The following is a 111413-nucleotide window of genomic DNA, read 5'->3' on the forward strand; positions in this document are numbered from 1 at the left end:
TGTGGGCGTCTCTACAGTGACAAAGCCTGAACGAACAGCCTATCACAGGTTCACCCTTCTCATTGGTTGAAAATGGCCTTCATGTTTGTACATCGCCATCTGTTGCTTTGGCATTGTACTGCATGTATATATTACATCAGTGTTAAACCACTGTGAGCGGCCTGGAGTGGATTGGAGCGGAGGAGAACTCTCGCTCCGGACGTCGCGCCGACTCATTTTAAAACCCACTCCTCGCTCACGTCAAAACCGGCCGCTCCGCGCCCCGCGCCGCTCACGCTCCGATCCGCTCACATGCACTGTCTGACGCCAGCGAGAATGGCTACGGTACAGTTTCATACTTGAGGCTGCAAAACAATAGTGAGAAGGTCCATCTGTCTTTTGTTCTAGGAAAAGCACGGGTTGCTCCTCTAAAGAGTGTGACAATTCCAAGGATGGAACTGACAGCTGCTGTACTGGCAGCAAGAGAGTTGACAAGCTCCTGATATCAGAGTTACAACTGGAGCTGGAAAACTCGACCTTCTGGACAGACAGCACAACGGTGTTAAAATACATCAGGAATGAAACAAAGCGCTTTCACACCTTTGTTGCTAATCGGATTGCTGCTATCAGAGAAGCTACAGATATCTCACAATGGAGGTACGTTGACACAAAGCGGAACCCAGCAGACGAGGCCTCCCGCGGGGTGAAAGTTGAACACATTCTCACCTGCAGTAGATGGATCCACGGTCCGGAGTTCCTTTCCAAAAGTGAGGAAGAATGGCCTCCTAACATTATGGATTCAAGTTCCATCAACGGCGATGACCCAGAGGTCAGAGGAGAGGCCTCAGTTAATGCTGTCATCATCAACGACGCACCAGAAGCAACAAATCAGCTGATAACTTACTTCTCCTCATGGAACAGACTTAAGACCTCAGTTGCGTGGTTTCTCCAGCTAAGGAAGACGCTGCAGGTGCTGCGTCAAAGGAGAAAAGAACTACAAGCTGCTCTGTCCAGCACCGAGTTTGACATAACTCACAAGAACAAAGTGGAAGAGGACATGAAGAGTTTCAGAGCCACAATGGGTGGTCACACCCTATGTCCGGAAGACATAGACACTGCGGAAAGAGCCATCATTCAACACTGTCAAATGGACAAGTTTAGTGATGAAATCACTGCTTTAAAGGAAGGAACATCTGGAGTAAAGAAAGGCAGCCACATTTGCAAACTTGATCCAGTACTGGATCACGCACTTTTGAGAGTGGGAGGAAGACTTAGCAAAGGAGCAATGCCCGATGATATAAAACATCCAGTCATTCTTGCTAAAGGTCAACACATCACCACTCTCATCTTACGCCACGTGCATGAACAGCTGGGACACTGTGGAAGGAACCACCTGCTTTCGGGACTTCGCAGACGGTACTGGATCACCAAAGCAAATGCGGCTGCCAGAAAAGTACTCAACTCCTGCGTTGTCTGTCGACGAAACAGAGGAAAGCTGGGTGAGCAAAAGATGGCAGACTTACCAAAGGAAAGGTTGCAAGCTGACCTTCCACCGTTCACAAATGTCGGCATAGATTATTTTGGACCATTTGAGGTGAAGAGAGGCCGTAGCCTCATCAAACGATATGGAGTTATTTTTACATGCATGGCCAGCCGGGCAGTCCATTTGGAAATGGCCTACTCATTGGACACCAGTTCTTGCATTAACGCCATACGCAGATTCACCTCTAGAAGAGGCCAAGTGTCACACATTAAGTCCGACAACGGCACCAACTTTGTTGGGGCAGAACGTGAGCTGAGAGAAGCTTTAACTCACCTAAACCAGGAGAAAATATCAAACTCACTACTTCATCTTGGAGTAAAGTGGAGTTTCAACACTCCAGCTGCATCTCATCATGGAGGAGTGTGGGAAAGGGTCATTCACATGGTCAGGAAGGTGCTGACTTCTGTTCTTCATCAACAACATCTAGACGACGAAGGATTGCAAACATTCCTGTGTGAAGTAGAGGCCATATTGAACGACCGTCCCATTACAAACGCCTCAGAGGATCCAAATGACCTTGAACCTTTGACCCCGAATCACATTCTCCTGTTAAAGGGCAAACCTTCCCTACCACCAGGGCTCTTCAGCAAAATTTACTCTTTTTCTAAACGTCGATGGAGGCAAGTTCAATTCCTCTCCAACCTCTTTTGGCACAGGTGGATTCGAGAATATGTACCACTGTTGCAGGAGAGACAACGGTGGACAAAGGACAAGAGGAACTTTGCCACAGGGGACATCATCATGATTGCGGACTCTAATGCCCCTCGTGGATCCTGGCTGTTGGGCAAGGTACTGCAGACCTTTCCTGACAGACATGGACTTGTGCGATCCGTGAAAGTTCAAACCAAGTATAACACTCTGGAGCGACCGATCACCAAGATCTGTCTTCTTTTGGAAGCTGATTAGATTAATATCCATTTTTCCTTTGGACATAGGAGCAATTTCCATGGTATCGGACTCTAACGCACCTCATGGAACCTGTCAGACATGGACTTGTGCAGTTTGAATGTTTGGATCCAGTACAATGTCCTGGAGCAAACCATCATAAGGATCTACTTTCTATTGGACGCAGAGTAGACCGAAGCCAATTTTCTACTACTGGGGTTACCAACCCTACTGGATTACATGAACTTTATGAACTACGTGAATTTTGAACTATCGCTAATATCTGTCTTCTTTTGGAAGCTAATTACATTATTATCTGTTTTCCTTCGGACTACATGAACTTTGGACATTACGAATTAAATATCAACGCGGATTACGCACTTGGCTACAACCACTTGCATGCATTGAATTGTTACATGTTTATATAGTATCAATTGGGGGCCGGGGTGTTGTAGCCAATTGAATGATTTTCTGCTGTTATGTTATTGTATGAAGGCACCGTGTCACCATGAAAGTGTTGACCAATTAGCAGGCAGTGGGCACAGGAGGCGGGGCTCATGTGCGCTTAGGTGCAGTCTATATGTATGTGTTCACAGGTGTGCAGCGGCAGGGAATTTGGGTAATTATCACAGGGAAGCCACACTATCTTTTTACCATGCTCGTTTGTTTGTTTTCAGTTATATTGAGTCACTTTTTGAGTTTATTTTGTATGCTTATATTTGTCCACACCGCAAGTAGTAATAAAAACTCTCAACAGTAACCAAGGAGAAGACATCATTTTATTATCAACAAGCATCACGCGTAGGAAAGAGCTTCACCCAGTATTCCCTCACTGGCAACATTTCTTGTTAGGTTGCCCTTACAGTGGGCGATTTGATTTTTATTTTTTTTTACCTCCAACGGAGCCTGATATTACCCTGATCCCAAAGCAACACTATGCACCGTGGATCACGTTTCGAATCGCAGATTTCACCATGGAATAAGGGCATTTATCATCAACCAATGGACATATCGATCTACCAGATGCCGGTCGATAACGGGGAAATGCTGGGGGGCATCCCACGGGCTGACGGTAAGACCTTATTCACCTAAATTACAGCCGGATTAGACATTGTTGTGAGACGCAAGCATTCAGCTACTTCCACGGACACTCTATTGGTAATCAATAATACTAAACGACGTTCCGCGCCGCCCCCCTTTCATCCATAGATGCTATGGGATAGTCCAGTTCATAAGCAGTTTGTGTTATTTCATTCGAATATATACAACAGAAATGCCGTTGAATATAACGTTAGTAGCCTTTAGCTCTATAAGTAGCTTTCCAGAAAATATATGAGACGAAATCTGCGATAAAGCTTATATTCACAGCGCTATAAAATGACAACCTATTGATGGATATTTTTTTTCTTTAAGCCATTTTGAAGGGACTCTTTATGAACTCAAGTGACAATGAGAATGGACAGATAGCAATACTATAAAGTATAGATATAGCTCTACAAAGACACATCGGTTTGTCAACAAACCTTGGTCCTCTAGCACCATATTAGACGGCGCCGAACGGTTGTCAAAGTGTTAAAGTAATGGCTTTGCTTGTCCAAATGACAATACTGACCAAATTGAGATTTATTTTTCTCTTGTCCATTAATTTTGTTTGCTTTCTAATGTAAAATACAGTTTGAAACCGTCTGTACACAGTAGGCTATGTGTGCTAGCAGAGCTAGTCTCCAGTCACGAGTCACGGTGCACATGTGCGGTGGTTTGTCCACCAAAAAAGCGCCAAAAGGTAGAAAAGAAACTAGCAGAGCCAGAACTGTTCAACTCCCCTGGAGCCACAGCCAGCAGAGAAGCCTGTTTACTTTAGCTTTCAAACCAGCTGCAGCCTGAGAACTGGGGTGTGAGGGGATGTAACACTAAAGATGGAGGCAACGACAAAGAATTGCTGCAAAATAAACAAATCTGTTGTTTAAAAAAAATATATATATTTATATATATATATATATATTTTTAATACTTATAACAATATCGATAATTTTGGATATCGTGTGATATGATATTGTTATCGATATCGTTATCGCCATATCATTTTTGGCCATATCGCCCAGCCCTACAAGTGGTTATAGTTTTTTGGGTTATCAATTAATAAAAATGTGTACATGTATTAACTCTAGAATTGCCACAGTTATCTACAATAGCAATGATAAAGAAGTGCCAACCACATATTATTATAATAATTCATCCAGTTTTCTTTTAAGTGTTTTTACCAATCGTATATTATAGTTTTTTTTGTTCCAAGTGTTATTTTTGATTACATCACTAACAAAATAATAAAAGAAAAAAAGACTAATTTAATCAGATTAATCACTTTATTCAAATTGAGGATTTAGTTTGAGGATAAAAAAAATAAAAATTATAAAAGAAATACGAGAATACATTTTTTTATTAAAAACTAAGGTTAGAACGTCTGTTCGAAAAACCCTGACGAAGTTGCAGCCGGCTTGTGGGAGGCATGGCCTAACAACGTTCGAGACAGGGGAGGGTAGAATTGGATAATACAAAATTGGGGAAGGGAGAAAAATAGAAAAATTGGGAGAAAAAGTAGATAAAAAAAAAACGAAGGTTCGAGCGCCCGTTCAAAGAACCCTGACGAAGTTTGAATCCCAAAAACAGGCTTCGGGGACAGCCTTACCAAACATATTATTTATATTATTCAAATGGAACTCAAACATGTTCCGTTGTGATGTCACAGTATGATGTCATAATAGAACATTCTAGAACATTTGTGATGTCACAGTATGATGTCATAATAGAACATTCTAGAACATTTGTGATGTCACAGTATGATGCCATAATCAAACATTCTAGAACATTTGTGATGTCACAGTATGATGTCATAATCGAACATTCTAGAACATTTTTGATGTCACAGTATGATGTCATAATCAAACATTCTAGACAATTTGTGATGTCACAGTATGATGTCATAATAGGACATTCTAGAACATTTGTGATGTCACAGTATGATGTCATAATCAAACATTCTAGAACATTTGTGTTCTATATATATTCAACAATTCTCAATTGCGGAGGGCAGTAATACGCCACGATGCGTCTACACTGCCGGAAATTCAAATAAGAAGAAGAAGAAGAAGAAGATCTCATTGTGCATCTTGAAACAGGACTGAACAGGACTGAACAGATAGACTAAACAACATAGATTGAAGCCTGCATTTCTCAACCAAGGTGCCTTGGCGACCGTTTTGCTTTGGAAAGGTGAGTGTCCACAACGGCTAGCTAGCTGTTCTACTTTGAATACTGACTGTTAATATTGAATCAGATACTATTGAATACTGAATGTTAATATCAGACCATATTGAATACTGAATGTTAATATTGAATCAGACAATATTGAATACTGAATGTTAATATTAGGGATGTCCGATATTATCGGCTACCGATATTATCGGCCGATATCGGCATTAAAATGTGATATTGGAAAATATCACTATCGGTTTTCAATTTTTTTTTAATTTATATATTTTTTTACATTTCTATAGAAATTATGTCCGATATTATCGGCCTACCGATATTATCGGCCGATATCGGCATTAAAATGTGATATCGGTATCGGAAATTAAGAGTTGGACAATATCGGTATATTGGTATCGGTAAAAAAGCCAATATCGAGCATCCCTAGTTAATATTGAATCAGACAATATTGAATACTGAATGTTAATTCAGGTTGACAGTTGACATCATTTGACAGTTGACAGGGGGCTTTTTCTGTGTTTAGCATGGTTTTATAGTAATGCAGGTGGAGCTCAACACTCAACACACAGCCCGGGAGAGTGCTTAAGTTTTAAGCCATGGTTAGACTCAGTGGTGCAGTGCTGGTATAACTCGGTATAACGGCGTTATACCTCGGTCACTGAGGCTGAAGTACGCGCAATCGCTTTTTACATGGCATTATCCAACCGGACTCCCGGAGAAGCATGCAGCTGCAGAGCCGCAGAGCCAGCGGTGCTCTCTGGGCCGCGCGCTGACGGCCGCGCTGTGAGGCAATAGTATCCAGCTGCAGGACGAGAGCAGCCAAAAAAAACTGTGCATGCGCGCGCACGCGCACGCGCGTGGAGCGGTTGACCTACTGTCAATTTGCCACTGCACCACTGGTTAGACTAGTGTATTTGTGGCGTTTTTTTACACGTTTTTGAATACGTTTCATGTCCCTATTACACAGAAATGCGTTTTTTGGCGTTTTTTTGTGGATACGGCTGAAACGCTAAATTGTGTTTGCGTTTTGGAGAAACGCAAAAAAACGCGCCGACAACAGCGTGTAGTCTGCATGAGCCGTTGTTGCGAAAACGCCCATGCGCAGTAGATACCATCTGCATGCCCTTCCGGTGACAGCAGTCCCAAACCAAATAGCTGCAGCTACTATGTGTTGTCAAGTTATTGTTATAAGGACCCCAGTCCTTACAACAGTCTGCATTCCCTTAACAATTGTTTGTATTGAGCCGTATTGTATTGTACCCATATGCAATATGTTAAATAAAGTTTACATCCATTCATTCTGCTAGCATTACCGATTGGCACTGCCACTGGATAACATGAGCTAGTGTTAGCCATCAAACCCTGTTAGCTCAAAGCTCCTCTTTCAACTTAACAAGCATTAAACAAAATGGCCCAGTCATCTATTCACCTTTGTTTAATACACACAGCGTTGTCTCTAATGTTATCTAACCACTGATAGCTCCCGATATCATCAGTTTGGTGCTGGCTAAGTAGCGTGAGCTAACGTTAGCTTCTAGCCACAATGCTATACTGTTATAATGGCAAATTCCATTGACGTTAGCATGCAGCTAACAATGCTACCGATCTTTTTTTAGACTAAACTATCCGCTCTTGGTGGTCACTTGTGTTAATGTTAGTTTTGTTTCATCAACAAATGACAGGCAGAACACACAGTGAATGTATCCGTTTTGTTTATTGCACTTTTATTAGGCTTTGCTGAAAAAGAATTGCTGCATTGGGTAAATAGCAAGATGGTGGCGCTCATAGGCACCCGCCTTGTTGATATTTTCTTTGCTGGAGCTTCCAGGAAGTGTATTGGCACATTCAAGTTCTGATTGGTTGAAATTGCCTTCATGTTCGCCACCTACTGCCACCTACTGCTTTGGCAGTGTACTACATCAGTGTGCTCAGGTGACAAAAACAAAAAAAAACGAAAGTGTGACTCGAGGCGCAGGACGTCGCGGCGAAACGCGTATGACAATGATACGAAAATGAAACGAAAGGTGTAACCGCAGCTTTAGTATCAATGGGTCTGTGTCTCTAATTACCATATTGACTCATCAGTCTAGTCTCGAGTTCACGAGATCTTCCCTCACTCAACTAAACTGTTCTGATTTGACAGTTTCTGTGACGTCGGCATAGCATTGATCTGCAGTAACGCCCCCTCTATGGTTGTAGTGCAGTGTAACCCGACACTTCCTCAAACAGGGTTTGACAGGCAGAGAACTAGCGAGGAGAGGGAGGGAGATAGAGAGAGAGCGAGAGAGAGAGGGACGACGGGAGGGACTGCAGAATTGTGTGTAATGTCACGAAAATGTGAGTCTCTCTCTCCCTCTCTATCTCTCTCTCTCTCCCTCTCTTTCTCTCCCTTGTTGTTCATTAATGTTACCTAAATGTCATAAGTGAATTATATAGAAACACTATTGCACAACTGATTTGACAAAAAAAATCCACCCTCCCTTGCCTGACCATGGCATTGCTACTACTCTAGGGGCTGAGCCCCCCTAAAGGTCTGATGCTAGAACCGCCCCTGCATCACTGTGCCTCACTGCATCACGGGGCACAGAGTGACAGTTACCATCTTCCTGGACTCTTAGTTTGAAACAGCACTGTGCAATATTACACCTACTGTGTAGACCTCAGTATATTTTTACTGTATTTATTTACTGTATATATTTTATTCTATTCTTATCTTAGGCAATTTGATTTGTTTTGTTATTCTTATCCGTGACCTGTTCTGTCTCAATGTTTAATGTTGAACGATTTGCAGTGTCAAATTTCCCTCTGGATAATAAAAGTATTTCTATTCTATTCTATTCTATTCTATTCTATTCTATTCTATTTTATTCTATTTTATTCTATAATGTATGTGGATGCTGCTCTCCAGTCCTCCACTATGTGGCACTGTCCCACAATGCTCTCTGTGTTCCCCGCAGCCCCGCTCCTGCCTCCTTCCTTCCGGTCCCTGTCTGTCAGCACACAGCTGCGTGGTGGAGCCGAGAGAACTCACTCTGTAGTGTTTTTCTTAAAACTGCTGCATCTAACGGGACTCCAACCATTCCTACAACATGTCGTACCAAGAAGAAGAAGAAACGCCCGCTGCGGCCAAACCAACTGTAGTGAATATATTTTAATACGATAATAACAACAACAATAACCGTCTCTTGTGAAAACAGACCGGCTAGCTAAGTAGCATGCTAAGCTAACGCTAGCCGGACAGCTAGCTAACCTCTCTAGTCTCATCTAGACCAACACTGCTGCTGTTGAGCCAGGCACTTGTGTTCTTTTAATGACTATTTGTTCTTCTTATATAATGTCTTAAATGTGATAAATGAGAAAGTTAACACCCGGGCATGTTAGTCTTAGCTCGCTAGCTAACATGATGCTTATCACACGGCTGTTGATGATGCTGTAGCGCTCATGCCTGTCTCTGATTGATTGATTGATTGATTGAAAACTTTATTTAACAGATTGCAGAATGGGTACACTACAGTACGGCTCAATACACACAATTGTTAATAAGGGGATGCAGACCAGAGAGACTTTCGTCTTGTTTACATCAGGATCAGGGTCTCCCATTTTCAATTCTCTCCTCTTTACTTCCATCCAACTGTATTTATCTTAACCCTAGCTACCATTAACCGGCTGTCGTGTGGCAGTGAAAGGGCTTCTGTGTATTTTCGCAGTGAAAGGGCTTCTGTGTATTGTCGCAGTGAAAGGGTTAACCTGTGTATTGTGGCAGTGAAAGGGTTAACCTTCTGTGTATAGTCGCAGTGAAAGGGTTAACCTGTGTATTGTGGCAGTGAAAGGGTTAACCTTCTGTGTATTGTCGCAGTGAAAGGGTTAACGTTCTGTGTATTGTTGCAGTGAAAGGGTTAACTTGTGTATTGTCGCAGTGAAAGGGTTAACCTTCTGTGTATTGTTGCAGTGAAAGGGTTAACGGTTTTGCTAGTGCGACAGTGAAAGGGGTAACTATTGACTATAGTCTCTAGGAACTTCGTGCCTAGTGGCACATAAGGCCTTCACATACGAATACATACTACCAGGTTTTAAGCTGTGGGTATCAAACGGGAAGAAAGGCGTCAGGTTTTATTAAACTGGGTATCAAACCGAGAATAACTATTATTATTGTGTTACTCTTTCTGTTTCACAGTACGACCCGTATGCCTACACAAATGACGACAAATACGATCTGCATACTGGTTAGTAGCCATGATTTCTGTCACATTTTATGTTGTATTGTTGACCATAGATATGTTTATCTTCTCTGACATTACTTTTCTTAAAGGGGAACACCATCTAGATTAAGAATCCCAATATGTTATGTCCACGGTCCTGGTAAGTACTGACGAATAATACTCAAACCTGTCCTGTCATCAGTTATAAAGTCTGGAGCTGCTCCAGGGCGGCTGGGTGGCGCAGCGGACATTGCGCTCGTCACCAACGCAAGAGACACCGGGTTCAAATCCGGCTGTCAGATTCAGATTCCTTTATTGAGCCATTTGTGTAAAAACACATTGGTAATTGTTGCAGCAATACAGTGTCGTTGCCTCCGGCTTGGGCCGGCCGTCATACTGGCTCAATTGGCAGAGCCAGCGGGTGGAAGTCGATGGGTGGTAATCTGGACGTTGTGGACAGCGACTCCTACATATCGGTTGGGGGGCGCCTGCACAGCAGAGACAGGAAATGGCGGGGGTAGTGTGAGCCTCCCACACGTTACACCTCGCCAATGAGAGTCCGCGCTGGCAGGTGAAAAGATGTGACAGGCTGCCTCCTCGTGTACCGGAGGGGACATGTGATGCAAGGCTTCTATCCTCCCTACAACCGACCTGTGGGGGGCATATGCGAGCAACGTTCAAGACAGGGGAGGGGAGAATTGGAAAACAGCTAAATTGGGATGGGAGAAAAATAGAAAAATAAGGAGAAAAAGTGGATAAAAAAAAAAGTCTGGAGCTGCTCCCTAGACCAGAGGTTCCCAAACGTTTTTAAACCAAGACACCCCTGAATCTTTCCTCCTTCTCCAAGGCACCCCACAACATTCTCCTGTGTGTCTCTCAGTGTCATCTATAACATCATATACTCAGAACATTCCCCTGGGTGTGTCTCAGTGTCATCTATAACATCATATACTCAGAACATTCTCCTGGGTGTCTCTGTGTCATCTATAACATCATATACTCAGAACATTCTCCTGTGTGTCTCTCAGTGTCATCTATAACATCATATACTCAGAACATTCCCCTGGTTGTCTCTGTGTCATCTATAACATCATATACTCAGAACATTCCCCTGTATGTCTGTGTCATCTATAACATCATATACTCAGAACATTCTCCTGGGTGTCTCTCAGGCCATGTTTAGACAAGAACGCTTGCGGGTGAAACCGGCAAAATATTTCTTCGAATGTGCCTTTTGTTTATACGGCAACAGCGTTTTTGCGGGGAGAATCCGCAAAAAAGTGAGACCACCTTCCTGGGCGGAAATCCTAGAAACGATAAACCTTCGCGCTATCATCTGAACAGTCAATCCGCATAAAACTATGACGAAAGGATTCTCAAGGCTCTCGTCGCGTACTGCTTACATCACAGGCATGCGCCAGACGCCAGTAGCCTAGAAGCGTAAACAAAGCATGTCTGATTCTATCCATGGCGATCACCTGAAGGCTACATTGGCAGTACTTTTAAATACACAAGAATCTGTCCCGCGGCTATAGCAACTATTAGTGACTGGAGCCACTGTCTGTGAGTGACTCTGCTTTGGTCCAATCACATTCCCCCACCCACAGTCTGCGAATCAGAGGCAGAGTAGGGCGGGTCTTCACAGCACGTCTGGTTGTCTCAACGACCTGAGGCGATCTGATTGGCCACTGACGTTTCTGGTCATGTGACATCTGCGCCAATGGTGTGACAGCGGGGCTCCGTCGTCTCGAGTCTTTACAGCCTCGTCTGCATGCAGAATTCCATCCCAAAACACTAAACGCAACATTTAAAGTGAGACCGCAAGACAACTTTTGCGGTTTCTGTTCAGACTCTCTCCGTCTAAACATGGCCTCAGTGTCATCTATAACATCATATACTCAGAACATTCCCCTGGGTGTCTCTCAGTGTCATCTATAACATCATATACTCAGAACATTCCCCTGGGTGTCTCTCAGTGTCATCTATAACATCATATACTCAGAACATTCCCCTGGGTGTCTCAGTGTCATTTATAACATCATATACTCAGAACATTCTCCTGGGTGTGTCTCAGTGTCATCTATAACATCATATACTCAGAACATTCTCCTGGGTGTCTCTGTGTTATCTATAACATCATATACTCAGAACATTCCCCTGGGTGTCTCAGTGTCATCTATAACATCATATACTCAGAACATTCTCCTGGGTGCCGAACAAAGGGTTAACCCTTTCTAGGGCTGACCTTCGATTTTTTTTTGAATTCGAAGCTTCGGGGCCGAGATTCGATTTTAATTCGAAGCTTAAAAAAAAAGAAAAAGGGTTATTAATATTTTCTTCTTTTAATATTTTTTTTTTTTTATGTTGTGGGACTTGTACAGCACTTTGTTCAACTTTGTCAGTGCTGTAAACTTTAAACCTTTTTAAATCTTAGACAAACTAATAGGGGTGGGACGATACATCGATCCAGATCGATATATCGATCTATTATCAATAATCAAATAGGATCGATGCAACGTAAAAAGATCGATTCATATTGCGATACTCTTATTTTGAAAATCCGGCGACGGCGACGTCATATCCGCCCCGCGGCCAGTGTTGTGAAACTCCGTTTAGCTCTGTACAGCAGAGCGAGAGCAGGGCTTGTGTTCTGTTTTATGGCAATAACGTTCAGGTTTGTGGGAGATAATCCCCAAAAATAAGATAAATAAAGACCCGATATAAGTCTGTGCAGTTTTTTCCCCCGCAACGGGTCAAATGCATCTAACATGCTTTGCATCGTCGCCATTCTTTTATTTTAAATTAACGTTACATTAGCTGCTTAAGCTAACTAAGCTAAGAGAGAGAGAAACGGAGAGAGGAGAGGGGACATTCTGTGTGTGTGTGTGTGTGAAAATACCAGATGAAGTCAGGGGTATTATTATATTGATATTATTTACTGAGGATGGACAGATAATGTTGATATTTAAACATGATCATAAAACAATTGTAGGAATGGTTTGGGAGAGGAAGGGGTTTTAGCTTGTGTGTTGTGAGTTCCAAAACATTTTACTTAAAGTTTAAAGCTCAATATATAAAAACGTGGCACTTTACAGTGAACAGGAGGTCTATTTGTATTAAAAACAATAGATTGTTTTTCATTTAAATGTCTGGAAGAGCTCAAAAATTAAAACGTCAATTGATATTTCCGTAGCCTTTTTTTAGTTGATCTAAATGTGACTGATTGTGTTAAATGGGCACATAATATCGTCTCATATCGATCGCACGCACCTGAATTGAATCGTATCGTATCGTGGCAGACTTTGTGATATCGGCAAATATCGTATCGTTGTCCAAAGAATCGATATCGTATCGTATCGTGATGAAACTGGTGATTCCCACCCCTACAAACTAAACACTTTGCTTCCATGAAATATTGTAAGCCGTCATTTGAGGCTTTATAAAAGCAGCACAATGAACACAAATCTGTCAGTGCCGAGTCTGACCTCATCTTAAATAAAAAAACGGCATTGATTGTTGTAATTAACAAAGAGAGGCAGAGTTGATTTTGCAAAAAATTTATAATTTCAATATTTTTTTATTTTTTTTAAATTTTGACATAATCGAATTTTATTTTCATATTCGAATCCCATGCCCATCGAACGAAGCTTCGAAGTATTTAAGACAACCCTAACGCTTTCACACGCCAAAGGGTTAACCCTTTCACTACCACACTACAGAACGTTAACCTTCTGCATTGTCGCAGTGAAAGGGTTAACCATGTGGTAGTGAAAGGGTAAACTGTCATGTAGGGCTGACCCATATTAGTCGATTAGTCGACTACCGTAATCGGTTGAAAGGAGCCATAGTCGACTTTTATTTATTTTATCATTCTTTCCAAAAGAAAAGAGGCCTAGAAGCGTGGCTAACGCTAATGGCACGCATACCAGAGGCTAACTGCCTAAGAAAACAGGCACAGAGGCACTGAAAGAGGATTTCACCCATCTAATGAACACACTAGACTAGACAAATAGCAAGATGTATCCATCAGTGGACCAATTGCATGCTTTTGCAGAGGACAAGAAGCCTTCAGTCGACTCCTTCAGACATTAAGCACCCCCCACAGCCCAAATGGAATGATACAAAAAAATATATATATATATATATTTGTTGACAAACAGCACATTTTGGCCAATCATAGTCTACTATCCAAATCCTTAGTCGGGACAGCCCTACTGTCATGTGAACGGGGCTTTCAGTCTGTCCCCCCGAATAAAGGATGAATGAATGAATAAATTAATGCATAGTTAATCATATGGCCAATTTTCTTTTGTATTACATTTTTTACCATTTTTTATATATAATTATTTAAACAAGAAATGTATGTTTATTTTGCATCTTCCACCGCACATGTGCACCGTGACTCGTGACTGGAGACTAGCTCTGCTAGCACACATAGCCTACTGTGTACAGAAGGTTTCAAACTGTATTTTAAATTAGAAAGCAAACAAAATAAATGGACAAGAGAAAAATAAATCTCAATTTGATCAGTATTGTCATTTGGACAAGCAAAGCCATTACTTTAAGTTGCAGGCAAGAAAGACAAGTCTGTCCACTGTCTCTGGTTTTAAAGCTGCCCTGTTGCAGGTCACAATAATTTCTTTAATAAAAATTATTATCCATATTATTTTGATCGGTTATTAAAATATATCGCAATAATTATCGTTATCGTTTTATCGCTCAGCCCTAGTTCATTAGTGCTCTGTCTCCCCCTGCAGGTGACCCCAAAGCTGACCTGGCCTACGAGAGGCAGTATGAACAGCAGACCTCCTATCACGTCATCCCAGAGGTCATTAAGAACTTCCTGCAGTACTTCCACAAAACCGTCTCTGACCTGATCGACCAGAAGGTTTACGAGCTGCAGTCCAACGGCGTGTCCAGCGAGAGCATCGAGCAGAAGATATACGAGATTCAGGATGTGTACGAGAACAGGTAAACTGCTGTGCCGTTTTGTACTTTCTCTTTGCTGAGGAATCGGGAGATTAGGGCTGTCGATTGACAATCACAAAATTCCCCCCTTTTCTTAACACATTCCCGGCCAACCACGTATATATACGTTATTGGGCGCCAGCGGTTAACTCATTGATCGCCACGCTGGGAACGGGATATGACTATGTGCTGCCACGCATTAAACCTATGGAGTCGCTCACCTTGTTTGCAGGGCTATAACTATATATATAGTATAGCTATGGATGCAATACTATGGCCCATTTGGCATTGAGTATCGCTAATCCATACATTCCCGTTTTATACCATGGTGAATATAAGTATGGTTTTAGAGCGGTTTAGGGTAATTCCTGGGAGGCTAGTTATAGGGATGCACGATATTGATTTTTTGACACCGATACCGATAACTTTATGCTCCTCAAGCCGATAACCGATATCGATAACCGATATTTATTGTATTAACATTTTTTTTTAATGTGTATATTTTTTTAATCAAATTTTCTTTCTTTTTTTTTCCAACATGAAACAAAACATATCACAATACAATAATAATACATAAAAAGACTTCCCAGGACAATAACTTAACACCAACTTAAAGGGGAACTATCTTATAAATGGCCTTTTTGAGTGTTTAGCATTGTTTCCTAGCTATGTGAACTTATATTAATATGATCTATGTCTCAAAATTCTCATATTGGCGCATTCTTCCAATTCTCCTCTCACAATATTCACCCTCACTGAACTGAGTCATTTGAAAATGTGATGATTTGTGATGTCAGAGAGACACCACTGCATGTTAATGTTGAGATACAAGATAAGCTGCACACAGTTCTGCTGCCCAGGCTCAAAACGGCTCGAGATCTTGAGGTAGAAAAATGCTGTTTTTGAGGACTTGATTAGAAATACAAAACAATGAATAAAAAAAAAATATATATTACAGAGGTGTTCCATAGACTCTCAGGAATTGTGTAAAAGTGCCCAAATAGTGAAAGAAATAGTAAAATAGTTCCCCTTTAAATGTATATTCCTGTAGTTTTGACCTAACCAGACAACAGAAACAAAAGCCAAGACAACAGTTTAGACTGATAAAGTGACCATATTTATTTTTCCAAATGAAAATTCACAATCCGTCAACAACTTATAATACATCCAACCTAAGACGCTCAAAGCTTTTTTTCTTCTTTTTTCAAAGCTGTCCACCTTGAAAGAAAGGCTTTGAGTGGACACATAGCCTAGCAGGTCGCCTGCGGCATCACCACCGCTGCGATGGTGTTAGAAGCCTACGACGACGGCGCGAGCACGCTTGTACCTATTAACGAGTCGTTTGCTAAATTAAAGAAGTTTGACAGAAATGACCCAAGGGCTCAAGCCGCTAGCTTTTAAGCAGTCCTTGGTGTTGCAAATTAACCTGGCTACTACGGAGCAATAAGTGACTGCGTATTCAACCAAGGGTTGCATCACAGCCATGAAAGGGGCTAGCTTTGCTTAGCTCCCCGCGTCGTCGTAGGCTTTAAGTTAACACAATAACACACCATCGCAGCGGTTGTGATGCCGCAGGTGACTTGTTAGGTTGGATGTATCACAAGCCGCTGCACTTTTCCCTCCTCGTGGAACTTCTGCATTGCATTTATTACAAATAGCAAGCAAACTTTTCCCCTCTGAAACAATCCCCACTAGCGTCGCCATCTTTGTTTACATCCGCGCTGCTTTCAAGAAACGTACATGGCTACGTCACAGCTAGAGCTGCCGCGGTATCGGTATTACCGCGGTATCGCTGTTACATCATGCCCACCGCAGCGTTGGGCTGAATACCGGCATCACCGCTGTTTTTTATTACATTATTATTATTATTACGCTCTCGTTGGGCTTGCGGCTCTGCAGATATACCCTACTTCCCTGTCGAGATTCCAAGCGACCCTATTGGGTACCAGAAAAGTCACATGAAACACTGCAGACCACTGATTGGTCAGAAGAGATACGCGTCACATGCTTGGAGCATCTTGCAGTGCGTTTACTTCCTGAATCTCAGCCATCATCACAACACGGCTAATAGTACGTTAGCTCCCACCGGAGTGGATTACCGACGCCGTCGCTCCTCAGGGAACGAGGCATAATGATTTTACTGCAACGAAATGTTATAATAAAAGCCTTTCGTTCTATACACTTGTCTGATTGAAAACTTTATTAACAGACCGCAGAATGGGTACAACTCGGCACGCTCTGAGCAAAGAAAGGAACTTAGATATTAATTGAGTAACGCTTGCCTTGCTATGTGGTCCGGTAAATACGAACGTGTAACTATACTAACGTTAATGCCACAAATCGAATGCCTTTGTAATCATAAGTAGTAACGTTATAATAATAATAAGAAGAAAGGGTCGGGGGGGTAACCGGCGGGCGCGACACCGAGGGGAGACTTCGAATCCGTGTTTCACTTTTAATAACGAATGCGTGCATGCCGAATCCCAAACAATATTCATGCTGCAAAGTCATCCTCTAAAGATAGACATTTAGACTAGAGGCAGGCTATATGCTATATAAAGAGTAGACTACAAAAAAAATGCATTCAAACTTTTTTTTTTGTGTGTGTGTGCGGTAATACCGCGGCGGTAGGAAATATTTTGCAAATGTGTGCGGTAAGGAAAACAGCAATACCGCGGCAGCTCTAGTCACAGCCAAGAAAGGGAGCGCTGGATTTGTGTAAAACGCCCTGTTCCTAAACCACACGCTATCAGGCAGTACTGGAAAAACGGGAGGAGCCGACAGTCAAAAGAAACGCACTTCATCCAAATTCACCCACCGCATTTTTTTTAACCAAAAAATATATTATATTATCGGAGCTATTAATAATGTTATCGGGTTTATCGGGATGACGTCATAATTGCTGATATCGGCCCGATAATTATCGTGCATCCCTAGCTAGTAATAGGCCGCAACGCATATTATACTTAATCCATTGGCATTTCGTCCCTATACACGCTACAATAAAAAATTCAAATGCATATGATCGGTATATTATGTTCCATGATGAATGCATGAAAGGGGGGGGGGGGTAGTTTTTGATTAATTGATTGTCAATAACGGCATTCGTTAGTACAACAGCATACGCTGATCAGGGCGATGGCTATGAAAACAAGGCACAATCGAGCTTGACGTTAAATTGCTCTTACCTGTGAGAAACGACCCCCCCCCCCCCCTTTCATGCATTCATGATTAAACATAATACCTATCATATGCATTTGATTTTTTAATTGCAGCGTGTGTAGGGACAATACACAATATAATACACATTGCGGCTTAAGTAGCCTCCCAGGAATTAGCCCTGATCATTCCGCAATAACACTCATATTCACCACGGTATAAAACAGTATGGATGGAAACTAAGGCTGTCAAATATATCGCGTTAATATCGCGTTAACTCCCGATTCTATTAATGCCACAAATTTTTTTAACTCAAGATTAACTAAAAACAAAAAATCTTTTTTTTTTTTTTTTTTTTTACTAGACTTCACTCAGGTGTATTATTGATGCTCTCATTGATACTATGTTTGTTTCTGAAGTGTGTGTGTGTGTGTGTGTGTGTGTGTGTGTGTGTGAGATATAGAGAGAGAGGGGGGTGAGAGAGATGAGGAAGGGGCAAAAGAGAAAAAGATCTGGGAGAGTGTGTGTGTGAGGGAGAGAGGGGGGTGTGTGATTAATCAGCCCTTGTGTGTGTGAATGTAACAAGTTCCTAACGTTTTCTTTCCCCTATTATTTCATGCACACTTTATTCATTGTTTTAAATTATTATTTTCTTTTAAGTTATTTTGTGCATCACTCTGTTTTGAATTTGATGCAAATTTGCAATGCATGAGGGTCATCCTTTTGTGTTAAATGGCTGCACAAAGCAAGCATTTGTTGACTCGCATGTTGATAAGAGTATTAAAACTTGGAACTTGAAAAAGATCTGTTTAAGGTAAAAAAAGAAATAAAAAATAAAAATTTGATTAATTTGCGATTAATCGCGAGTTAACTATGGACAATCATGCGATTAATCGAGTTAAATATTTTAATCGTTTGACAGCACTAATGGAAACATTATTTCTTTTTTGCATCTTGAACGGAAGGTTCTTACTGTCAAATGACCATGATATTGTATCCATAGCTATAATATAAAATATAGATTTAGCTCTACAAACAACATGACTCACAGTGAAAGTATGTAATGGAAAGCTGGCCCAGCTATAGCTAGATGGGGAAATCGAATGGCCGTGAATGTGTTAATCCTCCAATCACAACAGAGGTCAATTGTCCCCAATAATACAATTAAAATATGAATAGGCTGAAATTAGGCAAATTCTAATGAAATTCAAAAGGTAATGATAAAATGTATATATACCACATCAAAGCAGGTGTAGAATGCTTACAATTAGGGCTGACCTCTATTAGTCGACTAATTGATCGAAAGGAGCCGTAGTCGACTGCCAACCCCTTAAAAAAAATATATATATATTTCACTCTTTCAAAAAGCAAAGATGCCTAGAAGTGTGGCTAACGCTAATGATGCGCATACCAGCAAGACTAACTGCCTAAGAAAACAGGCACAGAGACACTGAAAGAGGATTTAAATTTTTAACCCATCTAATGAACACACTAGACTAGACAAATATCAAGATGTATCCATCAGTGGACCAATTGCATGCTTTTGCAGAGGACAAGAAGCCTTCTGTCGACTCCTTCAGACATTAAAGGGGACCTGCATTGCTATTCCTAGCACTATTTGGGCAACTTTACACAATTCCTGTGAGTCTATGGAAGACATCTATCTGTAAGGTTTATTTAAAAAAAAAAAAAATCATTGTTTTATATTTCTAATGGAGTACTCAAAAGCATAATTTTCCAGCCTCAAGATTTCAGCCTGTTATTGGCTGGGCTCCGCCCATAAGCACTTTCAGTGACAGTCATCCACACAGTCTGCGAGTGGCAGACACAGAGAGAGAGAGAGAGAGCACTGTGTAAACACAGCTGCGTGCGAGGTACGCAGGTCCCCTTCTCTTTCTCTCTCCTTCCCGCTTGAGGAAGTCTTCCACTGTGCCGCTCGCTAGAACTATAGACGGGTCGTTAGTTTGCTCCCGAATTGAGAGAGATAGAGAGGGGGAGAGAGAGACAGACCGAGAGACGACAGCGCGACGTGCGTGTGTGTGCTCTGTCGCGAGGGTCTATCTGATTCTCCCTCTCGCTCGCTCTCTGTCAAACCCCGTTTGGTGCGCTACAACCACAGAGCCAATCGGATCACTATCCGCTCCATCCTCACCACGTGACGTCACCATGCGAGTCAAATCAGAATGACCTGATTTTTTTCGACCAGGAAATGAATGACCTGAATGACCGCAATCCGCCAATATGGTATTTAGAGACACAAACACATTGATACTAACTCCTATTACTATAATACAATGCTAGACACTGAAAAAATACATTTATAATGCATGTCACCTTTAAGCACCCCCACAGCCCAAATGGAATGATACAAAAATATATATATACAGTATTATAATTTTTTATTTATATATATTCTTTTTATAGTCTTATCGGCAGATTTTGGCCAATCAAAGTCGACTATACAAATCCTTAGTCGGGGACAGGCCTACGTACGATTAACAAGTTCATTGTGTGTTTTCTATTATAGTTGGTACTAGGGATGCCCCGATCGATCGGCCAGCGATCGGTATCGGCCGATAATCAGTATAAATATGAGATTGGGGAATTCCGATAATGCTTCAGTGTTTCCCTTATATGCTGCGCCGCTGCTGAATTATGACCGCCACTGCTATGAACTAGACCAGGGGTGGCCAACCAGTCAGAGACTAAGAGCCACAAAAATTACTGTGGTACCACAAAGAGCCACACCATATACCAGCCTTTCTCAACCTTTTTTTCAGTCACGGCACCCTTCATGTGTTTATAGGTCTCACCCTCTGGCCTCTGAAGTAGCTAATGTCTTTTTTTATTTGGGCCTCACAGGGTTAAAAGTACCCTGTGAGACCCACGGTTGCAAAATTACAAAATCACTTTTAGCCATTTAAAAAAAGAATGTTTATTTAAAAAATGTTAAGCACATGTATTAGTCAATTGGTCCTGTTGTTCAGCCTCACAATGCTATTTGATAGTAAATGTGTTTATATGTCCCACCCTCTGGCCTCTGAAGTTGCTAATGTCTTTTTAATTTGGGCCTCACAGGGTTAACCTCTTAAGCCCGAGATATACAGTAAAAGTGTATATTTTCAGCATTACGTTTGTTTACCAATTATTTTAACTGTTATTAGTGAAATATAATATTATAGAAATCTCAGGGCATTGAGTCGGAAACCGGCGCATATTGACAGGAGGAAGTGGCACAGCCAAAAGTGAGTGTAGTCTTTTGAAGGAAGAGACTCAGGGCTTTCGAATTTTCGAAAAACTACCCGACCCAGCTCACACCAGCCCCTGTCAATCATCTGACTTCTGGATTAACTTTTTTATTTCTCTTATTTTTGGGGATTATCTCCCACAAACCTGAACGTTATTGCCATAAAACAGAACACAGTTAGTTCTTTCTGTGAACGTCTTGCAAAAAACGGTGTTGCAATACGATGAAAAATGATGGAGAAATTTCCATTATAAAAAAGATGGCAGAATTCAGTACTGTATCTACAAAACCTTCTGTTTAATCATCTTCCCTTTATTCATTTGATTACAACTACACTGCAAAACAAATGTATCTTATCAAGTGAACATATCTTGTATTTGGTACAATATGTCTATATCGAGTAGAATGATCTTGAATTCAGGGTTTCCGTTAGAAAAAATTGTTGCCGGCCTCAGTGTCCGGTAGATTTCAATCTACCGGTCAAATGAGAGACATTCCGGTCAGAGTTTATTGAGCTTAAAAACAATTGATAGGCAAAAGAATGACAACAAAACAAAAGAATGACATCATCAAGGCATGTAGATTTATAATATTTTTACTTAAAACTAGGCTACTTTTGCGTATAAAGTCATTATATTCCAAATAAAATAAGTCCCGAGACTCGTGCTGCTGCCGACTTTAAATCAAATAGGTGTCTGTGGGCAGTCGACATTAATAAACAACAGTCTGTTATAATCAAATTTTTACGAGCTAACGAATTCCGTTATATTGGACATTTGTATTAAAGGGGAACTATCTTATAAATGGCCTTTTTGAGTGTTTAGCATTGTTTCCTAGTTATGTGAACTTATATTAATATGATCTATGTCTCAAAATTCTCATATTGGCGCATTCTTCCAATTCTCCTCTCACAATATTCACCCTCACTGAACTGAGTCGTTTGAAAATGTGCCTATATGTGATGTCATATAGTCACTGCTGCATGTTAATGTTCAAGAGGCGGCGCAGGCCACACAGTGGTTTAGGAGCCAAGCTCAAAACAGCTCGAGATCTTGAGGTAGAAAAATGCTGTTTTTGAGGACTTGATTAGAAATACAAAACAATGAATAAAAAAATATATATATATTACAGAGGTGTTCCATAGACTCACAGGAATTGTGTAAAAGTGCCCAAATAGTGAAAGAAATAGTAAAATAGTTCCCCTTTTAATTATATCAAGCGAAGAACTGAGAAATTTGGCAGAGAGAGACGGCAACATTATCGTGGGTCTGCGTGACGACTCTCTCTCCACCTCCCAATGACTTATTTGCGAGAGTATGGCGCTGCAGAGCAGCAGATTCAGCTGTTATTGGCTCTTTTCTGGGAACCGCACAACAGCGCCCCCCACCCAACATTGAATTGAAAATGGCTGAATTGGAGTACTGCTGGAGTACTGCATTGTGCTGCTGTTGCTCCGGCTCTGCAGCTTCACAAAAGTTCGCACACCCAGCACTAAGCTCTCGCTGACAACGTCGTTGTCATTATTAGAAGCAACGAAGAAACAAATCATGTAATGATTGTTTCGTTCATCGCATAGGCTATTTAATTTTAGCCTATTTTAATACAATTCAAATAATCAAATTGTGCTTAGACTCAGGGAATTATTTTCACCGGACATTAAGACCGGAGAGATTAAATATGTCGGACTTCAACAGATTTTGCCGGTCAAATACCGGTAATTACCGGCTAACGGAAACGCTGCTTGAATTATCTTATCCCACTGGCAGATAATTTAGCTTTTTTTTCTGATTTTGGTCAATTTAATCTTTTAAGAAAACAAGATTAACATTTTCTTAAAACAAGATTAAATTGACCAATCAAGAAAGAAATAAGCAAAATTATCTGTGGAATAAGATAATTCAAGATAATTCTACTCAATATTGGACTTATTGTACCAAATACAAGATATTTTCACTTGATAAGATTTCATTTTCTTTGCAGTGTACAAATATGCAGCTACCTGGGTAGGGCTGCAACGATTAGTCGACATAATCGGCGATGTCGATTATAAAAAAATCGCAGATGAGAAATTGTTGCGTCGATTAGTCATTAAAAAAATGTTTTTTTTTTTTTTTTTTTTTTGTGCACTACCTATCTTTGTGAGAGTGGCTTCTCAGGGTTCCAAACAACATCATAACATGATGATCCCATAGCAAATTTTGGACATTGAAAACATTGTTCCCCTGCAGGAGATGATCAGACTAGACACACAATACACACGCACTCCTCTCACTCACACACAGCGATCAGAGTAAGACACACACATACACTCTCCTCTCACTCACACACAGCGATCAGAGTAAGACACACACACACATACACACTCCTCTCACTCACACACAGCGATCAGAGTAAGACACACACACATTCACACTCCTCTCTCTCACACACAGCGATCAGAGTAAGACACACACACATTCACACTCCTCTCACTCACACACAGCGATCAGAGTAAGACACACACATACACAAATTACACAGTACACACCTCTCACTCACACAGCGATCAGAGTAAGACACACACACAAATTACACAGTACACACACTCCTCTCACTCACACAGCGATCAGAGTAAGACACACACACATACACACACACACACACACGGACTCCTCTCACACACAGCAAACAAAATACCTAGAAGTCTGTCTGATCTGACTCATCCCCCTTACAGCTGTTCCACGTCACCCTCCTGGTCCTGGACCAAGTTACAGCCCCATCAGCCGCGGTGCTGGGGGCAGATGCTGCTAGTTATTTCTTTTTTATTATTATTTTTTTAGTTATTTAAAGTACACTTCCACTTTAATTTGTATTATTTAATTTATTTATCTTGTTATGAGTGATTGCTGTATTGTTCTTCAAATACATTTTCATTTAAAGTGGCTTAAGATCCAAATTCAAATGTTTCATGAGTCATTATTTTAATTTGCTATGGGATCATCATGTTATGATGTTGTTGTTTGGTCCTGACAAGAGTCTCAAAGTCTGGGGTGATGGTAGACAAGCAACTCTGAGGTCATGCTCAATGTCTAATCTGTTCCTCTGCTCTGTCTTCAGCTGGACCAGAGCTGAGAAGTCACTTTCACAAAGATAGGTAGTTTAAAAAAAAAAAAAAAATGATATCCTTTTTTTTTTTTTTTTTTTTTACATAATTGGTTTTCGATTAGTCGACTAATCGAAAAAATAATCGACAGATTAGTCGACTACCAAATTAGTCATTAGTTGCAGCCCTATACCTGGGCCTCCAGAGCACTGCTAGTGTCAGCGGACACACCAAAAACATCCTAGCAAATTCACACGCACATGACTTCATGAATATCTCCATGAAAATCTCGAACAATTCTAAGGTAGTTTTAATTTATTTCTCCTGCAGCGTGCGCTAATATGGATTCCGGCAGCACAGCACCGCTGTTGAATTTTTTTTTCAGGGGAAACACTGATGCTTCCTACTCGCCGATTGTGAAAACCGATCGATGACACACGCGAAAAACATAACAGAAAAGCAACTCTCAGCAGAGTTGGAATGAGAGCATGAGAGATGCGAGTGTGTGAGAGAGAGAGTGTGTTAGGGCTGCACGATTTTGGGAAATAATCTAATTGTGATTTTTCTGACAGATATTGCGTTTGCGATAACATTTGCGATTATAATTTTTTTTAAGCAGCCCCACAGAGGTTTATTGTAAAATGCGGCTTGCATCTGGCCTACGCGGTGGGTCTGTTCGGGACACCGAGCCTGAAAATGTTTCTTTTTACCTGGGAATCGATACCGGTACCCAACGGTACCTTTTTTTCTGTACTTTACTCTCCCTCTCTGAAGTCTAAACTTCACAACACACAATCTAAAACACCTTACCTCCCTCTCCCAAACCGTTCCTACAACAATAACAACAACTTGCAAAGGAGATCTTGTATCTCAATGGGACTTCCTGGTTAAATAAAAAAAGATATAATAATAATTATTATTTGCGTTTTTCTTTTTTTTGCAATTTGCTAATTGCATCATTTAAAATCGCGATTTCGATTTAAAATCGATTAATCGTTCAGCCCTACGTGTGTGTGTGTGTGTGTGTGTGAGCGTAAGAGAGAGAGAGAGCGTGTGTGAGACTGTGTGCGAACGAGCATGAGATTAAGTTACTTACTAATAAGTAGGGATGTCCGATATTATCGGCCTACCGATATTATCGGCCGATATCTGCATAAAAATGTGATATTTTTCTTTTTTACATTTCTATAACCTTTATTTACCCAGGCAAGCAAGTAAGAACAAATTCTGATTTTATTTATTGTCAAAAGTATTCATAATGTTGTGTTAATTCCACAACAAGAGATATGTAATGTTAATTACCTGAAATTATAACTTTTTGGGGGGGGGGGGGGGGGGACCCTGCATATATCGGTATCGGTTGATATCGGTATCGGAAATTAAGAGTTGGACAATATCGGTATCTGTAAAAAAGACAATATCGAGCATCCCTACTAATAAGTGTAGTAGACTGCACTACACTGCCCCAGGTGAGTAGGGTGTATCTGCAGTGCAGGTCGCTGAGAGCAGGGTTAGAATTTTTTTTTTTTTCAAGGGCTCTTTTTGCCCCCCTTAATTGATTTTCTTGGGCTTTTTTTTGTATTTCGGGGGCACAGCATTTTTATAATGAAAATTAACATAAAGATTATAAAACATTGACACTTTTTTTTACAGTCTTCGTCCCTATGTTTGATAACGTAATGTTAATGTCTCCATATATAGGGCTCTACGCTAACCTTTTCCCCAAGGAGCACATGTGCTCCTAAATAAAATGTTAATAAATCAAATCTAAATACAAATTTAGGAGCACACAGAAATTTAGGAGCACAGTGACAATTGTTCAAGTAACACACACACACACGCACACACACGATGTGTGACATGGCTTGGTTTCATGTTTTGAGGTACCTTCAATTATCTGTAAATAATACATACATACTCTATCTAAATAGATTAAATATGATTGTCCCTGAGGGCAAGTTGTGTTGTTGTCTTGATATATCTACAAATAGCAGACGAATAGCCGGTTGCCTCTGGATCAATGAATGTCTAATATTGAATAATATTATTAGCTATTTTATTTTTAACATCCCTAATTCCAACAGTCAAGAGGCTTGTTTCAAATTGATACATGAAAAACCCCACACACGCAACAACATCCACCTCAAACACAACAAAAGAACAGAGCATCTTATGTCATGGACTCTATGGACTGTCAGCTGAACTCGCACCAATGCATAGGGAAATAGTCAGACATCCCAGAATTATTTCATAATACAAGTTTTGAATGGACGTTTGGATTAAAATCATCCCGAAGACAGCACTGGAACGTTTGTGAGTATAGGCTCTGGCCAGATCGATCAATGAAATACGTTGCGCGCTCAGCGCTGTGGAATGAAGGAAATGCGCATCGGGATCGGATTTGTATGTTATTCTTTGGAGCAGGGCTGTACGCTAAGCTTTTTCACTAGGGGCACACTTGCCCCTAAATGAGAAATTTAGGGGCAAAAAATATTTTTTAGGGGCACATTTTTAAATAACAATTTTACCATTATTTATATCGATTGTTTTTGATTAAAGAAAAAAGATTATTTTATATAATTATTTTTTAATAAAATATATATATTATATAATCATACTTGTAGTTGTATTATCTGCGAGACATCGCCACCACGCAACAAGTCTAAATGCGCGCTATATGCAACCAGCTCCACTGTCTGTGTGTACTCGAGTAGCCTCCAGCTACGGCCAGGATTCCCCGGAGCTGCAGCTGGACCCTATACTGTAGCCTCCAGCTACGGCCAGGATTCTCCGGCGCTGCAGCTGGACCCTATTGACTATATTCAGCGTGCCCTCAGCTCGAATACGCATCGACTCAGTGTTATAAGACATTGATATCAGGAGCTATCTAAACTATTTAGTTTAATGGGACGTTTCGTTTTGAACAGTAAGCTAACGCGAGCTATCATGCACTACTAGACTTACTGGAGCATTTGTTGATAGCTATCAGTAGCTAGCCGGCTGGCAGGCTCACCGAGGTCCCAGTGTCCCACTAGAGACTAGTGTTTACAACAGCCACGGGTGCGGGAGGGAGGAGGAGCAGCAGACGCCGCAGCTCTCTCCGTGTGTCTGAGTTCAGTTCGGCTCACTATAGGAGGTCGAACGCGTCGAAAATATGAAGCAATACTAACTTTACTTTTCTTCATAGCTAAATCAGACAGTCAGCCAGTCTATCAGAGTGAGTGCTCAGTCGATTGTTCCCGCTGATCATACCTGCTGAGTGCTCACTGCTCAGCTCGCGTGAGTGACGGCGTCGCGTCATCACTAGGGATGGGTACCTTTCACATTTGAACCGGTACCGGTACCTGTGAATCGATACCGGTACCCAACGGTACCTTTTTTCGGTACTTTAGTCTCAAGAAAGTTAATTTACCTACCTTAGTCGTAAAAAAAAAAATCCAAACTTCAAATAACTACAATTTCGACAGTTTTTGGCTTGTCATTGCTCCGACTGCTTTGTTGGTGAATCAAGTCAAATCCTAGGTAAGCATATATTGTGCGTGTGAACGTTGACATGAAAAGAAAAAAGTTAAAAAAAAAGTTAAAAAAAAAAAATAATAATTAGCTCCGGTTAGCTCCGAGCGTCCACTAGTTAGTAGTATATTATCAATACCAGCCATTGGATTACTGTTTTCTAAATTGGGGAGGCTTTTAATCTTCAAGGTAAGAGGATTTTAAGTCATGGTATCCATAAACTTCAATCGGTTCAGATCCTTTGAAGGAATGAGAATATCAACAAACCTGTAGGGAACGTCAGGGTACTGTCCTGCCTCACTTCCAGTGATGAAGCTAAGCTATGCTAACGGAGCGACTGTTCCCAAAGCTAAATGCACGCACAGAGACAAAAAAGGTATGTATCTTCTTGTCTAACTCCAGGGAAGATGTTAAATAAGCTAATTTCCCAAAATGTTGGAGTTATCCTTTAACTGATTTTCGAGGGCATTTGGTCAATTTTCGAGGGCATTTTGCCCCAAGCCCCCGTTAATTTCGAACCCTGGCTGAGAGACAACCAAGCATGTCGTGAAGACCCGCCCTACTCTGCCTCTGATTCGCAGATTATGGGTGGGCGAATGTGATTGGACCAAAGCAGAGACAGAAAAAGAGACGCTGCTTGTATTAGAGAGAGTGGAGAATTTCGACTTGTTGTGTGTTGGCGCTGTCTCGCAGTCAGATAATACAGATAATGCATATGAAAATGGTTAAAATTCATTTAATTCAGCTCAATTAAATTTCAAACGGCAGTCTTTTTTAATTATGTATAGGTTACTAATAATTATTTAAATGTCCCATGTTTTGCTATTCCTTTCACTATTTGGGCAATGTAACACAATTCCTGTGAGTCTATGGAACACATTTGTAAGTTTTTTTTCCAAAAAAATTCATTGTTTTGTATTTCTAATCAAGTACTCTAAGGCTGCGGTTACACTCATGGCCAGTTTTCGTTTCATTGTCAGGGTCAGTTTCGCTTTTCAGAACGCAACGTAATGGCAGGCAAGTTAGACATTGTTTTTGCCTCCTGAGCACAGTGATGTATATATATGTAGTACAATGCCAAAGCAGTAGGTGGCAGTAGGTGGCGATGTAGTTCAAACATGAAGGCCAATCAGAAAAGTTGAATGTGCCAATACACTTCCTGCAAAAAATCAACAATCTACCATCTTTAAATGCCTCGTGTGAGCCATTTAGCCAACGTAGCATTTATTTCTCAGCAAAAAAAGTGCAATAAACTAATCGGATACATTCACTGTGTTCTGCCTCATTTGTTGATGAAACAAAACTAACATCAACACAATTGACCACCAAGAGCGGAGTTTAGTCTCACAAAAAGATCTTCGCTGATTTTGTTAGCTTACGTGCTAACGTGATTGGAATACGCCAGTATAACAGTCAGCGTTTCCGTTAGCCGGTAATTACCGGTTTTTGACCGGCAAAATCTGTTGAAGTCCGACTTATTTAATATCTCCGGTCTTAATGTCCGGTGAAAATAATTCCCTGAGTCTAAGCACAATTTGATTATTTGAATTGTATTAAAATAGGCTAAAATTAAATAGCCTATGCGATGAACGAAACGATCATTACATTTGTTTCCTCGTTGCTTCTAATAATGACAACGACGTTGTCAGCGAGAGCTTAGTGCTGGGTGTGCGAGTGCATGTGAAGCTGCAGAGCCAGAGAGGCAACGGCACAATGCAGTATTCCATCAGTACTCCAATTCGGCCATTTTCAGCCAATGTTGGGTGGGGGGCGCTGTTGTGCGGTTCCCAGAAAAGAGCCAATAACAGCTGAATGAGCTTCTCTGCAGCGCCATACTCTTTGCAAATAAGTTGTTGCGAGGTGGAGAGAGTCGTCACGCAAACCACGATAATGTTGCCGCCTCTCTGCTTTCTCAGTTCTTCGCTTGATATAATTAATACAAATGTCCAATATAACGGAATTCGTTAGCTCATAAAAATGTGATTATTAGTGTCGGACCGACTGCCCACATACGCGGTCTATTTTAGTTCAAGTCAGCAGCAGCACGGAGTATCGAGGGACTTATTTTATTTGGAATATATTAATTAATGACTGTATACGCAAAAGTAGCCTAGTTTTAAGTAATAATATTATAAATCTACATGCCTTGAGGATGACATTCTTTATTCTAAACTATGACCGGAATTAATCTCATTTGTCCGGTAGATTGAAATCTTGCAGGTCACGGAGACCGACAACAATTTTTTCTAACGGAAACCCTGATAACAGTATAGCATTGTGGCTAGCAGTGAAGTTTGTTAGCTTACGTGCTAACGTGATTGGAATACGCCAGTATAACAGTATATCATTGTGGCTAGCAGCTTGATAACGTTAATGCTAGCAGAATGAATGGATGTAAACTTTATTTAACAGATTGCAGAATGGGTACAATACGATACGGCTCAATACAAACAATTGTTAAGGGAATGCAGACTGCTGTAGCTTGGACTGGGCTCCTTATAACAATAACTTGACAACACATGGTAGCCGCAGCTCCTTGGGACAGCTCTGCTGTAAACACTGGAAATAACCGTGCGGGTGTCTACTGCGCATGGGCGTTGAGCAACAACGGCTCCGTATCTGGCTCGCTCAGATTACATGGCACCATTGTCTGCGAGTTTTGGTGAGTATCCAAAACGAAAACACAATTTCAGCGTTGCCAGTAGGACAACGCATTATCCTGCCAAAACGGCGTTTCTTTTTAACTTGGACAGCAAACGTAATCATTCAGCAACAAAAACGTTGCTGTATTCAGCAGTGTAACCATGGCCTAAAGCAGCATTTTTCCACTTCAAGATTTCAAGCTGTTTTGGGCTGGGCTCCGCCCATACTCGCAACGCGGTTTGAGTGACAGTCACCCACAGTCTGCACTGGCAGACAGAGAGAGACATAGAGAGATAGAGAGGGAGACTAATTAATTTTGCCGCAGGGGCATAATCCCACGGGACAATGCATTGGTAACTTGTTTCAAATGAGAATATATACCCCCGTGAATATTATTGCTCTGTCGGCACCCGCGCCACGTCAACTAGGGATGGGACTTTCTAGCAAAAGTTCTATTCGAAAATTCGTGTTTCATAATATCGAATATCCCCCCCCCCCAAAATTATATAAAAAAATGTATATACATTTTATATAAAAAAAAGAAAAAATGTATCAGCTGACCGACAATAAATCAAAATGACACCATTCACCATCGTAGCCTATAATAACAGCATTGCATTGGCCTATCAACTGGCTTTAATAAACAAACAGAAACAATAGCATGTGCATCTTTTTGATCAATTAGGCTATGAAAATTAGGCTGCCTCTAAATATAAAAAGGAATTAAATAAGTGTTTTAAAAAAAGGGAAATTTTTTATTGAAATCGTATAATTTTCTTTTATTTTTCTTTTATATTATATATTCGATTGTAAAAAAATGAAATCGATCTTAACACTTTAATCGCCAAGGACGCCTAAACTCGTCATTCCCCGACATGCTAATTCTGCCAATGACGCCGTAACACGTCATTGGGCCTAACAAAAATAATGGTTGGTTTCCGGTTGCCGACCGACCCTGCCGATTTAGGTGCGACCCAATATATTTTATGAGTTAAAAAAAAATTATATACATTTTTTTTCTTTTTTTTCTTTTTTTTTGAATAAAGTTTCATAGAAATCTTAGTCAAACATTTAGTATTATGGATATTAAACATGCTGGCAGAGTACATGCATCCATGTTGTTGTGAACATTTTAATTAAATAAAGAAATTCCCTATCCATAGTCGCCGTGGGAAAGAATTAAATAAAAAAAATTAAATTAAATAAATTCCCTACCTACCCATGGCCAAACTGACAACCAACAGGAAACCAAAAATTTTTTTTATTATGCCTTGAGATCAATATTTCAAAAATCTGTGATCGCAATCATATTTCTCCCCCGGAGACTTGAGATCTACTGTTGATCCCCTCTCAACTCTCCAACGGTTCAAGAGTGCCATCTGGTGGCCGATCGGCGGATCGCCCAAACCGGAAACCGGAAACGGAAACTGGTTCTCATCCAAATTCAGTCCGATCACTCGCTATAGGTCCCGGGACTCGAGCGCGACACAATGGATAGTGATCCGTTACCAATAACTCGATAAACAACATGATTTGGACGTATATACTATTATACAACCTGGAGATGGATCGCATATTTCAACATCCCATAATAGGAATATTTTTGCTCCATGCTCATCGCCCAACGCTACGAGGAAGCTGCGGTGAGTTTCAGCGTTTTATTTTACCGTGTTCGATACAAACTGCTCTAATGATCATATCACCCACACTAGATGAATCATCTAACGTTGGCCACGGAATTATAAACGACCCCCCCCCCCATCCGGTCAACATCAGATGATAAGTAGTAACTTCTAGAAGCACGTCCATTTAAAAAATTTTATCTCGCGCCGATCGCTATCAAACTATTTGATCATCAATATAATGCATTTAGGGCTATAAATCACGTTCTGCAGAATGCTGCAGAAAACGATAAAAACATATTTATACTTTAGACCGTATTTTAGTATGAATATGTGAATGAAAAAGTATAACGTTCCCACATCCTGAACGATAGATAATTGACGTTGAATGGGCCATAGTAATGTCAATTTAGCAATACAACTTAAAAAGTTATAGCCCTGCAAAGAAGGGGAACTTCTCCATAGACAAATAGAGCTGGCAGAGGATGGTATAATGATGTACATAAGCCTGGCAAAGAAAGTGTTAATAACAAACGCCTATTCGAATTTTCAAATATTCGCTCCCATCCCTAACGTCAACCCATTTGAGGAAGTGTCATTATTTCCATTCGCTCTGTTGTTGAGCGAATTGTTGATTGTGGTCGGTGACTACAACCAGTGCCTTATTCACGTCAGCAAGCGAGTCAAATCAGAATGGCTTAGTTCAGTGAGGGAGGATCTTGTGAACTCGAGACTGGACTGAGGCTGGATGAGGCTGTGAATGAGGTTGGATGAGGCTGTGAATGAGGTTGGATGAGGCTTTGGATGAGAATGGATGACATTGTCTGTGAGCACTGACACCTCCCACATCTTACAATTACTCCATCTACTGGAGGCACTGCATGTTCAGAGAGAGAGCTGGCCTTGTGATCAGAGAGAGAGAGAGAGAGCTGGCCTTGTGATCAGAGAGAGAGAGCTGGCCTTGTGATCAGAGAGAGAGAGAGCTGGCCTTGTGATCAGAGAGAGAGAGAGAGCTGGCCTTGTGATCAGAGAGAGAGAGAGAGCTGGCCTTGTGATCAGAGAGAGAGAGAGCTGGCATTGTGATCAGAGAGAGAGAGCTGGCCTTGTGATTGGTCAGGACCACATCAGAGAGAGAGCTGGCCTTGTGATTGGTCAGGACCACATCAGAGAGAGAGCTGGCCTTGTGATTGGTCAGGACCACATCAGAGAGAGAGAGCAGGACATGTCAATGTTGTTGTTGTTGTTGATGCATGTTTGTTCTCTCTCTACCTCTCTTCCTCCAGCTGGAACAAGCTGACCGACCGGTTCTTCAAAACCTCCCCTTGGCCGGAGGCCGATTCCATCGCCTCCCTGGTCGGCAACGGTCAGTCTGTCAGACTGTGTCATCTCTCTCGTCTGGGAGGTTGATGCGGAACAATAAGCATAGACTGTAAACGTGACAATAGACTGTAAACATGCATAGACAAAAGAGATGTTCGTAAGAGTGACGTCTGTCCTGAACAGCAGCATGCCGCAGTCATAAAGGTTCCATCTCCTTGTCAATCACTGTGGGAACCTCTCTCGACTGCGGTGGTGGATGTTTGATTTAAAGCATGGGCAAAAGTAAAAGTAAATTGACAGAGGGTGCGGCTGGGTAGTGTAGAGGTCTAAGCATTCTCCTACCACCGCAGAGACTCTGGGGTCGAATCCAGCTGTCAGCGGTACCTCCGGCCTGGTCAGTCGTCCCTACTAACGCAATTGGCAGGGAGGGGATCTGGGGGAAATAGCGTGAACCTCTGCACGCGTTACGTTCCCCCACTGAAACTCCTCGCTGTCGGGTGAAAAGAAGCAGCTGGCGACTCCACATGTATCAGAGGAGGCATGTGGTAGTCTACTACACCCTCCCCAGACTGACAGTGCGGCAATGCGTGCAATGACCAGGAAGAGAATTGGCATAACGACTAAATTGGGGGATGGGAGAAACATTTTAGAAAGGCAAAAAAGTTAATTGACTGAAAGTAGAGTTGTTGGAAAGCTAAAGAAATCAACAACAATGTTTAAAAGTAACTTCCACTGGGAATGGACGTGTCAGAAAACAAGGTCCCTTTCACACCTGTAATTACGGTAGACTCTGTGCCATTCGGGGGTGAAGTTGTGACATAGTCACCAAAGTACACCAGGCTTTCTAAACAGCCATGTGATCACACAGGCCAGCCTTTCATTGGACACATCTTCTAAACAGAGCCATGTGATTAGGGCTGCAACTAATGACTAATTTGGTAGTCGACTAATCTGCCGATTATTTTTTCGATTAGTCGACTAATCGAAAACCAATGTAAACAACAACAAAAAAAAATGATTTTTTTTTTTTTTTTTAATTACCTATCTTTGTGAAAGTGGCTTCTCAGCTCTGGTCCAGCTGAAGACAGAGCAGAGGAACAGATTGGACATTGAGCATGACCTCAGAGTTGCTTGTCTACCATCACCCCAGACTTTGAGACTCTTGTCAGGACCAAACAACAACATCATAACATGATGATCCCATAGCAAATTAAAATAATGACTCATGAAACATTTGAATTTGGATCTTTAAGCCACTTTAAATGAAAATGTATTTGAAGAACAATACAGCAATCACTCATAACAAGATAAATAAATTAAATAATACAAATTAAAGTGGAAGTGTACTTTAAATAACTTTTGTTTGCTGTGTGTGAGAGGAGTCCGTGTGTGTGTGTATGTGTGTGTCTTACTCTGATCGCTGTGTGAGTGAGAGGAGTGTGTGTACTGTGTAATTTGTGTGTGTGTCTTACTCTGATCGCTGTGTGAGTGAGAGGTGTGTACTGTGTAATTTGTGTATGTGTGTGTGTCTTACTCTGATCGCTGTGTGTGAGTGAGAGGAGTGTGAATGTGTGTGTGTCTTACTCTGATCGCTGTGTGTGAGTGAGAGGAGTGTGAATGTGTGTGTCTTACTCTGATCGCTGTGTGTGAGAGAGAGGAGTGTGAATGTGTGTGTCTTACTCTGATCACTGTGTGTGAGTGAGAGGAGTGTGTATGTGTGTGTGTCTTACTCTGATCGCTGTGTGTGAGTGAGAGGAGTGTGTATGTGTGTGTCTTACTCTGATCGCTGTGTGTGAGTGAGAGGAGTGCATGTGTAATGTATTGTGTGTCTAGTCTGATCATCATCTCCTGCAGGGGAACAATGTTTTCAATGTCCAAAATTTGCTATGGGATCATCATGTTATGATGTTGTTTGAAACCCTGAGAAGCCACTCTCACAAAGATAGGTAGTGCACAAAAAAAAAAAAAAAAAAAAAGTAATGACTAATCGACGCAACAATTTCTCGTCGACGATTTTTTATAATCGACGTCGTCGATTATGTCGACTAATCGTTGCAGCCCTACATGTGATCACACAGGCCAGCCTTTCATTGGACACATCTTCTAAACAGCCATGTGATCACACAGGCCAGCCTTTCATTTGACACTTTTGAATCTCATTCCTGCCAATATTATGCTGTGAAAAAGGGGCTTCAAACTTGCAGGGATATTTTGGTAGTTTTGTCCTCATTTCCTTTTCGTCTGACGAGGCTGACTGCGCACTGAGGGGATGTGCGTTTACTCTTTGTGTTACCAGGAATTATTAAACGTAATAATGTATGAAGGGGGAAATAAGACTGTTTCTCAATGTAATATGGCAACACATATCCCACATTGCAATGTCCGATTCATTCATGTCTCTATACAATTTTTATTCAACACTTTTGGTAAATGGTAGATTATATAACCTGATGAACCAGATGGTTTGTTACACAGAAACTCGTGATACCCCGAATCCAGCAGCATCGCAAGGTAAGAGATGATACATGTGGACAACAAAATCTGTGATCTCCCCCTTGGCTTTGTTGCACAAATGTTATGAAAGTATGTTTTCCAATTCACTGTCTGTAATTAATTATGTCTAGGCTACTGTCACCTGAATCATGCATGCAACAAATGTGTTTAGTATGACACCATTATTGGGCTATTTTGAACTTACCAGCTGCAAAAATAATAACATTATGATGCTAAATAATCGCACATTAGGAAAATATGCAGGAAACAAAAACTGTCCAATCAGCTGTATCAAATGTGCAATCTTTTGGGTCTGTTTTCCTGCCTTTGGTCCGGTTTGCTTTCACACCCCAAATGAAGTGCAACAGGGTTCACCTGCAAGCTGTGGTGGAACCAGAGAGGTTAATCATGCACACGGTCCAATTGTCACGGTTGATACACATTGATTGTTAAAACGTGGCTAATCAAATATAATTTAGGTTAGGAGTTGTTTGGTACAGTAACGTTGACTAGCTAAGTGTTGAGTGATGCGCTCTCGTACAGTAACGTTAACTAGCTAAGTGTTGAGTGATGCGCTCTCGTACTGTAACGTTAACTAGCTAAGTGTTGAGAGATGCGCCCTCGTACAATAACGTTAACTAGCTAAGTGTTGAGTGATGCGCTCTCGTACAGTAACGTTAACTAGCTAAGTGTTGAGTGATGCACCCTCGTACAGTAACGTTAACTAGCTAAGTGTTGAGTAGTGATGCGCTCTCGTACTGTAACGTTAACTAGCTAAGTGTTGAGAGATGCGCCCTCGTACAATAACGTTAACTAGCTAAGTGTTGAGTGATGCGCTCTCGTACAGTAACGTTAACTAGCTAAGTGTTGAGTGATGCGCTCTCGTACAGTAACGTTAACTAGATAAGTGTTGAGTGATACGCCCTCATACAGTAACGTTAACTAGCTAAGTGTTGAGTGATACGCCCTCATACAGTAACGTTAACGTTAGCTCTCCTACATTGTCTCCATGCAGTGCTCCTAATGCTCGGTAGAATTAGCTGTAATGTTAGGCGGTTAGCTAACATCTATGTTTTGTAGCCAGGGGACCCGCAAGCCAACGGCAAAAGCAGATGTCTGTCTGTTTACACTTTGAGGTCACGTCAGATCCTGTGGAAGGGGTCTGACTGAACTAAGAAGACGTCAGAATGGAGATATTCGGTGTCAGCAAAGCAAGGATGAAGATGCGTTTGAGTCAATCAGACCACAGCCCCTTAGGAAAGGTTTGAGAAAACAACACAAAAATGCTTTGTTTTCTATAACGGGTTGTGGTCTGATTGATTAGGAGCACTAAAGCGCTAGTAAACGGTAGCTTGTTCACAAAGACGTAGTTTGAGGAGTTCCTAGAAGGGGACCAGAGAGCTGGATGAGGAGAGACGACAACCTGACCTAGAATCACAACAAGCGCGTGGAAAAGATGAGAGCAGAGAAACGGCCCTTGAAAACTTTGTTTACAGACTTTATGAAATAATATTTTTTTGCAAAAGTAATATGACATGTACTACATTTCGAAGTGTATAATTACTATAACGTAACTGTAATTCATAATAAAACACAAGACACTGATGATATAAGGATAAGCGTTTGATCTAGACACGACACACTACAAATGTATTACGTGGCCCATAACGGCCCCCAAACAGTAGGGATGCCCCGATCACGTTTTTTGCCACCGATCACCGATCGTCGTGAGCCATATCGGCCGATACCGATCCGATACCGATTGTTTTTGATTAAAAAGAAATTAAAAATTATTTTATATAACGTTTTTTTTTTTTTTTTTTTTTTATATAAAATATATATATTATATAATTAGACTTGTACTTGTATTATCTGTGAGACATCGCCACCACGCAACAAGCCAAAATGCTCGCTATCTGCAAACAGCTCCACTGTCTGTGTGTACTCTAGTAGCCTCCAGCTCCAAAAAGGATTCTCCGGCGCTGCAGCGGGACCCTATTGGTAACGTTACTGTGCTTTGGTCATTTCACATTCAGCAAGCCCTCAGCTCGAATACGCATTAAATCAATGTTATAAGACATTGATATCAAGAGCTATCTGTAGCTACTGCTAGCCGGCTAGATGACGTTAAGACAGAACTTTAGTTCAATGGGACATTTCGTTTTGAACAGTAAACTAACGTCAGCTAACGCAAGCTAACGGAGGTATGAACATGGACTACTAGACTTTCTGGATCATTTGTTGATATCAGGAGCTATCGGTAGCTAGCCGGCTAAATACCGTTAGACAATGCCTACTAAACGTGAATAGTTGACTGGGTAATTTTGTTTAAACAGTAACGATAGCTAGGTAGCTAACGTTAGCGCAGGTCGAATGCACTACAGACTCGAGCAGAGGAGCCGCCTCTCAGTCCTCTTTGTTTACAAACTCTACACGGGGGCGGGCGGGGCTAGGGAGGAGGAGCAGCAGCAGTTTGCAGGTCGTGTGTGTCTGAGACGGACAGCGAGTGAGAGCTTCGCTTGATCGGTTTCCGCGATCGGCGAATATGACTCATTATCGGAATTCACAGATTGCATATTTATACTGAGTATCGGCTGATAACGATCGGTGGCCGATCGATCGGGGCATCCCTACCAAACAGCATTGCTAACTTCAAACACCTTAGACTCTGTTTCAGCCTCTTCTTCCTTTACCCACCGTCATCTCTCTGTGTGGGTCTCTCTTGATATTGTGGTGGTCTGGCATAACTCGACAGGTACCGCTGTTATTGTTCTGTTCTGCTCTGTTGTCTCTCCTCTCCTCCAGACGCCGTCTTCCTGATCCTCTACAAGGAGCTGTACTACAGACACATCTACGCTAAAGTCAGCGTGAGTCACCCCTCCGTTACAAACTGTACTATAGATTAGGGCTGGGCGATAAAAACGATAATTATCGTGATATATTTTAATAATCGATATCGATCGATAATAAAAAAAATCTTTTTTAAACTTAATTTTTTTTTGTGACCTGCAAGAGACAGTGGACAGACTTGTCTTTCTTGCCTGCAACTTAAAGTAATGGCCAGGCTTTGCTTGTCCAAATGACAATACTGACCAAATTGAGATCAAAACCGATGCATTCATATAATTTCCTCTCATCCACTTCTGTCAGCAGTGCACTGTGACTGCACACAGCAGATACTATTGCTTCGCTACTACAGAAGGCGAGAGCCGCGTCACAGTTATCAACAACAAACAGTGGAATTCGAGGAGGAGACATGAATAGAATTGGCTAACGCTAGTAGCCTCTGGCTAACGCCAGTTAGCCTTTCAGCTAACGCCAGTTAGCCGTTCAGCTAATGCCAGTTAGCCGTTCAGCTAACACTAAACTACAGTGTCTAACTAACTAACTAACTAACGTGACTCTGCAACACCAGCTCCATTAGTGAGGAGGGGGGGGGGGGTATATTGAAGACGCTTGACAACAGGTTCAAAGATAACTTCACATTTATTGGCAATTCGTTTCCTTATATCACTTCCTCCTGTGTTGACTAAATGCAATCCTGCTCAGCTACGGAGCGTCAGAACGCTCGAACGCGCGCTCTCTCTCGCTCTCTCTCTCTGTTCAATGATTTAAAGTGGCCAAACGTTACAATATAAATACTAATTGGATAGTTGATGATAAACATTAAATTTCATTATCTGAAATATTATAAAATCATTAAGTCTGCTATAAGCCATTATCCCTTTGTGTGTGATTATTATTGTCTCACAGTAGTGTGTATACATTGTGTGTTTTTAGCTAAAGTGGATAGAAAACAGTACTATGCAAACGTCTTCTTAGGCACCCAAGAGTTTTTATATAAATTGTCTTACAGTAGATTATTTTATTTTTAATAATAATATAAGCTGCATAGGAATACAACCAAATCCTCTGTCATACCATAAAATTGTATCATTATTTTGCATCGTGTTGAATCGCATCGCCCTGAATCGCATTATGCTGAATCAAATCGTATCGTATCTCAACAGGGGGTGAATCGTATCGCATCGCATCGCCCGGTGCTTCAAATGTAACGTTAATGTATCGTATAGTTGGCACCGTATCGAGATGCGCATCGCATCGGCCTCAGTGATGGAGATGCACATCACTAGTACACAGTAGGCTATGTGTGCTAGCAGATCTAGTCTCCAGTCGCGAGTGGTTTGTCCACCAAAAAAGCGGCAAAAGATAGAAAAGAACTGTTCAGCTCCTCTGGAGCCACAGCCAGCAGAGAAGCCTGTTTACTTTCACTTTCAAACCAGCTGCAGCCTGAGAACTGGAGTGTGAGGGGCTGTAACACGAAAGATGGCGGCAACGACAAAGAATTGCTGCAGAATAAACATACATTTGTTGTTCAAAAAAATAATAAAAAAAAAACATTATTTTTATACTGATAACAATATCAATAATTATCGAGTGATATGATAACATTATCATCGTGATAAAAATTTTGGCCATATCGCCCAGCCCTACTACAGACACATCTACGCTAAAGTCAGCGTGAGTCACCCCTCCGTTACAACGTGACATCCATTCATAAACACACCTGACGTCTGCAGGCATGAGGAGCGCTCCATAAACACACCTGACGTCTGCAGGTATGAGGAGCGCTCCATAAACACACCTGACGTCTGCAGGCATGAGGAATGCTCCATAAACACACCTGACGTCTGCAGGCATGAGGAGCGCTCCATAAACACACTGTGTGTGTGTGTGAGAGAGAGGGCGGGGCCTGTGTGGAACTCCCTGGTGTTTAGATGTCCTCTGTTTTGGTGTTTAGATGGAAACATGTTCTCTGTTTTGGTGTTTAGGGAGGACCAACTCTGGACCAGAGGTTTGAGTCCTATTACAACTACTGCAACCTCTTCAACTACATCCTCAGTAAGTTCCATGTTTATTCTCCCACATTTAAACAAAGTTCACTCTACGTCATGCTAATCATGGTTAAAGGTTTATTCTTCCACATTTAAACATAGTTCAATTTACGTCGTGCTAATCATACTTAAAGCTGCTTCACATTATTACAATACATTTTTAATCCAGTCTCTAATTGTTCCCCCAACACTCCTAGATATATACAAGTTGATTTCTTTATACCCATCATGTACTGATGATACATTTCATGAATATAAACCATGTCCATCTTTTGTGAGTGAATCTGTATTCTGACCACAAGTAACCACGTGCCATCACCATGCTACTGTCCAAGATGGAGCAGCCATAGTGTCTTAGCAATAGGTGGTGGCGGGGCTTGGTCTGGTCCTCACTGACAAATGAGGAAACAAAAGGAACGTTAGTAAATGTCCCCCAGCTTTGCGTGGAGTCCAGTGACTGGCTGCTTTGAGTCGCTTGTGGTGTGAAATCATGAATCCCTTTTGTGTTTGTAAACAGATGCAGATGGCCCCGCCCCCTTGGAGCTGCCCAACCAGTGGCTTTGGGACATCATTGATGAGTTCATTTATCAGGTAAATTAGGTTTTGTTTTTCCCCATATGAGCTATACATGGCAAATTGTGGTCACTCACTCACGGACGTTGGACGTGGGACGTTTCACACTGGTGCAAGCGTGGGGATGTGTGCCCTGCCGGAGGATCAGGTTCATGTTAACCGGATATACTAACGTGCTCCACTGAAACCAGTTGGCTTTATTGTCGATCCCTTTTTAACTCATTCAGCACCAGCGTGTACCCCCATCCCTGCTGTCTCTGCGCCACGCTATAAAAGATGGTCATTTTCACGTTGCGTCATGATGTTTGCAGAGCTATTATCTATATTCTATATTATAGCTATGGAGACAATACTACGGCTCATTTGACAGTCACTATCTCTCGTCCAACATGTAAAATAGAGTAAAAAAATTTAATGTATAAGTTTGCATGTTATCCCGAGGTGAATATTGTATAGTTTCAGAGTGATCTGGGCTAATTCCTGGAAGCTGAGTTATGGAGCGCTATTTGCATTTTGCGAAAGTCGTTCGCGTTGCTCGCCTGGACACAATACTATTTCCACTTAACTCATTCACAGGCATTAAAGCGTTCCGTCTTCAGACGGATTTCCGTCAATTTGATTCAGAGTCGTGACGGATTAATATTATTTGTAGACGGAACAACATAAGCAAGCGCCAATAACGGGCAGGTTTTAGGTTTGGCAAGTGACATTTGCGAGGTCTGAGAGGTCTGTCTGCCACATGGCGGGTAACAAAATAGTAGGGCTGACCTTCGATTTTTTTTTTGGAATTCGAAGCTTCGGGGCCGAGATTGGATTTTAATTCGAAGCTTCGAGATTTAAAAAAAAAAATGTGGGACTTGTACAGCACTTTGTTCAACTTTGTCAGTGCTGTAAAGTTTAAACCTTTTTAAATCTTAGACAAACAAAACACTTTGCTTTCATGAAATATTGTAAGCCGTCATTTGAGGCTTTATAAAAGCAGCACAATGAACACAAATCTGTCAGTGCCGAGTCCGACCTCATCTTAAATAACAAACAGCATTGCTTGTTGTAGTTAACAAAGAGAGGCAGAGTTGATTTAGCAAAAAGAAAAAAAAAATCATATATATATCTTTTTTATAATCGAATTTTATCTTAATATTCAAATCCCATGCCCATCGATCGAAGCTTCGAAGTATTTAAGACGGCCCTACAAAATAGTAATGTAAAATAATTAAAACTGGTGTGTTTTGGTCTTACGACAGCCTTGCGCGAATCTCTCCTTGTTTACCGACGTCACATCCACCACCTGCTTATGTACCTGCTTGCACTGTAACGTTACGCACGCCTGCTATACCGATTAGCTAACGTTAGCTTACTTACTTACGCCTATCGCTCCTTTTGGGGGAGCATAGGCCGTCGACAACAGTTCGCCAGGGTCCTCTGTCCTGTGCTTTGCTTTCCAGCTGTTTCCATGTCAGTCCGCTCTGTGTGATGTCTGTGATGTCCGCTCTGTTAAATGGAAGGAGTAAGCACATCTGATACTGGTTTCATAATACAATGTTTCCGAATGGACGTTTGGATTAAACAAAGTGTATGCAGTGATGCTTTCCCAGCGGAACACAAGCTGCTTAACATTACAGGTATGTGTCATGCACGTTAACGCAGCTAACGTTAAGGTAGCAGGAGCCGGCCCGTCGACCAACAAAGTTTCAACAAATGTATTCACAAAATGGATTATCATTCAAATGTTATTGAAGCCTCCCGTGACCAGTAAGTAGGTACTACTACTCAACCGTTTGGCCAAACCTTGTTGGCGTGCATCACAGTCACGAAAGGGGCTATGAAAATGGGGGACCCTGATGTAAACAAGACAAAAGTCTTTCTCTGGTCTGCATCCCCTTAACAATTGTGTGTATTGAGCTGTACTGTATTGTACCCCATTCTGTGTTGCATATTTTTTGCGATTTTTTTTATCAAACGCTTTCAAGTATTAACATCACTAACATGTCACAAAAGCATGTAGAATGTATATTATCATCAATACGTTAGTTTAGCAATAGGTTAAAGGTGCCATTAGATAGTTTTAACTTCTTGATTTGCTGAAGTCTAGTGCAAGACGGCGACCATTTTGGAAATTTTTAATCATGGGAATTGTAGTTTTTTTTGCTGCCATTTTGTCGAGGGCATGCATAGCTGTGGATCAGCGTTGAAATGATTCCGAACTACACTTCCTGGCAGTTTCTGTGGGGGTTCAAAGTTCAGCGTTCTGAATGAATTATTTCAATAACTTATTATTCAGGATAATAAGCCACAAAATGTAAAATTTGACAAATATTGAAACGCAGTTAGTTTCTCGTTTCAAAATGGTTGCACTGTGGTGAAAATAAAAAGGTACAGTAAATTACAGTAGATATCATTATCTGTTCTTATGCACGCCTGGTGATACTAAATCCAAATATATCCAAAAAGTATTTACAGAACCTTCGGTTTAATCATCTTCCCTTTATTAATTTCCTTCGATTTCTTTTTACACATGATCTCAAGAGAGTACTGCACGAGATCAGTGGCAGTTTTTTAAGTTTGGTCATTATTATCATGGTGTTATTCACTGTCAAAGATGCAAAGAAAAATCATAATTCATATTCTCCTTTGTTTCATCACAATTTAAGCAAGCCTAGTAATAGACACAATATTTCTGACACTGTGAATACATTCCCTGAGGTCCATAGATGTTACCAAGAATATGCAAATGGACCTTGTAGAAGTGGAGCAATTTACCTAGGTATATATTTTAGGCGAAAATATTCCACGGGTGGAACAGGTTATTAACTTTACTTAATTTCTAAGATTATATCATTTAGTTATTTGTATGTGTGATCTAGATCAGGGGTTCCCAAACTTTTCAGGCTGTGACCCAAACATGACGGGGTCAGAGAGCCGCGACCCTCACTATTATAGGAGGTAAACATTTTTTTTTTATTTATAAATAAATGGAAATGTATGGTTGAAACATGCACACGTTCAAACGCACACACACTAATAAGCATTGGAGGCTTTTAACCAGGGCCGGACTGGGGAAATCATTCAGGCCAGGAAATATAGTGCAAAATATAGCTCCAGTCAGGCCACTTTTTAAGCAGGGGGTCTGGGGGTCCCCCACCAGGACATTTCTTGTTACAAAGACTTCATTTCCTGCATTCTGGTGCAGGCATTTTTTTAATTTGTACCCTTTAAATGCCAGTGTTTGTGATGGCATCACAAATTATTGTTAAAAAACAGGCTAGCATATGTATGATTTTGATGGATTTTCAGTTTTTTTGTAATTGATAAATACAATATTTTATTCAACTTCAGCCCTGATCATAACACCACATATTCATTTTATAATTGAGATGAGAGCAAGAGAGAGAGAGAGAGAGATAGTTCTCCAACTTGTGTGAGTTGCAGTGATCTCCTGGTTGTTCCCCACCTAGGTTATCTAACTATTGCGCTGCTGCAACTAGAAACACTGTCCTGGCCTGCTTCTATGTTCAGTGGCCTGACTGCAAAAAATAAAAATAAAATTGAATTTTTAATTTTTTAATTTTTTTTAATTTTTATAAATCATCTGGCGACCCTCCTGTGGGTCGCGACCCCGACTTTGGGAACCCCTGATCTAGATAAACAAAGGGTTTTAAAAGTGTTATATTTATCTTCTCTTATAGTACCAGAGAGAAGCTGAGGAGAATCAACCAGCAACAAAAGCAAAATTTATTAAAAAAAATATATATATTTATATATATATATATATTTTTTTTACATTTTAAGATTGAACCTTTTCCCCTGTGGTATCGAACATTTTATCGAATATCGATACTTTTCAAGGTATCGTATCTAAGTTAGAAATAAGCCTGTGGCTTAACACGCTTCCTCTCTCCTCCCCGGGACAGTTCCAGTCGTTCAGCCAGTACCGCTGCAAGACGGCCCAGAAGTCGGAGGAGGAGATTGAGTTCCTGAGGAGCAACCCAAAGATCTGGAACGTCCACAGCGTCCTCAACGTTCTCCACTCTCTGGTGGACAAGAGCAACATCAACAGACAGCTGGAGGTCTACACCAGCGGAGGTGACCGGGAGAGCCTTTAGTTCTATACTGTACTGCTAGGTGACACCAGGGGAGGTGAGAGTCTTTAGTTCTATACTGTACTGCTAGGTGACACCAGGGGAGGTGAGTCTTTAGTTCTATACTGTACTGCTAGGTGACACCAGGGGAGGTGAGAGCCTTTAGTTCTATACTGTACTGCTAGGTGACACCAGGGGAGGTGAGAGCCTTTAGTTCTATACTGTACTGCTAGGTGACACCAGGGGAGGTGAGTCTTTAGTTCTATACTGTACTGCTAGGTGACACCAGGGGAGGTGAGAGCCTTTAGTTCTATACTGTACTGCTAGGTGACACCAGGGGAGGTGAGTCTTTAGTTCTATACTGTACTGCTAGGTGACACCAGGGGAGGTGTGAGTCTTTAGTTCTATACTGTACTGCTAGGTGACACCAGGGGAGGTGAGAGTCTTTAGTTCTATACTGTACTGCTAGGTGACACCAGGGGAGGTGTGAGTCTTTAGTTCTATACTGTACTGCTAGGTGACACCAGAGGAGGTGAGAGCCTTTAGTTCTATACTGTACTGCTAGGTGACACCAGGGGAGGTGAGAGTCTTTAGTTCTATACTGTACTGCTAGGTGACACCAGGGGAGGTGAGAGTCTTTAGTTCTATACTGTACTGCTAGGTGACACCAGGGGAGGTGAGAGTCTTTAGTTCTATACTGTACTGCTAGGTGACACCAGGGGAGGTGAGAGTCTTTAGTTCTATACTGTACTGCTAGGTGACACCAGGGGAGGTGAGAGTCTTTAGTTCTATACTGTACTGCTAGGTGACACCAGGGGAGGTGAGAGTCTTTAGTTCTATACTGTACTGCTAGGTGACACCAGGGGAGGTGAGTCTTTAGTTCTATACTGTACTGCTAGGTGACACCAGGGGAGGTGAGAGCCTTTAGTTCTATACTGTACTGCTAGGTGACACCAGGGGAGGTGAGAGCCTTTAGTTCTATACTGTACTGCTAGGTGACACCAGGGGAGGTGAGTCTTTAGTTCTATACTGTACTGCTAGGTGACACCAGGGGAGGTGAGAGCCTTTAGTTCTATACTGTACTGCTAGGTGACACCAGGGGAGGTGAGTCTTTAGTTCTATACTGTACTGCTAGGTGACACCAGGGGAGGTGTGAGTCTTTAGTTCTATACTGTACTGCTAGGTGACACCAGGGGAGGTGAGAGTCTTTAGTTCTATACTGTACTGCTAGGTGACACCAGGGGAGGTGTGAGTCTTTAGTTCTATACTGTACTGCTAGGTGACACCAGAGGAGGTGAGAGCCTTTAGTTCTATACTGTACTGCTAGGTGACACCAGGGGAGGTGAGAGTCTTTAGTTCTATACTGTACTGCTAGGTGACACCAGGGGAGGTGAGAGTCTTTAGTTCTATACTGTACTGCTAGGTGACACCAGGGGAGGTGAGAGTCTTTAGTTCTATACTGTACTGCTAGGTGACACCAGGGGAGGTGAGAGTCTTTAGTTCTATACTGTACTGCTAGGTGACACCAGGGGAGGTGAGAGTCTTTAGTTCTATACTGTACTGCTAGGTGACACCAGGGGAGGTGAGAGTCTTTAGTTCTATACTGTACTGCTAGGTGACACCAGGGGAGGTGAGTCTTTAGTTCTATACTGTACTGCTAGGTGACACCAGGGGAGGTGAGAGTCTTTAGTTCTATACTGTACTGCTAGCTGAGATCCCAGATTACACCACACAGAGTTGTGTTGTGTGAACAAAGTTGTGTAGTAGTGTGTAGGCTACTTTAGGTAATAATGACCTGCATGTGTTTAGATCAGGAGCTACTTTAGGTAATAATGACCTGTGTTTAGATCAGGGGCTACTTTAGGTAATAATGACCTGCATGTGTTTAGATCAGGGGCTACTTTAGGTAATAATGACCTGCATGTGTTTAGATCAGGAGTTACTTTAGGTAATAATGACCTGTGTTTAGATCAGGAGTTACTTTAGGTAATAATGACCTGTGTTTAGATCAGGAGTTATTTTAGGTAATAATGACCTGTGTTTAGATCAGGGGCTGCTTTAGGTAATAATGACCTGCATGTGTTTAGATCAGGAGTTACTTTAGGTAATAATGACCTGTGTTTAGATCAGGGGCTGCTTTAGGTAATAATGACCTGCATGTGTTTAGATCAGGAGTTACTTTAGGTAATAATGACCTGCATGTGTTTAGATCAGGAGTTACTGTAGGTAATAATGACCTGCATGTGTTTAGATCAGGAGTTACTTTAGGTAATAATGACCTGTGTTTAGATCAGGGGCTGCTTTAGGTAATAATGACCTACATGTGTTTAGATCAGGGGCTGCTTTAGGTAATAATGACCTACATGTGTTTAGATCAGGGGCTGCAGTACCACTAATGCCCTGGGTGGGTGTGTTCCTGCAGGAGACCCAGAGAGTGTGGCTGGAGAGTACGGCCGTCACTCTCTGTACAAGATGCTGGGTTACTTCAGCCTGGTGGGCCTGTTGAGGCTGCACTCTCTCCTGGGAGACTACTACCAGGCCATCAAGGTCCTGGAGAACATTGAGCTCAACAAGAAGGTACAGCCTACAGCACACACCAGGAGCCAGACTGCTGTTATTATCACAATACATATGAACAGCTGTTTGTTTATACATTTGTTATTAATAACAAGCATGGAACCGTCCAGACCCAAGGCACTCATGTTCGCATTTAGCACTTTCCCCAACGCTAGCTTTGTAGTCGTTTGCTTCCAGTGTTTCCCCTTCCATAGGCATTAGTCATTTATCTTAACCAATCACAATGAATATAATGTCTTCACCAATCACAATGAATATAATGTCTTAACCAATCACAATTAATATAATGTCTTCTCTTCACCAATCACAATGAATATAATGTCTTAACCAATCACAATGAATATAATGTCTTCACCAATCAGAATTAATATAATGTCTTCACCAATCAGAATGAATATAATGTCTTAACCAATCAGAATTAATATAATGTCTTCACCAATCAGAATGAATATAATGTCTTCACCAATCACAATGAATATAATGTCTGACTCTTCACCAATCACAATGAATATAATGTCTTCACCAATCACAATGAATATAATGTCGTCACCAATCACAATGAATATAATGTCTTCACCAATCACAATGAATATAATGTCTTCACCAATCACAATGAATATAATGTCTTAACCTCAGTTCTGGTTTCTGTTTCCCGTCTACCAGAGCATGTACTCTCGTGTGCCAGAGTGCCAGATCACTACCTACTACTATGTGGGCTTTGCCTATCTGATGATGCGGAGATACCAGGACGCCATCCGAGTCTTCGCCAACATTCTGCTCTACATACAGAGGACCAGGAACATGTTCCAGAGGTCCACCTACAAATATGAGATGGTCAGTTGTAGGAGGAGTAGGAGTAGTAATAATAGTAGGCGTAGTAATATGAGGAGTAGGGGTAGTAGTGGTAGTAGTAGGAGTATCTGGATTATAGATAAAATCACTTGCTGAGCTTAATGTCTGGGTAAAGAAAATGCAGATATTTGTTATATAACACTATACTATACTAACACTATATAAATAATAGAAAACAAACTACAGCGCATTAGATTGATTCTCCCACAGTTGGCTGCTCCAAAGTGTGCCGTAGCCAAGCTAATGCTAACCATTTCATGTACGTCAATTGAAAATGCTAAAACAATTAGCGCCAAACTGTGGTATAGTTAAATAACACTGTGAGGTCTAGTTAAATAACTGAGGTCTAGTTAAATAACTGATGTATAGTTAAATAACTCTGAGGTATAGTTAAATAACTGAGGTATAGTTAAATAACAGGTCTAGTTAAATAACTCTGTGAGGTCTAGTTAAATAACTGAGGTCTAGTTATCTCTTTGAGGTCTAGTTATTTGAGGTCTAGTTAAATAACTGATGTATAGTTAAATAACTGAGGTCTAGTTAAATAACTGAGGTCTAGTTAAATAACTAATAGGTCTAGTTAAATAACTGAGGTCTAGTTAAATAACCCTGAGGTATAGTTAAATAACTGAGGTATAGTTAAATAACTGAGGTATAGTTAAATAACAGGTATACTTAAATAACTGAGGTCTAGTTAAGTAACTCTGATAGGTCTAGTTAAATAACTCTGATAGGTCTAGTTAAATAACTCTGATAGGTCTAGTTAAATAACTCTGATAGGTCTAGTTAAATAACGCTGAGGTCTAGTTAAATAACTCTGAGGTCTAGTTAAATAACCCTGAGGTCTAGTTAAATAACTGAGGTCTAGTTAAATAACTGAGGTACGGCTGGGTGGTAATTTAATGGTCTAAAATGTATATCACGGTATAATTTGAAGCATAGGCGGTAACGGTATATATCACGGGGTAAAACACTGGTATGACAGCTATTACTGTACTCTTGCATTACTAGGACATATTTCACATAGTACAGAGGTATTTTAAGAACATTGTGCAAAACTGCAATAGAAAAAAGCAAAACCTTTTCTCAAGTTACCGTTTCTCAAGTGTCTGCGGGCAGGTAAGGTAATTGATATTTTGACGCTGTTGAAACGTAAATAATAAAATTAGGGAGGGAGGGGGGGACGGACTGACTGACTCAGCCCCCCCCTTCCCTCACTATTGGATGCATCCGAGCGTTCCCAGGGATGGGTTTAGTTAGCGTTAGCAGCTAACATTAGTTAAAACCTTTAGCGCGACGTGGGCATTCCAGAATGGCGAGGCCATTAGCCATGAGGCCAGAGGCCATGTTAGACCATTGGACCCGTCGCAGAGTTTACATTACACATAGAAACTGCGCGACTCGCGAGAGAAGTTGTCACACAGCTGTCAAACGCAGGGCTGAAGAGCTAGTTTGCTTCTAGAATTGAAGGTCCGCTCTGCTCTGTCTATTATGAATTGACAATTGCGTGTTGACACGCCCACTACGCAAAGCCATTACTCGCATACTGTGCTCCTAAATGATTTTTCCAGTTCGCACATATCTATTTTTAGGGGCAAATGCAAGTGAAATAGGGGGCTTTCTCACTGCCATTCGGGGTTGAATCAGCTCCCCTCCGTCCTCGTTCCGTCCTTGGGTGCGAACTTCCCCACTCCCTCTCCCCCCTCTAGTTTACGTACACACTGCAGTCTTGGTGCGCTCTGGGTATTGTTTGCGTTTTGAGCATGTAAGCTTGCCGTAGGCGATGATGTCACGCTCGAATGTCAACACAGGAAGAGTTTAACATACGGTGGTGGAAACTGGATGCTGATATAAAGAAACAAATAACCAATAAATATGAAGTTATATTTGAACCTCTGTTGTCAAGCCTTGTCAATATAACCCACCCCCCTTTTCTCACGAATGGAACTGGTGTCATGGAGTCCGCTTTGATCGTTTTCCAGGGTTAACGCTAAGCTAATGCTAGTTAGCTTACGCTAACGCTAGTTAGTTTAGCCTATTTATTACTAGTTAGCAGCTAACATTAGCCCATCGCTTGCGGCAATTATATTGAATGTCATTGATCTACCGGTCGATCACGGCCGACTGGTTGGGCACCACTGGTCTAATAGAAATAAATGCATTCGAACAAGAAACCAATGTATAGTAGACATAGCAATGGCAAAAAAAATGCCAGGCCCAATGCGAGCCAGGGAAGTCTTGTGCTTGTAACGTGGCTTCATGGTTTCAGCCGTGAGGCTCAACATGCTTGTTTGGTTGAGGTCTGAACTCGCCAAATTGCCATGGGTATTGTCCAGTTGTTGCTGTATGTTTTTATCTGCCAAAATTTCAAGCAAGCATGAAAGCATTACAGTAATGACGTTGTGTGTGTCAGCAAGTTGATACAGCAAGCCTCTCCCGTGTTTTGGTACAAGCTCGCACACCACGCCCCCCGCTCCCACTGGCGCGCACCCGGAACCACCTATTTCAGTGGTCCAGGTTTTGAGCGAATCAGCGTCCCCGGGGACGGGGGCGAGCGTTCTCAGTAGGACGGTCACACCCTTTTCTGGTGCGATCGGGCTCTGATTCGACCCCGAATGGTTAGTGAGAAAGCCCCCATAGTCTCACTGTAGAGCCCTGCTCAGACTGCGTACATGTCACCAAAGCGGTAGAATATGAAGAATGCAACATGAGACAGACTTTCATGCATTAGTTTCAACACTGTCGTGTTCTGTACGACCCGTAATTCATTATAGTTCATTGTAAAATAGCGACAGTGTAATTATTGTCAAACTCTATAAATTGCATTTGGAATAGGTCTTTCTTTTTCGAATGAATGCAGTATGGTTTATCTATATAGCGTTATCAGAATACTACGGGGTGCGCTGACTGCACTCCGCAGGGATCTGTTTTCAGGGATAGCAGATAGGGCAGTCTATTTGCAGAGAGAACATAATATTAACTAGAGTCCAGTCCACTACCACACATTCTCCTTGATTTGTACCGCAATTTGGGACCCAAATTGGAGCGTGGAACAAAACGCACAAATGCCATCCCCAATGCCATTTCAAGTCCTCTCCACCCTCTGGTCTTTGGCCACCGGCACGGTCCATCGTGATATATTGGAGATGGATCGAGCAATAGACTGTTACTGTACCACCCATGTAGCTGTCAAAGTTATGTGAATAGAAAGGGATTCCACTCAGTCAATGTTGCGATGCACATTTGGCTGATACATCGTTGCTGGTGACCGGGAGGAAGGCACGCATTGTATTGAATTAAATTGTAATGGTAATTAAATGTTATCACTGGGGTATCTGTAATTTAAATATCGCTTAAATGCAGGTGATCGGGGTTATCCACTGAAGCCATAGTGACTGACCAACTCAACGAACGACCCAACAGGAGTGCAATTATAACGGGCTTACGCGCAAACAAGAGCCCTTTAGAGCGCAGTTGGCCTGCTTGTTTTGGCACGGAGAGGGGGGGGGGGGGCAGACGCAGAACACCCACCTCCAAACGCCATTAAATATTGTTTAAAATAAAAAGCGAAATACTATTATTTTTTTCCAAATAAGATTGGTCACAACGAAATGCTTTCTAGCTTACATTTGTTGGTTAGAATAGATGACCTCCATTGAAACTTCACTGAGAGCAAGATTGATCACAGAGGACTCGCTCTCAGTGAAGTTTCAAGTCCGCTTAGTCCATTATTCTACATTCCATGGGGGTGTTTCGTTACCATATATGGTTAATTTGGGGCAGTTCATTATGCAAATGCTTACGAGCATGCACAAGCATAGACGGTAAGAACATTGGTATTTATCAACACGGGAGTGTGTGTACGACCTAAATCCTGATTCTTCTGTGTGTAGAGACATTCTAAATTCCGGGCTTAGGAGCGAAAATAGAACACTTTCTACGCATTATTGATAAATGAGGACCCTGGTGTGGTTACGTCATTGCTACTTTAGAGCTGCTCTACCGGTCACAAGGTATAATCAAAATCGTAGCACAAATTCATACCGGTGTACTTTGTATACTGTTTATACCGTCCACCCCTACTGTGAGGTCTAGTTAAATAAAAGCACAGATTTGGGTGGTCTAACCTAGTTTGCCAGTTAGTCGATTAGTCAAGCTTTCTAACCAAGTATGGTCCATTTGATAGATTTTAGTATTTTTTTAGCAAAACATCTTAGTGATGACTTAGTCTGACCACACCCCCATAATCCTGAGAAATGTTCTGAGCGGCCAGATGAGCCATCAATCGAGTGTCCGACCACACCCCCATAATCCTGAGAAATATTCTGAGCGGCCAGATGAGCTGTTTATGAGCTAGGCTTTATAATAGTTATTAGCATTTTTAATCATTCAAATTTGGCTGGGTGGTTAATAACACATGTCTCTGTCTGTGACACACTCCTAATTATTTACTCTATCTCTCTCTCCAGATCAACAAGCAGAATGAACAGATGCACGGCCTGCTGGCCATTGCTCTGACCATGTACCCCATGCGTATCGACGAGAGCATCCACACTCAGCTCCGAGAGAAGTACGGAGACAAGATGCTCCGCATGCAGAAAGGGTAAGGGACATGTCCTTATATCAATATTTATCAAGTATTTTTTCTTTCTTTATTTGTCTGGAACATCCACATTAAAAGATCACAATAAAAGATAAAACACCAAACATAGAAGATAAATGTATGTGTTTGAGAAGGAGCAGGAAGAAGCCAGATGCTTATCATGTCCTGCCCCTTCATCAACAGTCATTGAAAAGCTGATGTTAATGTGATATAGAAAATATTATATACAATTAGTAATATATCTTTTTCTATTATTACTTGAATTAGAAATGTTTTATTATAAATGATATATTTTTTATATTATAGAAAGCAAATATTGTGTCAAATGTCTCAGGGAAATGTCTTGGTGAACTAGTTGAGACTGAGTTCAGTGGTGATGGTGTTACTATGACCTGCCTGACCCGAGCTCCCCTCCTCCTCCTCTTCATCACCCAGAGACGCGACAGTGTTTGAGGAGCAGTTCAGCTTCGCCTGTCCCAAGTTCCTGTCCCCTGTGGTGCCCAACTACGAAAACATGAACCCCGACTACCACAAGGAGCCCTTCCAGCAGCAGCTCAAGGTGTTCACCGAGGAGGTGCAGCAGCAGGCGCAGCTCTCCACCATCCGCAGGTGACCTCTGACCCCTCCGTTTACCTGCATCTCGTTGAGCCCTTTTGTCTGTTTGATTTCCCCCCTTTGTTTACCTGCATCTCGTTGAGCCCTTTTGTCTGTTTGATTTCCCCCCTTTGTTTACCTGCATCTCGTTGAGCCCATCTTCCCAAGAGTCCATAGCATGAAAACATGCGTAATACATATGACAAAGAAAACCATACGGAATACAAGTACAAAACATACGTTCAAGAAATACACTGGAAAAATAGCTGAATTTAAAAGTAAAAAGAAAAAAAGTTAAAAGATAAATGGTTACACATACTAATACTTAGGGATGCACCGAATGGGAAATTCTTGGCCGAAACCGATACCGAAAATAGGAAAAAGTTGGCCGAAAACCGAATGCCGAAAATGATTAACAGTTTGAGTGCCAGCCATTAACATGGGAAACATGGTTAAATGCCAGGACCCACTTCAATGATAGCGCTCTAAGCGCATAATCTGTCTTAGATTATGGCTATGTGTCTAATAGGGATGGGTATCGTTAGGATACTACTACTCTTATCGATACTGCTTAACGGTTTGGTACTTTATCGATACTTTTATCGGTTCTTTTAGATTATTATTTAAATATATTTAAATATATTTTTTTTTTACAATTTATTATTTGAACGGCTTAAGGCTATATCTTTACTAGATATTTGTTTGTTGTGCTGCATATTTGAAATAAACTTCAATCAAATCAAACCCCCCCCCCCCCTTAAAAAACAAAAACCTGTGTTTAACCTGGCCATCTATAAAACATCATGCTAAAACTGTGAAACAAATGTCCTACTCCCCTAAAGAAAGAAATACATAGCAAACATGACTCAGTTATGCAATAGTGCTGCTGCTTTTTATTTAGTTAAAATCTTTTAGTTAATAAGACAAAAACGATTTCATGACTGCTTACTGTCCTCGCCGGAAGTGCGTTGGATACCTACCTTAACGTAAAATTTTCAACAACAGAACAGATTGCTGCTAATTAAACACCATGGAAACGGAGTAACGTTAACGCTATGTCGAGTTCATACGTGTAGTGTAGTATGAATGATGAACTCGGCATAACGTTAACGTTAGTCAGTTTCAGTGTTGCTGGATGGTACACTCTATTAGCGCCGTAGCTAACGTAGCTAGCCATGTTAACGTTACATTTAACAACAGAACAGATTGCTGCTAATTAAACACTTCATGGAAACGGAGTAACGTTAACGCTATGTCGAGTTCATATGTGTAGTGTAGTATGAATGATGAACTCGGCATAACGTTAACGTTAGTCAGTTTGTGTTGCTGGATGGTACACTATTAGCTCCGTAGCTAACGTAGCTAGCCACGGACAGGCACCTCCCTACCTGTGTATGTGTGAGTGTGAGCGGCTTGCGACAAGTGTGTGTAATGGCTTGCTGCCTCGCTTCTCATGCAGACAGAGAGAGGAGAGATAGTTCGCAACGTTTAAATTCCTCGAAAAAAAAAACTCATAATAATTTCTAGAGTATTGATAGCAGTACCGATAATGTCGAAGCTTATTAATACTGTGCTATAGTACTATTGATTACAGTGTTGGGTCCTGTAAATCAGCGTTTCCGTTAGCCGGTAATTACCGGTATTTGACTGGCAAAATCTGTTGAAGTCCGACATATTTAATCTCTCCGGTCATAGTGTCCGGTGAAAATAGTTCCCTCTGGGCACAGTTTGATTATTTGAATTGTATTTGGATGGGCTGGAGTTGGGTGGCCTATGCGATGAACGAAACAATCATTGAGTTTGTTGTCGTTGCTTCGCTCAGCGAGAGCTTGCTGCTGGATTTGCGGAAGGCATGCAGCTGCAGACCCACAGAACCCACCAGCTTTGCTGGCACAGTGCGGTCCCCAGACCTGGAAAGCTGCTCTGCGGGTCTGCAGCTGGATGCTTCTTGCAAACTAACTGCGGCCGGCTCGCGCTGATAACAGCTTTCATTGTTGGACCGGCTGCTTGGTGGAGCAACGATGAAACGAATGTAATGAATCGTTCGTCGCATGGGCTATTTAATTTTGGCCTGTTTTGGTACGGTTCGGGTGGTCAAGTTGTGCTTGGAGGGAGTTGTTTTCACCGGACATTATGACCAGCACCAATCGTTGGGAGGTGGAGATATACATCACGCAAACCCACGATAATGTTGCCGCCTCTCTCTGCAAAATTTCTCAGTTCTTCGCTTGATATAATTAATACAAATGTCCAATATAACGGAATTCGTTAGCTCATAAAAATGTGATTATAACAGACTGCTGGTTAGTGTCGGACCGACTGCCCACATACGCGGTCTATTTTATTTCAAGTCAGCAGCAGCACGGAGTATCGAGGGACTTATTTTATTTGGAATATATTAATGACTATACGCAAAAGTAGCCTCGTTTTAAGTAATAATATTATAAATCTACATGCCTTGAGGATGACATTCTTTATATAGCCTATATCAATTGTTTTAAAGCTCAATAAACTATGACCGGAATTAATCTCATTTGTCCGGTAGATTGAAATCTTGCAGGTCACGGAGACCGGCAACAATTTTTTCTAACGGAAACCCAGACATACCACAGGGAGAGACGATAGGGGTCGGTATCTTCCCAATTGAGCTCAGAGAGACTGCAGCACTAACCCGAGGCTCGATTGATGAAATATGAATTAAAATCGCCAATAATATATATAAAAAGAAAAAGAAAAAAAAAACGACAAACTAACGCTATATATAGCGTCGGGGGCACTCAAAGGTCGGCATGAACTAACGACAAAACGCGTCCGTGGCACTCAATGTGTTAATATAAATATGATGTCTTTAAAAAAAAAAAAAATTCAGCTACCTGATTATGGCAAAAGACATGATTATGGCAAAACTTAACTTAAATAATATTAATAATCACTATTGGCCCATAAAACATTTATTCAGCACTTTTGAATGCATACATTAATTCCAGACTGACTGCTGAAAGATTGTACAATTTAAACATTTTCTCTTTGCATACAACAAAATGTGCATTAAAGTCAAGTGCATTTTCTTTTCTCTGTAGGATAACTACAACAAAGTGCATTCAGAACAAAGCCAAGGTGCTTTAAAACTGCATAAAGATCTGCATAAAGACACACACGAGAGGGAGAATAGCTTATAGCAGACTTAATGATGTTACTGTAGTGGTTACTGAGTCATAATTCACGGTGTTCTAGCCTACATGGAAGGACTGTTGTATTTACTACATCTCCCGTGACTCTTAGCGGGGGATGACGTAGCTTAACACTTTCAGTACCGGCCATTAACATGGTAAAGCATGGTTAAATGCCACCACCCACTTCAATGATAGCGTTGTGAACGCATAGGCTGTGTCTAATCTGCCTGTCGCTTATCAATGACTTGTTTGCAGTCAACATTGTCGAAACTGATTGTTTTTTAATCGGTGCATTTCCGTTTTATAGCATTTTGAAAAGCCCTCGTTTTCAAGGAAATTATATAGATTCCGTGATAAAAGGCATTTACTGGAATATTCTGGAATACACAAACATGTTGTCATTTTTCGGCCTATTTATGAATCGTTTTCAAATAAACGCTAGATTATCGATAGTATATGTGTACTTATGCACCCTATAGAGGCGGGCTGAAATATCGATTCTCTCATTTCCTGATCGCGCACACACACACGCATAGGGCAAACGCTTATATCTCTGTGAAAATAGCTCTGATTATCCTAAGACTGGTAAAATAAATTCCTTACCTGAGATCAGATGTTATCCAAAAAGATTATTCCAATTCCTGATTGCCATTCCAAATATCGATCACGCTTATTGATTACAGTGTTGGGTACTGTAAATACATAATCCACACGTTTTCCGGGCCGGCGAGCACAATGGATTCTTCAGTTGGCTTGAGGGAAAAGTAAAATGAGGAAACTGGCCACCCCCCCTTAGTCAGTGTAAAGTAATGGGGTGCAGTTACACAGGGAGAGACGATAGGGGGCGGTATCTTCCCAATTGAGCTCAGAGAGAGTCTGCAACACTAGCGTGAGGCTCGATTGATGAAATATGAATTCAAATCGCCAATAATAATAAAAAACGACAAACAAACGCTATATAGCGTCGGGGGCACTCAAAGGTCGGCATGAACTAACGACAAAACGCGCCCGTGGCACTCAATGTGTTAACACATTGACGACCAGCGTCCCGCGCCGATTTATAGGCCAGAGGACCGAGCGTTGTCAACAAACCGATGTACTTTCTAACAGCTATATATATACTTTATAGTATTGCTATCTGTCCATTCTCATTGTCACTTGAGTGCATAAACCGTGCCTTCATAATGGCTTAAAGAAAATAAAAATCCATCGGTTGGTTGTCATTTTATAGTGCCGTGAATATAAGGTTTATCGCAGTTTTCGCCTAGTCTTTTTTCTGGGGAGCTAGATAATAGGCTAAAGGCTAGTCAAGTTATATCAAACGCCATTTCTGCTGTATATATACGAATGAAATAAAACAAACTGCGTAGCATCCGGACTATTACAGAGCATCTATGGATGAAATGGGGGCGGCGGGGAACGCCGATTACTATTATTGATTAGCAATACAGTGCGTTCACGCAGCCATTTTCACTCATCGATCACGTTGCGTTTTAAAACAATGTCCAATCCAGCTGTAATTTGGGGGAATAGTATCCTAACGTCAGCCCATGTGATCGCCGGCAGCATTTCGTCATTAGTCATCGGAATCTGGTAGATCGATATGTCCATTGGTTGATCATAAATCCCATTATTCCAGGCTGAAATCTGCGTTCGGTAACGGGATCAAAGATGGAGTATGTTCGGCTGGGACCGAGGCTCATATGAAACACCCACAGACAGTACATTTTTTTTCCCCCCAATCGCCCTCAATGATACTGCAGTGGAGCCATGGCGCCCCTAAGCGGATCTGGCCGGTATTGCATGTTTCGAAAATCAAATATGCGGGTAGGTCCTGCAAGTCGATCGCGGACGTTAATAGCGTTATTAATATGGAATAAAACAATAACAACTTGCCACGAGTTAACTCGTGGCTCTGGTCCACAACGCATGGCACCGAAACACGAGTTAACTCGTGGCTGGTCCCTATTTAAGAGAGACGGATGAAAGGAATGGAAGCGCTGTTAGCTAGCTTAACGCTAACGTTAGTTAAAAAGGTTTTTAACCGCGACGGGCATATAGTAATGGCGAGGATATAAAGCATGTTAAAGACGCATTTATTGGATGCGTTGCTCGCGGAGTTTACATAGAAACAGCGCGAGTCACAAGAGGAGTTGTCACAGGCTGTAGAATGCAGGAAGAGCTGCCAAGCTGCTCACGTTGCGCATGCTATGTCTGTAGCCGCGTTTTGATTACGTCATCACAACAACACGTTATTTGACATTCAGTGATATATTTTCTGTGCTAAAACCCTTTCGGCCGCCCTTTTTAACTTTACTTAAATTTTCGGCCGATAATTTTCGGTGGCCGAATATTCGGTGCATCCCTACTAATACTAATACTAATCATACTAATTAAACATTAATCAAGTAAAAGTTAAATTTTAAATTCCACTGTTAAAAAAAAACTAAAGGCCCTTTTTGTTTAAATCGTTCTTTTTTGTAAGCTAGAGCATTCTTTTTCCAATTGCAAGCCAAGTCCATAATTTCCTGCACCTGGTTCTCATCTATTTATCACTGTCTGCACCTCGTTCTCATCTATTTAGAGAGGCATAAGTTGTAAAGCGCTTTGGATAAAAGCTGTTATATAAATGCAGTCCATTTATTTATCTAATGCACAAGTTTTATCACTGCGCTTGAGGGAGAACACCAAAAAAAAATCCAATTCGATTTTGAACCCCTCCCCCATCTTTATAAACATTGTAAATATGTGGGTTCTTTAGGATGTCAATCAAATTAATCCTGACCCATCTGCCCATCCGAAGGTCTTAATTAATTACATAAAATTGCAGACGCTTGCCATGTCCTAAATGCTAATATTAATAACATATGTAAAGGGGAACTATCTTATAAATGGCCTTTTTGAGTGTTTAGCATTGTTTCCTAGCTATGTGAACTTATATTAATATGATCTATGTCTCAAAATTCTCATATTGGCGCATTCTTCCAATTCTCCTCTCACAATATTCACCCTCACTGAACTGAGTCATTTGAAAATGTGCGCGATATGTGATGTCAGAAAGACACCGCTGCATGTTAATGTTCAGGCGGCGCCGGCACGGCGCAGTGGTTTAGGAGCCCAGGCTCAAAACGGCTCGAGATCTTGAGGTAGAAAAATGCTGTTTTTGAGGACTTGATTAGAAATACAAAACAATGAATAAAAAAAAATATATATATTACAGAGGTGTTCCATAGACTCACAGGAATTGTGTAAAAGTGCCCAAATAGTGAAAGAAATAGTAAAATAGTTCCCCTTTAATATTATTATATCTCTCTAGCTTCCTGAAGCTCTACACCACCATGTTGAATAGTTATAATATTAATAACTTATGTTAATATTATTATATCTCTCTAGCTTCCTAAAGCTCTACACCACCATGCTGAATAGTTATAATATTAACCTGTTCCACCCGACGGGCCCGATACTGGTCCCGAAATGACATCTGGTCATTAATCAATATTTTTTAGACTGTTGTATAAAATTAGCGATTTTAAATTTCAAACGTATTCAAGTATTAACATCACTAACATGTCACAACAGCATGTAGAATATATTATCATCAATACGTTAGTTTAGCAATAGGTTAAAAGTGTCATTAGATAGATTTAACTTGTCGACAAGTCTAGTCGTGAGGGTGACCATTTTGGATATTTTTGAACCATGGGAATTGTAGTCTTTTTGCGGCCATTTTGTAGAGGACATGCATAGCTTGTCGATCAGCGTTGGAATTTTTCAGAACTACACTTCCTGGAAGATTCTATAGGGGTTCAAGGTTCAGAGTTCTGTATGAATTATATCAATAACTGTTATTATTCGGGATAATAAGCCACAAAAGGTAACATTTTTGACAAATATTGAAACGCAGTTAGTTTCTCCTCCCTATTGTTAGCATGTAGCAACAATTAGATCTGAAATTAGTTTCAACATGTAAGGTAATGAACGAGATCAGTGGCAGTTTTTCATGTCTGGTCATTATTAGCATGGTGTTATTCACTGTCAAAGATGCAAAGAAAAATCATAATTCATATTCTCCTTTGTTTCATCACAATTTAAGCAAGCCTAGTAATAGACACAATATTTCTGACACTGTGAATACATTCCATGAGGTCCATAGATGTCCCTAGATACCAACAATATGCAAATGGCCCTTGTAGAAGTGGAGCAATATTCCATTTACCTAGGTATATATTTTAGGCGGATTTTCACCACTGGTGGAACAGGTTAATAACTTACGTTAATACTAATATTATTATATCTCTGTAGCTTCCTGAAGCTCTACACCACCATGCCAGTAGCTAAGCTAGCAGGCTTCCTGGACATGACGGAGCAGGAGTTCAGGATCCAGCTGTTGGTCTTCAAACACAAGATGAAGAACCTGGTCTGGACCAGTGGCATCTCAGCGCTGGACGGGGAGTTCCAGTCTGCCTCAGAGGTCGACTTCTACATCGACAAGGTCTGTGTGTTCAATGGATTGATTGATAATTTTATTAACAGATTGCAGAATGGGTACAATACAGTACGGCTCAATACACACAATTGTGTTTTTTTTTTTTTTTTTTGGGGATTATCTTTTTCCGATTTTTCTCCCATCCCACTGTTAGTCGTTATGCCAATTCCCAACCCCCTTCCTGGTTGTTGCGCACTTTCCCCTACTGTTGGTCCGAGAGGCCGGAGACTGTCGCATGCTTTCCTCCGACGCATGTGCAGCCAGCCGGCAGCCAGCCTGGCCGCGCAGATTCTCACCGGGAGAGTTTAACGTGTGGAAGGTCGCACTACCTCTCTCCAGATCCTACCCTTGCTGAGCAGGCGCCCCGACCGAACTGTAGGGGTCGCTGTCCACAACGCCCAGAACCCAGCCACGGCTCCCCTCCCCCTAACTCAGCCAAACAAGTTAGTATAGCGATCAGCCCGAGCCAAGGCAATGCTGACTCTCCGGGAGTCGAGACCGCAGCCTCTTGCATTGGTGACGAGCACAATCTCCGCTACGCCACCTGACCGTCAATACACACAATTGTTAACACATTCCCGGCCATTGGAATGTGGCTGGAATGTGGCTGGAACGCCAGCTTTCCATTACAAACTTTCACTGTGCATCACTTTGTTTGTAGAGCTAAATCTATATTTTATATTATAGCTATGGATACAATATCATGGTAATTTGACAGTATGAACCTTCCGTTCAAGATGCAAAAAAGAAATTATTTTTCCATCAATACGTTCCCGTTTTATACCGTGGTGAATATGAGTGTTATTTCGGAATTATCTCGGCTAATTCCTGAGGCTATTTATAAGGCGTGATGCTAATAACGTTAAATCCATTGGCGTTTCGTCCATACACACGCTAGAGTTAAAAATCCGAATGCATATGATCGGTATTATGTTTCCTCATGAATGCATGAAAGAGGGGGATGGGGGGGTCGTTTCTGATGAATTGATTGCCAATAACGGCATTCGTTATTACCATAACATGTGCTGATCAGGGGGATGGCTATGAAATCCTTGCACGATCAAGCTGAAATTGACATTAAATTGTCCTTACCTGTGGCCGGTCGGATTCCAAAAAGAATATTCCAATTATTTGATTGCCATCTGGTAGATCATATGTCCATTTGGCCCATGATATAACCCACCACAGCGTGGTGAGTCGGGGGTCCCGAGGGCTATTCAATGCGATCTAGTGAAGCCATAGGTTCAGGTTAGTAGAAAAGTCCGCCCGGAGTGTTTACAGTGTGGCACCCGGTCTGCAACAGGGGTTACTGCATTCTTGAGACAGTGCCACTACCAGGATTTGGCCGGTACTGCACCTTAGGAGTCCCAATATGCTTTTTCCAGGCAAAATACAGCTCTGTGACATTGAATAGGATATTTAAAAAGAAAAAACGAGTCAAAAACGTATATATATACGTGATTGGCCGGGAATGTGTTAAGGGGATGCAGACCAGAGAAAGACTTTCGTCTTGTTTACATCAGGGTCCCCCATTTTCAATTCATGACATTTATGACATACAGATATATATCATGACATTTCTGACATACATGACATACAGGTATACAGTACTTGTAACTGCGGGGTACAATTCCCTGACTGTATTACTAGATATGATACTTACTACCACTACCTTTGTACTTAATATTCGGCCACCCAGTACACGGCATAAATATATTATGATGAACACTGTCACGTAGATGAAACGGATCCAACACAAATGTACGAATTAGAAATAGGTCTTTATTTCTACACAGCGATGGTGTGTAGAGCAAGCACTTAATCAAATCAATCACATTTATGAATGGAATTAGTATGCACTTTTATGGCAAGAGTATTCGTCGGTATATCAATAGAGAATGTCCAATCTCTGAAGGCGCAGGTGGTACATATACGACCTGGAATAGTTTAAGGAATAACAGCAATGATACTTTAATGATTATATACTGGACACACTAGGGGGGGTTAATCCGGTCGCTTGTAAGCCGACAGGAGTAGGAAGGGGGGGGGGGTAGAATCCGGCTGCCTCATCCGGCCAAGGGTATCCCAGGTGAACCCACTGTAGTGCCGTTCAATGCGCCGGCGATCCTTGGACCACAGATGAAAGCAGGTGGACTCTTTGTGGGCCGGCTCTCTCCGGTCCACGGGGGAGAGACGTGAAGCGACCTCGTCTTGCAGAGCGTCTCCTCACCTTGCGTCCTCTCCAGGGGGGGGGGTTCCAACACACGGCAGTGTCGGGGGTCTTTATCCATGGAATAATCAAAGTATACAAAGCATAATCCGTGCCTGGGAAGGCGGGCTGTCGTCGGTAGAATAATCCGGTATACAGGTCCACTCGCTCGTCGGCTCTGGGGCTCCTCGGGTGCAGCTTCACGTGGGGTCAACCACCCTGGATAAGCAGCCAGTTCTCTGCCCGAAACGATGGGGTACGGACTACGGTAGTATTCTCACCGCACAAAGCACTATATATTAACAGACTATTATTAGCTTAATAGACTACGTCCAACTCGACGATATAGTGCCAAATATGACTATTCAAATATTAATATACACGATGTCTCAATACCGATGGTAGGCGAACTTGGCCTTACTCCCACACGTGGCGTCGCGGGGAGGCTTTACGTCTGTGACTCTATTGGAGGGTAAGAAACTGGACTGAAAAGGAAGTCCTACTTTAGTAGCGCAGTATATATACGCACTATGAACAAATAGTCCCATTAGTGGTGCGGTAGTCAGATTCCTACGCGGAACTAGGACTTGTTCGTACATGTGGAGCGGTACGTTTGAACTGGGTCTGAGGGGTATGGCAGCCTGGCACCAAGGTCTCGACCAATAGTAGAATGGAGACCATTATGGGATGTTCAGTAGGCTAGAATGGATATTCAATGCATATTGTACAAGGAATATACAAGGGATATCAGGGAATATTAGAGAATATACAAATACAATTAAATATATATATACAAATAAATATACACATTCGGTTCAATCTGGCCCTTCACAACAGCCACCCCCTGATTGGTCCCAGACCTAATCAGTTAAACAGAGACAGATTAATCGCGTTGTCTATTTACACATAAGGGTTTGCTGTAGGGGTCAGTCAACTTCACAAAGTCATAGGGTTATAGGGTCATGGTCATCATCGATTGTGTCTGGGAGTCGGGGCAGTTCTATGAGCCTCGCCACGGGACGGGTGTAAGTGCGACCCTGGACGAGCACTTCAGCTGCTCGGACCTTGCCGTCGGCACCGGTGATCACTTTGCTTACGCGGCCGGCCGGCCACATAGCTCTGGGCAGTGATTGATCAATAATCATGACGACTGTTCCTTCTGTCAAATTGTCTCTCTCCTTTACCCACTTCTGGCGGGTCTGTAGAGACGGTAGGTAGTGCAGTAGGAAACTGCTCCAAAACTTGTCGGCTAATACTTGGCTGTACCTCCACATTCGTCGGCCGTTCGCTTCTTCAGGCCGGTACATTGTCTGGGGTAATGCAGGATCTAGCCGCCCCATCAGGAGTGTGTTGGGGGTAACTGGGTCGATATCCGCCACATCACTGGAGACATATCCGAGGGGCTTCGAGTTAAGTACTCCCTCACAGGGCTGTACGCTAAGCTTTTTCACTAGGGGCACACTTGCCCCTAAATGAGAAATTTTGGGGCAAAAAAAAATTTTTAGGGGCAAATTTTTTAATAACAATTTTACCATTATAGTGAAAAAAAATATGTTCCTCCTGCCTCATTACTGTGGTCCTTTTATTTAACATTTAAGTGCTTTTGTTGTCAGGTTTGTATCTTTTATAATGAACCAACTGAACTTCATATTACCACTAGGGATGGGAATTGATAGGATTTTATCGATACGATTCCATTATCGATTCTGCTTATCGATTCGATTCTTTATCGATTCCCTTATCGATACCTGATCAATTTATAATTTAAATAAATAAATTGGAAATGCAACAGAACTACATTTAGTCATTTAGCTGACGCTTTTATCCAAAGCGACTTACAAGTTCTGTACGACAAGCCATCAGGAAGGGCACAACTCTATCAGCTGAGCAACAATGTTCATCAAAGTGTTGAGTGCTACAGTGTAGGTTAGTTTATTAGGACAAGTGCATGACAGTACGGTTAGTTAGGGTTAGATATATATTTTTTTATTCAGATAATGGTTGAAGAAGTGCGTCTTTAGTCGACGGCGAAAGATTGGACGTGATTCGGCTGTCCTAACTGGGGTGGGTAGTTCATTCCACCATTGTGGGGCAAGGACTGAGAATAGGCGACTTCTCTTTGATGACCCTCCCGGAGCTCGGATAGGAGTAGGTCTGAGGCGGCCAGAAGATGCAGAGCGTCGGGGTCTAAGCTGGTTAGAATAACAACATGCAACTTGACATTTCTGATTGTCATTTATTGTTGAGCCCCCATGTCAGAAAAATACAAAAACTGTAAAAAATAAAACATTAACTATAGCCTACACTTAAATAAAATAATGTATTTGAGATTCTCTTAAAATGTTTTTATTTTTTTATTATTATTATTATTATTATTATTATTATTATTATTATTATTATTATTATTATTATTATTATTATTATTACGAATTTAATCTATTGAATAACAGGTTGTTATTCCTCTGACTTCTGTCTCTCACTCACACTCTCTCTCACACACACACACACACACACACGCACACACACACACACACACACACACACAGAGAGAGAGAGCTCCCTCCCCGGGCCCCTGTCCTTTAAAGTATTGGCTTGTGTTGCTACACGGACACATTTGTATGTTGCACCACTCTTCCTGGCTTACAGAGACTAGTAAACAAGCACTCACGTCTCATTATATGTGAACTAAAGAGTACAAGGTTTACACAACAGCCCCCACCCCTTGTTTTATTGTATTTGTACCTGTACTACCTGCTGTCAGCTGTTTATATCTCTCTGTGAGCTTGATTAGCTAGCGTTAGCTAGCGTTAGCTCCGCGGCTAACCCTGAACTAAATCAATGACTAGGTTCTAAAGCATTTCGAGTAGTTTTCACTGCACATAGAAGTAGCCAAACAGCGGGAGCATTTCGGGAGTATATAACCAAAACCCAGGCAATTTCGAGCCCTTGGCTTGCCTTAAGGAATCAAATAGTCTGCCATTAGCTACATGCTAACATGCTAACGTTATAACGGTCGGGAAAACCTGGCAGCGATAAGGGAATTGAAAGTCACAGGCACGCGATTCCAGGTGCCTGTGACTTTCTATGAAGAAATGAGCTATGAAGAAACTTTACTTTTCGTCATAGCTAAATCAGACAGTCAGCCAGTCTATCAGAGTGAGTGCTCAGCCTTGGATAATTTAGGAGTGAAATGCGAATGCAAGGCTTGAAATCACTACTCGCAAGCCCGCCCCCAAATATTATTTACTAATCGCAACGGCCAATTAAAGGGGCAATTCGCGATAATCTCATCGCAGTGTACAGCCCTGCCTCAATCTCCGTGAGGACTGTCATTAGGACTTCTTCCGCCACAGTCTGGGCCCCAAGTACTGCGTACAGGGCTGTCTTTATGGAGCGCACTTCTCGTTCCCAAGTGCCACCGAAGTGGGGTGCGTTTGGGGGGTTGAATTGGAAATCAACCTGTGCTGGAGCGAGGTGGGTCTTAAGTTCTGGGCCCATAGCTTGGAAGCTCTCTCTCTCAGCTCTCTTTCGCCGCCTTTGAAGTTTGTCCCATGATCGGACAATAGGGTAGACGGTCTTCCTTTCCGTGATGTGAATCTACGGAAGGCCATAAGGAATGAGTCTGTGCTCATGGTCGGGAGAAGCTCGATGTGTATCGCTCTGGTGGTCATGCATTTGAATACAATACCCCACCGCTTCTCGGTTCCTCTTCCTTTCTTTATGTGCAGCGGGCCAAAGCAGTCCATACCCGTTGAGTGGAATGGCTTGTCACCGATTCGGAGGCGACATGGAGGAAGGTCAGCCATCCTTGGTATGCTGGGCTGCGCGCGCCACTTGCGGCAGTCTAGACATGTTCGCTGGAAGCGTCGTACCGCCTCTCTTCCTTGTAGGATCCAGTAACGACGTCTGATTTCCGCGAAGACTCTTTCTGCTCCTGCGTGATGTACATCCTCATCGTATTTCTTTATAATCAGCTCTGTGACCTTGTGTCGGCTGTTCAATACGATCGGGTATTTAATGTCATCCGGTAGATTGGGGGCTCTGCGTAGGCGACCACCCACTCTGATGAGGGTATGAGCGTCGCTCTCGGGGGCCAGATGAATTAATCTGCTGTCGGATGGGACGGGCTTTCCTCCCTGTAGACAGGCCAATTCATCGGGGAACGAGTCTCTCTGGGCTCGCTGCAGTAGAAGCAATTCTGCTTCCTCGTAGTTAGCTGCTGACATATCAGCGGGGGACTTGCACTCCGGGTGGTACCGCAGGAATGTTCTTTGTTGTGCACTCTCTATGGACGTGCAATCGTCTATGTTAGGGTCGGTGGAGGCTACGGTGCTCAATCCACAGAACACAGACTTCTTATTTTCCACCTCCTCTGGACTTGCTTCCCTCGGGATAGGCATGGGCCACTGTCCTTCCGGGAGTCTTAGGAATGCGGGGCCGTCACTGTAGACATTGCGACGGGTGAGGTCATCCAGGGGCATCCCCCGGGTGATGACGTCAGCTGGGTTCTGTTTTGTATCAACGTAGCGCCACTCTGTTTCTCCGGTTAACTCTTCGGTTAAGTCTTGAATCTCGGTGACTCTGACTCCCACGAAGACTTTGTACTTGCATGAGTCCGATTTGATCCAGGCGAGTACCGTCGTGGAATCTGACCACAGGATTGTTCTAGACACCGGTATGGTGAGCTCACGTTGGATGAGCGTGGCTAGGTGCGCTCCGGCTAGGGCTGCGCAGAGCTCTAGACGTGGGATAGATTGTTGCTTGCGTGGGGCTATTCTCGAGCGAGCGAGGACAAATGCTGTGTAGATCTCTTGGGCCCGCAAGTAGGCTACTGATCCGTATGCGACCTCTGAGGCGTCACTGAAGACGTGTAAGTCCATTTTACATGTCTCTGGCCTCACCGTGGGTGGGAAGTAGCTTCGGCGCATATTAACGCCTGGGAGTGAGTGGAGCTCCATCTCCCACTCTCTCCAGGTGGATGCAAGGTGTGCGGGAATGGGGTCGTCCCAGCCCTGGTCCTTGTCCCACAATGCTCGTACAATCATTTTTGCCCTGGTGGTGTACGGTAGAATACATCCTAGCGGGTCATATTGTCGGGCGAGTGTTGTGTACACACTCCGTCTGGTGGTCGGCGCCGCCGCCGGCCTTCCCTGCTCCGTAGTCAGGGGCTTGTGTCTGTAGTGAAGCGAATCTGTTTTGAATCGCCACACCAATCCCAGGGTCATCTCCTGGGCTTCTCCCGGGATTGTAGCCATCCAGGTCTCGCTGCTGGCTGCCTTGTCCTCGGAGGAGAGGCTGCGCAGTACTTGCGGATCGCTGCTGGCCCACTGCCTGAGATCAAAGCCGCCTTTGATCAATGAGGCGCGGAGTTTAATCAGGAGAGCCTCGGCTTCTTCCTGGGTTGAAAGGCTTTGTAGACAGTTGTCTACGTAGAAGCTGTTCTTTACGCTGTGTCGGACCTCTTCGTCCGCTGCTGGGTCCTCTGCTACATGTTTCTGTAGTGCAAATGTAGCACAGCAGGGGCTGCACGTCGTTCCGAAGGGGAGGACTTCCCATTGGTAGATGGCTGGGTGCTCATCTCCTGGCTTCTCTCTCCATAGGAACCGTAACAGGGGCTTGTCCGCCTCTACTAGTCTCACCTGCAGGAACATTCCTTTAATGTCCCCGCTGATGGCCACCTTTTCCTGGCGGAAGCGGAGTAGAACGCCGAGTAGGGAGGGGCCGAGTGTGGGACCGGGCAGTAACTCTTTATTCAGATTTTGGGATCCGATCTGGTAGCTGCAGTTAAATACTATGCGGTCTTTACCGTTGTGATGGACCTTGTGGTGAGGCACGTACCACGATTCAGTGGTCTGGTCAGCCTCTTTAATGTCCATCTTTGTGACGTGTCCCGCTGTGATGAGCTTCTCAATCTCAGCGCGGTATACACTCTCTTGGGCGGGGTTCTTGGCTAAGCGCCGCTCCGTGTTCAGCAGGTACCGTTCTGTGGCGTCTGTCTTGGCGTGGAAAGTAGGCATTCCTTCTCGCCGCAGGAGTGGCGTGGCGTATCTCAACACGCCGTTGACCGGGACTCTCTTGGTCCCTGTCTCGAGGAGGTGAATGGCGTAAATGTCATCTTTAGAGCGAATGTCTTTCTTTCCGTTCTTAAAGGGCATTTGTTCCAAGGTCCATAGCCGCTCTACGTGTTGCAGGAGTGCGGTTTCTCCCTCTGTGACTCGGGAGTGGAGACATCTAGTGGCTGTACTTCGGTTGAGAGATTTGGCGAGCGGGCCTTGGAGAGTCCATCCCAAACGGGTCTCGACTGCTGCAGGACAGCCTCGGGGTCCGGTATGAACCCGGTCTATCGGGACAATGAGGTCTGCATGGTCGGAGCCTATCAACAGGGTCGGCATAGCATTGTCTATGAGCGGGATCGGTAACTTGCGCAGATGTGCATATTTCTCCATCAGCTTGGCGACGGGGTATGTGTACCGCGACAGTCCTATTTCTTGGCTGGTGAAAGCGTCTGTAATCTGGTACCGTCGCTCAGGCTGGCCGCTTGCTGCGATAGAGAATGAGACATTCTCGCCCTTTATCGTCTTCAAATCTCGTCTTATTGTCCGAATTGTCATTTGGGTTTCGCTTCCCCGCAGCCCTAGCTGGGCCGCAGCGGAGGCGAGCAGCAGGGTCTTCTCTGACCCGTCATCGAGGACGGCGTAAGTGTCCAGGACTTTATTCTGGTAGCTTAGTGTCACACGCACTACTTTTAGGAGTACTCGGGCTCCACTGCTGCTGGCGGGATCGATGTACATGACGCTCGCTTTGCTGCTGGATGGTGCGGGTGAAGGGCGCCGTCTGTTACTGTCGTGAAGTATGTCCAGATGGGCTCCATCGCACTTGGTGCACCTTTTCTTTAAGCGGCATTCGGCTGCCATGTGTGAGCGCGCACAGCGAAAACAGCGCTTGTTGGACTTTATCCATTGACTTGCTTCCTCCGCGTTCAGCTTGGGGAAGGAGTCACATTGCGCTAGCCAGTGTTCTTTCTCACAGTAGGGGCACACTATCTTCCACTTCTCCGTTCTGGAGGGGGTACTGTGGCTCCTGCTGCTCGGTACTGACTCCGATTGGTGCATCACAGTCACCAATCTTCTTCCATCATTTAGTCGTCTGGTTCCTTCTCTGGAGCCAGGGGTGCTCCGTCCGAATGTATCTAGCCGTAGGCTGCTGACTTCTCTCGCCAGGAAGTCTGCTAGATCGAGGAGGTTCGGTTCGGGGCCATTCGGGTCTCGGTGGTCCCTCTGTCGCCTAAAAGGCTCCTGTCGAGCGGGCGGCAGCTTCTCCAAGATCCTTTCCACATTTGAGTTGGCGTAAAGTTCATGCCTCCCCTTCTCTCTCTGCGCTCCCAACATCCCTACCAGGGACTGCACTCTGATGGACAGGTCGTCCAGTGCTCGATTGTCTATTGCTGGGGGTAAGCGGTCGATGTGTCGGATCTCCTGGATCACGTAATCCCATATGCGCCCATACCTCTGGTCCAATGCTACCAGCGCTGCTGTGTATGGGGTGGTGGAAGTCGCGTAGGCGAGCGCTATATTATGTGCGCGGGGCACCTTAAGTGCTTCAGTAGGATGGCGTATTTATGGCGTTCATCCAATACATCCACCAACATGGTCTCCAGACACATGCGGAGTTCTGTATACTGGGCCCGGTTCTCTTGGGTGAAGTCGGGTACCATAGGCGTGCCAATGTATGACGCTGACTGTGGATACATCGGCGAGCGTTGGGGGAGAGGCCTCCTAGGCGAGTCTCCTCCCGCTCCTTGGTATGGGCTGGTACCGGCAGTGTACCATGGCCCGCTTCTCCAGGTGCTGTTCCTCGGTGCGGGTCGTGCGTCGTGCTCACCCGTGTATAGAGTCGGGGGTCTGTAGCGCAGCTCCGCGGGAGTATAGCCTGGGCTGTACCGGACCTCCTGGTCCGGTAGAGTACTGTGCTGTCGTCGGGCGTGGTTCTCCTCCTCTTCCTCTTCGTCTTCAGTTAGGTCATCCAGTGCTTGTAGTCTCTGGTTTAGCCTCTCCACAGGATATGCTGCTCCTTCCCGGTTGCTAGGTCTCGCTTGGACCGGTGGGGGGAGGTGGTCTGTGGGGGGTATAGACCTCGTCTGTTGGTCAAGTTCAGGGTTGTTTACTCGGCTAGGGGATGCCGCCCTGGAGTAGGGCTGGGCGATATGACGATATTATATAAATATCGGGTACAGTTCATTAACGATACACTTTTTAAACGTATCGCGGATATCGTGATGTTTTGCCCTCGCGTTAGAGTCCGCCGCGGCTGAGATGAGACTTACAAGCGCAGTGCTAAATGCTTTCCTCTCTCTCGCCTCTCCCTCTCGCAGAAAAAAAAAGTCAGTCACACACACACTTGCCAAAATTACGTCATCTACACGCACATACACGCACGCAAGCGCACACACCTAGCCAGAGAGGCGGTGGTGGCTCGGTGCTAGGGATGCCCCCTGAAACCCAGGAGTAAACTCCGGCGTTAACGGTACTGCTATCTGTAAGTTAGTTTATGAGCGGATTAGCTACGGAGCTAACAGAGTGTACCATGCATCTGCGACGCAACAGTGGCAGCAACAGTGGACACGGAGTAATGTTAACGTTATGTGGAGTTCATACTACACTACACGTATGAACTCGACATAACGTTAACGTTACTCCGTTTCCATGAAGTGTTTAATTAGCAGCAATCTGTTGTTGAAAATGTAACGTTAACCGGAAAACCGGAAATGGAATGAGAGGACAGGAAGCCGTCATGAAGTGGGCTTCTGGCCCTTGTAGTCATATATATTGTAGTCTTTTAGTCTTATTAACTAAAAGATTTTAACAAAATAAAAAGCAGCAGCACTATTGGATAACTGAGTCATGTTTGCTATGTATTTCTTTCTTTAGGGGAGTAGGACATTTGTTTCACAGTTTTAGCATGATGTTTTATAGATGGCTAGGTTAAACACAGGTTTTTGTTTTTAAGAGGGGGGGTTTGATTTGATTGAAGTTTATTTCAAGTATGCAACACAACAAACAAACATCAAGTACAGATATAGCCTTAAGCCGTTCAAATAATAAATGTATACATACATGTAAATAAATAAATAGTTACAATATGTAATCTAATCATCTAAATCTAATCTAATATATAATATAAAAAAACGAAAGGCTAAAATGCTAAATATATAATCTAAGAATCCAATCATCTAAATCTAATATAAAAATGCTAAATGCATGAGTCTTTTGTCTTTAATGTTCGCTTGCAAACTCAAATACTGTCTTGGTAAGCCTCATAATGAATTGTTTGGGGAAAAAAGGAAAAACATCGTGATGTGTATCGTGTATCGCCGAAAGGTCAGAAAATATCGTGATATCATATTTAGGCCATATCGCCCAGCCCTACCCTGGAGGTGTGTCTAGACGAGTTCCTGGAGCCTCTGGCGGAGGGAGAGGGTGTTGTCCGTCTGATCAGCTGTTCTATTAGTTGCGCTTGCTGTCTGTCGCGCTCTGCGTCCCGTAGAGCAGTGGTTCCCAAAGTCGGGGTCGCGACCCAAAGGTGGGCCGCGAGCAGCCACGGATGGGCCACGAGATGATTAAAAAAAAAAAAAAAAAAACATTTTTTTTAATTTTTAATTTTTTTTAATTTTTAATTTTAATTTTTTTTTGTCAGGCCACTGAACTTAGAAGCAGGCCAGGACAGTGTTTCTAGTTGTATTCTAAAATTCTATTCTATTGTATTCTAAAATGTGACTATATGGTTTTATATTAACTTAATAAATAAACAAAAACGAAAAATCTACTTATTTCAACGAACATTTCAAACTAAAATAACAGATTATGCACATAAAACGCTGAAAACAACCGAAGCAACAATAGTATTTTAATGAGGCTATTATTATTATCATTATTATTTTGCAATAAGTTAGCCCTCTCATAAATAGCACATATAAATGAATAACTAACTTGAACTAACTTAATAGGATTGAAGTGATATTTGGCTTAAAAAATCGGTCGCCTGACAAAAAAAAAAAAAAAAAAAGCCAGACGATGTGCATTGGGCCGCGGCTCTCTGACGCCTTATTTTCTGGGCCCCGGCCTGAAAAGTTTGGGAACCCCTGCCGTAGAGCACCAGCAGCTGCTCGCTGGCTGTCTGCTCGGTCTCGGGCCACATTCTCTTCTCTCTGAATGCGTCTTAGTTCTAGACGTATATGCTCTTCTTCGCTCCGCTGCTGGATCTGCAGTCGGTCGCGTTCAGCAGCGGCGTTCAGGCTGATGAGGAAGGCCTGCTGTAGGGTCCTCTCTGCCTCGCTGGGAGAAGGCGGTTGTATAGGGGAGCCTTCCCTCGGGGTACTCCTTGCGGAGCCTTGGAGCTCTATCTCCACGGTGCTCTCCCCGTCTTCTTCCGTGCCGAGTTCTCTCTCGGCAGCGTTGTATTCCTCCCGGGACTCATCGGGGACTACTTCTTCAGTACTGGCGGGGTGTGAAGTCATGTCTGGTTCCCACTGGTCCCCACCGTGAACTTGGTCAGTTACATTAGAGCCCGTAGGGGCCTCTATGGTCGGGGTAGTCTGGGCGTTGGGGTTAGACATACTTTTACTTTCTAGTTTTACCGCGTTTACTGTTAGTAGAAGACTAGGTTGTTGACTGACAGCGTAGGCCTCTAAGTACTGAGGGAGCCGTCGTTCGCGCTGCGGGCGTTGGTTAGGAGGATCGTTTCGTGGAGTGTTCATCATAGGCCATTTCAATATTAATAACACTATATTAATATTACACTAATTACCATCCGGCTCGAAGGACCAATTGTAACTGCGGGGTACAATTCCCTGACTGTATTACTAGATATGATACTTACTACCACTACCTTTGTACTTAATATTCGGCCACCCAGTACACGGCATAAATATATTATGATGAACACTGTCACGTAGATGAAACGGATCCAACACAAATGTACGAATTAGAAATAGGTCTTTATTTCTACACAGCGATGGTGTGTAGAGCAAGCACTTAATCAAATCAATCACATTTATGAATGGAATTAGTATGCACTTTTATGGCAAGAGTATTCGTCGGTATATCAATAGAGAATGTCCAATCTCTGAAGGCGCAGGTGGTACATATACGACCTGGAATAGTTTAAGGAATAACAGCAATGATACTTTAATGATTATATACTGGACACACTAGGGGGGGTTAATCCGGTCGCTTGTAAGCCGACAGGAGTAGGAAGGGGGGGGGGGGTAGAATCCGGCTGCCTCATCCGGCCAAGGGTATCCCAGGTGAACCCACTGTAGTGCCGTTCAATGCGCCGGCGATCCTTGGACCACAGATGAAAGCAGGTGGACTCTTTGTGGGCCGGCTCTCTCCGGTCCACGGGGGAGAGACGTGAAGCGACCTCGTCTTGCAGAGCGTCTCCTCACCTTGCGTCCTCTCCAGGGGGGGGGGTTCCAACACACGGCAGTGTCGGGGGTCTTTATCCATGGAATAATCAAAGTATACAAAGCATAATCCGTGCCTGGGAAGGCGGGCTGTCGTCGGTAGAATAATCCGGTATACAGGTCCACTCGCTCGTCGGCTCTGGGGCTCCTCGGGTGCAGCTTCACGTGGGGTCAACCACCCTGGATAAGCAGCCAGTTCTCTGCCCGAAACGATGGGGTACGGACTACGGTAGTATTCTCACCGCACAAAGCACTATATATTAACAGACTATTATTAGCTTAATAGACTACGTCCAACTCGACGATATAGTGCCAAATATGACTATTCAAATATTAATATACACGATGTCTCAATACCGATGGTAGGCGAACTTGGCCTTACTCCCACACGTGGCGTCGCGGGGAGGCTTTACGTCTGTGACTATTGGAGGGTAAGAAACTGGACTGAAAAGGAAGTCCTACTTTAGTAGCGCAGTATATATACGCACTATGAACAAATAGTCCCATTAGTGGTGCGGTAGTCAGATTCCTACGCGGAACTAGGACTTGTTCGTACATGTGGAGCGGTACGTTTGAACTGGGTCTGAGGGGTATGGCAGCCTGGCACCAAGGTCTCGACCAATAGTAGAATGGAGACCATTATGGGATGTTCAGTAGGCTAGAATGGATATTCAATGCATATTGTACAAGGAATATACAAGGGATATCAGGGAATATTAGAGAATATACAAATACAATTAAATATATATATACAAATAAATATACACATTCGGTTCAATCTGGCCCTTCACAACAGTACTGTTACATTTATGACATACAAATATACAGTACATATACAGGTTTGGACATTTACAGGGGCCGAATTGCAGCCTCCCGTAGGTGCTCTTTGAGGGCGGTTTTGAAGGTGGGTAGGGATTCACATTCCTTTACGGCTGTGGGTAGGGCGTTCCACATTGATGTGGCATAATTGCGAAATGTGTTTAGTCCCTTGTTTGTGCCGAATCTGGGTTTAACATGATTTGTGGAGCTCCCTCTGGTGTTGTGGTCGTGGTATTCACTGACCTTTGGGAAGTATTTCGACATATACATGGGTACCTTAGTGGTGTAGTGTATCTTGTAGACCAGGCCCATTGCAAGCTGCTGTACTCGGTCGTCTACTCTAAGCTGTCACAAACAGGTGGTTTCTGACAAATAGGGAGTCCACACGTGATACCAAGTTAAAAAAATAATTTATTTAAACCTTTCTAAACAAACAATAATTGAATAAACAACACATGTAGGTATCAGAATTGTCAAAGGATCCAAAGTTGGTGTTGATACAACCTGTCCTGGGAGATGGGAAAGCAGACAGAAGGGATTAGACAGGAGAACATTATATAAGGGTGCTGCAGGCTGCTCTCTGCACTGCACAGGTGCTTCCAGTTGGGGTAAGGACCTACCCACTCTACCATGCTTTTTGAGTCAGAAGACTCCCCATTGCAGGTAAAGTGGGGGTCGTCACAAAGCCATCCTAGGTAGTCAAAGTGGGCAGGGCAGGGTTTCCGTTAGAAAAAATTGTTGTCGGTCTCCGTGACCTGCAAGATTTCAATCTACCGGACAAATGAGATTAATTCCGGTCATAGTTTAGAATAAAGAATGTCATCCTCAAGGCATGTAGATTTATAATATTATTACTTAAAACTAGGCTACTTTTGCGTATACAGTCATTAATTAATATATTCCAAATAAAATAAGTCCCTCGATACTCCGTGCTGCTGCTGACTTGAACTAAAATAGACCGCGTATGTGGGCAGTCGGTCCGACACTAATAATCACATTTTTATGAGCTAACGAATTCCGTTATATTGGACATTTGTATTAATTATATCAAGCGAAGAACTGAGAAAGCAGAGAGGCGGCAACATTATCGTGGTTTGCGTGACGACTCTCTCCACCTCGCAACAACTTATTTGCAAAGAGTATGGCGCTGCAGAGAAGCTCATTCAGCTGTTATTGGCTCTTTTCTGGGAACCGCACAACAGCGCCCCCCACCCAACATTGGCTGAAAATGGCCGAATTGGAGTACTGATGGAATACTGCATTGTGCCGTTGCCTCTCTGGCTCTGCAGCTTCACATGCACTCGCACACCCAGCACTAAGCTCTCGCTGACAACGTCGTTGTCATTATTAGAAGCAACGAGGAAACAAATGTAATGATCGTTTCGTTCATCGCATAGGCTATTTAATTTTAGCCTATTTTAATACAATTCAAATAATCAAATTGTGCTTAGACTCAGGGAATTATTTTCACCGGACATTAAGACCGGAGATATTAAATAAGTCGGACTTCAACAGATTTTGCCGGTCAAAAACCGGTAATTACCGGCTAACGGAAACGCTGGGGCAGGGGTGAGGATCCAGCACAATCCATCAATGAGCTCATGAGGTGTCATCACTGGGGCTGGGATGATGACACGCCTGATTCAGTACTATCACCATACCTGGGTGCCGGTTCCATATGTATTGCGATTCAATATTTTGATTTTACTATTCGAATATTTAATTTAACCTCTTAAACCCAAGCCCTATTTTCAGAAAATTCACCTAAAATACATACCTAAGTAAATGGAAGATTGCTCCACTTCTACAAGGCCCATTGGCATGTTCTTGGTATCTAGGAACATCTATGGATCTCAGGGAATGTATTCCCAGTGTCATAAATATTGTGTCTGTTACTAGGCTTGAGTAAATTGTAATAAGGAGAATATATATATTTTTTATATCTTTGACGGTGAATAACACCATGCTTTAAAATACATGACAAATTGCCACTGAGCTCATTCAGCACCTTCTTGAGGTCACGTCAGTGTTGGGAAAGTTCACTTTCTACATGAACTAGTTCAGTTCACAGTTCACACATTTTAAAATTAAGTTCATAATTCAAAAATTTTAACTAAAGTTCATGGTTTCAAAAATGAACTAATTTATAGTTTATAGTTATTTTTTCAATACGTTGCTGCAAGCTATTATTTGTCAAATGTATTGCCACAACCCATAATAGAACCACAGAATACTGGCATTTCCATAACGCTTTGCTGCCGCCCATTCAGTCCACACTAGTAGCAGCTGCAGCTTTCATCTCTACAGTATATTTTCAAAAATATGAGGAAAAACGTGCTGCTTGACATTTAAAAATAACTAAATTATCTAAAAACAAAAACCTGTGTTTAACCTAGCCATCTATAAAACATCATGCTAAAACTGAAACAGTCCTACTCTCCTAAAGAAAGAAATACATAGCAAACATGACTCAGTTATGCAATAGTGCTGCTGCTTTTTATTTGGTTAAAATCTTTTAAAGACTAAAAGACTACAATATGACTACAACAATTTCATGATGGTTTGCGGAGCTATGCTCGGAGCATTAACGTTACATTTTCAACAAGATTGCTGCTAATTAAACACTTCATGGAAACGGGGTAACGTTAATGTTATGTCGTTCATACATGTAGTGTAGTATGAACTCGACATAACGTTAACGTTACTCCGTTTCCATGAAGTAATTATATTGTGAATTATAAGGTGGCCAGCTAGCTAGCATAAGCTAACAGAAGAACGATTAGCTAACGTTAGCTAATAGCTGTAACGTTAATAACAACGAATCAGCTGTTGATATTATGAGCCATCAGTAGACAACGTCACATGTATTAAACTAAAGTTAATGGTTTAATGTTTAATGCTTTGTTGACAAGACACTGAAAACGGGTCTGTGAGGGGGAGGAGGAGGGGCAAGCGTGCTCTGCAGCAGCGTGTGTCTGTCTGTCAACAACTTGTTGTAGAAGACTGCGAGCAAGCCAGCTGGTATCGATACTGCAGAAAGTATCGATATTGCGGGAAATGAGTAACAGTTTTAAATATTCAGAATCGATATGTATCGATTTTTTGATATTTTTGACACTAGCCCTGGGTCTCTTCTCTCAAAAGACTACACTCAAGTTATATTGCGCCAATCCTCGCCCTTTTCCGACTCGATGCCCTGAGATTTCTATGAACTAATATTTCACTAATAACACTCATCATTGGTAAACAAACGTAGTGCTGAAAAGATACACTTTGACTGCTGTTTTGACAGGGTTAGGGTCTTTACTCTTGGCTACATTTGGAGAGAAAAAACGCAACATGAATTCAGACATTCTGTAGAGATGGATTTATGGCGTGATGTCATTCTCGTACTGGACCGCTCGGGCATAAGAGGTTAATATAGAATATTATACCTAAATACCTAAAGCGAACTGAAACTTGTTTCACAGTGCACAGAAAATAGGTTTGAGTTAGTTTCAGTAGTTCCTACCTACACAGCAGACCTGGTGCGGTCTCACAGCTACTTTGTCTCTGGTTTGCTGACTGTTGTGTCTCTGGTTTGCTGACTGTTGTGTCTCCTGTGTGGTTTTCAGGATATGATCCACATCGCGGACACCAAGGTGGCTCGTCGCTACGGTGACTTCTTCATCAGACAGATCCACAAGTTTGAGGAGGTGAGGAGCTTCACTGGGATTTATGTCTGCCTTGTTTTTTTGTGATGAGTGACTAATAGTAGAGTAGGGATGTCCGATATTGGCATTCAAATTTTATATCGAAAAATATCGGTATCTGTTTTGTTTTTTCATTTCTTATTTACCCAGGCAAGCAAGTAAGAACAAATTCTTATTTTATTTATTGTCAAAAGTATGCATATTGTTGTGTTAATTCCAAGACAAGAGATATGTAATGTTAATTACCTGAAATTATACCCTTTCTCTGGTGGGGGGGAACCCCACATATATCGGTATCGGTGATATCGGTATCGGAAATTAAGAGTTGGACAATATCGGTATATCGGTTATCGGGAAAAAAAAAAGAAGCCAATATCGAACATCCCTAGGACAGAGAGAACTGAGTACAGAGGGAACAGAGTACAATGAGACAGAGTATAGAGTACAATGAGACGGAGTACAATGAGACAGAGTACAATGAGACAGAGTATAGAGTACAATGAGACAGAGTTACAGAATGAGACAGAGTTACAGAGTATAGAGTACAATGAGATGGAGTATAGAGTACAATGAGACAGAGTATAGAGTACAATGAGACAGAGTATAGAGTACAATGAGACAGAGTATAGAGTACAATGAGACAGAGTATAGAGTACAATGAGACAGAGTTACAGAGTATAGAGTACAATGAGACAGAGTATAGAGTACAATGAGACAGAGTATAGAGTACAATGAGACAGAGTATAGAGTACAATGAGACAGAGTATAGAGTACAATGAGACAGAGTATAGAGTACAATGAGACAGAGTATAGAGTACAATGAGACAGAGTTACAGAGTATAGAGTACAATGAGACAGAGTTACAGAGTATAGAGTACAATGAGACAAAGTATAGAGTACAATGAGACAGAGTATAGAGTACAATGACTCACAGCTACTTTGTCACAGATTCAGCAGGTTTGTGGTTTGAAAAGCTCTGTACTGACAGTTGTGTGTCTCTGCAGCTGAACAGAACGCTGAAGAAGATGCCGTTGTCTGGAGCGTCCACGACGACAGCCGCGGCGGCAGCGGCAGTAGCAGCCAGCACCGCCACCAGCCGATGAGGTCTCCTCAAGATTCAGTCTCCTCAAGTCGACTGAAACCTCTCGTTGATCCAACCTTTTCTATCTAATCTGGTCACAATAAAAGGATGAAGTGGTGGTGTTGTCTTTTAATTTTTTTTGTTCTTTTGCTTGCCTTGTACACAGAGAATACACTCTACATCCTTTCACTCTAGACTGCAGTGGTGTTAAGTAACCGCTAGATGGCAGTATTCTCCATACAAACATTCCAATTGTCATTATGAGCACTGGTGTTGGGCATGGCGGTATTTTGGAACTGGAGGAAGGATGGCAAGATGTCCACCCATTCATCTGAGATACGGAAGCCCTGAGAGGTCCTCATAGAACATGTTTCTCAGCTGATGGATAGATGATGTCTGCTCTACTAGTCAACTTCACCAGCTGATATAGATAATTAGATATGCTGTCTGCTCTACTAGTCAACTTCACCAGCTGATAGATAGATGCTGTCTGCTCTATTAGTCAACTTCACCAGCTGATAGATAGATTCTGTCTGCTCTACTAGTCAACTTCACCAGCTGATAGATACTGTCTGCTCTACTAGTCAACTTCACCAGCTGATATACTGTATGGCATACAGTATATCAGCTGGTGAAGTTGACTAGTAGAGTCAATGCTCCACTAGTCAACTTCACCAGCTGATAGCATCTGTCTGCTCTACTAGTCAACCTCACCAGCTGATATAGATGCTGTCTGCTCTACTAGTCAACTTCACCAGCTGATAGATAGATGCTGTCTGCTCTACTAGTCAACTTCAGCTGATAGATCAGATTCTATTGTCTGCTCTACTAGTCAACTTCACCAGCTGATATAGATATACTGTCTGTTCTACTAGTCAATTTCACCAGCTGAATGCAGCTATATTGTATGTCATACTGATTTACATGTCAATCAACTGACGATGACATGTCCAGAATGTTGCCAGTATGTGCTCAGAATCTTAAATCACTTTTTATCCTGATTATGATGAGCGATGGTCTGACCCAGGTGTTAATTGCCTTTGATTGGAGACCCAGACTGCTGTGTTTTACTGCAGAAAACATCCTGGTAGGGAGGGGTCAGAGGCAGAGCCTTCTAAAAAGCTTTATTCAAATGATATAAAACAACATAAATTAACACATGTAATACAAAACATGTTGTCAATGAATCTTTTGCAAAATATCTAAAACTCTGAACACAAAAGTTTGTTTCCCACTTTCAGAGCAAAGTAACTACCATCATCACAGAACATCACTATGAGCAATATCACACCGGTCCACAGCTGGGCTGGTCCGGGCCGACATCTTACCATGTTGAGTGCTAGGTCATTGGAAACTATGGCTCAGCCCAAAAATATTTCTGTTACAGTAGCTAGACAATGCAAACCACTGAAGTTTAGTTTGAGGGGTCAATCACGAGTGATAGCCCTGGCTAGCCATACTGGGGGGCGTCTATTCGAATACCAACCGGTTCATGTTTTGCTAATCTGATTGGCCACTGCCGTTTCTGGTGCGATCTGATTGGCCACGGATGTTTCTGGTCATGTGACATGTGTGCCCATTGGCGCGATGCGCCTATTTTCGCCTCGACCAGCAGCAAACTACCTAACGCCTAGTTTATCACTGGTTAAGCTTAGGTGACTCTTTGGAAGTTGGTTAAGGTTAGAGTTTGCGTTCTATCGCCCTACTCTAAGACAAACTCTAATCTTAACCAACTTCATAAGAGTGCCTAAGCTTAACCGGCAAAATAACTTGCCGTCACACGATTGGCGCGACCAGAAACGTCAGTGGCCAATCAGAGCGCAGAAGGCGAATGCGGAACTGGAAATGTATTGGGGAAAGAATTCAGGCGCCCTGGCTAGCCATACTGGGGCCTGTGGTTAGCCATACTGGGGCCTGTGGGGCTCCCACTTTGTTTATGGAACCGCGCGGCGCAGCGATTACTACTTTGCCCCGTGGTGGAAATGAGGCTGAGGAACGTGCTCCTACAACTTTGGTCTGGAACCTCATCAAGAGGCTCACTGCACTGTTCCACGACAGATATGCAACTTCATAAACCTTCCTACTGGATCAGAAGATCATTTGTATCCAATTTCGTATCATCCAATTCAACCCTCCCGTCTCGAACGCTGTTTCTTGCCTCCCACAAGCCGGCTGCAATGTGGACTAAGTCATACATAGCACGAGTCCCTTCCGATACTCGAGGTAACAGCAGTCGCATATTTTCACCTGCGCGATCTTTCAGCGTCAGGGGTCTGGGCTTTGGAGGGGCGCCGCCCACATCGCTTCCTGATTCTACTGCGCAGGCGCACCAACCGACCTGTAGGAGTCGCTGTCCACAACGCCCGATCCCCACCCATCAGTTTCCCACCCCCTAATACTGCCAATGTGTATTAGTACGGACGACCAGCTAAACTGAAAGCAATATGGAGCGCTGGGCTCGAACAGGCGAACCCAGCGTCTCCAGTATTCGTGGTGAGCGCCTTGCCCACTGCACCACATAGCCGCGCTTCAGAAGATAATTTGTGCCACAGAAGTGGGTCAGTATAGTATGTTCTTGAGGTCATGTGACCTGAGGATGTAGTATCCTAGGGGGCAGCGGCTCTCAACCTTTTCCACGTTGACGACATTAACACTTTGATCGCCATGGTTAAATTCATAATTTACCATCGCTAGCCAGCTCTATTTGTCTATAGAGAAGTTCCCCTTCTTTGCAGGGCTATAACTTTTTAAATTCTATTGCTAAATTGACATTATTATGGCCCATTCAATGTCCTATATATATTGTTCAGGGTGTAGCAACGTTATACTTTTTCATTCACATATTCATACTAAAATATGGTCTAAAGTATAAGTATGTTTTTATCGTTTTCTGCAGCTTTCTCCAGAACTTGATTTATAGCCCCAAATGCATTATATTGATGATCAAATACAGTTTGGTAGCGATCGGTGCCAGATAAAAAATTTCAACTGGAGGTACTTCTAGAAGTTACTACGCATCATCTGATGTTGACTAGTGTGGGTCATATGATCATCAGAGCAGTTTATATGGAACACGTTAGAAAATAACGCTGGATCTTACCGTATCTTCCTCGCGCCGTTGGACGATCAGCTTGGAGTAGACAGTTTTCGATTATGGGATGTTGATCTAGATGAACCATTTCCAGGTTGTATAATACTATATACGTCCAAATAACGTTGTTTATTGAGTTAGGGCGAGCAATTGATTATCCAGTGTGTCGAGATGGAGTCCGGCTAACGATCGCGAGTGCCCGGACGAAATATGGATGAGCACTTCCTGTTTGGCGCGTCACTTCCTGTTGGCCGATCGGCCACCAGATGGCGCTCTTGAACCGTTAGACAGTTGAGTGGAGCTCAGCAGTATATCTCAGGTCCCCGGAGGAGAAATATGATTTCGATCACAGATTTTTGAAATATTGATATCAAAGACGTGTTACGGCGTCTTCGGCAGAATGAGCATGGCGGGGAAAGACGAGTTCCAGCGTTTTCGGCGATTAAAGTGTTAACCTTCTGTGTATTGTCGCAGTGAAGGGTTAACCGTGTTGGTAGTGTGGCAGTGAAAGGGTTAAGCTACAGAACCCTCACTTCCCCAGACGTCGTCTCGGGGACCCCCCCCCCCCCCCGTCTGATGTTAGACCGGGTCTATAGGTAGGTGAGGAGATAAGGGGAGAAGCTGAAACCTATGATCAGAACAGTGACTTATGATATTCTCTCATCGTGCTAAACTTCTAGTGAATGAAATAGTGAAATTAATCTCATGTCCATGTTTCTGGGGACCCGCTAGTAGCTCCTGAGGGCCTCCTGGGGGTCACCGCACCTCATGTTGAGAGCCACTGGCCCAGATCAGTACTCTGTGTCCATCTGTACACAGACCCTGGATCTGCTCACGTATTTAAAAATACTCTGTATCCATCTGCACACAGACCCTGGATCTGCTCATGTATTTAAAACCACTCTGTATCCATCTGCACACAGACCCTGGATCTGCTCATGTATTTAAAACTACTCTGTATGTGTCAGGGCTCCTGCCGGTTTCAACAAGTTACATTTAAAGGTGCTATAGATAACATTTGTAGGTAGAGTAATAATTTTCTTTGGTAATACAGCGAGAGCTTTTAGAACGGTGTGGAATGAAAGTATAGTCCCCCCCCCAAACTATATATTCATTAATTTGTCATTTAGAAAATGTTGCAGTCCAAAATGAATGTTGTTTACATGTTGCGTGCATGTATCCCCTCCCCATGTGGAATGCACCCGATTGGATAAACGACATGCTGGTGCTCTAGTGCGACATCTAGTGGCTGAATGTTATCTAGATAGAGCACCTTTTTAAAAGGGGAACTATCTTATAAATGGCCTTTTTGAGTGTTTAGCATTGTTTCCTAGCTATGTGAACTTATATTAATATGATCTATGTCTCAAAATTCTCATATTGGCGCATTCTTCCAATTCTCCTCTCACAATATTCACCCTCACTGAACTGAGTCGTTTGAAAATGTGCCTATATGTGATGTCATATAGTCACTGCTGCATGTTAATGTTCAGGCGAACACGACGGTGCACAGTGGTTTAGGAGCCCAGGCTCAAAACGGCTCGAGATCTTGAGGTAGAAAAATGCTGTTTTTGAGGACTTGATTAGAAATACAAAACAATGAATAAAAAAAATATATATATTACAGAGGTGTTCCATAGACTCACAGGAATTGTGTAAAAGTGCCCAAATAGTGAAAGAAATAGTAAAATAGTTCCCCTTTAAGACCACTTTGAATAGAATTTAATAGCCATTTCATGGCTATACTGGCAAAAATTTATGAAGGAAAATTACTACAAAAGTAGTAATTCCATATGAATTGTTGGGGGGGGGGAACTGATAAGACTATTATCATACTGCTTACTTTGCAGCCCGGACATTTCCCCCAAACACATTTAAACGAGATACAGAGAAGTTATCACAACATAGAAATAACTTCCTAATCCAACATTAAGACTTTCTAAGACCTCAAATTATTCTGGTTATTAAATTACCCCACGGGAACCCTGATGCATACAGGTCCCGGATCTGCTCACGCATTTAAAACGGAGATGAGATCGTACGCAGGTTGATTCTGTTCAGATGAATGGGTTGATCAGGTCTGTGTCTCAGTTACATTTCTTCTTCTGTAGTTTTTCAAACTCAGACTCAGAGATGAACAAAAACGCTAAAATCGACTGCTGACCTGAAACTGCAAAATAAAACACTGGACACATATAGACAGCTGTAGAAGAACAACAGTTCTACTATCCTACTAATAGTGTGACAACGGCTCGAGGGTATTCAGAATAACACAGCAGAATATAGATCCAGTGGAACATGGTCGGTCAGAGGTCGTAGTAACAACACTTAACAACGTGTTTCTCAAGCAGTGGCTCTGATGATATAAATGGGTCCACAAATTAAAATAATCCTTCTGGTCTCAATCTGGTTTGGACACATTTTAAGTCCTCTTTTCGCTGACCAGTCGGGGAAATGTTCAGTTTCTCTAACTTGAACCTTCAGTGTGTGTGTGTGTGTGTGTCAGAGGTGTCTGGCTGCCAAGATCTTGTCTCTATTCTCCTCGTACTGACGCAACATCTCCTGGAGGTCGTGATCAGCAGGAATGACCTGTAGATAAAACACAACACCCAGGATGAGATCACAGAGTAATACTTTAATCTCAACAATACTACCCAGGATGAGATCACGGAGTGTCACTTTAATCTCATAACAATACTACCCAGGATGAGATCAGGGAGTGTCACTTTAATCTCAGAACAATACTACCCAGGATGAGATCACGGAGTGTCACTTTAATCTCATAACAATACTACCCAGGATGAGATCACAGAGTAATACTTTAATCTCATAACAATACTACCCAGGATGAGATCACGGAGTGTCACTTTAATTTCATAACAATACTGCCCAGGATGAGATCACGGGGTGTCACTTTAATCTCATAACAATACTACCCAGGATGAGATCACGGAGTGTTCACTTTAACCCTTTCACTGCCACACGACAGCCGGTTAAGTTCAAGTTCTTTAATAGTTGTCATACAGAAGTACAGAATACTTTCATACAAAATGCTTCTTACTGTTACGCTCCAGAGACTGTGCTAGACAAGATAGTATCAAATAACATAATAACATAATATAGCATGAATTTAGAAGAAGAATGAGGTCACAGTTGTTCGGTATAGACATATGTACAATGTTCTGAGTTACCATATAATATACAATACACAATACTATGCAGTGTACTAATGTACAGTACTATCTAGTGCAAAGCAGAAGTGGGATGAGGTACAATTTTAGGTACAATTTACAGTAAGGTGTACGAGTTGTAGTGCAATCCTTCATCCATAAATATAAAGGGTTAACCCTTTCACTGTGACAATACAGAAGGTTAGCCCTTTACTATCACACAACCGCCGTCGGTTGTGTGATAGTAAAGGGTTAACCTTCTGTCGTGTGGCAGTGAAAGGGTTAATATCATAACAATACTACCCAGGATGAGATCACGGAGTAATACTTTAGTTTGGCTGGAATACCCTTTTGACCAACCGGAGACGTTTCCAGCATGAGTCAGTCAGACAGCTCTGATTGGCTACTCACCAGGACAGGAGCAGGAAGTGGGACGGAGGTTTGGTTGATCAGCCAATCTTCATACAGCTGATGGATAGACTCTAAATACTCCTGGAGGGAGGGAGAGAGAGAGAGGGAGAGAGGGAGGGAGGGAATGAGGGAGGGAGGGAGGGAGAAAGAGAGGGAGGGAGGGAGAGGGAGGGAGGGAGAGAGAGAGAGAGAGGGAGATGGAAGGAGAGAGAGAGGGAGATGGAAGGAGAGAGAAAGAGAGATACAGTGAGTCCAGAGAATCATCATCTCTGTACTCCAGCACATTGGATTTGAAATGGAACAATGATTGAGGTTAAAGGTCAGACTTTCAGCTTTCATTTAAAAAGGTGTTTACATCCATATCAGCTGAACCAACCCTTTTTATACATAGACTCTGTATTTTAGGAGACTGAATGTATTTGGATAAATTAACGTAGATTGTTTTTCCTGAAATGACTCAAGTTTAGCACAAGAAGATGTCCGTCTTTCTGTTTATGTGTGTGTTTGAATCACTGTGCGTGTGTGTGTGTGTGTGTGTGTGTGTGTGTGTGTGTGTGTGTCAATCTGTATGTGCAATGTCATATGTGTGTGTGTGTGGTGTGTCTCTGTCCGTCTGTGTCTGTCTCCGTCTGTGTGTGTGGGTGGGTATGTGTTTTGACCTACCAGTGGAATGACTTTCTCCTCTTCTCTACATCTCTGTTTCAATCTTTCATAACAGGTCTGAGGTGACGTCTGCAAGTACACTAGAGAGAGAGAGAGAGAGAGAGAGAGAGAGAGAGACAGAGGGTGTGAGGCAGAGAGGGATGGAGAGGAGAGAAGAGAGAATAATCAAAGAAATGTTTAAAACAATCCATCTATCATTGGACGATGCGTTTTGTCTCCACTTCCTGGATTCTCACCAATCAGGTCGACGGGAATGGCGATGTTTGTGGTGATCCAATCAAACCACTCGCTGAGGACGGCAAAATCCACCTCCGGCATCTTCCCGCTGAAAACACAGCAACACAGGACCAGTTCAAAACCAGACGCAACGCGGGACCAGTTCAAAACCTGACCCACCAGGTCAAGAACCAGAGCAGAACACAACACAACAGAGCAAAACAGAACAGACCTGTTGACCCACCAGGTCAAGAACCAGAGCAGAACACAACACAACAGAGCAAAACAGAACAGACCTGTTGACCCACCAGGTCAAGAACCAGAGCAGAACAGAACACAAGACAACAGAGCAGAGCAGAGCAGAACAGAGCAGAACAGAGCAGAACAGAGCAGAACAGGAGTAGAACAGAACAGAACAGGAGTAGAACAGAACAGAACAGAGCAGAACAGAGCAGAGCAGAACAGAGCAGAACAGGAGTAGAACAGAACAGAACAGAAAATAACAGAACAGAACAGAACAGAACAGAGCAGAGCAGAGCAGAGCAGAGCAGAGCAGAAGAGAACAGAGCAGAACAGAACAGTACCTTCTGTAAAGATTCTCTACAAAGATGTACTTGGCACTGAAGATGGACCTCTCCATCATCCTCACTGGAGCAGCCTGGACAGACACAACAATAATATTACATTAGATTCAAATGTATTGTCATAAAACAGCACAAGTACAGTACAACAAAAATAAGTTGGAATCTAGTAACCACAGTACAAGGTAACAGTGAAGTGTATTAACACATTGAACGCCAGAGGGCGCTACGGTCATTGGGCCGATGTCTGCCATCGCTTTGTTCAATGGAGAGAATGCCGTGTTTGCGAGTGCTTAAACTATATGAAATATTATAGCTATGGATCTAATAACGCTGTCGATTGTCAGTGAGTTTCTTCTGGTCAACATGCAAAAAACAAATTGTTTTTTCATCCGTACATTTCCGTTTTATACCGTGGTGAATATGAGTATAGTTTGGGTGATTCTGAGTAATCCCAGGAAAAGACGCAAAAATAGCCCTTTAGTGAAATCCAGTTATCACGTTGTCATTTTTCGCCTGATTATCGAATCTTCCTGAAATCAACGCTAGATTATCGTTATTATGTCTCCTCATGCACCCATGAAAAGGGGCTTGTAGCGGGGCGCCCCTGCGTGCTGTGATGTGACCAACGGTAAACAGCACACACACAGTCCACACAGACAGCTTCGATCGCGGGAGAAAAAAATATCAGATCAACGCAAGATTGGATATATAGTGTCCTTACCTTGTCTCTGATGTAATGCAAAAAAAAAATATCCAACCATCTGATCGCCATTCCAAGTACTGGTCGCGGAGGTCCGTCCCACATTATCCGGCATGGCAAAAAGATTGGGGGGGGGCTAGTTGATGCATTGTTGTAAGCGCTTGTCCTGCCGGAGTATTTAAACCCCGTCCGCATGGCTGATACCAGAAAACAAACTACATTGTTTCAAATGGAGTGCAATAGCGGCCGAAGGCGTTAGAGGGCGGTATTGACCGTCTACCAGCTCAGACACATTCAGAACAGCATGCACAGGCTGCCCCGATGAATTATGAATGGCAATAGCGAATAAGAAAAACGGATCCAATAACGAGTATACTCGTGGTTGGCGCTCCACGGTTGGATGGCAATAACGAGTATATTCGTTTTTGGCACAGAACCAGTTAACATTAAGCATTAACACAATACAAAGTACAAGTGATTAAATGGAATATATATAACAAATTAAATTACTAAATGACACAAAGTAGGCGGCTGGGTGGCGCAGCGGACATTGCGCTCGTCACCAACGCAAGAGACACCGGGTTCGACTCCGGCTGTCGGCGTTGCCTCCGGCGTGGGCCAGCCATCATACTAACTCATTGGCAGAGTTAGTGGGTAGTAATCTGGACGTTGTGGACAGCGACTCCTACAGGTCGGTTGGGGACACCTGCACAGCAGATACAGGAAATGGCGGGGGTAGTGTGAGCCTCCCACACGTTACACCTCGCCAATGAGAGTCTGTGCTGGCAGGTGAAAAGATGCGACAGGCTGCCTCCACATGTATCGGAGGGGACACTTGATGCAAGGCTTCTATCCTCCCTACAACCGGCCAGTGGGGGGCATATGCGAGGAACGTTCAAGACAAGGGAGGGAAGAATTGGCACAGTGGAATTGGGATGGGAGAAAAAGAGAAAAAGTGGATAAAAAAATAAAAATGTCAAAGTATGAATGCTACAGGTATATCATATTCATGTGAGTGAGTGAGTGAGTGAGTGAGTGAAGGGCTCGAAATGAACATTTCTACTTGGTAGCACTGGTGCTCCCAACTTCAAAAAGTTGGGAGCACCAGCAAAAATTTAGGAGCACCCACCAAAATGTAAGGAGCACCAACAATATATAATGTAATATCTTTTTTTATTGATAAAAAACCGACTATAACAGTTAGGGATGGGTATCGTTAGGATTTTATCGATACTACTACTATTATCGATACTGCTTAACGGTTCGGTACTTTATCGATACTCTTATCGGTTCTTTTAGATTATTATTATTAAAAAAAAAGTTATACATTTATTATTTGAACGGCTATATCTGTACTTGATGTTTGTTTGTTGTGTTGCATATTTGAAATAAACTTCAATCAAATCAAATCAAACCCCCCCTCTTAAAAACAAAAACCTGTGTTTAACCTAGCCATCTATAAAACATCATGCTAAAACTGTGAAACAAATGTCCTACTCCCCTAAAAAAAGAAATACATAGCAAACATGACTCAGTTATGCAATAGTGCTGCTGCTTTTTATTTGGTTAAAATCTTTTAGTTAATAAGACTAAAAGACTACAATATGACTACAACGATTTCATGACGGCTTCCTGTCCTTGCATGACGGCTTCCTGTCCATGCAATACACAGAGCATTAACCCTTTCAGTGCCACGGACGACATCTCGTTTTATCAGTTGAGTGCCCACGACGACAAATATCGTTTTGTTTTATTAGCGATCTGAATTCATATTTCATCAACCGAGTCTCCCGTTGGTACACCAGCCCCTACATGAGCTCAGAATGGAAAAAAGCGCCCCCTATCGTCTATCCCTGTGTAACTGCAGGTCAGTCGCTTAGACTGACCTGGGATCTGTAGATATGTAGAGGCGGAGCCAGCTGGCTCCTTGTGCTGGCAATCTGTCTGATCAACATGGAAGTCATCGCGGGACGGGAATCAGCCTGGAATATATATTCACAGCAGCCAATAATCAATCAATAAGCGTGATCGATATTTGGAATGGCGATCAGGAATTGGAATAATCTTTTTGGAGAACATCTGATCTGAGGTAAGGAATCTATTTTACCAGTCTTGGGATAATCAGAGTTGTATTCGCTGAGATCTCAGCGTTTGCCCTATGTGTGATGTGTCTGTGTGTGCGCGATCGCTGATGAGGAAATAATAGAATCGATTTTTCAGCTCGCGTCTATAGCGTGCATACGTACACATATACTATCGATAATCTAGCGTTTATTTGAAAACTATTCATAAATAGGTCGAAAAATTACAAGGTTTTTGTGTATTCTAGAATATTCCAGTAAATGTCTTTTATCATGGAATCTTTATATTTTCCTTGAAAACGAGGGCTTTTCAAAATGCTATAAAACGAAAATGAACCGATAAAAAAACAATCCGCTTCGACAATGTTGACTACAAACGAGTCATTGATAAGCGACGGGCAGATTAGACACATAGCCATAATTTAAAACATAGATTAGGCGTTTTTAACGCTAACATTGAAGTGGATGGTGGCATTCAACGGGTAAATCAAGGTTAATCAAGGGCTCTGAAAGTGTTAACGTAAAATGTTCAACAACAGATTGCTGCTAATTAAACACTTCATGGAAACGGAGTAACGTTAACGTTATGTCGAGTTCATACGTGTAGTGTAGTATGAACTCGACATAACGTTAACGTTACTCCGTTTCCATGAAATGTTTAATTAAGTCCGTCGCGGATGGATGGTACACTGGTAGCTAGCTAACTTTAGCCACAACTGCAAAATCGAATTTCAATCATGTTATGAGCTATCAGTAGCTAGCCAGCTAGATGACGTTAGACAACGCCTCGTGTAGTAAACTAAAGTGAATAGTTTACTGGGCCATTGTTTAATGCTTCAGTGATGTTAAAAGAGGAGCTGCACGCTTGCTATCTTCGGTGCAAATGAGACGGGTCTGTGAGGGGGAGGGGCAACGAGGGCACTGCATGCAGCGTGTGTGTGCGTCAACAAGAGGAGGAGGGGGGGGGGTCGCACCAGAACAATTATTTGCGGTTGCACAAATGCTCCCAATTATATTTTGAGGTCGCACAGATTCGGTCGCAATTTCGAGCCCTGGAGTGTGTGTGTGTGTGTGTGTGAGTGTGTGTGAGTGTGTGTGTACACCTACTACAGTAGCCAGGTGTCTGTCCAACATGGTCAGCTGGACGTACGTCTGCAGTGTGATGCCCCAACGTGTCGGGTCCTGATACATCAGGCCCTGCAGGGACACACAGGGATGGAAAACAAACATACCCAACAGGTTAGCTCCGGCAGGGACACACAGGGATGGAAAACAAACATACCCAACAGGTTAGCGCCGGCAGGGACACACAGGGATGGAAAACAAACATACCCAACAGGTCAGCTCCGGCAGGGACACACAGGGATGGAAAACAAACATACCCAACAGATCAAACACTGAAATGTATTTGTTTTCATGTCATCGCTATAGCAACGCTCAGAAAGACATGCTTTATGAACACTTTAAACTAGTTAATAAGAGGTAACCATAGTTATTATATTAGATTAAAATGTATCGTCATCATACAGCACAAGTCCAGTGCAACAAAAATAAGTTTGCATCTAACCAGAGTGCAAATGCAACAGTAAAGTGCAATATGCAAGTGATAAAATGTGATAATACTGTATATAACAAGCTACTGGTAATATGCTAAACTGACGTCATGTCTGTTCAATGCTATACAGCGATACAGGTATAAAAGGTGAAACAGCTATAAATGGTATAACTATTAAGAGTAGGTATGGGATATATGTGCACGTTCTATGTACGGTTTGAGGCTGTAAATTCCAACAACAGCCTACAGGCCACTGCAATAAAAAGTAGAGCCACTGCCGATGGAGACTCAGTGTTCAGGTTAACAGAACATGAGGTGAGGAGGACCTTTAAAGATACGAAGGAGCTCCCCATTCGTGAGGGGTCAGGTCCGGTCAATCCCCATTATCAAGATGTTGGCAGAGTAGACGGCTGGGTGGCGCAGCGGACATTGCGCTCGTCACCAACGCAAGAGACACCGGGTTCGAATCCGGCTGTCTGCGTTGCCTGCGGCTTGGGCCAGCCGTCATACTAACTCAATTGGCAGAGTTAGCGGGTGGGAAGTCGATGGGTGGTAATCTGGACGTTGTGGACAGCGACTCCTACAGGTCGGTTGGGGGGCGTCTATACTTTCCGTAGCTTCATTTCTGGCAGACGTTTCTGGTCATGTGACATGTGCGCAAGCTGTGTCTTTGCCCATTTCCACGTCAAACAGCCTGCAAACTACCTGGCGTTCTATCGCCATGCTCCAAGACAAACTCTAACCTTAACCAACTTCGAAAGAGTGCCTAAGCTTAACCGTCGAAAGAACTTGCCTAACCTTAACCAACTTCGAAGATTGCCTAAGCTTAACCAGTGTAGAAACTGGCGTCGGCCAATCAGAGAGCGTCTGCCAGAAATGCGTCTACGGAAAGTATACAGGCGGTTGGGGGACGCCTGCACAGCAGAGACAGGAAATGGCGGGGGTAGTGTGAGCCTCCCACACGTTACACCTCTCCAATGAGAGTCCGCGCTGGCAGGCGAAAATATGTGACTGGCTACCTACACATGTATCGGAGGGGACACGTGATGCAAGGCTTCTATCCTCCCTACAACCGGCCAGTGGGTGGCACATGCAAGCAACGTTCAAGACAGGGGAGGGGAGAATTGGCACAATGGAATTGGGATGGGAGACAAATTGAAAAAGAGGAGAAGTGGACCCAAAAAAAAAAGATGTTGGCAGAGAGAACAGGTCCTCTGCCTCATACCTACAGTAGCCACATCAGTGTTACCCATAAACCCAGAGAAGAAGAGCGCCCCCTTGTGTCCTATACTGGTTACTAAAACAGCAGCTAGTTAGTCCATACAGTACCAGGGGGTTGTGTCCTCGAACGTCCCTCCATTTAGACACCGGCTCAGTGAGGACCTGGCAGGGCAGACAAGAGGACGGATCAATCAATCAATCAATCAATAGGTTATTTTCAGTTTTACTGAAATACTCTACATGTAGTATTACCTCTATATTACTAGTGTTACTGAAATACTCTACATGTAGTATTACCTCTATATGACTAGTTACTGAAATACTCTACATGTAGTATTACCTCTATATTACTAGTGTTACTGAAATACTCTACATGTAGTATTACCTCTATATTACTAGTTGTACTGAAATACTCTACATGTAGTATTACCTCTATATTACTAGTTATACTGAAATACTCTACATGTAGTATTACCTCTATATTACTAGTGTTACTGAAATACTCTACATGTAGTATTACCTCTATATTACTAGTTGTACTGAAATACTCTACATGTAGTATTACCTCTATATTACTAGTTATACTGAAATACTCTACATGTAGTATTACCTCTATATTACTAGTTATACTGAAATACTCTACATGTAGTATTACCTCTATATTACTAGTTGTACTGAAATACTCCAGACATGTAGTCTTCCCACTGGCGATGTTCCCTTCTATACAGATCTGGCGAGAGACAAGAGATAGAAGAGAAGAGAGAGAGAGGGGGGGGGGGGGGGGGGAGAAAGAGAAAGAAAGAGATAGATATAAAGAGAGATTAGAAACCTGGGTTTAACCTCCATGCAGAGGGATGTTGGTTCAGAAGTATGAAGGAAAGCGACTGTGAAAGAAGTAATTCCATATGAATTATGGGAGGGGAACTGGTGATACTGTACTGATTACTGTACTGATTACTGTAGTTCACAGCCATTTCCCCCAAACACAGTTCAGATACAGAGAAGTTATCACAACATAGAAGTAACTTCCTAATCCAATACATTTTTAAGACCTATCAAACTCATATTTAAAAGGAACACGCCAACATTTTGTGAAATTAGCGTATCGTCTTCTCCAGAGAGAGACGAGAAGATAGATACCAGTTTCCTCTCTGTGCGTTCAGTAGAAACATTCTCGTCTCTCTCTGGAGAAGACGGTAAGCTGATTTCCCAAAATGTTGGCGTGTTCCTTTAACACTTTGCATGCCACGCCCAAGAATTCTCGGGTTTCCCCCCAGCGGGTTGAATGCCCACTCACAAGAATTCTCGTATTTTCTCCTTTTTTTCTTTTTGCGATCTGAAATCATATTTCATCAACCAAGTCTACTGTTGGAAATTCAGCTACCTCAGGCGCTCAGATGTGAAAAAAGCGCCCCTATCGTCTCCCAGGTGGTAATTCACCCTTTTGGATTGAACTCAATGCAAATGAATGAGAAAAAAAAAACCCGCACTCCACATTTTACTTCTCAGTCACGCAGCCGGCATCTACCAGCTTCATGCTGGACTCTCGGAGCCGCAGGGAATATGTGTTTTACTGTATACACGGTGAATCAATAAAAATATCGATTTTTTCGAATGGCGATCAGGAATTGAAATAATCCATTTGGATACCATCTGATCTCAGGTAAGGAATCTATGTTACAAGTTTAAGGATAATCAGACTCGTTTTCACGGATATATAAGCTTTTATGTGATTATGTGATATTGCTGTTTCACTGTGCGCGCCGTCAGGAAATAGGAGAAGCGATTTTCAGCGCGCGCCACGAGCGTGCATGCATACACATATACTATCGATAATCTAGCGTTTATTTGAAAACGATTCATAAATAGGCCGAAAAATGACAACGTTCTAGAATATTCCAGTAAAAGGCAATTATCATGGGATGTGTTGTTTTTTCCGTGAAAACGAGTGATTTTCAAAATGCTAGAAAACGGAAATGAAGCGATAAAAAAACAATCTGCTACGACAATGTTGACTGGAAAATGAGTCTTTGATAAGCGACGGGCAATTAGACACATAGCCATAATTTAAAACATAGATTAGGCGATATTAACGTTAACATTGGAGTGGATGTGGGCATTCAAGGGGGTAAAAAGGAAAACACGACTGGCTCTGTGTTAAAAAAAAAAAAAAAAAAAAAAAATAGACACTCACCACTGCTTTCTTCTCCTCTCCGTTGCGGACCAGCTTCCCTTGGGAGGAAGACAACATAGTGAGACAAGACTCCCAGCGCTCTTCCAGGTCAGCAGGCTACGGCAGGGCCAGAGGGACAGAAAGGTGTTAAACAGGTGCAGCAGGCAAGTCAGAGCTTTAGTATTAGGGATGCACCGATATGAAAATTTGCCACCGATACCGATACCGATTGTTCAACTAACACAATCGGCCGATACCGATATTTGTGGCAAAATTCTTTTTTGTAATATTTTTATTTTTTTGTAATATTTTTTTTTGTAATATTTTTTTTATTTTTTATGAAACCACTGTATATTTGTCTTACAAATTGTGCTCACCGATATGAACATAGGCCTCTTTACTTACTTAAAAAAAGGAAACATCAAGAAATAGCACTATCTCTCTCCCAGTATGTTCTGCAGGGCTGCAGCTAGACACTAGTTATCCCAGCATGGTCTACCTGCTGGGCTGCAGCTAGATACTATTGTCTCAACCAATGACATTTTGATTGACAGTCGATTCTGCCAATTACGTCACACACCGCTTGCACCCGCCTCTGCTGTTACCACCAATCGGCAAGCGCGTATACATTTTTTACTTCTGCTTTTGTCCGCCATTGATTTTGACGAGAGGTTTTCTACAACAAGGCGCAGCCGACATTTAGCTTTTAGCTCCGCAGGATGATTTAAATGAGGCATAATGATTTTACTGCAACTAATGTTATAATAAAACAAAGCCTTTCTATACATGTGTCTGATTGAAAACATTATTAACAGATTGCAGAATGGGTAAAACTCAGGGCTCTGTGAGCAACGGAAGGAACTGAGCTAGTATGAACGCTTGCTACGTTCGGGTAAATAATATGCTGATGTTATTGAACGTGTAACACTAACTATATAACGTTAATGCCACAAAACGAATGCCTTGTTAATCATAAGTAGTAACTTTGATGCAGTAGCTTGTGTGTGTGTATGTGTGTGTGGGGGGGACTGGGGACGGCGTTGTGCAGGTCGCAAGTGAACTTTTTTTTGTCTTGACGCTACACAAATTGATGGATATTTATCGGCTACTGCCATCGGCACATTCGAGCTTATCGGCCGATAGGCCGATTGCAGTCAACAAGGCACTTATCGGCCGATACGGATACCCGACCGATACATCGGTGCACCCCTATTTAGTATGGGACCTGGGAGCTGAGGAGAGCACAGAGGGTTAAACAGAGATAGTGTGTTCATTCTGGGAGCTGAGGAGAGCACAGAGGGTTAAACAGAGATTGTGTGTTCATTATGGGACCTGGGAGCTGAGGAGGGCACAGAGGGTCATTGGGTTTGGATTTTGTGTGTTTACTTTGAATATGTACATTTGTGATTTTTCTTTTTGTAAGTCCACACAAGTGTGTTTTTGATTTATTGTAAACAAAGACCTAAAATAAACTATTAATTAATTTGTTCATATATAAGAACAGAAAGGACTGCTACCTGCGGAAGTGACTATGCATTTACCAGACAATTCACTGGTGGTGATTTACAGCCCTGGTTCTAATGTGAAGGAATAGACTTATCATTAGGGATGCCCCGATCATGTTTTTTGCCACCGATACCGATCACCGATCGTCTTGAGCCATATCGGCCGATACCGATCCGATATAGATCGTTTTTGATTAAAAAAATTTAAATAAATTAATTAATATTTTTTTAATAAAATATATATATTATATAATCATACTTGTAGTTGTATTATCTGCGAGACATCGCCACCACGCAACAAGTCAAAATGCTCGCTATCTGCAAACAGCTCCACTGTCTGTGTGTACTCGAGTAGCCTCCAGCTACGGCCAGGATTCTCCGGAGCTGCAGCTGGGCCCTATACTGTAGCCTCCAGCTACGGCCAGGATTCTCCGGAGCTGCAGCTGGACCCTATTGATCACATTCACATGTAGCCCCGAAAATGAACTAACGTATCATGCACTACTAGACTTGCTGGAGCATTTGTTGATATCAGGAGCTATCAGTAGCTAGCCGGCTAGATACCGTTAACAATGCCTCATGTAGTCACTGGGTCATTTAGTTTAAACAGTAACGTTAGGTAGCCAATGGCTCGGTAGGTAGCCAACGTTAACTCACGTCGCATACACTACTAGAGCAGACTGTTGCCGGAGGCTCCTCTCCTCCAGCCCCATGTAAACAATGGGTGCGGGAGGGGCTGGATAGAAGAGCGAATGAGAACTCCGCAGAGAATTTAATCATGTTTTCCGTGTCATCGATCGGTTTTGACGATCGGCGAAAATAAAGCATTATCACCGATCACCGATCGCATATTTATACTGATTATTGGCCGATAACGATCGGAGGCCGATCAATCGGGGCATCCCTACTTATCATCATGACACTTACTGGTAATAAACTGGTGTGAATGAACATACTTACTGGTGGTGAACTGGTGTGAATGAACAGACTTACTGGTGGTGAACTGGTGTGAATGAACAGACTTACTGGTGGTGAACTGGTGTGAATGAACAGACTTACTGGTGGTGAACTGGTGTGGATGAACAGACTTACTGGTAATAAACTGGTGTGGATGAACACTTACTGGTAATAAACTGGTGTGAATGAACAGACTTACTGGTGATGAACTGGTGTGAATGAACATACTTACTGGTGATGAAGTGAACTGGTGTGGATGAACAGACTTACTGGTGATGAAGTGAACTGGTGTGGATGAAGACTTACTGGTGATGAAGTGAACTGGTGTGGATGAACAGACTTACTGGTGATGAACTGGTGTGAATGAACATACCTACTGGTGGTGAACTGGTGTGGATGAACAGACTTACTGGTAATAAACTGGTGTGAATGAACGGACTTACTGGTGATGAACTGGTGTGAATGAAGACTTACTGGTGATGAACTGGTGTGAATGAACATACTTACTGGTGATGAAGTAACTGGTGTGGATGAACAGACTTACTGGTGATGAACTGGTGTGTGAATGAACAGACTTACTGGTAATAAACTGGTGTGAATGAACAGACTTACTGGTAATAAACTGGTGTGAATGAACAGACTTACTGGTGGTGAACTGGTGTGGATGAACAGACTTACTGGTGATGAACTGGTGTGAATGAACATACTTACTGGTGATGAAGTGAACTGGTGTGGATGAACAGACTTACTGGTGATGAACTGGTGTGGATGAACAGACTTACTGCTGATGAAGTGAACTGGTGTGAATGAACAGACTTACTGGTGATGAAGTGAACTGGTGTGGATGAACAGACTTACTGGTGATGAACTGGTGTGTGAATGAACAGACGTATTGGTAATAAACTGGTGTGGATGAACAGACTTTCAGGCGCTAAAAACAAAATGACAAACATCACAAAACAAACTGGTCAGACTACTGCTTGACCTTACCCCTAAAACCCACCTCACACCTGCCCACTTTGACTACCTAGGATGGCTTAGAGTAGACAATAAAGCATTACATAACGCAGCTGCGCCTCGGGCCTAACGACCACCTCTAGGCATGGTCTAATTCTCACAACTGCACGTGGTGTAATGGCTTTTATACAACTGGCGCATTCATCCAACCTTATTACTATACAATAAACACACATTAATTGAAGATTTATTGAAAACCATCCGCCAGAAAAAGTAGTTCCAAAAAAAAAAAAGAGAAGTTGCCTCCATGTGGAAGCAGCTCGGAAGTGCATCCAACTGTTCTCAGTAAGACATCCAACAAACTAAGACATCCAACTGTCTCTCAACTAAGACATCCAACAAACTAAGACATCCAACTGTCTCTCAACTAAGACATCCAACAAACTAAGACATCCAACTGTCTTTCAACTAGGCATCCAACAAAATAAGACATCCAACTGTCTTTCAACTAGACATCCAACAAACTAAGACATCCAACAAACTAAGACATCCAACTTTTCTTTTCTTACCTACTTTCTATAGAACTTCATTATTAGATGCTTCTATAGAAAGTAGGTAAAACAACAAAAAAGTTTTCTTTGCCCTATAGGGGAAAAAAAGTTATCTTTTTCCTATAAGTTTTTTTATTTTTTTTTTACAGACTTTCTATAGAAGCAGCTGGGAGGTGCGCTGTTTTAAGTGAGCGTGAATTATTAAATTGATTGATTGCTAATTTTATTACTGTCCGCCTTGTTTCCAACTGGTTAAGTTTAGGCCCTCTTTCGAAGTTGGTTAAGGTTAGAGTTTGGAATCAGGGCTGGTGGTCTATCGCCCTGCTCTAAAGACAAACTCTAACCTTAACCAACTTCGAAAGAGGGCCTAAACTTAACCAGTTGGAAACAAGGCGGACAGTAATAAAATTAGCTGTTTCCAACTGGTTAAGTTTAGGCCCTCTTTCGAAGTTGGTTAAGGTTAGTTTGGAATCAGGGCTGGTGGTCTATCGCCCTGCTCTAAAGACAAACTAACTCTAAGCGGCACAGTGGTGTAGTGGTTAACACCGTCGCCTCACAGCAAGAAGGTCCAGGGTTCGATTCCCGCTTGGGGACCAGGTTTCCATGATGCCAGGTACCCAGGTGGGTGATCTCCCAGGCCTTTCTGTGTGGAGTTTGCATGTTCTCCCCGTGCTCGCAAGGGTTTCCCCCCCGATAAGATAAACCCAATGGAAAAACATGCACAACAACAGATCGCTAACGCTGTGGCGTCCTTGACGAAGACGGGCAGGAGCACATGGATTGGTCCCCGGGGCGCGGCTCACGTTGACGCCCTATCTGCTCCCGGCTACCCATGGGGGGAAGGACGATGGGATGGGTCAAGTGCAGAGACTCAATCGCATCGGCGACTGAGAAAAAGACAATGCATGCGTGTGTGTGTATCCCGGTGTGTGTGTGCCGCTCCAATTGCATGTCCAGTTTGTTGCATGCCAAATAAAGACCCCCTAAAGAGGTCCTGCATTATTGAATAACCTTAACCAACTTCGAAAGAGTGCCTAAACTTAACCAGTTGGAAACAAGGCGGACAGTAATAAAATTAGCAATCAATCAATCAATCAATTCAATAGTCCACGCTCACTTAAAACAGCGCACCTCCCAGCTGCTTCTATAGAAAGTAGGTAAAAAAAATTACAAACAAATGTGCAATTAATCAATCAATTCACGCAATTTTTCTTTTATTCCACAATGACTCATGACCCATCAATTACATCATCCAACATTGTTTAAGCAACTAACACATTCGCCATGACAGAATCATTTTTCATTTAGTCTTTATGACCCTATCACCATATCCTTTCGTAATGTTTACTGTCCGGTTTTTCCGCCATCTTGGTTCACTTCTAAAAACTCGCATGGCGGAGTGATAGGAATGCGGTTGTGGGCGGGTCCTGGGACCAAGAGCGTGAGGTTAGTACAAATACCCACGTGTAAGTTGACTGTTTCAGCCAATCAGAATCGAGAAATTTGCATGCCGTTGTATAACAGACAACAGAGTACAGCAACTTGCAATGGGCCTGGTCTACAAGATACACTACACCACTAAGGTACCCATGTACATGTCAAAATACTTCCCAAAGGTCAGTGAATACCACGACCACAACACCAGAGGGAGCTCCACAAATCATGTTAAACCCAGATTCGGCTCAAACAAGGGACTAAACACGTTTCGCAATTATGCCACATCAATGTGGAACGCCCTACCCAGTACCACAGCTGTAAAGGAATGTGAATCACTACCCACTTTCAAAACCACTCAAAGAACACCTACGGTAGGTTGACCAAACGTCCTCTTTTGCCCGGACATGTCCTCTTTTCACGCCCTGTCCAGGGCGTCCGGGGGGGGGTTTATAAATTCATGAAAATGTCCGGGTTTTTCAGTTTCAGTTTCACAGCATTTTGCGAGCGTCTGAAGGCTCAGGCTGCATTTCTCGCCGAACATATAAATGACTGAATTAAAGCACTATTTGTTGCCGTTCGAATGCCATCTCACTTGACAAAATCCGTTCATCGGTTCTCGAGTTACATGCCTATGTCAGGCGAGCGTCTTTTTACGCCAGATTATCACCCCGGACTCCCGAGGCTCCAGAAGTCAATCATCCGCCGATTGCGAAAATGATTGGTCAGCGTTGTAATTTGTAGTCAACAATGACTGTATAGCTTTCCAGTGATATCACACGTTGGGGTGTGCGAAAATTGACAAACGAAGACAGGATCAAGTGATACAAATTCCGAATGAATTTACTTGGATCAGGAAATGGAGAGATGGAGCTTTTTTCTTGGCACACGGTTTACCCGGATGTCTCCTAGAAGACTCATTTCTGAACGGATTTTTATAAAATATGGACCTGTACTAGGGCTGGGCGATAAAACGATAACTATCGCGATAAATTATTTCCTCAAAATAAACATGAAACGTGGTTGCAAAGTTTCGATATATCGATTGTCCAAGCTTGGATATCAGCACACGCGCACTAACAACCAATCAGTGAAGGAGATGGCAACAGGGAAGGAGACCCGCGGTGCACCTCTGGGTAGTAAACAAGGCTGGCTAGGATCATTAGCTTGCACGCCGCTATTTTATAGTTTACGTGCGGAGTGGGTGTGTGGCGTGAATTCTGAGGGTAACGGTTAGAGTAGTGTGGGGTATGCTGCACTGCGGTGGATGTCGTTGCAAAGTATTGGGGCGTAACGGAGTATTTTAGGGTGATAGTTAGTACATTGGAAACAAGGCTGGCTAGGATCATTAGCTTGCACGCCGCTATTTTATAGTTTACGTGCGGAGTGGGTGTGTGGCGTGAATTTTTAGGGTAACGGTTTAAAGTAGTGTGGGGTATGCTGTGGACGTTGTTGCAATGTATTGGGGCGCAACGGAGTATTTTAGGGTGATAGTTAGTACATTGTCGTGGGATACACCGCTTGCTCTGGCTAACTGTTAGTTCCATTCTTATAATGCATATGATCCAGTGGCGGTAGGTTGCCCCCTGGTGGAATATAATAATCTATGCACTGGTGTTTAGTATACTGCGGCGCCGGGCATAAGAAGTTAATTAAACTTGACAGAAATTATATCGACGATAATTATCGATATCGAGTGATATGAAAATTATTTTATTATTTTATCGCAATAACGTTTTTGGCCATATCGCCCAGCCCTAACCTGTACTACATAAGACTTCAGGCTATGGATTTGCTGTGTTTTCCAGCTTATACAAATATATATATATATATATATTATTTTGGAATATTGCAACTACTACACGAAAACGTGAGTAGACAAGTTCAAGTTCAACTCAAGTTCAGCCCTGTTACTCATTAGCACTAAAACTGATTTCTTTATTGTGTAAGAAACGTCAGAATGTTATCGTTCAAAAGAGACCAGGCTTATGCGTGTGCTAAGCATAAAGTATAAAGATAAGCTTTGCAAAAAAAGTATGCAGTGCTCAAGTTAAAGTACAAAAAAATTGGCCACTTTTCTGGGCGCATGTTATGTGGTTACATTTGGGATATTGCAACCAGTACAGAAAAATGTGAGTACACAAGTTCAAGTTCAACTCAAGTTCAGGCATATATGCTACTCTATTTCATTAGCACTAAAAGTGATTTTCCTTTTTTGCATTAGTAACTTCAGAATGTTATCTTTCAAAAGAGACCAGGCTTATGCATGTGCTATAGGGAGGTGTAGTCTGACGTCACTTTGTCCCGTATTTCAACCTTCCTTCCCGCCATCATCCCGTTCCCGTATTTTTCCCGTTTAAATTTTTTTTTTTTTTTTTACAAAATGGCTGCAATTCCCCTCCGTGACGACAGGTGGCAGCAGTGTAGAATAGAACGTTAGCACAGGAAGTCAGACCGGAACTCGGTTGTGACCCGAAGAAGAAGAACAGCGAAAGGCTAAAGGAGGGGTTTAGCACGAAATGTATTACATTGTACAACTACCTACCTACAAAAGGCAGAGAAGTGATACCGGCAAAGTGGTGTTGTTCCCGGAGAGCTCACTCTCGGCCGTGGTTTCTCAGTGTATAATGTATGGTGCTCTCCCTCAACATGCGAGTAGGGTGAGACAACACCATTCTTTAGTCCAAATAATACCCTACTTTATACTATAAATCGTTTACATTTACATTTAGTCATTTAGCTGACGCTTTTATCCAAAGCGACTTACAAGTTCTGTACGACAAGACAGCAAGAAGGGTACAACTCTATCAGCTGAGTAACAATGTTTATCAAAGTGTTGCGTGTTACAGTGTAGGTTCGTTTATTAGGACAAGTGCATGACAGTAAGGTTAGTCAGGGTTAGATTTTTTTATATTTTTTTTTACATTTTTTAATGTAAAGTCAGTCTTACATTGACACTGTTTTAACGTTGCGTTTACCCATAATCCATTGCTGTATTAGACTGTGCCAGTATAACTTTTGTAAAGTAATGAAGAGCAAATGTAAAGTTAATCAATACACAATGAAACAATATCTTTATCTATATCACATGTCAAAACTACTTTAATAAAAGAAGATTTCCGTTTTTCATTTCTACGCATTCATCCAAAACAAGATCTAACACGAACCTAAACTAACTTTAGGTTAGTTGTAACGTTAGTTTAGGTTCGTGTTAACGTTAGATAATGTACAAAATAAACGTTTTCCGCTGCTATAAACATCGCACTTTTATTTTGACAACCCCAGAAAGGAAGTCATTATATATGCTTTACGATCCTGATCTGTGTTAGCTCCGGTTAGCTCAGAGCGTCCGGTATATAACAATACCAGCCATTGGATTACTGTTTTCTAAATTGGGGAGGTTTTTAATCGTCAAGGTAAGAGGATTTCAAGTCATGGTATCCATAAACTTCAATCGGTTCGGATCTTTTGAATGAATGAGAATGTAAACAAACAGAGCGTCACGTTGAAATCACTGGCTGCGCTCAGAGAGGAGTGGTTGGGCCAAAAAATAGTTCCGAGTATATTTGCTTATAAAACGTAATTGTCTAATTCAATTATTTTTTATTTCTCCACGTGGTGAATACACAGGTCACAACATGTTTACATGAACGTTTTGGAGTTGTATTTGGAGTGTATTCTGCAATCTGTTAATAAACTTTTCAATCAATCAATCAAACTATACACTGTAAGGCTCCGGATCTGCCTCACTTCCAGTGATGAAGCTAAGCTATGCATTGCTAACGGAGCGACTGTTCCCGAAGCTAAATGCACGCACAGAGACAAAAAAGGTATGTATCTTCTTGTCTAACTCCAGGGAAGATGTTAAATAAGCTAATTTCCCAAAATGTTGGAGTTTTCCTTTAAGTATCTCGAGGCTGGGGCCAGCATGTCCTCTTTTTTGGAAATCAAAATATGGTCATTGGTCACCCTAACTAACCTACGGGAGACTGCAATTCGAAACTGGCTCCTGTAAATGTCCTAACGCAACCCCCTCCAATGTACAGTGTCTTCGTCAAATGTACTCTCTTTTCTAGACTCTTGTTGTATCACAAACAGTGCTGTATTTGTAAATCTGGTATGTCATAAATGTAGATGTAGCAGTAGGACTGTCTATCTGTATGTCATATGTTATGATGAATTGAAAATGGGGGACCCTGATGTAAACAAGACGAAAGTCTTTCTCTGGTCTGCATCCCCTGAACAATTGTGTGTATTGAGCCGTACTGTATTGTACCTATTCTGCAATCTGTTAATTAATGTAATCAATCAATCAATCAATCAATCAATCAATCAATCAATCAATCAGACTTACTGGTGATGGAGTCGGTGCTGTGGCTGAGAGCTCTGGTCTGTATGGAGGACAGAGAGCTCCTCCAGTCACCGGTAAATAACGTCGTGACTCTGCGGCCCGCGGTGGATAATAAAGAGCACGGGAGGAGGGCAGACCGAGAGGATACAACACGTCTCCAAGACGTCCACAGTGTCTTCAGACCGGTGCGAGACGAGGACATGTCGCAGGAGAGGCAGCCTCGCTGTAGCCAGGGAACCGGGGAGTCACGTGGTGCGGATTGTTGTAGTCACGTGGCGTATCACTTCCTGTGTCGGGGCCCGAGTGTCACGTGATTATAAAGAAGTTTGGCCTTCAGAGTAAAAGCGCTGACGTGAATGAATGAATGAAAACTTTATTTAACAGATTGCAGAATGGGTACAATACAGTACGGCTCAATACACACAATTGTTAAGGGGATGCAGACCAGAGAAAGACGTTTGTCTTGTTTACATCAGGGTCCCCCATTTTCATTTCATATAGACATTTATGACATACTCAACATACATGACATTTATGGCATAGGGACATATAGGTATTTAGTAAGGATACATTTGTGACATATACGGTATTCAAATATACAGTACTGTTACTCATAGATCCTGACAGAGTATATACATATGATGGGGAGGGGACTGTACATTAGGAGGGGGTGGGTGGGTGGGAGAGAAATATACTATACGGCGGGGAGAGAATATTATATACATGCGGTGGGGAGGAGACTGTCTATTAGGAGGGGGTGGGGGGTTTGGACATTTACGGTGGCCAGTTTCGAATTGCAGCCTCCCGTAGGTGCTCTTTAAGAGCGGTTTTGAATGTGGGTAGGGATTCACATTCCTTTACAGCTTTGGGTAGGGCGTTCCACATTGATGTGGCATAATTGCGAAACGTGTTTAGTCCCTTGTTTGAGCCGAATCTGGGTTTAACATGATTTGTTGAGCTTCCTCTGTCATGTTGACACACATGCGTTATTGCTTTGGATTCAGATTCAGATTCAGATTACTTTATTCGCCATTTTATACAGGTACAAAATGGAACGTGATTTGACATTACAGTGCATGCTTTTTTCACAAATTAAGAACAATACAACAGTAAATAAATAATTATAAGTAAAGTGCAAGACAGGACAGAACAGTGAGACAACAATAAGACTGTGAAAGTGCGGTGGTGGGGGACATGGATACAGTGCAACACAAAGTTCAAGACCAGAAGTCCAGCCCTAGCAGCTCGCCATAGAGGGGGGGGGAGCAGGGGGACACCTGACTCGTTTACCAGGCGAGCCGCTGAGGGGAAGAAACTCAGTCTGTGGCGGGACTTTAGTGTCTTGGGCAGCCGTAGCCGCCTGCCGTGGGGGAGCATGTTGAAGAGGTTGTGACCCGGGTGGGCGGGGTCTGCCATGATCTTCCTCGCCCTCCTCAAGGCCCTGGTGGAGTGTAGGGACTCGAGGGAGGGAAGGGAGCAGCCGATCACCCTCTCCGCCGAGCGTATCACCCGCTGCAGCTTGGCCTTGTCCCTGACCATGGCTGCAGGAAACCAGGTGATGATGGAGAGGGTGAGGATGGACTGGATGATGGCGGTGTAAAACTGGACCATCATGGTCCTCGGCAGCCTTAACTTCCTCAGCTGACGTAGGAAGAACATCCTCTTCCGGGCCTTTTTATTGAGAGCGATGGTGTTCAGCTCCCATTTCAGGTCCCGGGAGAGTGTCATGCCGAGGAAGCGGCAGGACTCCACAGAGGCCACCGGGGTGCCTCCCAGAATGATCGGGGTGGGGGGGGCTGCCTTCCGCCTGAAGTCCACTACCATCAAGTCTCTTGGCAATATACTACAGCTAAAATTTTATAAACATAGTAACAATAGAAGTTGAACCTCTAGTCTACGTCAACTATAGCAGTGTAGGAAAAAAAACATATTAATCCCCTTGGGGAAATTCAGGCATCATAGCAGCATGGGGGAGGGGTACAGGTAGTAAAAACAACACAAGCAGTGTAAACTATATAGATATATATGTACATATATCTGTAGATACTATACCTGTACATATCCCTTACCTACGCTTACTAGTTACACTGCTGGCCAGTATGCCTACTGTACTACCACAATATGGCTTTATTCCTGTATCACTGTACATTAGTACAATAGTACATTTGCACTCAGTAGTATTCATTTATATATTTTATATCCAGTTTACTCACCTGTACATTGTATATGGCGGCACGGTGGTGTAGTGGTTAACACTGTCGCCTCACAGCAAGAAGGTCCAGGGTTCGATTCCTGCTTGGGGACCAGGTTTCCGCGATGCCAGGTACCCAGGTGGGGTATCTCCCAGGCCTTTCTGTGTGGAGTTTGCATGTTCTCCCCCCGTGCTCGCAAGGTTTTCCCCTCCAGATAAGAGAAACCCAATGGAAAAACATGCACAACAGATCGCTGACGCTGTCGCGTCCCTGACGAAGACGGGCAGGAGCACTTGGATTGGTCCCCGGGCGCGGTACCTCGCCGGCGCCCTGTCTGCTCCCGGCTGCCCTTGGGGGGAAGGACGACGGGATGGGTCAAGCGCAGAGCTCAATCGCATCGGCGACTGAGAAAAAAGACAACGCGTGTGTGTGTGTATTCCAGTGTGTGTGCCGCTCCCATTGCATGTCCCAGTTTGTTGCATGCCGAATAAAGACCTCTAAAGAGGTCCTGCATTATTATTATTATATTATATTACTATTGCACTTTACTGTTACAATTGCACTCTGGTTGGATGCCAAACCAATTTTTGTTGTACTGTACTTTTGTTGTATAATGACAATAAACTTGAATCTAATCTAATCGAACATATGTAAAAATTATTATCAATTATTATGGTGTTAATTTCCCATGTAAAATAGGGCCTGATATATAGGCTTGATACATATGATTAAAAAAAATAAAATAAAAATAATTCACCAGCTTTTTCTCTTCTTTCATTAGCAGTGGCGGTTAAACTCAAAACAGTGTCTAAGGAACAAGGAAACTATAAAAGAAGGAAGGGTCATCATGTCAGAATATCAGCATTCTATGCTCTGCTTGGTGTCAGACTTTGGTGCCAGTTCTGTTGAAGCCTGAATTAAATAAAAGATATACCAGCTATCTGAGGAAATATACATCAACCAATATATCAAACGTCAGCTAGTTAACAAAGCAACAAATTCTATTCTGACATCAGAGGTAATAACCTGTTTAAATGACATGATAAACGAGGAGACGGCTGATCCCATTCAACTCCATGTCGACCGAGCTGAACGTTTCCACACTTGGCACTATTGTGCTTTCACGTGCACTTCCTTCCTTGACTCTAGATAGAAGTGAGACTGATGATTTTTGACAAATTCTACCAATGTGAAATATCCATTTAAAGGTGAAAATCGACCTTGAGAGTTCTCTCTCTCTCTCTGTGAGGGAGGGCCAGGAACTCCTACGTTCTTCTATATGACAGACTCACTGGACAGACGGGAGCTTCTTGAGGCAAACTGCTGGACAGCTAACTGGTCCCACCAGTCTGTGTGGCATTTCATCTTATAGAGACTCACTGGCTCGAGAATATATTCTGTCGTCTTTTATTTTTTCTGCATCAACTGCTCTGTTATTCTTATTACTTTTGTATAATTAAACTATAAAATAAATCCACATCTGAATAGAACAAAATTATTTGTCACAACGGATCCCCCTCTTTCAAAGAGGATCTGAGCACGGTCGGAATCCCAGACATAGGTGATGGTAGCTATATAGTAACTTCTATATAGTTATATTTTAGGTAAAGGTAGATAGGTAACTTCTATATAGTTATATGGTAGGTAAAGCTAGATAGGTAACTTCTATTTATAGACGATATAACTATTTAATGATTAGATCAAATTTGAGGCCTTTATATGAATTGAACTGCATTTATATAGCAGCTTTTATCCAAAGCGCTTTACAACTTATGCCTCACTTTCACCCATTCACTCACACATTCACACACCGACGGCAGAGGCGACCATGCAAGGTGCCAACCTGCTCATCGGGAGCAATTAGGGGTTAAGTGTCTTGCTCAAGGACACTTCGACACGCTGCCGGGAGGAGCCAGAATCTAACCGGGAACCAATTACCAGATGACTGCTCTACCTCCTGAGCCACTGGCACCCCAGTATATACTATAATATAGTATTAGCCTATATAACTATTTGGCGTGTATGTTTTCCCGTAAAGTTATTATAACTCATGTTCATTGTTCCCAGAGGAAATGCCCCCAGCAGCAGAGGGAGCAGGCAGGTCTGCAGCACATCACCCAGAACATGCTGACCCTCTCAGGGGCTGAACAGGCAGGTCTGCAGCACATCACCCAGAACCTGCTGGTCGTCTCAGGGTCTGAACAGGCAGGTCTGCAGCACATCACCCAGAACATGCTGACCCTCTCAGGGTCTGAACAGGCAGGTCTGCAGCACATCACCCAGAACATGCTGACCCTCTCAGAGTCTGAACAGGCAGGTCTGCAGCACATCACCCAGAACCTGCTGGTCGTCTCAGGGGCTGAACAGGCAGGTCTGCAGCACATCAACCAGAACATGCTGACCCTCTCAGAGTCTGAACAGGCAGGTCTGCAGCACATCACCCAGAACATGCTGACCCTCTCAGGGTCTGAACAGGCAGGTCTGCAGCACATCACCCAGAACATGCCGACCCTCTCAAGGTCTGAACAGGCAGGTCTGCAGCACATCACCCAGAACCTGCTGATCCCGTGTCCATAAATCACAATTA

General features: G+C 42.6%; 2 protein-coding genes across 3 annotated transcripts; one reads left to right on the forward strand and one right to left on the reverse strand.

Moving 5' to 3' along the window:
• The first annotated feature begins 8665 nt into the window (after nucleotides 1-8665).
• Nucleotides 8666-81147, forward strand: eif3s6ip (eukaryotic translation initiation factor 3, subunit 6 interacting protein). The gene is made up of 16 exons (XM_084321065.1): nucleotides 8666-8811; nucleotides 9849-9897; nucleotides 14631-14844; nucleotides 33391-33470; nucleotides 35903-35938; nucleotides 38726-38787; nucleotides 40753-40822; nucleotides 41333-41406; nucleotides 45300-45471; nucleotides 47890-48044; nucleotides 48708-48878; nucleotides 53366-53499; nucleotides 53935-54108; nucleotides 61569-61758; nucleotides 79856-79936; nucleotides 80938-81147. The coding sequence occupies exons 1-16, from the start codon at nucleotides 8764-8766 to the stop codon at nucleotides 81034-81036; spliced, it is 1809 nt and encodes a 602-aa protein (XP_084177191.1). The 5' UTR covers nucleotides 8666-8763; the 3' UTR covers nucleotides 81037-81147.
• A 4595-nt stretch (nucleotides 81148-85742) lies between these two features.
• tk2 (thymidine kinase 2) lies at nucleotides 85743-106863 on the reverse strand. Of its 2 annotated transcripts, none has more exons than XM_084321386.1 (10): nucleotides 106638-106863; nucleotides 96901-96938; nucleotides 95362-95436; nucleotides 94815-94868; nucleotides 93038-93127; nucleotides 89150-89223; nucleotides 88586-88674; nucleotides 88350-88429; nucleotides 87687-87767; nucleotides 85743-86694 (listed from the first exon to the last, which is right to left on the reverse strand). In XM_084321386.1, the coding sequence occupies exons 1-10, from the start codon at nucleotides 106834-106836 to the stop codon at nucleotides 86608-86610; spliced, it is 867 nt and encodes a 288-aa protein (XP_084177512.1). In that variant the 5' UTR covers nucleotides 106837-106863; the 3' UTR covers nucleotides 85743-86607. The 2 variants fall into 2 exon arrangements, with proteins under 2 accessions (XP_084177512.1, XP_084177513.1); XM_084321387.1 differs by having other exon boundaries at nucleotides 96901-96996; nucleotides 106638-106766.
• Between the last annotated feature and the right edge of the window lie 4550 nt (nucleotides 106864-111413).

The sequence above is a fragment of the Notolepis coatsorum genome (assembly GCF_963971535.1).
Source record: "Notolepis coatsorum genome assembly, chromosome: 9".
In the NCBI taxonomy this organism is placed as follows: Eukaryota; Metazoa; Chordata; class Actinopteri; order Aulopiformes; family Paralepididae; genus Notolepis; species Notolepis coatsorum.

Excerpts from the sequence above, each read along its gene's own strand:
- eif3s6ip (XM_084321065.1), top strand. The coding sequence starts at position 8,764 with ATGTCGTACCAAGAAGAAGAAGAAACGCCCGCTGCGGCCAAACCAACT. Across the intron at positions 45,472-47,889 it reads GGAGGTCTACACCAGCGGAG|GAGACCCAGAGAGTGTGGCT; the intron begins GTGACCGGGAGA and ends GTGTTCCTGCAG. Across the intron at positions 79,937-80,937 it reads AGATCCACAAGTTTGAGGAG|CTGAACAGAACGCTGAAGAA; the intron begins GTGAGGAGCTTC and ends GTGTCTCTGCAG.
- tk2 (XM_084321386.1), bottom strand. The coding sequence starts at position 106,836 with ATGTCCTCGTCTCGCACCGGTCTGAAGACACTGTGGACGTCTTGGAGA. Across the intron at positions 93,128-94,814 it reads TTCGAGGACACAACCCCCTG|GGCCTGATGTATCAGGACCC; the intron begins GTACTGTATGGA and ends GTGTCCCTGCAG. Across the intron at positions 89,224-93,037 it reads ACAGACACCTGGCTACTGTA|GCTGCTCCAGTGAGGATGAT; the intron begins GTAGGTGTACAC and ends GTGTCTGTCCAG.